At 38.8% G+C, this 144,179-nt stretch overlaps 1 annotated feature.

The window, feature by feature from the left end:
• Positions 1-144,179: part of a centromere (Linear centromere model derived predominantly from reads generated in PMID: 17803354. This region does not represent an actual centromere sequence, as long-range ordering of repeats and unmapped WGS contigs is not provided by the model. For details of model production, see http://arxiv.org/abs/1307.0035.) that runs on past both edges of the window.

Consider the following 144,179-nt stretch of genomic DNA (forward strand, 5'->3'; position numbering starts at 1 on the left):
AAGAAGCATTCTGTGAAACTTGTTTGTGATGTGTGTACTCAACTAACAGAGTTGAACCTTTCTTTTTACAGAGCAGTTTTGAAACACTCTTTTTGTAGAATCTGCGAGGGGATATTTTGATACATTTCAGCATTTCATTGGAAACGGGAATATCTTCATATAAAATCTCGACAGAAGCATTCTCAGAAACTTATTTGTGATATGTGCATTCAAGTCACAGAGTTGAATATTCCCTTTCACAGAGTAGGTTTGAAACACTCTTTTTGTAGTATCTGGAAGTGGACATTTGGAACGCCTTGACACCTATGGTGAAAAGGGAAATATCTTCCCATAAAAACTAGACAGAAGCAATCTCAGAATCTCCTTTGGGATATATGCACGCAGCTAACAGAGTTGAACCTTTCTATTGACAGAGCAGTTTTGAAACAGTCTTTCTGTGGAATCTGCAAGTGGATATTTGGATAGCTTGGAGGATTTCGTTGGAAACGGGATTACGTATAAAAAGTAGACAGCAGCATCCTCAGAAACTTCTTTGTGATGTGTGCATTCAAGTCACAGTAGTTGAACATTCCCTTTCGTACAGCAGTTTTGAAACACTCTTTCTGTAGTAACTGGAAGTGAACATTAGGACAGCTTTCAGGTCTATGGTGAGAAAGGAAATATCTTCAAATAAAAACTAGACAAAAGCATTCTCATAAACTTGTTTGTGATGTGTGAACTCAGCTAACAGAGGTGGATCTTTCTTTTGATAGAGCAGTTCTGAAAAACACTTTTTGTTGAATCTGCAAGTGGACATTTGGATAGATTTGAAGATTTCGTTGGAAACGGGAATATCTTTATATCAAATCTAGACAGAAGCATTCTCAGAAACGTCTTTGTGATGTTTGCATTCAACTAATAGAGTTGAACATTCCGTTTCAGAGAGCAGCTTTGAGGCACTCTTTTTGTAGTATGTGCAAGTGGATATTTGGAGCGCTCTGAGGCCTACGGTGAAAAAGCAAATATCTTCCCATAACCACTAGACAGAAACATTCTCAGAAACTCCTTTATGACGTATGCACTCACCTAACAGAGAAGAACCTTCCTTTTGACACAGCAGTTTTGATACACTCTTTTTGTAGAATCTGCAAGTGGATATTTGGATAGCTGTGAAGATTTCGTTGGAAACGGGAATATCTTCCTATAAAATCTAGACAGAAGCATTCTCAGAAACTGCTCTGTGATGTCTGCATTCAAGTCACACAGTTGAACATTGCCTTTCATAGAGCAGGTTTGAAACGCTCTTTTTGTAGTATATGGAAGTGGATGTTTCGGACGGTTGGAGGCCCATGGTGATAAAGGGAATATCTTCCCCTACAAGCTAGAAAGAAGCATTCTGTGAAACTTGTTTGTGATGTGTGTACTCAATTAACAGAGTTGAACCTTTCTTTTTACAGAGCAGTTTTGAAACACTCTTTTTGTAGAATCTGTGAGGGGATATTTGGATAGATTTCAGGATTTTGTTGGAAACGGGAATATCTTCATATAAAATCTCGACAGAAGCAATCTCAGAATCTTCTTTGGGATGTATGCACGCAGCTAACAGAGTTGAACCTTTCTATTGACAGAGCAGTTTTGAAAGAGTCTTTCTGTGGAATCTGCAAGTGGATATTTGGATAGCTTGGAGGATTTCGTTGGAAACGGGATTACGTATAATAAGTAGACAGCAGCATCCTCAGAAACTTCTTTGTGATGTGTGCATTCAAGTCACAGAGTTGAACATTCCCTTTCGTACAGCAGTTTTGAAACACTCTTTCTGTAGTATCTGGAAGTGAACATTAGGACAGCTTTCAGGTTTATGGTGAGAAAGGAAATATCTTCAAATAAAAACTAGACAGAAGCATTCTCATAAACTTGTTTGTGATGTGTGAACTCAGCTAACAGACGTGGATCTTTCTTTTGATAGAGCAGTTCTGAAAAACACTTTTTGTTGAATCTGCAAGTGGACATTTGGATAGATTTGAAGATTTCGTTGGAAACGGGAATATCTTCATATCAAATCTAGACAGAAGCATTCTCAGAAACGTCTTTGTGATGTTTGCATTCAACTCATAGAGTTGAACATTCCCTTTCAGAGAGCAGCTTTGAAGCACTCTTTTTGTAGTCTGTGCAAGTGGATATTTGGAGCGCTCTGAGGCCTACGGTGAAAAAGCAAATATCTTCCCATAACCACTAGACAGAAACATTCTCAGAAACTCCTTTATGACGTATGCACTTACCTAACAGAGAAGAACCTTCCTTTTGACAGAGCAGTTTTGATACACTCTTTTTGTAGAATCTGCAAGTGGATATTTGGATAGCTGTGAAGATTTCGTTGGAAACGGGAATATCTTCCTATAAAATCTAGACAGAAGCATTCTCAGAAACTGCTCTGTGATGTCTGCATTCAAGTCACAGAGTTGAACATTGCCTTTCATAGAGCAGGTTTCAAACACTGTTTTTTTAGTATGTGGAAGTGGACGTTTCGGACGGTTTGAGAACCATGGTGATAAAGGAAATATCTTCCCCTACAAGCTAGAAAGAAGCATTCTGTGAAACTTGTTTGTGATGTGTGTAGTCAACTAACAGAGTTGAACCTTTCTTTTTACAGAGCAGTTTTGAAACACTCTTTTTGTAGAATCTGCGAGGGGATATTTGGATAGATTTCAGGATTTCGTTGGAAACGGGAATATCTTCATATAAAATCTCGACAGAAGCATTCTCAGAAACTTCTTTGTGATATGTGCATTCAAGTCACAGAGTTGAATATTCCCTTTCACAGAGTAGGTTTGAAACACTCTTTTTGTAGTATCTGGAAGTGGACATTTGGCGCGCCTTGACACCTACGGTGAAAAGGGAAATATCTTCCCATAAAAACTAGACAGAAGCAATCTCAGAATCTTCTTTGGGATATATGCACGCAGTTATCAGAGTTGAACCTTTCTATTGACAGAGCAGTTTTGAAACAGTCTTTCTGTGGAATCTGCAAGTGGATATTTGGATAGCTTGGAGGATTTCGTTGGAAACGGGATTACGTATAAAAAGTAGACAGCAGCATCCTCAGAAACTTCTTTGTGATGTGTGCATTCAAGTCACAGCAGTTGAACATTCCCTTTCATACAGCAGTTTTGAAACACTCTTTCTGTAGTAACTGGAAGTGAACATTAGGACAGCTTTCAGGTCTATGGTGAGAAAGGAAATATCTTCAAATAAAAACTAGACAGAAGCATTCTCATAAACTTGTTTGTGATGTGTGAACTCGGCTAACACAGGTGGATCTTTCTTTTGATTGAGCAGTTCTGAAAAACACTTTTTGTTGAATCTGCAAGTGGACATTTGGATAGATTTGAAGATTTCGTTGGAAACGGGAATATCTTCATATCAAATCTAGAGAGAAGCATTCTCAGAAACGTCTTTGTGATGTTTGCATTCAACTCATAGAGTTGAACATTCCCTTTCAGAGATCAGCTTTGAAGCACTCTTTTTGTAGCATGTGCAAGTGGACATTTGGAGCGCCCTGAGGCCTACGGGGAAAAAGCAAATATCTTCCCATAACCACTAGACAGAAACATTCTCAGAAACTCCTTTATGACGTATGTACTCAACTAACAGAGAAGAACCTTCCTTTTGACAGAGCATTTTTGATACACTCTTTTTGTAGAATCTGCAAGTGGATATTTGGATAGCTGTGAAGATTTCATTGGAAACGGGAATATCTTCCTATAAAATCTAGACAGAAGTATTCTCAGAAACTGCTCTGTGATGTCTGCATTCAAGTCACAGAGTTGAACATTGCCTTTCATAGAGCAGGTTTGAAACCCTCTTTTTGTAGTATATGGAAGTGGACGTTTCGGACGGTTTGAGGCCCATGGTGATAAAGGGAATATCTTCCCCTACCAGCTGGAAAGAAGCATTCTGTGAAACTTGTTTGTGATGTGTGTACTCAACTAACAGAGTTGAACCTTTCTTTTTACAGAGCAGTTTTGAAATACTCTTTTTGTAGAATCTGCGAGGGGATATTTGGATAGATTTCAGGATTTCGTTGGAAACGGGAATATCTTCATATAAAATCTCGACAGAAGCATTCTCAGAAACTTCTTTGTGATATGTGCATTCAAGTTACAGAGTTGAATATTCCCTTTCACAGAGTAGGTTTGAAACACTCTTTTTGTAGTATCTGGAAGTGGACATTTGGAGCGCCTTGACGCCTACGGTGAAAAGGGAAATATCTTCTCATAAAAAGTAGACAGAAGCAATCTCAGAATCTTCTTTGGGATATATGCACGCAGCTAACAGAGTTGAACCTTTCTATTGACAGAGCAGTTTTGAAACAGTCTTTCTGTGGAATCTGCAAGTGGATATTGGGAATGCTTGGAGGATTTCGTTGGAAACGGGATTACGTATAAAAAGTAGACAGCAGCATCCTCCGAAACTTCTTTGTGATGTGTGCATTCAAGTCACAGAGTTGAACATTCCCTTTCGTACAGCAGTTTGGAAACACTCTTTCTGTAGTATCTGGAAGTGAACATTAGGACAGCTTTCAGGTCTATGGTGAGAAAGGAAATATCTTCAAATAAAAACTAGACAGAAGCATTCTCATAAACTTGTTTGTGATGTGTGAACTCAGCTAACAGAGGTGGATCTTTCCTTTGATAGAGCAGTTCTGAAAAACACTTTTTGTTGAATCTGCAAGTGGACATCTGGATAGATTTGAAGATTTCGTTGGAAACGGGAATATCTTCATATCAAATCTAGACAGAAGCATTCTCAGAAACGTCTTTGTGATGTTTGCATTCAACTCATAGAGTTGAACATTCCCTTTCAGAGAGCAGCTTTGAAGCACTCTTTTTGTAGCATGTGCAAGTGGATATTTGGAGCGCTCTGAGGCCTACGGTGAAAAAGCAAATATCTTCCCATAACCACTAGACAGAAACATTCTCAGAAACTCCTTTATGACGTGTGCACTCACCTAACAGAGAAGAACCTTCCTTTTGACAGAGCAGTTTTGATACACTCTTTTTGTAGAATCTGCAAGTGGATATTTGGATAGCTGTGAAGATTTCGTTGGAAACTGGAATATCTTCCTATAAAATCTAGACAGAAGCATTCTCAGAAACTGCTCTGTGATGTCTGCATTCAAGTCACAGAGTTGAACATTGCCTTTCATAGAGCAGGTTTGAAACGCTCTTTTTGTAGTATAGGGAAGTGGATGTTTCGGACGGTTGGAGGCCCATGGTGATAAAGGGAATATCTTCCCCTGCAAGCTAGAAAGAAGCATTGTGTGAAACTTGTTTGTGATGTGTGTACTCAACTAACAGAGTTGAACCTTTCTTTTCACAGAGCAGTTTTGAAACACTCTTTTTGTAGAATCTGCGAGGGGATATTTGGATAGATTTCAGGATTTCGTTGGAAACGGGAATATCTTCATATAAAATCTCGACAGAAGCATTCTCAGAAACTTCTTTGTGATATGTGCATTCAAGTCACAGAGTTGAATATTCCCTTTCACAGAGTAGGTTTGAAACACTCTTTTTGTAGTATCTGGAAGTGGACATTTGGAGCGCCTTGACGCCTACGGTGAAAAGGGAAATATCTTCCCATAAAAACTAGACAGCAGCAATCTCAGAATCTTCTTTGGGATATATGCACGCAGCTAACAGAGTTGAACCTTTCTATTGACAGAGCAGTTTTGAAACAGTCTTTCTGTGGAATCTGCAAGTGGATATTTGGATAGCTTGGAGGATTTCGTTGGAAACGGGATTACGTATAAAAAGTAGAGAGCAGCATCCTCAGAAACTTCTTTGTGATGTGTGCATTCAAGTCACAGAGTTGAACATTCCCTTTCGTACAGCAGTTTTGAAACACTCTTTCTGTAGTATCTGGAAGTGAACATTAGGACAGCTTTCAGGTCTTTGGTGAGAAAGGAAATATCTTCAAATAAAAACTAGACAGAAGCATACTCATAAACTTGTTTGTGATGTGTGAACTCAGCTAACAGAGGTGGATCTTTCTTTTGATAGAGCAGTTCTGAAAAACACTTTTTGTTGAATCTGCAAGTGGACATTTGGATAGATTTGAAGATTTCGTTGGAAACGGGAATATCTTCATATCAAATCTAGACAGAAGCATTCTCAGAAACGTCTTTGAGATGTTTGCATTCAACTCATAGAGTTGAACATTCCGTTTCAGAGAGCAGCTTTGAAGCACTCTTTTTGTACTATGTGCAAGTGGATATTTGGAGCGCTCTGAGGCCTACGGTGAAAAAGCAAATATCTTCCCATAACCACTAGACAGAAACATTCTCAGAAATTCCTTTATGACGTATGCACTCACCTAAAAGAGAAGAACCTTCCTTTTGACAGAGCAGTTTTGATACACTCTTTTTGTAGAATCTGCAAGTGGATATTTGGATAGCTGTGAAGATTTCGTTGGAAACGGGAATATCTTCCTATAAAATCTAGACAGAAGCATTCTCAGAAACTGCTCTGTGATGTCTGCATTCAAGTCACAGAGTTGAACATTGCCTTTCCTAGAGCAGGTTTGAAACGCTCTTTTTGTAGTATATGGAAGTGGACGTTTCGGACGGTTTGAGGCCCATGGTGACAAAGGGAATATCTTCCCCTACAAGCTAGAAAGAAGCATTCTGTGAAACTTGTTTGTGATGTGTGTACTCAACTAAGAGAGTTGAACCTTTCTTTTCACAGAGCAGTTTTGAAACACTCTTTTTGTAGAATCTGCGAGGGGATATTTGGATAGATTTCAGGATTTCGTTGGAAACGGGAATATCTTCATATAAAATCTCGACAGAAGCATTCTCAGAAACTTCTTTGTGATATGTGCATTCAAGTCACAGAGATGAATATTCCCTTTCACAGAGTAGGTTTGAAACACTCTTTTTGTAGTATCTGGAAGTGGACATTTGGAGCGCCTTGACGCCTACGGTGAAAAGGGAAATATCTTCCCATAAAAACTAGACAGAAGCAATCTCAGAATTTTCTTTGGGATATATGCACATAGCTAACAGAGTTGAACCTTTCTTTTTACAGAGCAGTTTTGAAACACTCTTTTTGTAGAATCTGCAAGTGGATATTTGGATAGCTTGGAGGATTTCGTTGGAAACGGGATTACGTATAAAAAATAGACGGCAGCATCCTCAGAAACTTCTTTGTGATGTGGGCATTCAAGTCACAGAGTTGAACATTCCCTTTCGTACAGCAGTTTTGAAACACTCTTTCTGTAGTATCTGGAAGTGAACATTAGGACAGCTTTCAGGTCTATGGTGAGAAAGGAAATACCTTCAAATAAAAACTAGACAGAAGCATTCTCATAAACTTGTTTGTGATGTGTTAACTCAGCTAAGAGACGTGGATCTTTCTTTTGATAGAGCAGTTCTGAAAAACACATTTTGTTGAATCTGCAAGTGGACATTTGGATAGATTTGAAGATTTCGTTGGAAACGGGAATATCTTCATATCAAATCTAGACAGAAGCATTCTCAGAAACGTCTTTGTGATGTTTGCATTCAACTCATAGAGTTGAACATTCCGCTTCAGAGAGCAGCTTTGAGGCACTCTTTTTGTAGTATGTGCAAGTGGATATTTGGAGCGCTCTGAGGCCTACGGTGAAAAAGCAAATATCTTCCCATAACCACTAGACAGAAACATTCTCAGAAACTGCTTTATGACGTATGCACTCACCTAACAGAGAAGAACCTTCCTTTTGACAGAGCAGTTTTGATACACTCTTTTTGTAGAATCTGCAAGTGGATATTGGGATAGCTGTGAAGATTTCGTTGGAAACGGGAATATCTTCCTATAAAATCTAGACAGAAGCATTCTCAGAAACTGCTCTGTGATGTCTGCATTCAAGTCACAGAGTTGAACATTGCCTTTCATAGAGCAGGTTTGGAATGCTCTTTTTGTAGTATATGGAAGTGGACGTTTCAGACGGTTTGAGGCCCATGGTGATAAAGGGAATATCTTCCCCTACAAGCTAGAAAGAAGCATTCTGTGAAACTTGTTTGTGATGTGTGTACTCAACTAACAGAGTTGAACCTTTCTTTTTACAGAGCAGTTTTGAAACACTCTTTTTGTAGAATCTGCGTGGGGATATTTGGATAGATATCAGGATTTCCTTGGAAACGGGAATATCTTCTTTTAAAATCTCGGCAGAAGCATTCTCAGAAACTTCTTTGTGATATCTGCATTCAAGTCACAGAGTTGAATATTCCCTTTCACAGAGTAGGTTTGAAATACTCTTTTTGTAGTATCTGGAAGTGGACATTTGGAGCGCCTTGACACCTAAAGTGAAAAGGTAAATATCTTCCCATAAAAACTAGACAGAAGCAATCTCAGAATATTCTTTGGGATATATGCACGCAGCTAACAGAGTTAAACCTTTCTATTGACAGAGCAGTTTTGAAACAGTCTTTCTGTGGAATCTGCAAGTGGATATTTGGATAGCTTGGAGGATTTCGTTGGAAACGGGATTACGCATAAAAAGTAGACAGCAGCATCCTCAGAAACTTCTTTGTGATGTGTGCATTCAAGTCACAGAGTTGAACATTCCCTTTCGTACAGCAGTTTTGAAACACTCTTTCTGTAGTATCTGGAAGTGAACATTAGGACAGCTTTCATCTCTATGGTGAGAAAGGAAATATCTTCAAATAAAAACTAGACAGAAGCATTCTCATAAACTTGTTTGTGATGTGTGAACTCAGCTAACAGAGGTGGATCTTTCTTTTCATAGAGCAGTTCTGAAAAACACCTTTTGTTGAATCTGCAAGTGGACATTTGGATAGATTTGAAGATTTCGTTGGAAACGGGAATATCTTCATATCAAATCTAGACAGAAGCATTCTCAGAAACGTCTTTGTGATGTTTGCATTCAACTCATAGATTTGAACATTCCCTTTCAGAGAGCAGCTTTGAAGCACTCTTTTTGTAGTATGTGCAAGGGGATATTTGGAGCTCTCTGAGGCCTAAGGTGAAAAAGCAAATATCTTCCCATAACCACTAGACAGAAACATTCTCAGAAACTTCTTTATGACGTATGTACTCAACTAGCAGAGAAGAACTTTCCTTTTGACAGAGCACTTTTGATACATTCTTTTTGTAGTATCTGCAAGTGGATATTTGGATAGCTGTGAAGATTTCGTTGGAAACGGCAATATCTTCCTATAAAGTCTGGACAGAAGCATTCTCAGAAACTGCTCTGTGGTGTCTGCATTCAAGTCACAGAGTTGAACATTGCCTTTCATAGAGCAGGTTTGAAACGCTCTTTTTGTAGTATATGGAAGTGGATGTTTCGGACGGTTGGAGGCCCATGGTGATAAAGGGAATATCTTCCCCTACAAGCTAGAAAGAAGCATTCTGTGAAACTTGTTTGTGATGTGTGTACTCAACTAACGGAGTTGAACCTTTCTTTTTACAGAGCAGTTTTGAAACACTCTTTTTGTAGAATCTGCGAGGGGATATTTGGATAGATTTCAGGATTTCGTTGGAAACGGGAATATCTTCATAGAAAATACTCGACAGAAGCATTCTCAGAAGCTTCTTTGTGATATGTGCATTCAAGTCACAGAGTTGAATATTCCCTTTCACAGAGTAGGTTTGAAACATTCTTTTTGTAGTATCTGGAAGTGGACATTTGGAGCACCTTGACGCCTACGGTGAAAAGGGAAATATCTTCTCATGAAAAGTAGACAGAAGCAATCTCAGAATCCTCTTTGGGATACATGCACCCAGCTAAGAGAGTTGAACCTTTCTATTGACCGAGCAGTTTTGAAACAGTCTTTCTGTGGAATCTGCAAGTGGATATTTGGATAGCTTGGAGGATTTCGTTGGAAACAGGATCACGTATAAAAAGTAGACAGCAGCATCCTCAGAAACTTCTTTGTGATGTGTGCATTCAAGTCACAGAGTTGAACATCACCTTTCGTACAGCAGTTTTGAAACACTCATTCTGTAGTATCTGGAAGTGAACATTGGGATAGCTTTCAGGTCTATGGTGAGAAAGGAAATATCTTCAAATAAAAACTAGACAGAAGCATTTTCATAAACTTGTTTGTGATGTGTGAACTCAGCTAACAGAGGTGGATCTTTCTTTTGATAGAGCAGTTCTGAAAAACACTTTTTGTTGAATCTGCAAGTGGACATTTGGATAGATTTGAAGATTTCGTTGGAAACGGGGATATCTTCATATCAAATACTAGACAGAAGCATTCTCGGAAACGTCTTTGTGATGTTTGCATTCAACTCATAGAGTTGAACATTCCGTTTCAGAGAGCAGCTTTGAGGCACTCATTTTGTAGTATGTGCAAGTGGATATCTGGAGCGCTCTGAGGCCTTCGGTGAAAAAGCAAATATCTTCCCATAACCACCAGAAAGAAACATTCTCAGAAACTCCTTTATGACGTATGCACTCACCTAACAGAGAAGAACCTTCCTTTGGACAGAGCAGTTTTGATACATACTTTTTGTAGAATCTGAAAGTGGATATTTGGATAGCTGTGAAGATTTCGTTGGAAACGGGAATATCTTCCTATAAAATCTAGACAGAAGCATTCTCAGAAAGTGCTCTGTGATGTCTGCATTCAAGTTACAGAGTTGAACATTGCCTTTCATAGAGCAGGTTTGAAACACTCTTTTTGTAGTATATGGAAGTGGACGTTTCGGACGGTTTGAGGCCCATGGTGATAAAGGGAATATCTTCTCCTACAAGCTAGAAAGAAGCATTGTGTGAAACTTGTTTGTGATGTGTGTACTCAACTAACAGAGTTGAACCTTTCTTTTCACAGAGCAGTTTTGAAACACTCTTTTTGTAGAATCTGCGAGGGGATATTTGGATAGATTTCAGCATTTCGTTGGAAACGGGAATATCTTCATATAAAATCTCGACAGAAGCATTCTCAGAAACTTCTTTGTGATATCTGCATTCAAGTCACAGAGTTGAATATTCCCTTTCACAGAGTAGGTTTGAAACACTCTTTTTGTAGTATCTGGAAGTGGACATTTGGAGCGCCTTGACGTCTACGGTGAAAAGGGAAATATCTTCCCATAAAAACTAGACAGAAGCAATCTCAGAATCTTCTTTGGGATATATGCACGCAGTTAACAGAGTTGAAACTTTCTATTGACAGAGCAGTTTTGAAACAGTCTTTCTGTGGAATCTGCAAGTGGATATTTGGATAGCTTGGAGGATTTCGTTGGAAACGGGATTACGTATAAAAAGTAGACAGCAGCATCCTCAGGAAACTTCTTTGTGATGTGTGCATTCAAGTCACAGAAGTTGAACATTCCCTTTCGTACAGCAGTTTTGAAATACTCTTTCTGTAGTAACTGGAAGTGAACATTAGGACAGCTTTCAGGTCTATGGTGAGAAAGGAAATATCTTCAAATAAAAACTAGACAGAAGCATTCTCATAAACTTGTTTGTGATGTGTGAACTCAGCTAACAGAGGTGGATCTTTCTTTTGATAGAGCAGTTCTGAAAAACACTTTTTGTTGAATCTGCAAGTGGACATTTGGATAGATTTGAAGATTTCGTTGGAAACGGGAATAACTTCATATCAAATCTAGACAGAAGCATTCTCAGAAACGTCTTTGTGATGTTTGCATTCAACTCATAGAGTTGAACATTCCGTTTCAGAGAGCAGCTTTGAAGCACTCTTTTTGTAGTATGTGCAAGTGGATATTTGGAGCGCTGTGAGGCCTACGGTGAAAAAGCAAATATCTTCCCATAACCACTAGACAGAAACATTCTCAGAAACTCCTTTATGACGTATGCACTCACCTAACAGAGAAGAACCTTCCTTTTGACAGAGCAGTTTTGATACACTCTTTTTGTAGAATCTGCAAGTGGATATTTGGATAGCTGTGAAGATTTCGTCGGAAACGGGAATATCTTCCCATAAAATCTAGACAGAAGCATTCTCAGAAACTGCTCTGTGATGTCTGCATTCAAGTCACAGAGTTGAACATTGCCTTTCATAGAGCAGGTTTGAAACGCTCTTTTTGTAGTATATGGAAGTGGACGTTTCAGACGGTTTGCGGCCCATGGTGTTAAAGGGAATATCTTCCCCTACAAGCTAGAAAGAAGCATTCTGTGAAACTTGTTTGTGATGTGTGTACTCAACTAAGAGAGTTGAACCTTTCTTTTTACAGAGCAGTTTTGAAACACACTTTTTGTAGAATCTGCGAGGGGATATTTGGATAGATTTCAGGATTTCGTTGGAAACGGGAATATCTTCATTTAAAATCTCGACAGAAGCATTCTCAGAAACTTCTTTGTGATATCTGCATTCAAGTCACAGAGGTGAATATTCCCTTTCACAGAGTAGGTTTGAAACACTCTTTTTGTAGTATCTGGAAGTGGACATTTGGAGCGCCTTGACGCCTACGGTGAAAAGGGAAATATCTTCCCATAAAAACTAGACAGAAGCAATCTCAGAATCTTCTTTGGGATATATGCACGCAGCTAACAGAGTTGAACCTTTCTATTGACAGAGCAGTTTTGAAACAGTCTTTCTGTGGAATCTGCAAGTGGATATTTGGATAGATTGGAGGATTTCGTTGGAAACGGGATTACGTATCAAAAGTAGACAGCAGCATGCTCAGAAACTTCTTTGTGATGTGTGCATTCAAGTCACAGAGTTGAACATTCCCTTTCGTACAGCAGTTTTGAAACACTCTTTCTGTAGTATCTGGAAGTGAACATTAGGACAGCTTTCAGGTCTATGGTGAGAAAGGAAATATCTTCAAATAAAAACTAGACAGAAGCATTCTCAAAAACTTGTTTGTGATGTGTGAACTCAGCTAACAGAGGTGGATCTTTCTTTTGATAGAGCAGTTCTGAAAAACACGTTTTGTTGAATCTGCAAGTGGACATTTGGATAGATTTGAAGATTTCGTTGGAAACGGGAATATCGTCATATCAAATCTAGAAAGAAGCATTCTCAGAAACGTCTTTGTGATGTTTGCATTCAACTCATAGAGTTGAACATTCCCTTTCAGAGAGCAGATTTGAAGCACTCTTTTTGTAGTATGTGCAAGGGGATATATGGAGCGCTCTGAGGCCTAAGGTGAAAAAGCAAATATCTTCCCATAACCACTAGACAGAAACATTCTCAGAAACTCCTTTATGACGTATGTACTCAACTAACAGAGGAGAACCTTCCTTTTGACAGAGCAGTTTTGATACACTCTTTTTGTAGAATCTGCAAGTGGATATTTGGATAGCTTGGAAGATTTCGTTGGAAAAGGGAATATCTTCCTATAAAACCTAGACAGAAGCATTCTCAGAAACTGCTCTGTGATGTCTGCATTCAAGTCACAGAGTTGAACATTGCCTTTCATAGAGCAGGTTTGAAACGCTCTTTTTGTAGTATATGGAAGTGGATGTTTCGGACGCTTGGAGGCCCATGGTGATAAAGGGAATATCTTCCCCTACAAGCTAGAAAGAAGCATTCTGTGAAACTTGTTTGTGATGTGTGTACTCAACTAACAGAGTTGAACCTTTCTTTTTACAGAGCAGTTTTGAAACACCCTTTTTGTAGAATCTGCGAGGGGATATTTGGATAGATTTCAGGATTTCGTTGGAAACGGGAATATCTTCATATAAAATCTCGACAGAAGCATTCTCAGAAACTTCTTTGTGATATGTGCATTCAAGTCACAGAGTTGAATATTCCCTTTCACAGACTAGGTTTGAAAAACCCTTTTTGTAGTAGTCTGGAAGTGGACATTTGGAGCGCCTTGACGCCTACGGTGAAAAGGGAAATATCTTCTCATAAAAAGTAGACAGAAGCAATCTCAGAATCTTCTTTGGGATATATGCACGCAGCTAACAGAGTTGAACCTTTCTATTGACAGAGCAGTTTTGAAACAGTCTTTCTGTGGAATCTGCATGTGGATATTTGGATAGCTTGGAGGATTTCGTTGGAAACGGGATTACGTATAAAAAGTAGACAGCAGCATCCTCAGAAACTTCTTTGTGATGTGTGCATTCAAGTCACAGAGTTGAATATTCCCTTTCGTACAGCAGTTTTGAAACACTCTTTCTGTAGCATCTGGAAGTGAACATTAGAACAGCTTTCAGGTCTATGGTGAGAAAGGAAATATCTTCAAATAAAAACTAGACAGAAGCATTCTCATAAACTTGTTTCTGATGTGTGAACTCAGCTAACAGACGTGGATCTTTCTTTTGATACAGCAGTTTTGAAAAACACTTTTTGTTGAATCTGCAAGTGGACATTTGGATAGATATGAAGATTTCGTTGGAAACGGGAATATCTTCATATCAAATCTAGACAGAAGCATTCTCAGCAAACGTCTTTGTGATGTTTGCATTCAACTCATAGAGTTGAACATTCCGTTTCAGAGCAGCAGCTTTGAAGCACTCTTTTTGTAGTATGTGCAAGTGGATATTTGGATCGCTGTGAGGCCTAAGGTGAAAAAGCAAATATCTTCCCATAACCACTAGACAGAAACATTCTCAGAAACGCCTTTATGACGTATGCACTCACCTAACAGAAAAGAACCTTTCTTTTGACAGAGCAGTTTTGATACACTCTTTTTGTAGAATCTGCAAGTGGATATTTGGATAGCTGTGAAGATTTCGTTGGAAACGGGAATATCTTCCTATAAAATCTAGACAGAAGCATTCTCAGAAACTGCTCTGTGATGTCTGCATTCAAGTCACAGAGTTGAACATTGCCTTTCATAGAGCAGGTTTGAAACGCTCTTTTTGTAGTATATGGAAGTGGATGTTTCGGACGGTTGGAGGCCCATGGTGATAAAGGGAGTATCTTCCCCTACAAGCTAGAAAGAAGCATTCTGTGAAACTTGTTTGTGATGTGTGTACTCAACTAACAGAGTTGAACCTTTCTTTTTACAGAGCAGTTTTGAAACACTCTTTTTGTAGAATCTGCGAGGGGATAATTGGATAGATTTCAGGATTTCATTGGAAACGGGAATATCTTCATATAAAATCTCGACAGAAGCATTCTCAGAAACTTCTTTGTGATATGTGCATTCAAGTCACAGAGTTGAATATTCCCTTTCACAGAGTAGGTTTGAAACACCCTTTTTGTAGTATCTGGAAGTGGACATTTGGAGCGCCTTGACACCTACGGTGAAAAGGGAAATATCTTCCCATAAAAACTAGACAGAAGCAATCTCAGAATCTTCTTTGGGATATATGCACGCAGCTAACAGAGTTGAACCTTTCTATTGACAGAGCAGTTTTGAAACACTCTTTCTGTGGAATCTGCAAGTGGATATTTCGATAGCTTGGAGGATTTCGTTGGAAACGGGATTACGTATAAAAAGTAGACAGCAGCATCCTCAGAAACTTCTTTGTGATGTGTGCATTCAAGTCACAGAGTTGAACATTCCCTTTCGTACAGCAGTTTTGAAACACTCTTTCTGTAGTATCTGGAAGTGAACATTAGGACAGCTTTCAGGTCTATGGTGAGAAAGGAAATATCTTCAAGTAAAAACTAGACAGAAGCATTCTCATAAACTTGTTTGTGATGTGGGAACTCAGCTAACAGAGGCGGATCTTTCTGTTGATAGAGCAGTTCGGAAAAACACTTTTTGTTGAATCTGCAAGTGGACATTTGGATAGATTTGAAGATTTCGTTGGAAACGGGAATATCTTCATATCAAATCTAGACAGAAGCATTCTCAGAAACGTCTTTCTGATGTTTGCATTCAACTCATAGAGTTGAACATTCCCTTTCAGAGAGCAGCTTTGAAGCACTCTTTTTGTAGTATGTGCAAGGGGATATATGGAGCGCTCTGAGGCCTAAGGTGAAAAAGCAAATATCTTCCCATAACCACTAGACAGAAACATTCTCAGAAACTCCTTTATGACGTATGCACTCACCTAACAGAGAAGAACCTTCCTTTTGACAGAGCAGTTTTGATACACTCTTTTTGTAGAATCTGCAAGTGGATATTGGGATAGCTGTGAAGATTTCGTTGGAAACGGGAATATCTTCCTATAAAATCTAGACAGAAGCATTCTCAGAAACTGCTCTGTGATGTCTGCATTCAAGTCACAGAGTTGAACATTGCCTTTCCTAGAGCAGGTTTGAAACGCTCTTTTTGTAGTATATGGAAGTGGACGTTTCGGACGGTTTGAGGCCCATGGTGATAAAGGGAATATCTTCCCCTATAAGCTAGAAAGAAGCATTCTGTGAAACTTGTTTGTGATGTGTGTACTCAACTAACAGAGTTGAACCTTTCTTTTTACAGAGCAGTTTTGAAACACTCTTTTTGTAGAATCTGCGAGGGGATATTTGGATAGATTTCAGGATTTCGTTGGAAACGGGAATATCTTCATAGAAAATGCTCGACAGAAGCATTCTCAGAAACTTCCTTGTGATATGTGCATTCAAGTCACAGAGTTGAATATTCCCTTTCACAGAGTAGGTTTGAAACACTCTTTTTGTAGTATCTGGAAGTGGACATTTGGAGCGCCTTGACGCCCACGGTGAAAAGGGAAATATCTTCCCATAAAAACTAGACAGAAGCAATCTCAGAATCTTCTTTGGGATATATGCACGCAGCTAACAGAGTTGAACCTTTCTATTGACAGAGCAGTTTTGAAACAGTCTTTCTGTGGAATCTGCAAGTGGATATTTGGATAGCTTGGAGGATTTCGTTGGAAACGGGATTAAGTATAAAAAGTAGACAGCAGCATCCTCAGAAACTTCTTTGTGATGTGTGCATTCAAGTCACAGAGTTGAACATTCCCTTTTGTACAGCAGTTTTGAAACACTCTTTCTGTAGTATCTGGAAGTGAACATTAGGACAGCTTTCAGGTCTATGGTGAGAAAGAAAATATCTTCAAATAAAAACTAGACAAAAGCATTCTCATAAACTTGTTTGTGATGTGTGAACTCAGCTAACAGAGGTGGATCTTTCTTTTGATAGAGCAGTTCTGAAAAACACTTTTTGTTGAATCTGCAAGTGGATATTTGGATAGATTTGAAGATTTCGTTGGAAACGGGAATATCTTCATATCAAATCTAGACAGAAGCATTCTCAGAAACGTCTTTGTGATGTTTGCATTCAACTCATAGAGTTGAACATTCCCTTTCAGAGAGGAGCTTTGAAGCACTCTTTTTGTAGTATGTGCAAGGGGATATTTGGAGCGCTCTGAGGCCTAAGGTGAAAAAGCAAATATCTTCCCATAACCACTAGACAGAAACATTCTCAGAAATTTCTTTATGACGAATTTACTCAACTAGCAGAGAAGAACTTTCCTTTTGACAGAGCACTTTTGATACACTCTTTTTTAGTATCTGCAAGTGGATATTTGGATAGCTGTGAAGATTTCGTTGGAAACGGGAATATCTTCCTATAAACTCTGGACAGAAGCATTCTCAGAAACTGCTCTGTGATGTCTGCATTCAAGTCACAGAGTTCAACATTGCCTTTCATAGAGCAGGTTTGAAACGCTCTTTTTGTAGTATATGGAAGTGGATGTTTCGGACGGTTGGAGGCCCATGGTGACAAAGGGAATATCTTCCCCTACAAGCTAGAAAGAAAGCATTCTGTGAAACTTGTTTGTGATGTGTGTACTCAACTAACAGGAGTTGAACCTTTCTTTTTACAGAGCAGTTTTGAAACACTCTTTTTGTAGAATCTGCGAGGGGATATTTGGATACATTTCAGCATTTCGTTGGAAACGGGAATATCTTCATATAAAATCTCGACAGAAGCATTCTCAGAAACTTCTTTGTGATATGTGCATTCAAGTCACAGAGTTGAATATTCCCTTTCCCAGAGTAGGTTTGAAACACTCTTTTTGTAGTATCTGGAAGTGGACATTTGGAGCGCCTTGACACCTACGGTGAAAAGGGAAATATCTTCCCATAAAAACTAGACAGAAGCAATCTCAGAATCTTCTTTGGGATATATGCACGCAGCTAACAGAGTTGAACCTTTCTATTGACAGAGCAGTTTTGAAACAGTCTTTCTGTGCAATCTGCAAGTGGATATTTGGATAGCTTGGAGGATTTCGTTGGAAACGGGATTACGTATAAAAAGTAGACAGCAGCATCCTCAGAAACTTCTTTGTGATGTGTGCATTCAAGTCACAGAGTTGAACATTCCCTTTCGTACAGCAGTTTTGAAACACTCTTTCTGTAGTATCTGGAAGTGAACATTAGGACAGCTTTCAGTTCTATGGTGAGAAAGGAAATATCTTCAAATAAAAACTAGACAGAAGCATTCTCATCAACTTGTTTGTGATGTGTGAACTCAGCTAACACACGTGGATCTTTCTTTTGATAGAGCAGTTCTGAAAAACACTTTGTTGAATCTGCAAGTGGACATTTGGATAGATTTCAAGATTTCGTTGGAAACGGGAATATCTTCATATCAAATCTAGACAGAAGCATTCTCAGAAACGTCTTTGTGATGTTTGCATTCAACTCATAGAATTGAACATTGCGGTTCAGAGAGCAGCTTTGAAGCACTCTTTTTGTAGTATGTGCAAGTGGATATTTGGAGCGCTCTGAGGCCTAAGGTGAAAAAGCAAATATCTTCCCATAACCACTAGACAGAAACATTCTCAGAAACTTCTTTATGACGTATGTACTCAACTAGCAGAGAAGAACTTTCCTTTTGACAGAGCACTTTTGATACACTCTTTTTGTAGTATCTGCAAGTGGATATTTGGATAGCTGTGAAGATTTCGTTTGAAACGGGAATATCTTCCTATAAAGTCTGGACAGAAGCATTCTCAGAAACTGCTCTGTGATGTCTGCATTCAAGTCACAGAGTTGAACATTGCCTTTCATAGAGCAGGTTTCAAACACTCTTTTTTTAGTATATGGAAGTGGACGTTTCGGACGGTTTGAGGACCATGGTGATAAAGGAAATATCTTCCCCTACAAGCTAGAAAGAAGCATTGTGTGAAACTTGTTTGTGATGTGTGTACTCAACTAACAGAGTTGAACCTTTCTTTTTACAGAGCAGTTTTGAAACACTCTTTTTGTAGAATCTGCAAGGGGATATTTGGATAGATTTCAGGATTTCGTTGGAAACGGGAATATCTTCATATAAAATCTCGACAGAAGCATTCTCAGAAACTTCTTTGTGATATCTGCATTCAAGTCACAGAGTTGAATATTCCCTTTCACAGAGTAGGTTTGAAACACTCTTTTTGTAGTATCTGGAAGTGGGCATTTGGAGCGCTTTGACGCCTACGGTGAAAAGGGAAATATCTTCCCATAAAAACTAGACAGAAGCAATCTCAGAATCTTCTTTGGGATATATGCACGCAGCTAACAGAGTTGAACCTTTCTATTGACAGAGCAGTTTTGAAACAATCTTTCTGTGGAATCTGCAAGTGGATATTTGGATAGCTTGGAGGATTTCGTTGGAAACGGGATTACGTATAAAAAGTAGACAGCAGCATCCTCAGGAACTTCTTTGTGATGTGTGCATTCAAGTCACAGAGTTGAACATTCCCTTCCGTACAGCAGTTTTGAAACACTCTTTCTGTAGTATCTGGAAGTGAACATTAGGACAGCTTTCAGGTTTATGGTGAGAAAGGAAATATCTTCAAATAAAAACTAGACAGAAGCATTCTCATAAACTTGTTCGTAATGTGTGAACTCAGCTAACACACGTGGATCTTTCTTTTGATAGAGCAGTTCTGAAAAACACTTTTTTTTGAATCTGCAAGTGGACATTTGGATAGATTTGAAGATTTCGTTGGAAACGGGAATATCTTCATATCAAATCTAGACAGAAGCATTCTCAGAAACGTCTTTGTGATGTTTGCATTCAACTCATAGAGTTGAACATTCCGTTTCAGAGAGCAGCTTTGAAGCACTCTTTTTGTAGTATATGCAAGTGGATATTTGGAGCGCTCTGAGGCCTACGGTGAAAAAGCAAATATCTTCCCATAACCACTAGACAGAAACATTCTCAGAAACTCCTTTATGACGGTATGCACTCACCTAACAGAGAAGAACCTTCCTTTTGACAGAGCAGTTTTGATACACTCTTTTTGTAGAATCTGCAAGTGGATATTTGGATACCTGTGAAGATTTCGTTGGAAACGGGAATATCTTCCTATAAAATCTAGACAGAAGCATTCTCAGAAACTGCTCTGTGATGTCTGCATTCAAGTCACAGAGTTGAACATTGCCTTTCATAGAGCAGGTTTGAAATGCTCTTTTTGTAGTATATGGAAGTGGACGTTTCAGACGGTTTGAGGCCCATGGTGATAAAGGGAATATCTTCCCCTAAAAGCTAGAAAGAAGCATTCTGTGAAACTTGTTTGTGATGTGTGTACTCAACTAACAGAGTTGAACCTTTCTTTTTACAGAGCAGTTTTGAAACACTCTTTTTGTAGAATCTGCGAGGGGATATTTGGATAGATTTCAGGATTTCGTTGGCAACGGGAGTATCTTCACATAAAATCTCGACAGAAGCATTCTCAGAAACTTCCTTGTGATATGTGCATTCAAGTCACAGAGTTGAATATTCCCTTTCACAGAGTAGGTTTGAAACACTCTTTTTGTAGTATCTGGAAGTGGTCATTTGGAGCGCCTTGACGCCACGGTGAAAAGGGAAATATCTTCCCATAAAAACTAGACAGAAGCAATCTCAGAATCTTCTTTGGGATATATGCATGCAGCTAACAGAGTTGAACCTTTCTATTGACAGAGCAGTTTTGAAACAGTCTTTCTGTGGAATCTGCAAGTGGATATTTGGATAGCTTGGAGGATTTCGTTGGAAACGGTATTACATATAAAAAGTAGACAGCAGCATACTCAGAAACTTCTTTGTGATGTGTGCATTCAAGTCACAGAGTTGAACATTCCCTTTCGTACAGCAGTTTTGAAACACTCTTTCTGTAGTATCTGGAAGTGAACATTAGGACAGCTTTCAGGTCTATGGTGAGAAAGGAAATATCTTCAAATAAAAACTAGACAGAAGCATTCTCATAAACTTGTTCGTAATGTGTGAACTCAGCTAACACACGTGGATCTTTCTTTTGATAGAGCAGTTCTGAAAAACACTTTTTGTTGAATCTGCAAGTGGACATTTGGATAGATTTGAAGATTTCGTTGGAAACGGGAATATCTTCATATCAAATCTAGACAGAAGCATTCTCGGAAACGTCTTTGTGATGTTTGCATTCAACTCATAGAGTTGAACATTCCGTTTCAGAGAGCAGCTTTGAAGCACTCTTTTTGTAGTATGTGCAAGGGGATATTTGGAGCGCTCTGAGGCCTAAGGTGAAAAAGCAAATATCTTCCCATAACCACTAAACAGAAACATTCTCAGAAACTTCTTTATGACGTATGTACTCAACTAGCAGAGAAGAACTTTCCTTTTGAGAGAGCATTTTTGATACACTCTTTTTGTAGTATCTGCAGGTGGATATTTGGATAGCTGTGAAGATTTCGTTGGAAACGGGAATATCTTCCTATAAAGTCTGGACAGAAGCATTCTCAGAAACTGCTCTGTGATGTCTGCATTCAAGTCACAGAGTTGAACATTGCCTTTCCTAGAACAGGTTTGAAACGCTCTTTTTGTAGTATATGGAAGTGGACGTTTCGGCCTGTTTGAGGCCCATGGTGATAAAGGGAATATCTTCCCCTACAAGCTAGAAAGAAGCATTGTGTGAAACTTGTTTGTGATGTGTGTACTCAACTAACAGAGTTGAACCTTTCTTTTTACAGAGCAGTTTTGAAACACTCTTTTTGTAGAATCTGCGAGGGGAAATTTGGATAGATTTCAGGATTTCGTTGGAAACGGGAATATCTTCATATAAAATCTCGACAGAAGCATTCTCAGAAACTTCTTTGTGATATCTGCATTCAAGTCACAGAGTTGAATATTCCCTTTCACAGAGTAGGTTTGAAACACTCTTTGTAGTATCTGGAAGTGGACATTTGGAGCGCCTTGACGCCTACGGTGAAAAGGGAAATATCTTCCCATAAAAACTAGACAGAAGCAATCTCAGAATCTTCTTTGGGATATATGCACGCAGCTAACAGAGTTGAACCTTTCTATTGACAGAGCAGTTTTGAAACAGTCTTTCTGTGGAATCTGCAAATGGATATTTGGATAGCTTGGAGGATTTCGTTGGAAACGGGATTATGTATAAAAAGTAGACAGCAGCATCCTCAGAAACTTCTTTGTGATGTGTGCATTCAAGTCCCAGAGTTGAACATTCCCTTTCGTACAGCAGTTTTGAAACACTCTTTCTGTAGTATCTGGAAGTGAACATTAGGACAGCTTTCAGGTCTATGGTGAGAAAGGAAATATCTTCAAATAAAAACTAGACAGAAGCATTCTCATAAACTTGTTTGTGATGTCTGAACTCAGCTAACAGAGGTGGATCTTTCTTTTGATAGAGCAGTTCTGAAAAACACTTTTGGTTGAATCTGCAAGTGGACATTTGGATAGATTTGAAGACTTCGTTGGAAACGGGAATATCTTCATATCAAATCTAGACAGAAGCATTCTCAGAAATGTCTTTGTGATGTTTGCATTCAACTCATAGAGTTGAACATTCCGTTTCAGAGACCAGCTTTGAAGCACTCTTTTTGTAGTATGTGCAAGTGGATATTTGGAGCGCTCTGAGGCCTACGGTGAAAAAGCAAATATCTTCCCATAACCACTAGACAGAAACATTCTCAGAAACTTCTTTATGACGTATGTACTCAACTAGCAGAGAAGAACTTTCCTTTTGACAGAGCATTTTTGATACACTCTTTTTGTACTATCTGCAAGTGGATATTTGGATAGCTGTGAAGATTTCGTTGGAAACGGGAATATCTCCCTATAAAGTCTGGACAGAAGCATTCTCAGAAACTGCTCTGTGATGTCTGCATTCAAGTCACAGAGTTGAACATTGCCTTTCATAGAGCAGGTTTGAAACGCTCTTTTTGTATTATATGGAAGTGGATGTTTCGGACGGTTGGAGGCCCATGGTGATAAAGGGAATATCTTCCCCTACAAGCTAGAAAGAAGCATTCTGTGAAACTTGTTTGTGATGTGTGTACTCAACTAACAGAGTTGAACCTTTCTTTTTACAGAGCAGTTTTGAAACACTCTTTTTGTAGAATCTGCGAAGGGAAATTTGGATAGATTTCAGGATTTCGTTGGAAACGGGAATATCTTCATACAAAATCTCGACAGAAGCATTCTCAGAAACTTCTTTGTGATATGTGCATTCAAGTCACAGAGTTGAATATTCCCGTTCACAGAGTAGGTTTGAAACACTCTTTTTGTAGTATCTGGAAGTGGACATTTGGAGCGCCTTGACTCCTACCGCGTGAAAAGGGAAATATCTTCCCATAAAAACTAGACAGAAGCAATCTCAGAATCTTCTTTGTGATATATGCACGCAGCTAACAGAGTTGAACCTTTCTATTGACAGAGCAGTTTTGAAACAGTCTTTCTGTGGAATCTGCAAGTGGATATTTGGATAGCTTGGAGGATTTCGTTGGAAACGGGATTATGTATAAAAAGTAGACAGCAGCATCCTCAGAAACTTCTTTGTGATGTGTGCATTCAAGTCACAGAGTTGAACATTCCCTTTCGTACAGCAGTTTTGAAACACTCTTTCTGTAGTATCTGGAAGTGAACATTAGGAGAGCTTTCAGGTCTATGTTGAGAAAGGAAATATCTTCAAATAAAAACTAGACAGAAAGCATTCTCATAAACTTCTTTGTGATGTGTGAACTCAGCTAACCGAGGTGGATCTTTCTTTTGATAGAGCAGTTCTGAAAAAAACTTTTTGTTGAATCTGCAAGTGGACATTTGGATAGATTTGAAGATTTCGTTGGGAACGGGAATATCTTCATATCAAATCTAGACAGAAGCATTCTCGGAAACGTCTTTGTGATGTTTGCATTCAACTCATAGAGTTGAACATTCCGTTTCAGAGAGCAGCTTTGAAGCACTCTTTTTGTAGTATGTGCAAGTGGATATTTGGAGCGCTCTGAGGCCTACGGTGAAAAAGCAAATATCTTCCCATAACCACTAGACAGAAAGATTCTCAGAAACTCCTTTATGACGTATGCACTCACCTAACAGAGAAGAACCTTCCTTTTGACAGAGCAGTTTTGATACACTCTTTTTGTAGAATCTGCAAGTGGATATTTGGATAGCTGTGAAGATTTCGTTGGAAACGGGAATATCTTCCTATAAAATCTAGACAGAAGCATTCTCAGAAACTGCTCTGTGATGTCTGCATTCAAGTCACAGAGTTGAACATTGCCTTTCCTAGAGCAGGTTTGAAACGCTCTTTTTGTAGTATATGGAAGTAAACGTTTCGGACGGTTTGAGGCCCATGGTGATAAAGGGAATATCTTCCCCTACAAGCTAGAAAGAAGCATTGTGTGAAACTTGTTTGTGATGTGTGTACTCAACTAACAGAGTTGAACCTTTCTTTTTACAGAGCAGTTTTGAAACACTCTTTTTTTAGAATCTGCGAGGGGATATTTGGATACATTTCAGGATTTCGTTGGAAACGGGAATATCTTCATATAAAATCTCGACAGAAGCATTCTCAGAAACTTCTTTGTGATATGTGCATTCGAGTCACAGAGTTGAATATTCCCTTTCACAGAGTAGGTTTGAAACACTCTTTTTGTAGTATCTGGAAGTGGACATTTGGAGCGCCTTGACGCCTACGGTGAAAAGGGAAATATCTTCCCATAAAAACTAGACAGAAGCAATCTCAGAATCTTCTTTGTGATATATGCACGCAGCTAACAGAGTTGAACCTTTCTATTGACTGAGCAGATTTGAAACAGTCTTTCTGTGGAATCTGCAAGTGGATATTTGGATAGCTTGGAGGATTTCGTTGGAAACGGGATTACGTATAAAAAGTAGACAGCAGCATCCTCAGAAACTTCTTTGTGATGTGTGCATTCAAGTCACAGAGTTGAACATTCCCTTTCGTACAGCAGTTTTGAAACACTCTTTCTGTAGTATCTGGAAGTGAACATTAGGATAGCTTTCAGGTCTATGGTGAGAAAGGGAATATCTTCAAATAAAAACTAGACAGAAGCATTCTCATAAACTTGTTTGTGATGTGTGAACTCAGCAAACAGCGGTGGATCTTTCTTTTGATAGAGCAGTTCTGAAAAACACTTTTTGTTGAATCTGCAAGTGGACATTTGGATAGTTTTGAAGGTTTCGTTGGAAACGGGAATATCTTCATATCAAATCTAGACAGAAAGGATTCTCGGAAACGTCTTTGTGATGTTTGCATTCAACTCATAGAGTTGAACATTCCCTTTCAGAGAACAGCTTTGAAGCACTCTTTTTGTAGTATGTGCAAGGGGATATTTGGAGCGCTCTGAGGCCTAAGGTGAAAAAGCAAATATCTTCCCATAACCACTAGACAGAAACATTGCTCAGAAACTCCTTTATGACGTATGCACTCACCTAACAGAGAAGAACCTTCCTTTTGACAGAGCAGTTTTGATACACTCTTTTTGTAGAATCTGCAAGTGGATATTTGGATAGCTGTGAAGATTTCGTTGGAAACGGGAATATCTTCCTATAAAATCTAGACAGAAGCATTCTCAGAAACTGCTCTGTGATGTCTGCATTCAAGTCACAGAGTTGAACATTGCCTTTCATAGAGCAGGTTTGAAACTCTCTTTTTGTAGTATATGGTAGTAGACGTTTCGGACGGTTTGAGGCCCATGGTGATAAAGGGAATATGTTACCCTACAAGCTAGAAAGAAGCATTCTGTGAAACTTGTTTGTGATGTGTGTACTCAACTAACAGAGTTGAACGTTTCTTTTTACAGAGCAGTTTTGAAACACTCTTTTTGTAGAATCTGCGAGGGGATATTTGGATACATTTCAGGATTTCGTTGGAAACGGGAATATCTTCATATAAAATCTCGACAGAAGCATTCTCAGAAACTTCTTTGTGATATGTGCATTCAAGTCACAGAGTTGAATATTCCCTTTCACAGAGTAGGTTTGAAACACTCTTTTTGTAGTATCTGGAAGTGGACATTTTGAACGCCTTGACACCTACGGTGAAAAGGGAAATATCTTCCCATAAAAACTAGACAGAAGCAATCTCAGAATCTTCTTTGGGATATATGCACGCAACTAACAGCAGTTGAACCTTTCTATTGACAGAGCAGTTTTGAAACAGTCTTTCTGTGGAATCTGCAAGTGGATATTTGGATAGCTTGGAGGATTTCTTTGGAAATGGGATTACGTATAAAAAGTAGACAGCAGCATCCTCAGAAACTTCTTTGTGATGTGTGCATTCAAGTCACAGAGTTGAACATTCCCTTTCGTACAGCAGTTTTGAAACACTCTTTCTGTAGTATCTGGAAGTGAACTTTAGGACAGCTTTCAGGTCTATAGTGAGAAAGGATATATCTTCAAATAAAAACTAGACGGAAGCATTCTGATAAACTTGTTTGTGAAGTGTGAACTCAGCTAACAGAGGTGGATCTTTCTTTCGAAACAGCAGTTTCGAAAAACACTTTTTGTTGAATCTGCAAGTGGACATTTGAATAGATTTGAAGATTTCGTTGGAAAGAGGAATATCTTCATATGAAATCTAGACAGAAGCATTCTCAGAAACGTCTTTGTGATGTTTGCATTCAACTCATAGAGTTGAACATTCCGTTTCAGAGAACAGCTTTGAAGCACTCTTTTTGTAGTATGTGCAAGTGGATATTTGGAGCGCTCTGAGGCCTACGGGGTTAAAGAAAATGTCTAACCATAACCACTAGACTGAAACATTCTCAGAAACTCCTTTATGACGTTTGTACTCAACTAACAGAGAAGAACGTTCCTATTGACAGAGCAGTTTTGATACACTCTTTTTGTAGAATCTGCAAGTGGATATTTGGATAGCTGTGAAGATTTCGTTGGAAACGGGAATATCTTCCTATAAAATCTAGACAGAAGCATTCTCAGAAACTGCTCTGTGATGTCTGCATTCAAGTCACAGAGTTGAACATTGCCTTTCCTAGAGCAGGTTTGAAACGCTCTTTTTGTAGTATATGGAAGTGGACTTTTCGGACGGTTTGAGGCCCATGGTGATAAAGGGAATATCTTCCCCTACAAGCTAGAAAGAAGCATTCTGTGAAACTTGTTTGTGATGTGTGTACTCAACTAACAGAGTTGAACCTTTCTTTTTACAGAGCAGTTTTGAAACACTCTTTTTGTAGAATCTGCGAGGGGATATTTGGAGAGACTTCAGGATTTCGTTGGAAACGGGAATATCTTCATATAAAATCTCGACAGAAGCATTCTCAGAAACTTCTTTGTGATATCTGCCTTCAAGTCACAGAGTTGAATATTCCCTTTCACAGAGTAGGTTTGAAACACTCTTTTTGTAGTATCTGGAAGTGGACATTTGGAGCGCCTCGACACCTACGGTGAAAAGGGAAATATCTTCCCATAAAAACTAGACAGAAGCAATCTCAGAATCTTCTTTGGGATATATGCACGCAGCTAACAGAGTTGAACCTTTCTATTGACAGAGCAGTTTTGAAACAGTCTTTCTGGGGAATCTGCAAGTGGATATTTGGATAGCTTGGAGGATTTCGTTGGAAACAGGATTACGTATAAAAAGTAGACAGCAGCATCCTCAGAAACTTCTTTGTGATGTGTGCATTCAAGTCACAGAGTTGAACATTCCCTTTCGTACAGCAGTTTTGAAACACTCTTTCTGTAGTATCTGGAAGTGAACATTAGAACAGCTTTCAGCTCTATGGTGAGAAAGGAAATATCTTCAAATAAAAACTAGACAGAAGCATTCTCATAAACTTGTTTGTGATGTGTGAACTCAGCTAACAGAGGTGGATCTTTCTTTTGATAGAGCAGTTCTGAAAAACACGTTTTGTTGAATCTGCAAGTGGACATTTGGATAGATTTGAAGATTTCGTTGGAAACGGGAATATCGTCATATCAAATCTAGACAGAAGCATTCTCAGAAACGTCTTTGTGATGTTTGCATTCAACTCATAGAGTTGAACATTCCCTTTCAGAGAGCAGCTTTGAAGCACTCTTTTTGTAGCATTTGCAAGTGGACATTTGGAGCGCCCTGAGGCATACGGGGAAAAAGCAAATATCTTCCCATAACCACTAGACAGAAACATTCTCAGAAACTCCTGTATGACGTGTGCACTCACCTAACAGAGAAGAACCTTCCTTTTGACAGAGCAGTTTTGATACACTCTTTTTGTAGAATTTGCAAGTGGATATTTGGATAGCTGTGAAGATTTCGTTGGAAACGGGAATATCTTCCTATAAAATCTAGACAGAAGCATTCTCAGAAACTGCTCTGTGATGTCTGCATTCAAGTCACAGAGTTGAACATTGCCTTTCCTAGAGCAGGTTTGAAACGCTCTTTTTGTAGTATATGAAAGTGGACGTTTCGGACGGTTTGAGGACCATGGTGATAAAGGGAATATCTTCCCCTACAAGCTAGAAAGAAGCATTCTGTGAAACTTGTTTGTGATGTGTGTACTCAACTAACAGAGTTGAACCTTTCTTTTCACAGAGCAGTTTTGAAACACTCTTTTTGTAGAATCTGCGAGGGGATATTTGGATAGATTTCAGGATTTCGTTGGAAAGGGGAATATCTTCATATAAAATCTCGACAGAAGCATTCTCAGAAACTTCTTTGTGATATCTGCCTTTAAGTCACAGAGTTGAATATTCCCTTTCACAGAGTAGGTTTGAAACACTCTTTTTGTAGTATCTGGAAGTGGACATTTGGAGCGCCTTGACACCTACGGTGAAAAGGGAAATATCTTCCCATAAAAACTAGACAGAAGGAATCTCAGAATCTTCTTTGGGATATATGCACGCAGCTAACAGAGTTGAACCTTTCTATTGACAGAGCAGTTTTGAAACAGTCTTTCTGTGGAATCTGCACGTGGATATTTGGATAGCTTGGAGGATTTCGTTGGAAACGGGATTACGTATAAAAAGTAGACAGCAGCATCCTCAGAAACTTCTTTGTGATGTGTGCATTCAAGTCACAGTGTTGAACATTCCCTTTCGTACAGCAGTTTTGAAACACTCTTTCTGTAGTATCTGGAAGTGAACATTAGGACAGCTTTCAGGTCTATGGTGAGAAAGGAAATATCTTCAAATAAAAACTAGACAGAAGCATTCTCATAAACTTGTTTGTGATGTGTGAACTCAGCTAACAGAGGTGGATCTTTCTTTTGATAGAGCAGTTCTGAAAAACACTTTTTGTTGAATCTGCAAGTGGACATTTGGATAGATTTGAAGATTTCGTTGGAAACGGGAATATCTATATATCAAATCTAGACAGAAGCATTCTCAGAAACGTCTTTGTGATGTTTGCATTCAACTCATAGAGTTGAACATTCCGTTTCAGAGAGCAGGTTTGAAGCACTCTCTTTGTAGTATGTGCAAGTGGATATTTGGAGGGCTCTGAGGCCTACGGTGAAAAAGCAAATATCTTCCCATAACCACTAGACAGAAACATTCTCAGAAACTCCTTTATGACGTATGCACTCACCTAACAGAGAAGAACCTTCCTTTTGACGGAGCAGTTTTGATACACTCTTTTTGTAGAATCTGCAAGTGGATATTTGGATAGCTGTGAAGATTTCGTTGGAAACGGGAATATCTTCCTATAAAATCTAGACAGAAGCATTCTCAGAAACTGCTCTGTGATGTCTGCATTCAAGTCACAGAGTTGAACATTGCCTTTCATAGAGCAGGTTTGGAACGCTCTTTTTGTAGTATATGGAAGTGGACGTTTCGGACGGTTTGAGGCCCATGGTGATAAAGGGAATATCTTCCCCTACAAGCTAGAAAGAAGCATTCTGTGAAACTTGTTTGTGATGTGTGTACTCAACTAACAGAGTTGAACCTTTCTTTTTACAGAGCAGTTTTGAAACACTCCTTTTGTAGAATCTGCGAGGGGATATTTGGATAGATTTCAGGATTTCGTTGGAAACGGGAATATCTTCATATAAAATCTCGACAGAAGCATTCTCAGAAACTTCTTTGTGATATCTGCCTTTAAGTCACAGAGTTGAATATTCCCTTTCACAGAGTAGGTTTGAAACACTCTTTTTGTAGTATCTGGAAGTGGACATTTGGAGCGCCTTGACGCCTACGGTGAAAAGGGAAATATCTTCCCATAAAAACTAGACAGAAGCAATCTCAGAATCTTCTTTGGGATATATGCACGCAGCTAACAGAGTTGAACCTTTCTATTGACAGAGCAGTTTTGAAACAGTCTTTCTGTGGAATCTGCAAGTGGATATTTGGATAGCTTTGAGGATTTCGTTGGAAACGGGATTACGTATAAAAATTAGACAGCATCATCCTCAGAAACTTCTTTGTGATGTGTGCATTCAAGTCACAGAGTTGAACATTCCCTTTCGTACAGCAGTTTTGAAACACTCTTTCTATAGTATCTGGAAGTGAACATTAGGACAGCTTTCAGGTCTATGGTGAGAAAGGAAATATCTTCAAATAAAAACTAGACAGAAGCATTCTCATAAACTTCTTTGTGATGTGTGAACTCAGCTAACAGACGTGGATCTTTCTTTTGATACAGCAGTTTTGAGAAACACTTTGTTGAATCTGCAAGTGGACATTTGGATAGATTTGAAGATTTCGTTGGAAACGGGTATATCTTCATATCAAATCTAGACAGAAGCATTCTCAGAAACGTCTTTGTGATGTTTGCATTCAACTCATAGAGTTGAACATTCCGTTTCAGAGACCAGCTTTGAAGCACTCTTTTTGTAGTATGTGCAAGTGGATATTTGGAGCGCTTCTGAGGCCTACGGTGAAAAAGCAAATATCTTCCCATAACCACTAGACAGAAACATTCTCAGAAAATCCTTTATGACGTATGCACTCACCTAACAGAGAAGAACCTTCCTTTTGACAGAGCAGTTTTGATACACTCTTTTTGTAGAATCTGCAAGTGGATATTTGGATAGCTGTGAAGATTTCGTTGGAAACGGGAATATCTTCCTATAAAATCTAGACAGAAGCATTCTCAGAAACTGCTCTGTGATGTCTGCATTCAAGTCACAGAGTTGAACATTGCCTTTCATAGAGCAGGTTTCAAACACTCCTTTTTTAGTATATGGAAGTGGACGTTTCGGACGGTTTGAGTACCATGGTGATAAAGGAAATATCTTCCCCTACAAGCTAGAAAGAAGCATTCTGTGAAACTTGTTTGTGATGTGTGTACTCAACTAACAGAGTTGAACCTTTCTTTTTACAGAGCAGTTTTGAAACACTCTTTTTGTAGAATCTGTGAGGGGATATTTGGATAGATTTCAGGATTTCGTTGGAAACGGGAATATCTTCATATAAAATCTCGACAGAAGCATTCTCAGAAACTTCTTTGTGATATCTGCATTCAAGTCACAGAGTTGAATATTCCCTTTCACAGAGTAGGTTTGAAACACTCCTTTTGTAGTATCTGGAAGTGGACATTTGGAGCGCCTTGACGCCTACGGTGAAAAGGGAAATATCTTCCCATAAAAACTAGACAGAAGCAATCTCAGAATCATCTTTGGGATATATGCACGCAGCTAACAGAGTTCAACCTTTCTATTGACAGAGCAGTTTTGAAACAGTCTTTCTGTGGAATCTGCAAGTGGATATTTGGATAGCTTGGAGGATTTCGTTGGAAACGGGATTACGTATAAAAAGTAGACAGCAGCATCCTCAGAAACTTCTTTGTGATGTGTGCATTCAAGTCACAGAGTTGAACATTCCCTTTCGTACAGCAGTTTTGAAACACTCTTTCTGTATTATCTGGGAGTGAACATTAGGACAGCTTTCAGGTCTATGGTGAGAAAGGAAATATCTTCAAATAAAAACCAGACAGAAGAATTCTGATAAACTTGTTTGTGAAGTGTGAACTCAGCTAACAGAGGTGGATCTTTCTTTTGATACAGCAGTTTTGAAAAACACTTTGTTGAATCTGCAAGTGGACATTTGGATAGATTTGAAGATTTCGTTGGAAACGGGAATATCTTCATATCAAATCTAGACAGAAGCATTCTCAGAAACGTCTTTGTGATGTTTGCATTCAACTGATAGGGTTGAACATTCCCTTTCAGAGAGCAGCTTTGAAGCAATCTTTTTGTAGCATGTGCAAGTGGACATTTTGAGCGCTCTGAGGCCTATGGTGAAAAAGCAAATATCTTCCCATAACCACTAGACAGAAACATTCTCAGAAACTTCTTTATGACGTATGTACTCAACTAGCAGAAAAGAACTTTCCTTTTGACAGAGCTTTTTTGATACACTCTTTTTGTAGTATCTGCAAGTGGATATTTGGATAGCTGTAAAGATTTCGTTGGAATCGGGAATATCTTCCTATAAAGTCTGGACAGAAGCATTCTCAGAAACTGCTCTGTGATGTCTGCATTCAAGTCACAGAGTTGAACATTGCCTTTCATACAGCAGGTTTGAAATGCTCTTTTTGTAGTATATGGAAGTGGACGTTTCAGACGGTTTGAGGCCCATGGTGATAAAGGGAATATCTTCCGCTACAAGCTAGAAAGAAGCATTCTGTGAAACTTGTTTGTGATGTGTGTACTCAACTAACAGAGTTAAACCTTTCTTTTTACAGAACAGTTTTGAAACACTCTTGTTGTAGAATCTGCGAGGGGATATTTGGATAGATTTCAGGATTTCGTTGGAAACGGGAATATCTTCATATAAAATCTCGACAGAAGCATTCTCAGAAACTTCATTGTGATATGTGCATTCAAGTCACAGAGTTGAATATTCCCTTTCACAGAGTAGGTTTGAAACACTCTTTTTGTAGTATCTGGAAGTGGACATTTGGAGCGCTTTGACGCCTACGGTGAAAAGGGAAATATCTTCTCATAAAAACTAGACAGAAGCAATCTCAGAATCTTCTTTGGGATATATGCACGCAGCTAACAGAGTTGAACCTTTCTATTGACAGAGCAGTTTTGAAACAGTCTTTCTGTGGAATCTGCAAGTGGATATTTGGATAGCTTGGAGGATTTCGTTGGAAACGGGATTACAGTATAAAAAGTAGACAGCAGCATCCTCAGAAACTTCCTTGTGATGTGTGCATTCAAGACACACAGTTGAACATTCCCTTTCGTACAGCAGTTTTGAAACACTCTTTCTGTAGTATCTGGAAGTGAACATTAGGAGAGCTTTGAGGTCTATAGTGAGAAAGGGTATATCTTCAAATAAAAACTAGACAGAAGCATTCTCATAAACTTGTTTGTGATGTGTGAACTCATCTAACAGAGGTGGATCTTTCTTTTGATAGAGCAGTTCTGAAAAACACTTTTTGTGGAATCTGCAAGTGGACATTTGGATAGATTTGAAGATTTCGTTGGAAACGGGAATATCTTCATATCAAATCTAGACAGAAGCATTCTCAGAAACCTCTTTGTGATGTTTGCATTCAACTCATAGAGTTGAACATTCCGTTTCAGAGAGCAGCTTTGAAGCACTCTTTTTGTAGTATGTGCAAGTGGATATTTGGAGCGCTGTGAGGCCTACGGTGAAAAAGCAAATATCTTCCCATAACCACTAGACAGAAACATTCTCAGAAACTCCTTTATGACGTATGCACTCACCTAACAGAGAAGAACCTTCCTTTTGACAGAGCAGTTTTGATACACTCTTTTTGTAGAATCTGCAAGTGGATATTTGGATAGCTGTGAAGATTTCGTTGGAAACGGGAATTTCTTCCTATAAAATCTAGACAGAGGCATTCTCAGAAACAGCTCTGTGATGTCTGCATTCAAGTCACAGAGTTGAACATTGCCTATCATAGAGCAGGTTTGAAACGCTCTTTTTGAAGTATATGGAAGTGGACGTTTCAGACGGTTTGAGGCCCAGGGTGATAAAGGGAATATATTCCCCTACAAGCTAGAAAGAAGCATTCTGTGAAACTTGTTTGTGATGTGTGCACTCAACTAACAGAGTTGAACCTTTCTTTTTACAGAGCAGTTTTGAAACACTCTTTTTGTAGAATCTGTGAGGGGATATTTGGATACATTTCAGGATTTCGTTGGAAACGGGAATATCTTCATATAAAATCTCGACAGAAGCATTCTCAGAAACTTCTTTGTGATATGTGCATTCAAGTCACAGAGTTGAATATTCCCTTTCACAGAGTAGGTTTGAAACACTCTTTTTGTAGTATCTGGAAGTGGACATCTGGAGCGCCTTGACACCTACGGTGAAAAGGGAAATATCTTCCCATAAAAACTAGACAGAAGCAATCTCAGAATCTTCTTTGGGATATATGCACGCAGCTAACAGAGTTGAACCTTTCTATTGACAGAGCAGTTTTGAAACAGTCTTTCTGTGGAATCTGCAAGTGGATATTTGGATAGCTTGGAGGATTTCATTGGAAACGGGATTACGTATAAAAAGTAGACAGCAGCATCCTCAGAAACTTCTTTGTGATGTGTGCATTCAAGTCACAGAGTTGAACATTCCCTTTCGTACAGCAGTTTTGAAACACTCTTTCTGTAGCATCTTTAAGTGAACATTAGGACAGCTTTCAGGTCTATGGTGAGAAAGGAAATATCTTCAAATAAAAACTAGACAGAAGCATTCTCATAAACTTGTTTCTGATGTGTGAACTCAGCTAACAGAGGTGGATCTTTCTTTTGATAGAGCAGATCTGAAAAACACTTTTTGTTGAATCTGCAAGTGGACATTTGGATAGATTTGAAGATTTCGTTGGAAACGGGAATATCTTCATATCAAATCTAGACAGAAGCATTGTCAGAAACGTCTTTGTGATGTTTGCATTCAACTCATAGAGTTGAACATTCCCTTTCAGAGAGCAGCTTTGAAGCACTCTTTTTGTAGTATGTGCAAGTGGATATTTGGAGCGCTCTGAGGCCTTCGGTGAAAAAGCAAATATCTTCCCATAACCACTAGACAGAAACATTCTCAGAAACTCCTTTATGACGTATGCACTCACCTAACAGAGAAGAACCTTCCATTTGACAGAGCAGTTTTGATACACTCTTTTTGTAGAATCTGCAAGTGGATATTTGGATAGCTGTGAAGATTTCGCTGGAAACGGGAATATCTTCCTATAAAATGCTAGACAGAAGCATTCTCAGAAACTGCTCTGTGATGTCTGCATTCAAGTCACAGAGTTGAACATTGCCTTTCATAGAGCAGGTTTGAAACGCTCTTTTTGTAGTATATGGAAGTGGATGTTTCGGACGGTTGGAGGCCCATGGTGATAAAGGGATTATCTTCCCCTACAAGCTAGAAAGAAGCATTCTGTGAAACTTGTTTGTGATGTGTGTACTCAACTAACAGAGTTGAACCTTTCTTTTTACAGAGCAGTTTTGAAACACTCTTTTTGTAGAATCTGCGAGGGGATATTTGGATACATTTCAGCATTTCGTTGGAAACGGGAATATATTCATATAAAATCTCGACAGAAGCTTTCTCAGAAACTTCTTTGTGATATGTGCATTCAATTCACAGAGTTGAATATTCCCTTTCACAGAGTAGGTTTGAAACACTCTTTTTGTAGTATCTGGAAGTGGACATTTGGAGCGCCTTGACACCTACGGTGAAAAGGGAAATATCTTCCCATAAAAACTAGACAGAAGCAATCTCAGAATCTTCTTTGGGATATATGCACGCAGCTAACAGAGTTGAACCTTTCTATTGACAGAGCAGTTTTGAAACAGTCTTTCTGTGGAATCTGCAAGTGGATATTTGGATAGCTTGGAGGATTTCGTTGGAAACGGAATTACGTATAAAAAGTAGACAGCAGCATCCTCAGAAACTTCTTTGTGATGTGAGCATTCAAGTCACAGAGTTGAACATTCCCTTTCGTACAGCAGTTTTGAAACACTCTTTCTGTAGTATCTGGAAGTCAACGTTAGGACAGCTTTCAGCTCTATGGTGAGAAAGGAAATATCTTCAAATAAAAACTAGACAGAAACATTCTCATAAACTTGTTTGTGATGTGTGAACTCAGCTAAGAGACGTGGATCTTTCTTTTGATAGAGCAGTTCTGAAAAACACGTTTTGTTGAATCTGCAAGTGGACATTTGGATAGATTTGAAGATTTCGTTGGAAACGGGAATATCTTCATATCAAATCTAGACAGAAGCATTCTCAGAAACGTCTTTGTGATGTTTGCATTCAACTCATAGAGTTGAACATTCCGTTTCAGAGAGCAGCTTTGAAGCACTCTTTTTGTAGTATGTGCAAGTGGATATTTGGAGCGCTCTGAGTCCTACGGGGAAAAAGCAAATATCTTCCCATAACCACTAGACTGAAACATTCTCAGAAACTCCTTTATGACGTATGCACTCACCTAACAGAAACGAACCTTCCTTTTGACAGAGCAGTTTTGATACACTCTTTTTGTAGAATCTGCAAGTGGATATTTGGATAGCTGTGAAGATTTCATTGGAAACGGGAATATCTTCCTATAAAATCTAGACAGAAGCATTCTCAGAAACTGCTCTGTGATGTCTGCATTCAAGTCACAGAGTTGAACATTGCCTTTCATAGAGCAGGTTTGAAATGCTCTTTTTGTAGTATATGGAAGTGGACGTTTCAGACGGTTTGAGGCCCATGGTGATAAAGGGAATATCTTCCCCTGCAAGCTAGAAAGAAAGCATTGTGTGAAACTTGTTTGTGATGTGTGTACTCAACTAACAGAGTTGAACCTTTCTTTTCACAGAGCAGTTTTGAAACACTCTTTTTGTAGAATCTGCGAGGGGATACTTGGATAGATTTCAGGATTTCGTTGGAAACGGGAATATCTTCATATAAAATCTCGACAGAAGCATTCTCAGAAACTTCTTTGTGATATGTGCATTCAAGTCACAGAGTTGAATATTCCCTTTCACAGAGTAGGTTTGAAACACTCTTTTTGTAGTATCTGGAAGTGGACATTTGGAGCGCCTTGACACCTACGGTGAAAAGGGAAGTATCTTCCCATCAAAACTAGACAGAAGCAATCTCAGAATCTTCCTTGGGATATATGCACGCAACTAACAGAGTTGAACCTTTCTATTGACAGAGCAGTTTTGAAACAGTCTTTCTGTGGAATCTGCAAGTGGATATTTGGATAGCTTGGAGGATTTCCTTGGAAACGGGATTACGTATAAAAAGTAGACAGCAGCATCCTCAGAAACTACTTTGTGATGTGTGCATTCAAGTCACAGAGTTGAACATTCCCTTTCGTACAGCAGTTTTGAAACACTCTTTCTGTAGTATCTGGAAGTGAACATTAGGACAGCTTTCAGGTCTATAGTGAGAAAGGATATATCTTCAAATAAAAACTAGACAGAAGCATTCTCATAAACTTGTTTGTGATGTGTGAACTCAGCTAACAGAGGTGGATCTTTCTTTTGATAGAGCAGTTCTCAAAAACACTTTTTGTTGAATCTGCAAGTGGACATTTGGATAGATTTGAAGATTTCGTTGGAAACGGGAATATCTTCATATCAAATCTAGACAGAAGCATTCTCAGAAACGTCTTTGTGATGTTTGCATTCAACTCATAGAGTTGAACATTCCCTTTCAGAGAGCAGCTTTGAAACACTCTTTTTGTAGTATGTGCAAGTGGATATTTGGAGCGCTCTGAGGCCTACGGTGAAAAAGAAAATATCTTCCCATAACCACTAGACAGAAACATTCTCAGAAACTCCTTTATGACGGTATGCACTCACCTAACAGAGAAGAACCTTCCTTTTGACAGAGCAGTTTTGATACACTCTTTTTGTAGAATCTGCAAGTGGATATTTGGATAGCTGTGAAGATTTTGTTGGAAACGGGAATATCTTCCTATAAAATCTAGACAGAAGCATTCTCAGAAACTGCTCTGTGATGTCTGCATTCAAGTCACAGGGTTGAACATTGCCTTTCCTAGAGCAGGTTTGAAACGCTCTTTTTGTAGTATATGGAAGTGGACGTTTCGGACGGTTTGAGGCCCATGGTGATAAAGGGAATATCTTCCCCTACAAGCTAGAAAGAAGCATTCTGTGAAACTTGTTTGTGATGTGTGTACTCAACTAACAGAGTTGAACCTTTCTTTTTACAGAGCAGTTTTGAAACACTCTTTTTGTAGAATCTGCGAGGGGATATTTGGATAGATTTCAGGATTTCTTTGGAAACGGGAATATCTTCATATAAAATCTCGACAAAAGCATTCTCAGAAGCTTCTTTGTGATATGTGCATTCAAGTCACAGAGTTCAATATTCCCTTTCACAGAGTAGGTTTGAAACACTCTTTTTGTAGTATCTGGAAGTGGACATTTGGAGCGCCTTGACGCCTACAGTGAAAAGGGAAATATCTTCTCATAAAAAGTAGACAGAAGCAATCTCAGAATTTTCTTTGGGATATATGCACACAGCGAACTGAGTTGAACTTTTCTATTGACATAGCAGTTTTGAAACAGTCTTTCTGTGGAATCTGCAAGTGGATATTTGGATAGCTTGGAGGATTTCGTTGGAAATGGGATTACGTATAAAAAGTAGACAGCAGCATCCTCAGAAACATCCTTGTGATGTGTGCATTCAAGTCACAGAGTTGAACATTCCCTTTCGAACAGCAGTTTTGAAACACTCTTTCTGTAGTATCTGGAAGTGAACTTTAGGAGAGCTTTCAGGTCTATAGTGAGAAAGGATATATCTTCAAATAAAAACTAGACAGAAGCATTCTCATAAACTTGTTTGTGAAGTGTGAACTCAGCTAACAGAGGTGGATCTTTCTTTTGATAGAGCAGTTCTGAAAAACACTTTTTGTTGAATCTGCAAGTGGACATTTGGATAGATTTGAAGATTTCGTTGGAAACGGGAATATCTTCATATCAAATCTAGACAGAAGCATTCTCGGAAACGTCTTTGTGATGTTTGCATTCAACTCATAGAGTTGAACATTCCGTTTCAGAGAGCAGCTTTGAAGCACTCTTTTTGTAGTATGTGCAAGTGGATATTTGGAGCGCTGTGAGGCCTGCAGTGAAAAAGCAAATATCTTCCCATAACCACTAGACTGAAACATTCTCAGAAACTCCTTTATGACGTATGTACTCAACTAACAGAGAAGAACCTTCCTTTTGACAGAGCAGTTTTGATACACTCTTTTTGTAGAATCTGCAAGTGGATATTTGGATAGCTGTGAAGATTTCATTGGAAACGGGAATATCTTCCTATAAAATCTAGACAGAAGCATTCTCAGAAACTGCTCTGTGATGTCTGCATTCAAGTCACAGAGTTGAACATTGCCTTTCATAGAGCAGGTTTGAAACGCTCTTTTTGTAGTATATGGAAGTAGACGTTTCGGACGGTTTGAGGCCCATGGTGATAAAGGGAATATCTTCCCCTACAAGCTAGAAAGAAGCATTCTGTGAAACTTGTTTGTGATGTGTGTACACAACTAACAGAGTTGAACCTTTCTTTTTACAGAGCAGTTTTGAAACACTCTTTTTGTAGAATCTGCGAGGGGATATTTAGATAGATTTCAGGATTTCGTTGGAAACGGGAATATCTTCATATAAAATCTCGACAGAAGCATTCTCAGAAACTTCTTTGTGATATCTGCATTCAAGTCACAGAGTTGAATATTCCCTTTCACAGAGTAGGTTTGAAACACTCTTTTTGTAGTATCTGGAAGTGGACATTTGGAGCGCCTTGACGCCTACGGTGAAAAGGGAAATATCTTCCCATAAAAACTGGACAGAAGCAATCTCAGAATCTTCTTTGGGATATATGCACACAGCTAACAGAGTTGAACCTTTCTATTGACAGAGCAGTTTTGAAACAGTCTTTCTGTGGAATCTGCAAGTGGATATTTGGATAGCTTGGAGGATTTCGTTGGAAACGGGATTACGTATAAAAAGTAGACAGCAGCATCCTCAGAAACTTCTTTGTGATGTGTGCATTCAAGTCACAGAGTTGAACATTCCCTTTCGTACAGCAGTTTTGAAACACTCTTTCTGTAGTATCTGGAAATGAACATTAGGACAGCTTTCAGCTCTATGGTGAGAAAGGAAATATCTTCAAATAAAAACTAGACAGAAGCATTCTCATAAACTTGTTCGTGATGTGTGAACTCAGCTAAGAGCCGTGGATCTTTCTTTTGATAGAGCAGTTCTGAAAAACACTTTTTGTTGAATCTGCAAGTGGACATTTGGATAGATTTGAAGATTTCGTTGGAAACGGGAATATCTTCATATCAAGTCCAGACAGAAGCATTCTCAGAAACGTCTTTGTGATGTTGGCATTCAACTCATAGAGTTGAACATTCCGTTTCAGAGAGCAGCTTTGAGGCACTCTTTTTGTAGTATGTGCAAGTGGATATTTGGAGCGCTCTGAGGCCTACGGTGAAAAAGCAAATATCTTCCCATAACCACTAGACAGAAACATTCTCAGAAACTCCGTTATGACGTATGCACTCACCTAACAGAGAAGAACCTTCCTTTTGACTGAGCAGTTTTGATACACTCTTTTTGCAGAATCTGCAAGTGGATATTTGGATAACTGTGAAGATTTCGTTGGAAACGGGAATATCTTCCTATAAAATCTAGACAGAAGCATTCTCAGAAACTGCTCTGTGATGTCTGCATTCAAGTCACAGAGTTGAACATTGCCTTTCATGGAGCAGGTTTGAAACGCTCTTTTTGTAGTATATGGAAGTGGACGATTCGGACGGTTTGAGGCCCATGGTGATAAAGGGAATATCTTCCCCTACGAGCTAGAAAGAAGCATTCTGTGAAACTTGTTTGTGATGTGTGCACTCAACTAACAGAGTTGAACCTTTCTCTTTACAGAGCAGTTTTGAAACACTCTTTTTGTAGAATCTGCGAGGGGATATTTGGATACATTTCAGGATTTCGCTGGAAACGGGAATATCTTCATATAAAATCTCGACAGAAGCATTCTCAGAAACTTCTTTGTGATATCTGCATTCAAGTCACAGAGTTGAATATTCCCTTTCACAGAGTAGGTTTGAAACACTCTTTTTGTAGTATCTGGAAGTGGACATTTGGAGCGCCTTGACGTCTACGGTGAAAACGGAAATATCTTCCCATAAAAACTAGACAGAAGCAATCTCAGAATCTTCTTTGGGATATATGCACGCAGCTAATAGAGTTGAACCTTTCTATTGACAGAGCAGTTTTGAAACAGTCTTTCTGTGGAATCTGCAAGTGGATATTTGGATAGCTTGGGGGATTTCTTTGGAAACGGGATTACGTATAAAAAGTAGACAGCAGCATCCTCAGAATCTTCCTTGTGACGTGTGCATTCAAGTCACAGAGTTGAACATTCCCTTTCGTACAGCAGTTTTGAAAAACTCTTTCTGTAGTATCGGGAAGTGAACTTTAGGAGAGCTTTCAGGTCTATAGTGAGAAAGGATATATCTTCAAATAAAAACTAGACAGATTCTTTTGATAGAGCATCAGCTAACAGACGTGGATCTTTCTTTTGATACAGCAGTTTTGAAAAACACTTTTTGTTGAATCTGCAAGTGGACATTTGGATAGATATGAAGATTTCGTTGGAAACGGGAATATCTTCATATCAAATCTAGACAGAAGCATTCTCAGAAACGTCTTTGTGATGTTTGCATTCAACTCATAGAGTTGAACATTCCCTTTCAAAGAGCAGCTTTGAAGCACTCTTTTTGTAGTATGTGCAAGGGGATATTTGGAGCTCTCTGAGGCCTAAGGTGAAAAAGCAAATATCTTCCCATAACCACTAGACAGAAACATTCTCAGAAACTCCTTTATGACGTATGTACTCAACTAACAGAGAAGAACCTTCCTTTTGACAGAGCAGTTTTGATACACTCTTTTTGTAGAATCTGCAAGTGGATATTTGGATAGCTGTGAAGATTTCTTTGGAAACGGGAATATCTTCCTATAAAATCTAGACAGAAGCATTCTCAGAAACTGCTCTGTGATGTCTGCATTCAAGTCACAGAGTTGAACATTGCCTTTCATAGAGCAGGTTTGAAACGCTCTTTTTGTAGTATATGGAAGTGGTCTTTTCGGACGGTTTGAGGCCCATGGTGATAAAGGGAATATCTTCCCCTACAAGCTAGAAAGAAGCATTCTGTGAAACTTGTTTGTGATGTGTGTACTCAACTAACAGAGTTGAACCTTCCTTTTTACAGAGCAGTTTTGAAACACTCTTTTTGTAGAATCTGCGAGGGGATATTTGGATAGATTTCAGGATTTCTTTGGAAACGGGAATATCTTCATATAAAATCTCGACAGAAGCATTCTCAGAAACTTCTTTGTGATATGTGCATTCAAGTCACAGTAGTTGAATATTCCCTTTCACAGAGTAGGTTTGAAACACTCTTTTTGTAGTATCTGGAAGTGGACATTTGAAGCGCCTTGACGCCTACGGTGAAAAGGGAAATATCTTCCCATAAAAACTAGACAGAAGCAATCTCAGAATCTTCTTTGGGATATATGCACGCAGCTAACAGAGTTGAACCTTTCTATTGACAGAGCAGTTTTGAAACATTCTTTCTGTGGAATCTGCAAGTGGATATTTGGATAGCTTGCAGGATTTCGTTGGAAACGGGATTACGTATAAAAAGTAGACAGCAGCATCCTCAGAAACTTCTTTGTGATGTGTGCATTCAAGTCACAGAGTTGAACATTCCCTTTCGTACAGCAGTTTTGAAACACTCTTTCTGTAGTATCTGGAAGTGAACATTAGGACAGCTTTCAGGTCTATGGTGAGAAAGGAAATATCTTCAAATAAAAACTAGACAGCAGCATTCTCATAAACTTGTTTGTGATGTGTGAACTCAGCTAACAGGAGGTGGATCTTTCTTTTGATAGAGCAGTTCTGAAAAACACTTTTTGTTGAATCTGCAAGTGGACATTTGGATAGATTTGAATATTTCGTTGGTAACGGGAATATCTTCATATCAAATCTAGACAGAAGCATTCTCAGAAACGTCTTTGTGATGTTTGCATTCAACTCATAGAGTTGAACATTCCCTTTCAGAGAGCAGCTTTGTGGCACTCTTTTTGTAGTATGTGCAAGTAGATATTTGGAGCGCTCTGAGGCCTACGGTGAAAAAGCAAATATCTTCCCATAACCACTAGACAGAAAACATTCTCAGAAACTCCTTTATGAGGTATGCACTCACCTAACAGAGAAGAACCTTCCTTTTGACAGAGCAGTTTTGATACACTCTTTTTGTAGAATCTGCAAGTGGATATTTGGATACCTGTGAAGATTTCGTTGGAAACGGGAATATCTTCCTATAAAATCTAGACAGAAGCATTCTCAGAAACTGCTCTGTGATGTCTGCATTCAAGTCACAGAGTTGAACATTGCCTTTCATAGAGTATGTTTGAAACGCTCTTTTTGTAGTATATGGAAGTAGACGTTTCGGACGGTTTGAGGCCCATGGTGATAAAGGGAATATCTTCCCCTACAAGCTAGAAAGAAGCATTGTGTGAAACTTGTTTGTGATGTGTGTACTCAACTAACAGAGTTGAACCTTTCTTTTTACAGAGCAGTTTTGAAACACTCTTTTTGTAGAATCTGCGAGGGGATATTTGGATACATTTCAGGATTTCCTTGGAAACGGGAATATCTTCATATAAAATCTCGACAGAAGCATTCTCAGAAACTTCTTTGTGTTATCTGCATTCAAGTCACAGAGTTGAATATTCCCTTTCACAGAGTAGGTTTGAAACACTCTTTTTGTAGTGTCTGGAAGTGGACATTTGGAGCACATTGACACCTACGGTGAAAAGGGAAATATCTTCCCATAAAAACTAGACAGAAGCAATCTCAGAATCTTCTTTGGGTTATATGCACGCAGCTAACAGAGTTGAACCTTTCTATTGACAGAGCAGTTTTGAAACAGTCTTTCTGTGGAATCTGCAAGTGGATATTTGGATAGCTTGGAGGATTTCGTTGGAAACGGGATTACGTATAAAAAGTAGACAGCAGCATCCTCAGAAACTTCTTTGTGATGTGTGCATTCAAGTCACAGAGTTGAACATTCCCTTTCGTACAGCAGTTTTCAAACACTCTTTCTGTAGTAACTGGAAGTGAACATTAGGACAGCTTTCAGCTCTATGGTGAGAAAGGAAATATCTTCAAATAAAAACTAGACAGAAGCATTCTCATAAACTTGTTTGTGATGTCTGAACTCAGCTAACAGAGGTGGATCTTTCTTTTGATAGAGCAGTTCTGAAAAACACTTTTTGTTGAATCTGCAAGTGGACATTTGGATAGATTTGAAGATTTCATTGGAAACGGGAATATCTTCATATCAAATCTAGACAGAAGCATTCTCAGAAACGTCTTTGTGATGTTTGCATTCAACTCATAGAGTTGAACATTCCCTTTCAGAGAGCAGCTTTGAAGCACTCTTTTTGTAGCATGTGCAAGTGGACATTTGGAGCGCCCTGAGGCCTACGGGGAAAAAGGAAATATCTTCCCATAACCACTAGACAGAAACATTCTCAGAAACTCCTTTATGACGTATGCACTCACCTAACAGAGAAGAACCTTCTTTTGACAGAGGAGTTTTGATACACTCTTTTTGTAGAATCTGCAAGTGGATATTTGGATAGCTGTGAAGATTTCGTTGGAAACGGGAATATCTTCCTATAAAATCTAGACAGAAGCATTCTCAGAAACAGCTCTGTGATGTCTGCATTCAAGTCACAGAGTTGAACATTGCCTTTCATAGAGCAGGTTTGAAACGCTCTTTTTGTAGTATATGGAGGTGGACGTTTCGGACGGTTTGAGACCCATGGTGATAAAGGGAATATATTCCCCTACAAGCTAGAAAGAAGCACTCTGTGAAACTTGTTTGTGATGTGTGTACTCAACTAACAGTGTTGAACCTTTCTTTTTACAGAGCAGTTTTGAAACACTCTTTTTGTAGAATCTGCGAGGGGATATTTGGATAGATTTCAGGATTTCGTTGGAAACGGGAATATCTTCATATAAAATCTCGACAGAAGCATTCTCAGAAACTTCCTTGTGATATGTGCATTCAAGTCACAGAGTTGAATATTCCCTTTCACAGAGTAGGTTTGAAACACTCTTTTTGTAGTATCTGGAAGTGGACATTTAGAGCGCCTTGACGCCTACGGTGAAAAGGGAAATATCTTCCCATAAAAACTAGACAGAAGCAATCTCAGAATCTTCTTTGGGATATATGCACGCAGCTAACAGAGTTGAACCTTTCTATTGACAGAGCAGTTTTGAAACAGTCTTTCTGTGGAATCTGCAAGTGGATATTTGGATAGATTGGAGGATTTCTTTGGAAACGGGATTAGGTATAAAAAGTAGACAGCAGCATCCTCAGAAACTTCTCTGTGATGTGTGCATTCAAGTCACAGAGTTGAACATTCCCTTTCGTACAGCAGTTTTGAAACACTCTTTCTGTAGTATCTGGAAGTGAACATTAGGACAGCTTTCAGCTCTATGGTGAGAAAGGAAATATCTTCAAATAAAAACTAGACAGAAGCATTCTGATAAACTTGTTTGTGAAGTGTGAACTCAGCTAACAGAGGTGGATCTTTCTTTTGATAGAGCAGTTCTGAAAAACACTTTTTGTTGAATCTGCAAGTGGACATTTGGATAGATTTGAAGATTTCGTTGGAAACGGGAATATCTTCATATCAAATCTAGACAGAAGCATTCTCGGAAACGTCTTGGTCATGTTTGCATTCAACTCATAGAGTTGAACATTCCCTTTCAGAGAGCAGCTTTGAAGCACTCTTTTTGTAGTATGTGCAAGGGGATATTTGGAGCGCTCTGAGGCCTAAGGTGAAAAAGCAAATATCTTCCCATAACCACTAAACAGAAACATTCTCAGAAACTCCTTTATGACGTATGCACTCACCTAACAGAAAAGAACCTTCCTTTTGACAGAGCAGTTTTGATACACTCTTTTTGTAGAACCTGCAAGTGGATATTTGGATAGCTGTGAAGATTTCGTTGGAAACGGGAATATCTTCCTATAAAATCTAGACAGAAGCATTCTCAGAAACTGCTCTGTGATGTCTGCATTCAACTCACAGAGTTGAACATTGCCTTTCATAGAGCAGGTTTGAAACGCTCTTTTTGTAGTATATGGAAGTGGACGTTTCAGACGGTTTGAGGCCCATGGTGATAAAGGGAATATCTTCCCCTACAAGCTAGAAAGAAGCATTCTGTGAAACTTGTTTGTGATGTGTGTACTCAACTAACAGAGTTGAACCTTTCTTTTTCCAGAGCAGTTTTGAAACACTCTTTTTGTAGAATCTGCGAGGGGATATTTGGATACATTTCAGGATTTCGTTGGAAACGGGAATATCTTCATATAAAATCTCGACAGAAGCATTCTCAGAAAACTTCTTTGTGATATGTGCATTCAAGTCAGAGAGTTGAATATTCCCTTTCACAGAGTAGGTTTGAAACACTCTTTCTGTAGTATCTGGAAGTGGACATTTTGAGCACCTTGACGCCTACGGTGAAAAGGGAAATATCTTCTCATAAAAAGTAGACAGAAAGCAATCTCAGAATCTTCTTTGGGATATATGCACGCAGCTAACAGAGTTGAACATTTCTATTGACAGAGCAGTTTTGAAACAGTCGTTCTGTGGAATCTGCAAGTGGATATTTCGATAGCTTGGAGGATTTCGTTGGAAACGGGATTACGTATCAAAAGTACACAGCAGCATCCTCAGAAACTACTTTGTGATGTGTGCATTCAAGTCACAGAGTTGAACATTCCCTTTCGTACAGCAGTTTTGAAACACTCTTTCTGTAGTATCTGGAAGTGAACATTAGGACAGCTTGCAGGTCTATGGTGAGAAGGGAAATATCTTCAAATAAAAACTAGACAGAAGCATTCTCATAAACTTGTTTGTGATGTGTGAACTCAGCTAACAGACGTGAATCTTTCTTTTGATACAGCAGTTTTAAAAACACTTTTTGTTGAATCTGCAAGTGGACATTTGGATAGATTTGAAGATTTCGTTGGAAACGGGAATATCTTCATATCAAATCTAGACAGAAGCATTCTCAGAAACGTTTTTGTGATGTTTGCATTCAACTCATAGAGTTGAACATTCCCTTTCAGAGAGCAGCTTTGAAGCACTCTTTTTGTAGCATGTGCAAGTGGACATTTGGAGCGCCCTGAGGCCTACGGGGAAAAAGCAAATATCTTCCCATAACCACTAGACAGAAACATTCTCAGAAACTCCTTTATGACGTATGCACTCACCTAACAGAGAAGAACCTTCCTTTTGACAGAGCAGTTTTGATACACTCTTTTTGTAGAATCTGCAAGTGGATATTTGGATAGCTGTAAAGATTTCGTTGGAAACGGGAATATCTTCCTATAAAATCTAGACAGAAGCATTCTCAGAAACTGCTCTGTGATGTCTGCATTCAAGTGACAGAGTTGAACATTGCCTTTCATAGAGCAGGTTTCAAACACTCTTTTTTTAGTATATGGAAGTGGACGTTTCGGACGGTTTGAGAACCATGGTGATAAAGGAAATATCTTCCCCTACAAGCTAGAAAGAAGCATTGTGTGAAACTTGTTTGTGATGTGTGTACTCAACTAACAGAGTTGAACCTTTCTTTTTACAGAGCAGTTTTGAAACACTCTTTTTGTATAATCTGCGAGGGGATATTTGGATACATTTCAGGATTTCGTTGGAAACGGGAATATCTTCATATAAAATCTCGACAGAAGCATTCTCAGAAGCTTCTTTGTGATATGTGCATTCAAGTCACACAGTTGAATATTCCCTTTCACAGAGTAGGTTTGAAACACTCTTTTTGTAGTATCTGGAAGTGGACATTTGGAGCGCCTTGACGCCTACGGTGAAAAGGGAAATATCTTCTCATAAAAAGTAGACAGAAGCAATCTCAGAATCTTCTTTGGGATGTATGCACGCAGCTAACAGAGTTGAACCTTTCTATTGACAGAGCAGTTTTGAAACAGTCTTTTTGTGGAATCTGCAAGTGGATATTTGGATAGCTTGGAGGATTTCGTTGGAAACGGGATTACGTATAAAAAGTAGACAGCAGCATCCTCAGAAACTTCTTTGTGATGTGTGCATTGAAGTCACAGAGTTGAACATTCCCTTTCGTACAGCAGTTTTGAAACACTCTTTCTGTAGTATCTGGAAGTGAACATTAGGACAGCTTTCAGGTCTATGGTGAGAAAGGAAATATCTTCAAATAAAAACTAGACAGAAGCATTCTCATAAACTTGTTTGTGATGTGTGAACTCAGCTAAGAGACCTGGATCTTTCTTTTGATAGAGCAGTTCTGAAAAACACTTTTTGTTGAATCTGCAAGTGGACATTTGGATAGATTTGAAGATTTCTTTGGAAACGGGAATATCTTCATATCAAATCTAGACAGAAGCATTCTCAGAAACGTCTTTGTGATGTTTGCATTCAACCCATAGAGTTGAACATTCCGTTTCAGAGAGCAGCTTTGAAGCACTCTTTTTGTAGTATGTGCAAGGGGATATTTGGAGCGCTCTGAGGCCTAAGGTGAAAAAGCAAATATCTTCCCATAACCACTAGACAGAAACATTCTCAGAAACTCCTTTATGACGTATGTACTCAACTAACAGAGAAGAACCTTCCTTTTGACAGAGCAGTTTTGATACACTCTTTTTGTAGAATCTGCAAGTGGATATTTGGATAGCTGTGAAGATATCGTTGGAAACGGGAATATCTTCCTATAAAATCTAGACAGAAGCATTCTCAGAAACTGCTCTGTGATGTCTGCATTCAAGTCACAGAGTTGAACATTGCTTTTCATAGAGCAGGTTTGAAACGTTCTTTTTGTAGTATATGGAAGTAGACGTTTCGGACGCTTTGAGGCCCATGGTGATAAAGGGAATATCTTCCCCTACAAGCTAGAAAGAAGCATTCTGTGAAACTTGTTTGTGATGTGTGTACTCAACTAACAGAGTTGAACCTTTCTTTTTACAGAGCAGTTTTGAAACACTCTTTTTGTAGAATCTGCGAGGGGATATTTGGATAGATTTAGGATTTCGTTGGAAACGGGAATATCTTCATATAAAATCTCGACAGAAGCATTCTCAGAAACTTCTTTGTGATATCTGCCTTTAAGTCACAGAGTTGAATATTCCCTTTCACAGAGTAGGTTTGAAACACTCTTTTTGTAGTATCTGGAAGTGGACATTTGGAGCGCATTGACGCCTACGGTGAAAAGGGAAATATCTTCCCATAAAAACTAGACAGAAGCAATCTCAGAATTTTCTTTGGGATATATGCACACAGCTAACAGAGTTGAACTTTTCTATTGACATAGCAGTTTTGAAACAGTCTTTCTGTGGAATCTGCAAGTGGATATTTGGATAGCTTGGAGGATTTCGTTGGAAATGGGATTACGTATAAAAAGTAGACAGCAGCATCCTCAGAAACTTCTTTGTGATGTGTGCATTCAAGTCACAGAGTTGAACATTCCCTTTCGTACAGCAGTTTTGAAACACTCTTTCTGTAGTGTCTGGAAGTGAACATTAGGACAGCTTTCAGGTCTATGGTGAGAAAGGAAATATCTTCAAATAAAAACTAGACAGAAGCATTCTCATAAACTTGTTTGTGATGTGTGAACTCAGCTAAGAGACGTGGATCTTTCTTTTGATAGAGCAGTTCTGAAAAACACGTTTTGTTGAATCTGCAAGTGGACATTTGGATAGATTTGAAGATTTCGTTGGAAACGGGAATATCGTCATATCAAATCTAGACAGAAGCATTCTCGGAAACGTCTTTGTCATGTTTGCATTCAACTCATAGAGTTGAACATTCCGTTTCAGAGAGCAGCTTTGAAGCACTCTTTTTGTAGTATGTGCAAGTGGATATTTGGATCGCTCTGAGGCCTAAGGTGAAAAAGCAAATATCTTCCCATAACCACTAGACAGAAACATTCTCAGAAACTCCTTTATGACGTATGCACTCACCCAACAGAGAAGAACCTTCCTTTTGACAGAGCAGTTTTGATACACTCTTTTTGTAGAATCTGCAAGTGGATATTTGGATAGCTGTGAAGATTTCGTTGGAAACGGGAATATCTTCCTATAAAATCTAGACAGAAGCATTCTCAGAAACTGCTCTGTGATATCTGTATTCAAGTCACAGAGTTGAACATTGCCTTTCATAGAGCAGGTTTGAAACGCTCTTTTTGTAGTATATGTAAGTGGATGTTTCGGACGGTTGGAGGCCCATGGTGATAAAGGGAATATCTTCCCCTACAAGCTAGAAAGAAGCATTCTGTGAAACTTGTTTGTGATGTGTGTACTCAACTAACAGAGTTGAACCTTTCTTTTTACAGAGCAGTTTTGAAACACTCTTTTTGTAGAATCTGCGGGGGGATATTTGGATAGATTTCAGGATTTCGTTGGAAACGGGAATATCTTCATATAAAATCTCGACAGAAGCATTCTCAGAAACTTCTTTGTGATATCTGCATTCAGGTCACAGAGTTGAATATTCCCTTTCACCGAGTAGGTTTGAAACATTCTTTTTGTAGTATCTGGAAGTGGACATTTGGAGCGCCATGACGCCTACGGTGAAAAGGGAAATATCTTCCCATAAAAACTAGACAGAAAGCAATCTCAGAATCTTCTTTGGGATATATGCACGCAGCTAACAGAGTTGAACCTTTCTATTGACAGAGCAGTTTTGAAACAGCCTTTCTGTGGAATCTGCAAGTGGATATTTGGATAGCTTGGAGGATTTCGTTGGAAACGGGATTACGTATAAAAAGTAGACAGCAGCATCCTCAGAAACTTCTTTGTGACGTGTGCATTCAAGTCACAGAGTTGAACATTCCCTTTCGTACAGCAGTTTTGAAACACTCTTTCTGTAGTATCTGGAAGTGAACATTAGGACAGCTTTCAGCTCTATGGTGAGAAAGGAAATATCTTCAAATAAAAACTAGACAGAAGCATTCTCATTAACTTGTTTGTGATGTGTGAACTCAGCTAACAGAGGTGGATCTTTCTTTTGATAGAGCAGTTCTGAAAAACATTTTTTGTTGAATCTGCAAGTGGACATTTAGATAGATTTGAAGATTTCGTTGGAAACGGGAATATCTTCATATCAAATCTAGACAGAAGCCTTCTCAGAGACGTCTTTGTGATGTTTGCATTCAACTCATAGAGTTGAACATTCCGTTTCAGAGAGCAGCTTTGAGGCACTCTTTTTGTAGTATGTGCAAGTGGATATTTGGAGCGCTCTGAGGCCTACGGTGAAAAAGCAAATATCTTCCCATAACCACTAGACAGAAACATTCTCAGAAACTCCTTTACGACGTATGCACTCACCTAACAGAGAAGAACCTTCCTTTTGACAGAGCAGTTTTGATACACTCTTTTTGTAGAATCTGCAAGTGGATATTTGGATAGCTGTGAAGATTTCGTTGGAAACGGGAATATCTTCCTATAAAATCTAGACAGAAGCATTTTCAGAAACTGCTCTGTGATGTCTGCATTCAAGTCACAGAGTTGAACATTGCCTTTCATAGAGCAGGTTTGAAACGCTCTTTTTGTAGTATATGGAAGTGGATGTTTCGGACGGTTGGAGGCCCATGGTGATAAAGGGAATATCTTCCCCTACAAGCTAGAAAGAAGCATTCTGTGAAACTTGTTTGTGATATGTGCACTCAACTAACAGAGTTGAACCTTTCTTTTTACAGAGCAGTTTTGAAACACTCTTTCTGTAGAATCTGCGAGGGGATATTTGGATAGATTTCAGGATTTCGTTGGAAACGGGAATATCTTCATATAAAATCTCGACAGAAGCATTCTCCGAAACCTCTTTGTGATATATGCATTGAAGTTACAGAGTTGAATATTCCCTTTCACATAGCAGGTTTGAAACACTCTTTTTGTAGTATCTGGAAGTGGACATTGGGAGCGCTTTGACGCCAATGGTGAAAAAGGAAATATCTTCCCATAAAAACTACACAGAAGCAATCTCAGAATCTTCTTTGGGATATATGCACGCAGTTAACAGAGTTGAACCTTTCTATTGACAGAGCAGTTTTGAAACAGTCTTTCTGTGGAATCTGCAAGTGGATATTTGGATAGCTTGGAGGATTTCGTTGGAAACGGGATTACGTATAAAAAGTAGACAGCAGCATCCTCAGAAACTTCTTTGTGATGTGTGCATTCAAGTCACAGAGTTGAACATTCCCCTTCGTACAGCAGTTTTGAAACACTCTTTGTGTATTATCTGGGAGTGAACATTAGGACAGCTTTCAGGTCTATGGTGAGAAAGGAAATATCTTCAAATAAAAACTAGACAGAAGCATTCTCATAAACTTGTTTGTGATGTGTGAACTCAGCTAACAGACGTGGATCTTTCTTTTGATACAGCAGTTTTGAAAAACACTTTTTGTTGAATCTGCAAGTGGACATTTGGATAGATATGAAGATTTCGTTGGAAACGGGAATATCTTCATATCAAATCTAGACAGAAGCATTCTCAGAAACGTCTTTGTGATGTTTGCATTCAACTCATAGAGTTGAACATTCCGTTTCCAAGAGCAGCTTTGAGGCACTCTTTTTGTAGTATGTGCAAGTGGATATTTGGAGCGCTCTGAGGCCTACGGTGAAAAAGCAAATATCTTCCCATAACCACTAGACAGAAACATTCTCAGAAACTCCTTTATGACGTATGTACTCAACTAACAGAGAAGAACCTTCCTTTTGACAGAGCAGGTTTGATACACTCTTTTTGTAGAATCTGCAAGTGGATATTTGGATAGCTGTGAAGATTTCGTTGGAAACGGGAATATCTTCCTATAAAATCCAGACAGAAGCATTCTCAGAAACTGCTCTGTGATGTCTGCATTCAAGTCACAGAGTTGAACATTGCCTTTCCTAGAGCAGGTTTGAAACGATCTTTTTGTAGTATATGGAAGTGGACGTTTCGGACGGTTTGAGGCCCATGGTGATAAAGGGAATATCTTCCCCTACAAGCTAGAAAGAAGCATTCTGTGAAACTTGTTTGTGATGTGTGTACTCAACTAACAGAGTTGAACCTTTCTTTTTACAGAGCAGTTTGGAAACACTCTTTTTGTAGAATCTGCGAGGGGATATTTGGATAGATTTCAGGATTTCGTTGGAAACGGGAATATCTTCATATAAAATCTCGACAGAAGCATTCTCAGAAACTTCTTTGTGATATCTGCATTCAAGTCACAGAGTTGAATATTCCCTTTCACAGAGTAGGTTTGAAACACTCTTTTTGTAGTATCTGGAAGTGGACATTTGGAGCGCCTTGACGCCTACGGTGAAAAGGGAAATATCTTCCCATAAAAACTAGACAGAAGCAATCTCAGGAATCTTCTTTGGGATATATGCACGCAGCTAACAGAGTTGAACCTTTCTATTGACAGAGCAGTTTTGAAACAGTCTTTCTGTGGAATCTGCAAGTGGATATTTGGATAGCTTGGAGGATTTCGTTGGAAACGGGATTAAGTATAAAAAGTAGACAGCAGCATCCTCAGAAACTTCTTTGTGCGGTGTGCATTCAAGTCACAGAGTTGAACATTCCCTTTCGTACAGCAGTTTTGAAACACTCTTTCTGTAGTATCTGGAAGTGAACATTAGGACAGCTTTCAGGTCTATGGTGAGAAAGGAAATATCTTCAAATAAAAACTAGACAGAAGCATTCTCATAAACTTGTTTGTGATGTGTGAACTCAGCTAACAGAGGTGGATCTTTCTTTTGATAGAGCAGTTCTGAAAAACACTTTTTGTTGATTATGCAAGTGGACATTTGGATAGATTTGAAGATTTCGTTGGAAACGGGAATATCTTCATATCAAATGTAGACAGAAGCATTCTCAGAAACGTCTTTGTGATGTTTGCATTCAACTCACAGAGTTGAACATTCCGTTTCAGAGAGCAGCTTTGAAGCACTCTTTTTGTAGTATGTGCAAGTGGATATTTGGAGCGCTCTGAGGCCTACGGTGAAAAAGCAAATATCTTCCCATAACCACTAGACAGAAACATTCTCAGAAACTCCTTTATGACGTATGCACTCACCTAACAGAGAAGAACCTTCCTTTTGACAGAGCAGTTTTGATACACTCTTTTTGTAGAATCTGCAAGTGGATATTTGGATAGCTGTGAAGATTTCGTTGGAAACGAGAATATCTTCCTATAAAATCTAGACAGAAGCATTCTCAGAAACTGCTCTGTGATGTCTGCATTCAAGTCACAGAGTTGAACATTGCTTTTCATAGAGCAGGTTTGAAACGCTCTTTTTGTAGTATATGGAAGTAGACGTTTCGGACGGTTTGAGGCCCATGGTGATAAAGGGAATATCTTCCCCTACAAGCTAGAAAGAAGCATTCTGTGAAACTTGTTTGTGATGTGTGTACTCAACTAACAGAGTTGAACCTTTCTTTTTACAGAGCAGTTTTGAAACACTCTTTTTGTAGAATCTGCGAGGGGATATTTTGATACATTTCAGCATTTCGTTGGAAACGGGAATATCTTCATATAAAATCTCGACAGAAGCATTCTCAGAAACTTCCTTGTGATATGTGCATTCAAGTCACAGAGTTGAATATTCCCTTTCACAGAGTAGGTTTGAAACACTCTTTTTGTAGTATCTGGAAGTGGTCATTTGGAGCGCCTTGACGCCTACGGTGAAAAGGGAAATATCTTCCCATAAAAACTAGACAGAAGCAATCTCAGAATCTTCTTTGTGATATATGCACGCAGCTAACAGAGTTGAACCTTTCTATTGACTGAGCAGATTTGAAACAGTCTTTCTGTGGAATCTGCAAGTGGATATTTGGATAGATTGGAGGATTTCGTTGGAAACGGAATTACGTATAAAAAGTAGACAGCAGCATCCTCAGAAACTTCTTTGTGATGTGTGCATTCAAGTCACAGAGCTGAACATTCCCTTTCGTACAGCAGTTTTGAAACACTCTTTCTGTAGTATCTGGAAGTGAACATTAGGACAGCTTTCAGGTCTATGGTGAGAAAGGAAATATCTTCAAATAAAAACTAGACAGAAACATTCTCATAAACTTGTTTGTGATGTGTGAACTGAGCTAACAGAGGTGGATCTTTCTTTTGATAGAGCAGTTCGGAAAAACACTTTTTGTTGAATCTGCAAGTGGACATTTGGATAGATTTGAAGATTTCGTTGGAAACGGGAATATCTTCATATCAAATCTAGACAGAAGCATTCTCAGAAACGTCTTTGTGATGTTTGCATTCAACTCATAGAGTTGAACATTCCCTTTCAGAGAGCAGCTTTGAAGCACTCTTTTTGTAGCATGTGCAAGTGGACATTTGGAGCGCTCTGAGGCCTACGGTGAAAAAGCAAATATCTTCCCATAACCACTAGACAGAAACATTCTCAGAAACTCCTTTATGAAGTATGCACTCACCTAACAGAGAAGAACCTTCCTTTTGACAGAGCAGTTTTGATAAACTCTTTTTGTAGAATCTGCAAGTGGATATTTGGATAGCTGTGAAGATTTCGTTGGAAACGGGAATATCTTCCTATAAAATCTAGACAGAAGCATTCTCAGAAACTGCTCTGCGATGTCTGCATTCAAGTCACAGAGTTGAACATTGCTTTTCATAGAGCAGGTTTGAAGCGCTCTTTTTGTAGTATATGGAAGTAGACGTTTCGGACGGTTTGAGGCCCATGGTGATAAAGGGAATATCTTCCCCTACAAGCTAGAAAGAAGCATTCTGAGAAACTTGTTTGTGATGTGTGTACTCAACTAAGAGAAGTGAACCTTTCTTTTTACAGAGCAGTTTTGAAACACTCTTTTTCTAGAATCTGCGAGGGGATATTTGGATAGATTTCAGAATTTCGTTGTAAACGGGAATATCTTCATATAAAATCTCGACAGAAGCATTCTCAGGAAACTTCTTTGTGATATCTGCATTCAAGTCACAGAGTTGAATATTCCCTTTCACAGAGTAGGTTTGAAACACTCTTTTTGTAGTATCTGGAAGTGGACATTTGGAGCACCTTGACACCTACGGTGAAAAGGGAAATATCTTCCCATAAAAACTAGACAGAAGCAATCTCAGAATCTTCTTTGGGATATATGCACGCAGCTAACAGAGTTGAACCTTTCTATTGACAGAGCAGTTTTGAAACACTCTTTCTGTGGAATCTGCAAGTGGATATTTGGATAGCTTGGAGGATTTCGTTGGAAACGGGATTACGTATAAAAAGTAGACAGCAGCATCCTCAGAAACTTCTTTGTGATGTGTGCATTCAAGTCACAGAGTTGAACATTCCCTTTCGTACAGCAGTTTTGAAACACTCTTTCTGTAGTATCTGGAAGTGAACATTAGGACAGCTTTCAGGTCGATGGTGAGAAAGGAAATATCTTCAAATAAAAACTAGATAGAAGCATTCTCATAAACTTGTTTGTGATGTGTGAACGCAGCTAACACACGTGGATCTTTCTTTTGATAGAGCAGTTCTGAAAAACACTTTTTGTTGAATCTGCAAGTGGACATTTGGATAGATTTGAAGATTTCGTTGGAAACGGGAATATCTTCATATCAAATCTAGACAGAAAGCATTCTCAGAAACGTCTTTGCGATGTTTGCATTCAACTCATAGAGTTGAACATTCCGTTTCAGAGAGCAGCTTTGAGGCACTCTTTTTGTAGTATGTGCAAGTGGATATTTGGAGCGCTCTGAGGCCTACGGTGAAAAAGCAAATATCTTCCCATAACCACTAGACAGAAACATTCTCAGAAACTCCTTTATGACGTATGCACTCACCTAACAGAGAAGAACCTTCCTTTTGACAGAGCAGTTTTGATACACTCTTTTTGTAGAATCTGCAAGTGGATATTTGGATAGCTGTGAAGATTTCGTTGGAAACGGAAATATCTTCCTATAAAATCTAGACAGAAAGCATTCTCAGAAACTGCTCTGTGATGTCTGCATTCAAGTCACAGAGTTGAACATTGCCTTTCATAGAGCAGGTTTGAAACGCTCTTTTTGTAGTATATGGAAGTAGACGTTTCGGACGGTTTGAGGCCCATGGTGATAAAGGGAATATCTTCCCCTACAAGCTAGAAAGAAGCATTCTGTGAAACTTGTTTGTGATGTGTGTACTCAAGTAACAGAGTTCAACCTTTCTTTTTACAGAGCAGTTTTGAAACACTCTTTTTGTAGAATCTGCGAGGGGATATTTGGATAGATTTCAGGATTTCGTTGGAAACGGGAATATCTTCATATAAAATCTCGACAGAAGCATTCTCAGAAACTTCTTTGTGATATCTGCATTCAAGTCACAGAGTTGAATATTCCCTTTCACAGAGTAGGTTTGAAACACTCTTTTTGTAGTGTCTGGAAGTGGACATTTGGAGCACATTGACAACTACGGTGAAAAGGGAAATATCTTCCCATAAAAACTAGACAGAAGCAATCTCAGAATCTTCTTTGGGATATATGCACGCAGCTAAGAGAGTTGAACCTTTCTATTGACAGAGCAGTTTTGTAACAGTCTTTCTGTGGAATCTGCAAGTGGATATTTGGATAGCTTGGAGGATTTCGTTGGAAACGGGATTACCTATAAAAAGTAGACAGCAGCATCCTCAGAAACTTCTTTGTGATGTGTGCATTCAAGTCACAGAGTTGAACATTCCCTTTCGTACAGCAGTTTTGAAAAACTCTTTCTGTAGTGTCTGGAAGTGAACATTAGGACAGCATTCAGGTCTATGGTGAGAAAGGAAATATCTTCAAATAAAAACTACACAGAAGCATTCTCATAAACTTGTTTGTGATGTGTGAACTCAGCTAAGAGACGTGGATCTTTCTTTTGATAGAGCAGTTCTGAAAAACACTTTTTGTTGAATCTGCAAGTGGACATTTGGATAGATTTGAAGATTTCTTTGGAAATGGGAATATCTTCATATCAAATCTAGAGAGAAGCATTCTCAGAAACGTCTTTGTCATGTTTGCATTCAACTCATAGAGTTGAACATTCCCTTTCAGAGAGCAGCTTTGAAACACTCTTTTTGTAGTATGTGCAAGTGGATATTTGGAGCGCTCTGAGGCCTACGGTGAAAAAGAAAATATCTTCCCATAACCACTAGACAGAAACTTTCTCAGAAACTCCTTTATGACGTATGTACTCAACTAACAGAGAAGAACCTTCCTTTTGAGAGAGCAGTTTTGATACACTCTTTTTGTAGAAACTGCAAGTGGATATTTGGATAGCTGTGAAGATTTCGTTGGAAACGGGAATATCTTCCTATAAAATCTAGACAGAAGCATTCTCAGAAACTGCTCTGTGATGTCTGCATTCAAGTCACAGAGTTGAACATTGCCTTTCATAGAGCAGGTTTGAAATGCTCTTTTCGTAGTATATGGAAGTGGACTTTTCGGACGGTTTGAGGCCCATGGTGATAAAGGGAATATCTTCCCCTACAAGCTAGAAAGAAGCATTCTGTGAAACTTTTTTGTGATGTGTGTACTCAACTAACAGAGTTGAACCTTTCTTTTTACAGAGCAGTTTTGAAACACTCTTTTTGTAGAATCTGCGAGGGGATATTTGGATAGATTTCAGGATTTCGTTCGAAACGGGAATATCTTCATATAAAATCTCGACAGAAGCATTCTCAGAAGCTTCTTTGTGATATGTGCATTCAAGTCACAGAGTTGAATATTCCCGTTCACAGAGTAGGTTTGAAACACTCTTTTTGTAGTATCTGGAAGTGGACATTTGGAGCGCCCTGACGCCTACGGTGAAAAGGAAAATATCTTCTCATAAAAAGTAGACAGATAAGCAATCTCAGAATCTTCTTTGGGATATATGCACGCAGCTAACAGAGTTGAACCTTTCTATTGACAGAGCAGTTTTGAAACAGTCTTTCTGTGGAATCTGCAAGTGGATATTTGGATAGCTTGGAGGATTTCGTTGGAAACGGGATTACGTATAAAAAGTAGACAGCAGCATCCTGAGAAACTTCCTTGTGATGTGTGCATTCAAGTCACAGAGTTGAACATTCCCTTTCGTACAGCAGTTTTGAAACACTCTTTCTGTAGTATCTGGAAGTGAACATTAGGACAGCGTTTCAGGTCTATGGTGAGAAAGGAAATATCTTCAAATAAAAACTAGACAGAAGCATTCTCATAAACTTGTTCGTGATGTGTGAACTCAGCTAAGAGCCGTGGATCTTTCTTTTGATAGAGCAGTTCTGAAAAACACTTTTTGTTGAATCTGCAAGTGGACATTTGGATAGATTTGAAGATTTCTTTGGAATCGGGAATATCTTCATATCAAATCTAGACAGAAGCATTCTCAGAAACGTCTTTGTGATGTTTGCATTCAACTCATAGAGTTAAACATTCCGTTTCAGAGAGCAGCTTTGAAGCACTCTTTTTGTAGTATGTGCAAGTGGATATTTGGAGCGCTCTGAGGCCTACGGTGAAAAAGCAAATATCTTCCCATAACCACTAGACAGAAACATTCTCAGAAACTCCTTTATGACGTATGCACTCACCTAACAGAGAAGAACCTTCCTTTTGACAGAGCAGTTTTGATACACTCTTTTTGTAGAATCTGCAAGTGGATATTTGGATACCTGTGAAGATTTCGTTGGAAACGGGAATAACTTCCTATAAAATCTAGACAGAAGCATTCTCAGAAACTGCTCTGTGATGTCTGCATTCAAGTCACAGAGTTGAACATTGCCTTTCATAGAGCAGGTTTGAAACGCTCTTTTTGTAGTATATGGAAGTGGATGTTTCGGACGGTTGGAGCCCCATGGTGATAAAGGGAATATCTTCCCCTACAAGCTAGAAAGAAGCATTCTGTGAAACTTGTTTGTGATGTGTGTACTCAACTAACAGAGTTGAACCTTTCTTTTCACAGAGCAGTTTTGAAACACTCTTTTTGTAGAATCTGCGAGGGGATATTTGGATAGATTTCAGGATTTCGTTGGAAACGGGAATATCTTCATATAAAATCTCGACAGAAGCATTCTCAGAAACTTCATTGTGATATGCGCATTCTAGTCACAGAGTTGAATATTCCCTTTCACAGAGTAGGTTTGAAACACTCTTTTTGTAGTATCTGGAAGTGGACATTTGGAGCGCCTTGACGCCTACGGTGAAAAGGGAAATATCTTCCCATAAAAAGTAGACAGAAGCAATCTCAGAATCTTCTTTGGGATATATGCACGCAGCTAACAGAGTTGAACCTTTCTATTGACAGAGCAGTTTTGAAACAGTCTTTCTGTGGAATCTGCAAGTGGATATTTGGATAGCTTGGAGGATTTCGTTGGAAACGGGAGTACGTATAAAAAGTAGACAGCAGCATCCTCAGAAACTTCTTTGTGAGGTGTGCATTCAAGTCACAGAGTTGAACATTCCCTTTCGTGCAGCAGTTTTGAAACACTCTTTCTGTAGTATCTGGAAGTGAACATTAGGACAGCTTTCAGGTCTATGGTGAGAAAGGAAATATCTTCAAATAAAAACTAGACAGAAGCATTCTCATAAACTTGTTTGTGATGTCTGAACTCAGCTAACAGAGGTGGATCTTTCTTTTGATAGAGCAGTTCTGAAAAACACTTTCTGTTGAATCTGCAAGTGGACATTTGGATAGATTTGAAGATTTCGTTGGAAACGGGAAGATCTTCATATCAAATCTAGACAGAAGCATTCTCAGAAACGTCTTTGTGATGTTTGCATTCAAATCATAGAGTTGAACATTCCCTTTCAGAGAGCAGCTTTGAAGCATTCTTTTTGTAGTATGTGCAAGGGGATATATGGAGCGCTCTGAGGCCTAAGGTGAAAAAGCAAATATCTTCCCATAACCACTAGACAGAAACATTCTCAGAAACTCCTTTATGACGTATGCACTCACCTAACAGAGAAGAACCTTCCTTTTGACAGAGCACTTTTGATACACTCTTTTTGTAGAATCTGAAAGTGGATATTTGGATAGCTGTGAAGATTTCGTTGGAAACGGGAATATCTTCCTATAAATTCTAGACAGAAGCATTCTCAGAAACTGCTCTGTGATGTCTGCATTCAAGTCACAGAGTTGAACATTGCCTTTCCTAGAGCAGGTTTGAAACGCTCTTTTTGTAGTATATGGAAGTGGACGTTTCGGACGGTTTGAGGCCCACGGTGATAAAGGGAATATCTTCCCCTACAAGCTAGAAAGAAGCATTCTGTGAAACTTGTTTGTGATGTGTGTACTCAAGTAACAGAGTTGAACCTTTCTTTTTACAGAGCAGTTTTGAAACACTCTTTCTGTAGAATCTGCGAGGGGATATTTGGATACATTTCAGGATTTCGTTGGAAACGGGAATATCTTCATAGAAAATCTCGACAGAAGCATTCTCAGAAACTTCTTTGTGATATGTGCATTAAAGTCACAGAGTTGAATATTCCCTTTCACAGAGTAGGTTTGAAACACTCTTTTTGTAGTATCTGGAAGTGGACATTTGGAGCGCCTTGACGCCCTACGGTGAAAAGGGAAATATCTTCCCATAAAAACTAGACAGAAGCAATCTCAGAATCTTCTTTGGGATATATGCACGCAGCTAACAGAGTTGAACCTTTCTATTGACAGAGCAGTTTTGAAACAGTCTTTCTGTGGAATCTGCAAGTGGATATTTGGATAGCTTGGAGGATTTCGTTGGAAACGGGATTAAGTATAAAAAGTAGACAGCAGCATCCTCAGAAACTTCTTTGTGATGTGTGCATTCAAGTCACAGAGTTGAGCATTCCCTTTCGTACAGCAGTTTTCAAACACTCTTTCTGTAGTAACTGGAAGTGAACATTAGGACAGCTTTCAGGTCTATGGTGAGAAAGGAAATATCTTCAAATAAAAACTAGACAGAAGCATTCTGATAAACTTGTTTGTGAAGTGTGAACTCAGCTAACAGAGGTGGATCTTTCTTTGGTACAGCAGTTTTGAAAAACACTTTGTTGAATCTGCAAGGGGACATTTGGATAGATTTGAAGATTACGTTGGAAACGGGAATATCTTCATATCAAATCTAGACAGAAGCATTCTCGGAAACGTCTTTGTGATGTTTGCATTCAACTCATAGAGTTGAACATTCCGTTTCAGAGAGCAGCTTTGAGGCACTCATTTTGTAGTATGTGCAAGTGGACATTTGGAGCGCTCTGAGGCCTTCGGTGAAAAAGCAAATATCTTCCCATAACCACTAGACAGAAACATTCTCACAAACTCCTTTATGACGTATGTACTCAACTAACAGAGAAGAACCTTCCTTTTGACAGAGCAGTTTTGATACACTCTTTTTGTAGAATCTGCAAGTGGATATTTGGATAGCTGTGAAGATTTCGTTGGAAACGGGAATATCTTCCTATAAAATCTAGACAGAAGCATTCTCAGAAACTGCTATGTGATGTCTGCATTCAAGTCACAGAGTTGAACATTGCCTTTCCTAGAGCAGGTTTGAAACGCTCTTTTTGTAGTATATGGAAGTGGAAGTTTCGGACGGTTTGAGGCCCATGGTGATAAAGGGAATATCTTCCCCTACAAGCTAGAAAGAAGCATTCTGTGAAACTTGTTTGTGATGTGTGTACTCAACTAATAGAGTTGAACCTTTCTTTTTACAGAGCAGTTTTGAAACACTCTTTTTGTAGAATCTGCGAGGGGATATTTGGATAGATTTCAGGATTTCGTTGGAAACGGGAATATCTTCATATAAAATCTCGACAGAAGCATTCTCAGAAGCTTCTTTGTGATATGTGCATTCAAGTCACAGAGTTCAATATTCCCTTTCACAGAGTAGGTTTGAAACACTCTTTTTGTAGTATCTGGAAGTGGACATTTGGAGAGCCTTGACGCCTACGGTGAAAAGGGAAATATCTTCTCATAAAAAGTAGACAGAAGCAATCTCAGAATCTTCTTTGGGATATATGCACGCAGCTAACAGAGTTGAACCTTTCTATTGACAGAGCAGTTTTGAAACAGTCTTTCTGTGGAATCTGCAAGTGGATATTTGGATAGCTTGGAGGATTTCGTTGGAAACGGGATTACGTAGAAAAAGTAGACAGCAGCATCCTCAGAAACTTCTTTGTGATGTGTGCATTCAAGTCACAGAGTTGAACATTCCCTTTCGTACAGCAGTTTTGAAACACTCTTTCTGTAGTATCTGGAAGTGATCATTAGGACAGCTTTCAGGTCTATGGTGAGAAAGGAAATATCTTCAAATAAAAACTAGACAGAAGCATTCTCATAAACTTGTTTGTGATGTGTGAACTCAGCTAACAGAGGTGGATCTTTCTTTTGATAGAGAAGTTCTGAAAAACACTTTTTGTTGAATCTGCAAGTGGACATTTGGATAGATTTGAAGATTTCGTTGGAAACGGGAATATCTTCATATCAAATCTAGACAGAAGCATTCTCAGAAACGTCTTTGTGATGTTTGCATTCAACTCATAGAGTTGAACATTCCGTTTCAGAGAGCAGCTTTGAGGCACTCTTTTTGTAGTATGTGCAAGTGGATATTTGGAGCGCTCTGAGGCCTACGGTGAAAAAGCAAATATCTTCCCATAACCACTAGACAGAAACATTCTCAGAAACTCCTTTATGACGTATGCACTCACCTAACAGAGAAGAACTTTCCTTTTGACAGAGCAGTTTTGATACACTCTTTTTGTAGAATCTGCAAGTGGATATTTGGATAGCTGTGAAGATTTCGTTGGAAACGGGAATATCTTCCTATAAAATCTAGACAGAAGCATTCTCAGAAACTGCTCTGTGATGTCTGCATTCAAGTCACAGAGTTGAACATTGCCTTTCATAGAGCAGGTTTGAAACGCTCTTTTTGTAGTATATAAAAGTGGACGTTTCGGACGGTTTGAGGCCCATGGTCATAAAGGGAATATCTTACCCTACAAGCTAGAAAGAAGCATTCTGTGAAACTTGTTTGTGATGTGTGTACTCAACTAACAGCAGTTGAACCTTTCTTTTCACAGAGCAGTTTTGAAACACTCTTTTTGTAGAATCTGCGAGGGGAAATTTGGATAGATTTCAGGATTTCGTTGGAAACGGGAATATCTTCATACAAAATCTCGACAGAAGCATTCTCAGAAACTTCCTTGTGATATGTGCATTCGAGTCACAGAGTTGAATATTCCCTTTCACAGAGTAGGTTTGAAACACTCTTTTTGTAGTATCTGGAAGTGGACATTTGGAGCGCCTGGACGCCTACGGTGAAAAGGGAAATATCTTCCCATAAAAACTAGACAGAAGCAATCTCAGAATCTTCTTTGGGATTTATGCACGCCGCTAACAGAGATGAACCTTTCTATTGACAGAGCAGTTTTGAAACAGTCTTTCTGTGGAATCTGCAAGTGGATATTTGGATAGCTTGGAGGATTTCGTTGGAAACGGGATTACGTATAAAAAGTAGACAGCAGCATCCTCAGAAACTTCTTTGTGATGTGTGCATTCAAGTCACAGAGTTGAACATTCCCTTTCGTACAGCAGTTTTGAAACACTCTTTCTGTAGTATCTGGAAGTGAACATTAGGACAGCTTTCAGCTCTATGGTGAGAAAGGAAATATCTTCAAATAAAAACTAAACAGAAGCATTCTCATAAACTTGTTTGTGATGTGTGAACTCAGCTAACACACGTGGATCTTTCTTTTGATAGAGCAGTTCTGAAAAACACTTTTTGTTGAATCTGCAAGTGGACATTTGGATAGATTTGAAGATGTCGTTGGAAACGGGAATATCTTCATATCAAATCTAGACGGAAGCATTCTCAGAAACGTCTTTGTGATGTTTGCATTCAACTCATAGAGTTGAACATTCCGTTTCAGAGAGCAGCTTTGAAGCACTCTTTTTGTAGTATGTGCAAGCGGATATTTGGAGCGCTCTGAGGCCTACGGTGAAAAAGCAAATATCTTCCCATAACCACTAGACAGAAACATTCTCAGAAACTCCTTTATGACGTATGCACTCACCTAACAGAGAAGAACCTTCCTTTTGACAGAGCAGTTTTGAAACACTCTTTTTGTAGAATCTGCAAGTGGATATTTGGATACCTGTGAAGATTTCGTTGGAAACGGGAATATCTTCCTATAAAATCTAGACAGAAGCATTCTCAGAAACTGCTCTGTGATGACTGCATTCAAGTCACAGAGTTGAACATTGCCTTTCCTAGAGCAGGTTTGAAACGCTCTTTTTGTAGTATATGGAAGTGGACGTTTCGGACGGTTTGAGGCCCATGGTGATAAAGGGAATATCTTCCCCTACAAGCTAGAAAGAAGCATTCTGTGAAACTTGTTTGTGATGTGTGTACTCAACTAACAGAGTTGAACCTATCTTTTTACAGAGCAGTTTTGAAACACTCTTTTTGTAGAATCTGCGAGGGGATATTTGGATAGATTTCAGGATTTCGTTGGAAACGGGAATATCTTCATATAAAATCTCGACAGAAGCATTCTCAGAAACTTCTTTGTGATATCTGCATTCAAGTCACAGAGTTGAATATTCCCTTTCACAGAGTAGGTTTGAAACACTCTTTTTGTAGTATCTGGAAGTGGACATTTGGAGCGCCTTGACCGCTACGGTGAAAAGGGAAATATCTTCCCATAAAAACTAGACAGAAGCAATCTCAGAATCTTCTTTGGGATATATGCACGCAGCTAACAGAGTTGAACCTTTCTATTGACAGAGCAGTTTTGAAACAGTCTTTCTGTGGAATCTGCAAGTGGATATTTGGATAGTTGGAGGATTTCATTGGAAACGGGATTACGTATAAAAAGTAGACAGCAGCATCCTCAGAAACTTCTTTGTGATGTGTGCATTCAAGTCACAGAGTTGAACATTCCCTTTCGTACAGCAGTTTTGAAACACTCTTTCTGTAGTATCTGGAAGTGAACATTAGGACAGCTTTCAGCTCTATGGTGAGAAAGGAAATATCTTCAAATATAAACTAGACAGAAGCATTTTCATAAACTTGTTTGTGATGTGTGAACTCAGCTAACAGAGGTGGATCATTCTTTTGATAGAGCATCAGCTAACAGACGTGGATCTTTCTTTTGATACAGCAGTTTTGAAAAACACTTTTTGTTGAATCTGCAAGTGGACATTTGGATAGATATGAAGATTTCGTTGGAAACGGGAATATCTTCATATCAAATCTAGACAGAAGCATTCTCAGAAACGTCTTTGTGATGTTTGCATTCAACTCATAGAGTTGAACATTCCCTTCCAGAGAGTAGCTTTGAAGCACTCTTTTTGTAGCATGTGCAAGTGGACATTTGGAGCGCTCTGAGGCCTACGGGGAAAAAGCAAATATCTTCCCATAACCACTAGACAGAAACATTCTCAGAAACTCCTTTATGACGTATGCACTCACCTAACAGAAAAGAACCTTCCTTTTGACAGAGCAGTTTTGATACACTCTTTTTGTAGAATCTGCAAGTGGATATTTGGATAGCTGCGAAGATTTCGTTGGAAACGGGAATATCTTCCTATAAAATCTAGACAGAAGCATTCTCAGAAACTGCTCTGTGATGTCTGCATTCAAGTCACAGAGTTGAACATTGCCTTTCATAGAGCAGGTTTGAAACGCTCTTTTTGTAGTATATGGAAGTGGATGTTTCGGACGGTTGGAGGCCCATGGTGATAAAGGGAATATCTTTCCCTACAAGCTAGAAAGAAGCATTCTGTGAAACTTGTTTGTGATGTGTGTACTCAACTAACAGAGTTGAACCTTTCTTTTTACAGAGCAGTTTTGAAACACTCTTTTTGTAGAATCTGCGAGGGGATATTTGGATAGATTTCAGGATTTCGTTGGAAACGGGAATATCTTCATATAAAATCTCGACGGAAGCATTCTCAGAAACTTCTTTGTGATATGTGCATTCAAGTCACAGAGTTGAATATTCCCTTTCACAGAGTAGGTTTGAAACACTCTTTTTGTAGTATCTGGAAGTGGACATTTGGAGCGCCTTGACACCTATGGTGAAAAGGGAAATATCTTCCCATAAAAACTAGACAGAAGCAATCTCAGAATCTTCTTTGGGATATATGCACGCAGCTAACAGAGTTGAACCTTTCTATTGACAGAGCAGTTTAGAAACAGTCCTTCTGTGGAATCTGCAAGTGGATATTTGGATAGCTTGGAGGATTTCTTTGGAAACGGGATTACGTATAAAAAGTAGACAGCAGCATCCTCAGAAACTTCTTTGTGATGTGTGCATTCAAGTCACAGAGTTGAACATTCCCTTTCGTACAGCAGTATTGAAACACTCTTTCTGTAGTATCTAGAAGTGAACATTAGGACAGCTTTCAGGTCTATGGTGAGAAAGGAAATATCTTCAAATAAAAACTAGACAGAAGCATTCTCATAAACTTGTTTGTGATGTGTGAACTCAGCTAACAGAGGTGGATCTTTCTTTTGATAGAGCAGTTCTGAAAAACACTTTTTGTTGAGTCTGCAAGTGGACATTTGGATAGATTTGAAGATTTCGTTGGAAACGGGAATATCTTCATATCAAATCTAGACAGAAGCATTCTCAGAAACGTCTTTGTGATGTTTGCATTCAACTCATAGAGTTGAACATTCCCTTTCAGAGAGCAGCTTTGAAGCACTCTTTTTGTAGTATGTGCAAGTGGATATTAGGAGCGCTCTGAGGCCTAAGGTGAAAAAGCAAATATCTTCCCATAACCACTAGACAGAAACATTCTCAGAAACTCCTTTATGACGTATGCACTCACCTAACAGAGAAGAACCTTCCTTTTGACAGAGCAGTTTTGATACACTCTTTTTGTAGAATCTGCAAGTGGATATTTGGATAGCTGTGAAGATTTCGTTGGAAAGGGGAATATCTTCCTATAAAATCTAGACAGAAGCATTCTCAGAAACTGCTCTGTGATGTCTGCATTCAAGTCACAGAGTTTAACATTGCCTTTCATAGAGCAGGTTTGAAACGCTCTTTTTGTAGTATATGGAAGTGGACTTTTCGGACGGTTTGAGGCCCATGGTGATAAAGGGAATATCTTCCCCTACAAGCTAGAAAGAAGCATTCTGTGAAACTTGTTTGTGATGTGTGTACTCATCTAACAGAGTTGAACCTTTCTTTTTACAGAGCAGTTTTGAAACACTCTTTTTGTAGAATCTGCGAGGGGATATTTGGATACATTTCAGCATTTCGTTGGAAACGGGAATATCTTCATATAAAATCTCGACAGAAGCATTCTCAGAAACTTCTTTGTGATATGTGCATTCAAGTCACAGAGTTGAATATTCCCTTTCACAGAGTAGGTTTGAAACACTCTTTTTGTAGTATCTGGAAGTGGACATTTGGAGCGCTTTGACACCTACGGTGAAAAGGGAAATATCTTCCCATAAAAACTAGACAGAAGCAATCTCAGAATCTTCTTTGGGATATATGCACGCAGCCAACAGAGTTGAACCTTTCTATTGACAGAGCAGTTTTGAAACAGTCTTTCTGTGGAATCTGCAAGTGGATATTTGGATAGCTTGGAGGATTTCGTTGGAAACGGGATTACGTATAAAAAGTAGACAGCAGCATCCTCAGAAACTTCTTTGTGATGTGTGCATTCAAGTCACAGAGTTGAACATTCCCTTTCGTACAGCAGTTTTGAAACACTCTTTCTGTAGCATCTGGAAGTGAACATTAGGACAGCTTTCAGCTCTATGGTGAGAAAGGAAATATCTTCAAATAAAAACTAGACAGAAGCACTCTCATAAACTTGTTTGTGATGTGTGAACTCAGCTAACAGAGGTGGATCTTTCTTTTGATAGAGCAGTTCTGAAAAACACTTTTTGTTGAATCTGCAAGTGGACATTTGGATAGATTTGAAGATTTCGTTGGAAACGGGAATATCTTCATATCAAATCTAGACAGAAGCATTCTCAGAAACGTCTTTGTGATGTTTGCATTCAACTCATAGAGTTGAACATTCCCTTTCAGAGAGCAGCTTTGAAGCACTCTTTTTGTAGCATGTGCAAGTGGACATTTGGAGCGCCCTGAGGCCTACGGGGAAAAAAGCAAATATCTTCCCATAACCACTAGACAGAAACATTCTCAGAAAATTCTTTATGACGTATGTACTCAACTAGCAGAGAAGAACTTTCCTTTTGACAGAGCAGTTTTGATACACTCTTTTTGTAGAATCTGCAAGTGGATATTTGGATAGCTGTGAAGATTTCGCTGGAAACGGGAATATCTTCCTATAAAACCTAGACAGAAGCATTCTCAGAAACAGCTCTGTGATGTCTGCATTCAAGTCACAGAGTTGAACATTGCCTTTCATAGAGCAGGTTTGAAACGCTCTTTTTGTAGTATATGGAAGTGGACGTTTCGGACGGTTTGAGACCCATGGTGATAAAGGGAATATATTCTCCTACAAGCTAGAAAGAAGCATTCTGTGAAACTTGTTTGTGATGTATGTACTCAACTAACAGAGTTGAACCTTTCTTTTTACAGAGCAGTTTTGAAACACTCTTTTTGTAGAATCTGCGAGGGGATATTTGGATACATTTCAGGATTTCGTTGGAAACGGGAATATCTTCATAGAAAATCTCGACAGAAGCATTCTCAGAAACTTCCTTGTGATATGTGCATTCAAGTCACAGAGTTGAATATTCCCTTTCACAGAGTAGGTTTGAATCACTCTTTTTGTAGTATCTGGAAGTGGACATTTGGAGCGCCTTGACACCTAAGGTGAAAAGGGAAATATCTTCCCATAAAAACTAGACAGAAGCAATCTCAGAATCTTCTTTGGGATATATGCACGCAGCTAACAGAGTTGAACCTTTCTATTGACTGAGCAGATTTGAAACAGTCTTTCTGTGGAATCTGCAAGTGGATATTTGGATAGATTGGAGGATATCGTTGGAAACGGGATTACGTATAAAAAGTAGACAGCACCATCCTCAGAAACTTCTTTGTGATGTGTGCATTCAAGTCACAGAGTTGAACATTCCCTTTCGTACAGCAGTTTTGAAGCACTCTTTCTGTAGTATCTGGGAGTGAACATTAGGACAGCTTTCAGGTCTATGGTGAGAAAGGAAATATCTTCAAATAAAAACTAGACAGAAGCATTCTCATAAACTTGTTTGTGATGTGTGAACTCAGCTAACAGAGATGGATCTTTCTTTTGATAGAGCAGTTCTGAAAAACACTTTTTGTTGAATCTGCAAGTGGACATTTGGATAGATTTGAAGATTTCGTTGGAAACGGGAATATCTTCATATCAAATCTAGGCAGAAGCATTCTCAGAAACGTCTTTGCGATGTTTGCATTCAACTCATAGAGTTGAACATTCCGTTTCAGAGAGCAGCCTTGAGGCACTCTTTTTGTAGTATGTGCAAGTGGATATTTGGAGCGCTCTGAGGCCTACGGTGAAAAAGCAAATATCTTCCCATAACCACTAGACAGAAACATTCTCAGAAACTCCTTTATGACGTATGTACTCAACTAACAGAGAAGAACCTTCCTTTTGACAGAGCAGTTTTGATACACTCTTTTTGTAGAATCTGCAAGCGGATATTTGGATAGCTGTGAAGATCTCGTTGGAAACGGGAATATCTTCCTATAAAATCTAGACAGAAGCATTCTCAGAAACTGCTCTGTGATGTCTGCATTCAAGTCACAGAGTTGAACATTGCCTTTCATAGAGCAGGTTTGAAACGCTCTTTTTGTAGTATATGGATGTGGACGTTTCGGACGGTTTGAGGCCCATGGTGATAAAGGGAATATCTTCCCCTACAAGCTAGAAAGAAGCATTCTGTGAAACTTGTTTGTGATGTGTGTACTCAACTAACAGAGTTGAACCTTTCTTTTCACAGAGCAGTTTTGAAACACTCTTTTTGTAGAATCTGCGAGGGGATATTTGGATAGATTTCACCATTTCGTTGGAAACGGGAATATCTTCATATAAAATCTCGACAGAAGCATTCACAGAAACTTCTTTGTGATATCTGCATTCAAGTCACAGAGTTGAATATTCCCTTTCACAGAGTAGGTTTGAAACACTCTTTGTGGTATCTGGAAGTGGACATATCGAGCACCTTGACGCCTACGGTGAAAAGGGAAATATCTTCCCATAAAAACCAGACAGAAGCAATCTCAGAATCTTCTTTGGGATATATGCACGCAGCTAACAGAGTTGAATCTTTCTGTTGACAGAGCAGATTTGAAACAGTCTTTCTGTGGAATCTGCAAGTGGATATTTGGATAGATTGGAGGATTTCGTTGGAAACGGGATTACGTATAAAAAGTAGACAGCAGCATCCTCAGAAACTTCTTTGTGATGTGTGCATTCAAGTCACAGAGTTGAACATTCCCTTTCGTACAGCAGTTTTGAAACACTCTTTCTGTAGTATCTGGAAGTGAACATTAGGACAGATTTCAGCTCTATGGTGAGAAAGGAAATATCTTCAAATAAAAACTAGACAGAAGCATTCTCATAAACTTGTTTGTGATGTGTGAACTCATCTAACAGAGGTGGATCTTTCTTTTGATAGAGCAGTTCTGAAAAACACTTTTTGTTGAATCTGCAAGTGGACATTTGGATAGATTTGAAGATTTCGTTGGAAACGGGAATATGCTTCATATCAAATCTAGACAGAAGCATTCTCAGAAATGTCTTTGTGATGTTTGCATTCAACTCATAGAGTTGAACATTCCCTTTCAGAGAGCAGCTTTGAAGCACTCTTTTTGTAGTATGTGCAAGGGGATATTTGGAGCGCTCTGAGGCCTAAGGTGAAAAAGCAAATATCTTCCCATAACCACTAGACAGAAACATTCTCAGAAACTGCTTTATGACGTATGCACTCACCTAACAGAGAAGAACCTTCCTTTTGACAGAGCAGTTTTGATACACTCTTTTTGTAGAATCTGCAAGTGGATATTTGGATAGCTGTGAAGATTTCGTTGGAAACGGGAATATCTTCCTATAAAATCTAGACAGAAGCATTCTCAGAAACTGCTCTGTGATGTCTGCATTCAAGTCACAGAGTTGAACATTGCCTTTCATAGAGCAGGTTTGAAACGCTCTTATTGTAGTATATGGAAGTGGACTTATCGGACGGTTTGAGGCCCATGGTGATAAAGGGAATATCTTCCCCTACAAGCTAGAAAGAAGCATTCTGTGAAACTTGTTTGTGATGTGTGTACTCAACTAACAGAGTTGAACCTTTCTTTTCACAGAGCAGTTTTGAAACACTCTTTTTGTAGAATCTGCGAGGGGAAATTTGGATAGATTTCAGGATTTCGTTGGAAACGGGAATATCTTCATACAAAATACTCGACAGAAGCATTCTCAGAAACTTCTTTGTGATATGTGCATTCAAGTCACAGAGTTGAATATTCCCTTTCACAGAGTAGGTTTGAAACACTCTTTTTGTAGTATCTGGAAGTGGACATTTGGAGCGCCTTGACGCCTACAGTGAAAAGGGAAATATCTTCTCATAAAAAGTAGACAGAAGCAATCTCAGAATCTTCTTTGGGATATATGCACGCAGCTAACAGAGTTGAACCTTTCTATTGACAGAGCAGTTTTGAAACAGTCTTTCTGTGGAATCTGAAAGTGGATATTTGGATAGCTTGGAGGATTTCGTTGGAAACGGGATTACGCATAAAAAGTAGACAGCAGCATCCTCAGAAACTTCTTTGTGATGTGTGCATTCAAGTCACAGAGTTGAACATTCCCTTTCGTACAGTAGTTTTGAAACACTCTTTCTGTAGTATCTGGAATTGAACATTAGGACAGCTTTCAGGTCTATGGTGAGAAAGGAAATATCTTCAAATAAAAACTAGACAGAAGCATTCTCATAAACTTGTTTGTGATGTGTGAACTCAGCTAAGAGACGTGGATCTTTCTTTTGATAGAGCAGTTCTGAAAAACACGTTTTGTTGAATCTGCAAGTGGACATTTGGATAGATTTGAAGATTTCGTTGGAAACGGGAATATCTTCATATCAAATCTAGACAGAAGCATTCTCAGAAACGTCTTTGTGACGTTTGCATTCAACTCATAGAGTTGAACATTCCCTTTCAGAGAGCAGCTTTGAAGCACTCTTTTTGTAGTATGTGCAAGGGGATATTTGGAGCGCTCTGAGGCCTAAGGTGAAAAAGCAAATATCTTCCCATAACCACTAGACAGAAACATTCTCAGAAACTCCTTTATGACGTATGCACTCACCTAACAGAAAAGAACCTTCCTTTTGACAGAGCAGTTTTTATACACTCTTTTTGTAGAATCTGCAAGTGGATATTTGGATAGCTGTGAAGATTTCGTTGGAAACGGGAATATCTTCCTATAAAATCTAGACAGAAGCATTCTCAGAAACTGCTCTCTTATGTCTGCATTCAAGTCACAGAGTTGAACATTGCCTTTCCTAGAGCAGGTTTGAAACGCTCTTTTTGTAGTATATGGAAGTGGACGTTTCGGACGGTTTGAGGACCATGGTGATAAAGGGAATATCTTCCCCTACAAGCTAGAAAGAAGCATTCTGTGAAACTTGTTTGTGATGTGTGTACTCAACTAACAGAGTTGAACCTTTCTTTTCACAGAGCAGCTTTGAAACACTCTTTTTGTAGAATCTGCGAGGGGATATTTGGATAGATTTCAGGATTTCGTTGGAAACGGGTATATCTTCATATAAAATCTCGACAGAAGCATTCTCAGAAACTTCTTTGTGATATGTGCATTCAAGTCACACAGTTGAATATTCCCTTTCACAGAGTAGGTTTGAAACACTCTTTTTGTAGTATCTGGAAGTGGACATTTGGAGCGCCTTGACACCTACGGTGAAAAGGGAAATATCTTCCCATAAAAACTAGAGAGAAGCAATCTCAGAATCTTCCTTGGGATATATGCACGCAGCTAACAGAGTTGAACTTTTCTATTGACAGAGCAGTTTTGAAACAGTCTTTCTGTGGAATCTGCAAGTGGATATTTGGATAGCTTGGAGGATTTCGTTGGAAACGGGATTACGTATAAAAAGTAGACAGCAGCATCCTCAGAAACTTCTTTGTGATGTGTGCATTCAAGTCACAGAGTTGAACATTCCCTTTCATACAGCAGTTTTGAAACACTCTTTCTGTAGTATCTGGAAGTGAACAATAGGACAGCTTTCAGGTCTATGGTGAGAAAGGAAATATCTTCAAATAAAAACTAGACAGAAGGATTCTCATAAACTTGTTTGTGATGTGTGAACTCAGCTAACAGAGGTGGATCTTTCTTTTGATACAGCAGTTTTGAAAAACACTTTTTGTTGAATCTGCAAGTGGACATTTGGATAGATTTGAAGATTTCGTTGGAAACGGGAATATCTTCATATCAAATCTAGACAGAAGCATTCTCAGAAACGTCTTTGTGATGTTTGCATTCAACTCATAGAGTTGAACATTCCCTTTCAGAGAGCAGCTTTGAAGCACTCTTTTTGTAGTATGTGCAAGTGGATATTTGGAGCGCTCTGAGGCCTACGGGGAAAAAGCAAATATCTTCCCATAACCACTAGACAGAAACATTCTCAGAAACTCCTTTATGACGTATGCTCTCACCTAACAGAGAAGAACCTTCCTTTTGACAGAGCAGTTTTGATACACTCTTTTTGTAGAATCTGCAAGTGGATATTTGGATAGCTGTGAAGATTTCGTTGGAAACGGGAATATCTTCCTATAAAATCTAGACAGAAGCATTCTCAGAAAATGCTCTGTGATGTCTGCATTCAAGTCACAGAGTTGAACATTGCCTTTCATAGAGCAGGTTTGAAACGCTCTTTTTGTAGTATATGGAAGTGGACGTTTCGGACGGTTTGAGGCCCATGGTGATAAAGGGAATATCTTCCCCTACAAGCTAGAAAGAAGCATTCTGTGAAACTTGTTTGTGATGTGTGTACTCAACTAACAGAGTTGAACCTTTCTTTTCACAGAGCAGTTTTGAAACACTCTTTTCGTAGAATCTGCGAGGGGATATTTGGATAGATTTCAGCATTTCGTTGGAAACGGGAATATCTTCATATAAAATCTCGACAGAAGCATTCTCAGAAACTTCCTTGTGATATGTGCATTCAAGTCACAGAGTTGAATATTCCCTTTCACAGAGTAGGTTTGAAACACTCTTTTTGTAGTATCTGGAAGTGGACATTTGGAGCGCCTGGACGCCTACGGTGAAAAGGGAAATATCTTCCCATAAAAACTAGACAGAAGCAATCTCAGAATCTTCTTCGGGATATATGCACGCAGCTAACAGAGTTGAACCTTTCTATTGACAGAGCAGTTTTGAAACAGTCTTTCTGTGGAATCTGCTAGTGGATATTTGGATAGCTTGGAGGATTTCGTTGGAAACGGGATTAAGTATAAAAAGTAGACAGCAGCATCCTCAGAATCTTCTTTGTGATGTGTGCATTCAAGTCACAGAGTTGAACATTCCCTTTCGTACAGCAGTGTTGAAACACTCTTTATGTAGTATCTGGAAGTGAACATTAGGACAGCTTTCAGGTCTATGGTGAGAAAGGAAATATCTTCAAATAAAAACTAGACAGAAGCATTCTCATAAACTTGTTTGTGATGTGTGAACTCAGCTAACAGAGGCGGATCTTTCTTTTGATAGAGCAGTTCGGAAAAACACTTTTTGTTGAATCTGCAAGTGGACATTTGGATAGATTTGAAGATTTCGTTGGAAACGGGAATATCTTCATATCAAATCTAGACAGAAGCATTCTCAGAAACGTCTTTGGGATGTTTGCATTCAACTCATAGAGTTGAACATTCCCTTTCAGAGAGCAGCTTTGAAGCACTCTTTTTGTAGTATGTGCAAGTGGATATTTGGAGCGCTCTGAGGCCTAAGGTGAAAAAGCAAATATCTTCCCATAACCACTAGACAGAAACATTCTCAGAAACTCCTTTATGACGTATGTACTCAACTAACAGAGAAGAACCTTCCTTTTGACAGAGGAGTTTTGATACACTCTTTTTGTAGAATCTGCAAGTGGATATTTGGATAGCTGTGAAGATTTCGTTGGAAACGGGAATATCTTCCTATAAAATCCAGACAGAAGCATTCTCAGAAACAGCTCTGTGATGTCTGCATTCAAGTCACAGAGTTGAACACTGCCTTTCCTAGAGCAGGTTTGAAACGCTCTTTTTGTAGTATATGGAAGTGGACGTTTCGGACGGTTTGAGACCCATGGTGATAAAGGGAATATATTCCCCTACAAGCTAGAGAGAAGCATTCTGTGAAACTTGTTTGTGATGTTTGTACTCAACTAACAGAGTTGAACCTTTCTTTTACAGAGCAGTTTTGAAACACTCTTTTTGTAGAATCTGCGAGGGGATATTTGGATACATTTCAGGATTTCGTTGGAAACGGGAATATCTTCATATAAAATCTCGACAGAAGCATTCTCAGAAACTTCTTTGTGATATCTGCATTCAAGTCACAGAGTTGAATATTCCCTTTCACAGAGTAGGTTTGAAACACTCTTTTTGTAGTGTCTGGAAGTGGAAATTTGGAGCACATTGACACCTACGGTGAAAAGGGAAATATCTTCCCATTAAAACTAGACAGAAGCAATCTCAGAATTTTCTTTGGGATATATGCACACAGCTAACAGAGTTGAACTTTTCTATTGACATAGCAGTTTTGAAACGGTCTTTCTGTGGAATCTGCAAGTGGATATTTGGATAGCTTGGAGGATTTCGTTGGAAACGGGATTACGTATAAAAAGTAGACAGCAGCATCCTCAGAAACTTCTTTGTGATGTGTGCATTCAAGTCACAGAGTTGAACATTCCCTTTCGTACAGCAGTTTTGAAACACTCTTTCTGTAGTATCTGGAAGTGAACATTAGGACACCTTTCAGCTCTATGGTGAGAAAGGAAATATCTTCAAATAAAAACTAGACAGAAGCATTCTCATAAACATGTTTGTGATGTGTGAACTCAGCTAAAAGAGGTGGATCTTTCTTTTGATAGAGCAGTTCTGAAAAACACTTTTTGTTGAATCTGCAAGTGGACATTTGGATGGATTTGAAGATTTCTTTGGAAACGGGAATATCTTCATATCAAATCTAGACAGAAGCATTCTCAGAAACGTCTTTGTGATGTTTGCATTCAACTCATAGAGTTGAACATTCCGTTTCAAAGAGCAGCTTTGAGGCACTCTTTTTGTAGTATGTGCAAGTGGATATTTGGAGCGCTCTGAGGACTAAGGTGAAAAAGCAAATATCTTCCCATAACCACTAGACAGAAACATTCTCAGAAACTCCTTTATGACGTATGCACTCACCTAACAGAAAAGAACCTTCCTTTTGACAGAGCAGTTTTGATACACTCTTTTTGTAGAATCTGCAAGTGGATATTTGGATAGCTGTGAAGATTTCGTTGGAAACGGGAATGTCTTCCTATAAAATCTAGACAGAAGCATTCTCAGAAACTGCTCTGTGATGTCTGCATTCAAGTCACAGAGTTGAACATTGCCTTTCATAGAGCAGGTTTGAAACGCTCTTTTTGTAGTATATGGAAGTGGACGTTTCGGACGGTTTGAGGCCCATGGTGATAAAGGAAATATCTTCCCCTACAAGCTAGAAAGAAGCATTCTGTGAAACTTGTTTGTGATGTGTGTACTCAACTAACAGAGTTGAACCTTTCTTTTTACAGAGCAGTTTTGAAACACTCTTTTTGTAGAATCTGCGAGGGGAAATTTGGATACATTTCAGGATTTCGTTGGAAACGGGAATATCTTCATACAAAATCTCGACAGAAGCATTCTCAGAAGCTTCTTTGTGATATGTGCATTGAAGTCACAGAGTTCAATATTCCCTTTCACAGAGTAGGTTTGAAACACTCTTTTTGTAGTATCTGGAAGTGGACATTTGGAGCGCCTTGACGCCTACGGTGAAAAGGGAAATATCTTCCCATAAAAACTAGACAGAAGCAATCTCAGAATCTTCTTTGGGATATATGCACGCAGCTAACAGAGTTGAACCTTTCTATTGACAGAGCAGTTTTGAAACAGTCTTTCTGTGGAATCTGCAAGTGGATATTTGGATAGTTTGGAGGATTTCGTTGGAAACGGGATTACGTATAAAAATTAGACAGCAGCATCCTCAGAAACTTCTTTGTGATGTGTGCATTCAAGTCACAGAGTTGAATATTCCCTTTCATACAGCAGTTTTGAAACACTCTTTCTGTAGTATCTGGAAGTGAACTTTAGGAGAGCTTTCAGGTATATAGTGAGAAAGGATATATCTTCAAATAAAAACTAGACAGAAGCATTCTCATAAAGTTGTTTGTGATGTGTGAACTCAGCTAACAGAGGTGGATCTTTCTTTTGATAGAGCAGTTCTGAAAAACACTTTTTGTTGAATCTGCAAGTGGACATTTGGATAGACTTGAAGATTTCGTTGGACACGGGAATATCTTCATATCAAATCTAGACAGAAGCATTTTCAGAAACGTCTTTGTGATGTTTGCATTCAACTCATAGAGTTGAACATTCCGTTTCAGAGAGCAGCTTTGAGGCACACTTTTTGTAGTATGTGCAAGTGGATATTTGGAGCGCTCTGAGGCCTACGGTGAAAAAGCAAATATCTTCCCATAACCACTAGACAGAAACATTCTCAGAACTCCTTTATGACGTATGCACTCACCTAACAGAGAAGAACCTTCCTTTTGACAGAGCAGTTTTGATACACTCTTTTTGTAGAATCTGCAAGTGGATATTTGGATAGCTGTGAAGATTTCGTTGGAAACGGGAATATCTTCCTATAAAATCTAGACAGAAGGATTCTCAGAAACTGCTCTGTGATGTCTGCATTCAAGTCACAGAGTTGAACATTGCCTTTCATAGAGCAGGTTTGAAACGCTCTTTTTGTAGTATATGGAAGTGGACGTTTCGGACGGTTTGAGGCCAATGGTGATAAAGGGAATATCTTCCCCTACCAGCTAGAAAGAAGCATTCTGTGAAACTTGTTTGTGATGTGTGTACTCAACTAACAGAGTTGAACCTTTCTTTTTACAGAGCAGTTTTGAAACACGCTTTTTGTAGAATCTGCGAGGGGATATTTGGATAGATTTCAGGATTTCGTTGGAAACGGGAATATCTTCATATAAAATCTCGACAGAAGCATTCTCAGAAACTTCATTGTGATATCTGCATTCAAGGCACAGAGTTGAATATTCCCTTTCAGAGAGTAGGTTTGAAACACTCTTTTTGTAGTATCTGGAAGTGGACATTTGGAGCGCCTTGACACCTACGGTGAAAAGGGAAATATCTTCCCATAAAAACTAGACAGAAGCAATCTCAGAATCTTCTTTGGGATATATGCACGCAGCTAACAGAGTTGAACCTTTCTATTGACAGAGCAGTTTTGAAACAGTATTTCTGTGGAATCTGCAAGTGGATATTTGGATAGCTTGGAGGATTTCGTTGGAAAAGGGATTACGTATAAAAAGTAGACAGCAGCATCCTCAGAAACTTCTTTGTGATGTGTGCATTCAAGTCACAGAGTTGAACATTCCCTTTCGTACAGCAGTTTTGAAACACTCTTTCTGTAGTATCTGGAAGTGAACTTTAGGAGAGCTTTCAGGTCTATAGTGAGAAAGGAAATATCTTCAAATAAAAACTAGACAGAAAGCATTCTCATAAACTTCTTTGTGATGTGTGAACTCAGCTAACCGAGGTGGATCTTTCTTTTGATAGAGCAGTTCTGAAAAACACTTTTTGTTGAATCTGCAAGTGGACATTTGGATAGATTTGAAGATTTCGTTGGAAACGGGAATAACTTCATTTCAAATCTAGACAGAAGCATTCTCAGAAACGTCTTTGTGACGTTTGCATTCAACTCATAGAGTTGAACATTCCGTTTCAGAGAGCAGCTTTGAGGCACTCTTTTTGTAGTATGTGGAAGTGGATATTTGGAGCGCTCTGAGGCCTACGGTGAAAAAGCAAATATATTCCCATAACCACTAGACAGAAACATTCTCAGAAATTCCTTTATGACGTATGCACTCACCTAACAGAGAAGAACCTTCCTTTTGACAGAGCAGTTTTGATACACTCTTTTTGTAGAATCTGCAAGTGGATATTTGGATACCTGTGAAGATTTCGTTGGAAACGGGAATATCTTCCTATAACATCTAGACAGAAGCATTCTCAGAAACTGCTCTGTGATGTCTGCATTCAAGTCACAGAGTTGAACATTGCCTTTCATAGAGCAGGTTTGAAACGCTCTTTTTGTACTATATGGAAGAGGACGTTTCGGACGGTTTGAGGCCCATGGTGATAAAGGGAATATCTTCCCCTACAAGCTAGAAAGAAGCATTCTGTGAAACATGTTTGTGATGTGTGTTCTCAACTAACAGAGTTGAACCTTTCTTTTTACAGAGCACTTTTGAAACACTCTTTTTGTAGAATCTGCGAGGGGATATTTGGATAGATTTCAGGATTTCGTTGGAAACGGGAATATCTTCATATAAAATCTCGACAGAAGCATTCTCAGAAACTTCTTTGTGATATCTGCATTCAAGTCACAGAGTTGAATATTCCCTTTCACAGAGTAGGTTTGAAACACTCTTTTTGTAGTGTCTGGAAGTGGACATTTGGAGCACATTGACACCTACGGTGAAAAGGGAAATATCTTCCCATAAAAACTAGACAGAAGCAATCTCAGAATCTTCTTTGGGATATATGCACGCAGCTAACAGAGTTGAACCTTTCTATTGACAGAGCAGTTTTGAAACAGTCTTTCTGTGGAATCTGCAAGTGGATATTTCGATAGCTTGGAGGATTTCGTTGGAAACGGGATTACGTATAAAAAGTAGCCAGCAGCATCCTCAGAAACTTCTTTGTGATGTGTGCATTCAAGTCACAGAGTTGAGCATTCCCTTTCGTACAGCAGTTTTGAAACACTCTTTCTGTAGTATCTGGAAGTGAACATTAGGACAGCTTTCAGGTCTATGGTGAGAAAGGAAATATCTTCAAATAAAAACTAGACAGAAGCATTCTCATAAACTTGTTTGTGATGTGTGAACTCAGCTAACAGAGGTGGATCTTTCTTTTGATAGAACAGTTCTGAAAAACACTTTTTGTTGAATCTGCAAGTGGACATTTGGATAGATTTGAAGATTTCGTTGGAAACGGGAATATCTTCATATCAAATCTAGACAGAAAGCATTCTCAGAAACGTCTTTGTGATGTTTGCATTCAACTCATAGAGTTGAACATTCCGTTTCAGAGACCAGCTTTGAAGCACTCTTTTTGTAGTATGTGCAAGTGGATATTTGGAGCGCTCTGAGGCCTACGGTGAAAAAGCAAATATCTTCCCATAACCACTAGACAGAAACATGCTCAGAAACTCCTTTATGACGTATGCACTCACCTAACAGAGAAGAACCTTCCTTTTGACAGAGCAGTTTTGATACACTCTTTTTGTAGAATCTGCAAGTGGATATTTGGATAGCTGTGAAGATTTCGTTGGAAACGGGAATATCTTCCTATAAAATCTAGACAGAAGCATTCTCAGAAACTGCTCTGTGATGTCTGCATTCAAGTCACAGAGTTGAACATTGCCTTTCATAGAGCAGGTTTGAAACCCTCTTTTTGTAGTATATGGAAGTGGACGTTTCGGACGGTTTGAGGCCCATGGTGATAAAGGGAATATCTTCCCCTACAAGCTAGAAAGAAGCATTCTGTGAAACTTGTTTGTGATGTGTGTACTCAACTAATAGAGTTGAACCTTTCTTTTTACAGAGCAGTTTTGAAACACTATTTTTGTAGAATCTGCGAGGGGATATTTGGATAGATTTCAGGATTTCGTTGGAAACGGGAATATCTTCATATAAAATCTCGACAGAAGCATTCTCAGAAACTTCATTGTGATATCTGCATTCAAGTCACAGAGTTGAATATTCCCTTTCACAGAGTAGGTTTGAAACACTCTTTTTGTAGTATCTGGAAGTGGACATTTGGAGCGCCTTGACACCTACGGTGAAAAGGGAAATATCTTCCCATAAAAACTAGACAGAAGCAATCTCAGAATCTTCTTTGGGATATATGCACGCAGCTAACAGAGTTGAACCTTTCTACTGACAGAGCAGTTTAGAAACAGTCTTTCTGTGGAATCTGCAAGTGGATATTTGGATAGATTGGAGGATTTCGTTGGAAACGGGATTACGTATAAAAAGTAGACAGCAGCATCCTCAGAAACTTCCTTGTGATGTGTGCATTCAAGTCACAGAGATGAACATTCCCTTTCGTACAGCAGTTTTGAAACACTCTTTCTGTAGTATCTGGAAGTGAACATTAGGAGGGCTTTCAGGTCTATAGTGAGAAAGGATATATCTTCAAATAAAAACTAGACAGAAGAATTCTGATAAACTTGTTTGTGAAGTGTGAACTCAGCTAACACAGGTGGATCTTTCTTTTGATACAGCAGTTTTGAAAAACACTTTGTTGAATCTGCAAGTGGACATTTGGATAGATTTGAAGATTTCGTTGGAAACGGGAATATCTTCTTATCAAATCTAGACAGAAGCATTCTCAGAAACGTCTTTGTGATGTTTGCATTCAACTCACAGATTTGAACATTCCCTTTCAGAGAGCAGCTTTGAAGCACTCTTTTTGTAGTATGTGCAAGGGGATATTTGGAGCGCTCTGAGGCCTACGGTGAAAAAGCAAATATCTTCCCATAACCACTAGACAGAAACATTCTCAGAAACTCCTTTATGACGTATGCACTCACCTAACAGAGAAGAAGCTTCCTTTTGACAGAGCACTTTTGATACACTCTTTTTGTAGAATCTGAAAGTGGATATTTGGATAGCTGTGAAGATTTCGTTGGAAACGGGAATATCTTCCTATAAAATCTAGACAGAAGCATTCTCAGAAACTGCTCTGTGATGTCTGCATTCAAGTCACAGAGTTGAACATTGCCTTTCATTTAGCAGGTTTGAAACGCTCTTTTTGTAGTATATGGAAGTGGACGTTTCGGACGGTTTGAGGCCCATGGTGATAAAGGGAATATCTTCCCCTACAAGCTAGAAAGAAGCATTCTGTGAAACTTGTTTGTGATGTGTGTACTGAAGTAACAGAGTTGAACCTTTCTTTTTACAGAGCAGTTTTGAAACACTCTTTTTGTAGAATCTGCGAGGGGATATTTGGATAGAATTCAGGATTTCGTTGGAAACGGGAATATCTTCATAGAAAATCTCGACAGAAGCATTCTCAGAAGCTTCGTTGTGATATGTGCATTCAAGTCACAGAGTTGAATATTCCCTTTCACAGAGTAGGTTTGAAACACACTTTTTGTAGTATCTGGAAGTGGACTTTTGGAGCGCCTTGATGCCTACGGTGAAAAGGGAAATATCTTCTCATAAAAAGTAGACAGAAGCAATCTCAGAATCTTCTTTGGGATATATGCACGCAGCTAACAGAGTTGAACCTTTCTATTGACAGAGCAGTTTTGAAACAGTCTTTCTGTGGAATCTGCAAGTGGATATTTGGATAGCTTGGGAGGATTTCGTTGGAAACGGGATTACGTATAAAAAGTAGACAGCAGCATCCTCAGAAACTTCTTTGTGATGTGTGCATTCAAGTCACAGAGTTGAACATTCCCTTTCTTACAGCAGTTTTGAAACGCTCTTTCTGTAGTATCTGGAAGTGAACATTAGGACAGCTTTCAGGTCTATGGTGAGAAAGGAAATATCTTCAAATAAAAACTAGACAGAAGCATTCTCATAAACTTGTTTGTGATGTGTGAACTCAGCTAACAGACGTGGATCTTTCTTTTGATACAGCAGTTTTGAAAAACACTTTTTGTTGAATCTGCAAGTGGACATTTGGATAGATTTGAAGATTTCGTTGGAAACGGGAATATCTTCATATCAAATACTAGACAGAATCATTCCCAAAAACGTCTTTGTGATGTTTGCATTCAACTCATAGAGTTGAACATTCCGTTTCAGAGAGCAGCTTTGAAGCACTCTTTTTGTAGTATGTGCAAGGGGATATTTGGAGTGCTCTGAGGCCTAAGGTGAAAAGGCAAATATCTTCCCATAACCACTAGACAGAAACATTCTCAGAAACTCCTTTATGACGTATGCACTCACCTAACAGAGAAGAAACCTTCCTTTTGACAGAGCAGTTTTGATACACTCTTTTTGTAGAATCTGCAAGTGGATATTTGGATAGCTGTGAAGATTTCGTTGGAAACGGGAATATCTTCCTATAAAATCTATACAGAAGCATTCTCAGAAACTGCTCTGTGATGTCTGCATTCAAGTCACAGAGTTGAACATTGTCTTTCCTAGAACAGGTTTGAAACGCTCTTTTTGTAGTATATGGAAGTGGACGTTTCGGACGGTTTGAGGCCCATGGTGATAAAGGGAATATCTTCCCCTACAAGCTAGAAAGAAGCATTCTGTGAAACTTGTTTGTGATGTGTGTACTCAACTAACAGAGTTGAACCTTTGTTTTTACAGAGCAGTTTTGAAACACTCTTTTTGTAGAATCTACGAGGGGATATTTGGATACATTTCAGCATTTCGTTGGAAACGGGAATATCTTCATATAAAATCTCGACAGAAGCATTCTCAGAAACTTCTTTGTGATATCTGCATTCAAGTCACAGAGTTGAATATTCCCTTTCACAGAGTAGGTTTGAAACACTCCTTTTGTAGTATCTGGAAGTGGACATTTGGATCGCCTTGACGCCTACGGTGAAAAGGGAAATATCTTCTCATAAAAACTAGACAGAAGCAATCTCAGAATCTTCTTTGGGATATATGCACGCAGTTAACAGAGTTGAACCTTTCTATTGACAGAGCAGTTTTGAAACAGTCTTTCTGTGGAATCTCCAAGTGGATATTTGGATAGCTTGGAGCATTTCGTTGGAAACGGGATTACGTATAAAAAGTAGACAGCAGCATCCTCAGAAACTTCTTTGTGATGTGTGCATTCAAGTCACAGGGTTGAACATTCCCTTTCGTACAGCAGTTTTGAAACACTCTTTCTGTAGTAACTGGAAGTGAACATTAGGACAGCTTTCAGGTCTATGGTGAGAAAGGAAATATCTTCAAATAAAAACTAGACAGAAGCATTCTCATAATCTTGTTTGTGATGTGTGAACTCAGCTAACAGACGTGGATCTTTCTTTTGATACAGCAGTTTTGAAAAACACTTTTTGTTGAATCTGCAAGTGGACATTTGGATAGATATGAAGATTTCGTTGGAAACGGGAATATCTTCATATCAAATCTAGACAGAAGCATTCTCAGAAACGTCTTTGTCATGTTTGCATTCAACTCATAGAGTTGAACATTCCGTTTCAGAGAGCAGCTTTGAAGCACTCTTTTTGTAGTATGTGCAAGTGGATATTTGGAGCGCTCTGAGGCCTAAGGTGAAAAAGCAAATATCTTACCGTAACCACTAGACAGAAACATTCTCAGAAACTCCTTTATGACGTATGTACTCAACTAACAGAGAAGAACCTTCCTTTTGACAGAGCAGTTTTGATACACTCTTTTTGTAGAATCTGCAAGTGGATATTTGGATAGCTGTGAAGATTTCGCTGGAAACGGGAATATCTTCCTATAAAATCTAGACAGAAGCATTCTCAGAAACTGCTCTGTGATGTCTGCATTCAAGTCACAGAGTTGAACATTGCCTTTCATAGAGCAGGTTTCAAACACTCTTTTTTTAGTATATGGAAGTGGACGCTTCGGACGGTTTGAGGCCCATGGTGATACAGGGAATATCTTCCCCTACAAGCTAGAAAGAAGCATTCTGTGAAAGTTGTTTGTGATGTGTGTACTCAACTAACAGAGTTGAACCTTTGTTTTTACAGAGCAGTTTTGAAACACTCTTTTTGTAGAATCTGCGAGGGGATATTTGGATAGATTTCAGGATTTCATTGGAAACGGGAATATCTTCATATAAAATCTCAACAGAAGCATTCTCAGAAACTTCTTTGTGATATGTGCATTCAAGTCACAGGTTTGAATATTCCCTTTCACAGAGTAGGTTTGAAACACTCTTTTTGTAGTATCTGGAAGTGGACATTTGGAGCGCCTTGACGCCTAAGGTGAAAAGGGAAATATCTTCCCATAAAAACTAGACAGAAGCAATCTCAGAATCTTCTTTGGGATATATGCACCGCAGCTAACAGAGTTGAACCTTTCTATTGACAGAGCAGTTTTGAAACAGTCTTTCTGTGGAATCTGCAAGTGGATATTTGGATAGCTTGGAGGATTTCGTTGGAAACGGGATTACGCATAAAAAGTAGACAGCAGCATCCTCAGAAACTTCTTTGTGATGTGTGCATTCAAGTCACAGAGTTGAATATTCCCTTTCGTACAGCAGTTTTGAAACACTCTTTCTGTAGTATCTGGAAGTGAACACTAGGACAGCTTTCAGGTCTATGGTGAGAAAGGAAATATCTTCAAATAAAAACTAGACAGAAGCATTCTCTTAAACTTGTTTGTGATGTGTGAACTCAGCTAACAGATGTGGATCTTTCTTTTGATATAACAGTTTTGAAAAACACTTTTTGTTGAATCTGCAAATGGACATTTGGATAGATTTGAAGATTTCGTTGGAAACGGGAATATCTTCATATCAAATCTAGACAGAAGCATTCTCAGAAACGTCTTTGTGATGTTTGCATTCAACTCATAGAGTTGAACATTCCGTTTCAGAGAGCAGCTTTGAAGCACTCTTTTTGTAGTATGTGCAAGTGGATATTTGGATCGCTCTGAGGCCTACGGTGAAAAAGCAAATATCTTCCCATAACCACTAGACAGAAACATTCTCAGAAACTCCTTTATGACGTATGCACTCACCTAACAGAGAAGAACCTTCCTTTTGACAGAGCAGTTTTGATACACTCTTTTTGTAGAATCTGCAAGTGGATATGTGGATAGCTGTGAAGATTTCGTTGGAAACGGGAATATCTTCCTATAAAATCTAGACAGAAGCATTCTCAGAAACTGCTCTGTGATGTCTGCATTCAAGTCACAGAGTTGAACATTGCCTTTCATAGAGCAGGTTTGAAACGCTCTTTTTGTAGTATATGGAAGTGGATGTTTCGGACGGTTGGAGGCCCATGGTGATAAAGGGAATATCTTCCCCTACAAGATAGAAAGAAGCATTCTGTGAAACTTGTTTGTGATGTGTGTACTCAACTAAGAGAGTTGAACCTTTCTTTTCACAGAGCAGTTTTGAAACACTCTTTTTGTAGACTCTCCGAGGGGATATTTGGATAGATTTCAGGATTTCGTTGGAAACGGGAATATCTTCATACAAAATCTCGACAGAAGCATTCTCAGAAACTTCTTTGTGATATGTGCATTCAAGTCACAGAGTTGAATATTCCCTTTCACAGAGTAGGTTTGAAACACTCTTTTGGTAGTATCTGGAAGTGGACATTTGGAGCGCCTTGACACCTACGGTGAAAAGGGAAATATCTTCCCATCAAAACTAGACAGAAGCAATCTCAGAATCTTCTTTGGGATATATGCATGCAGCTAACAGAGTTGAACCTTTCTATTGACAGAGCAGTTTTGAAACAGTCTTTCTGTGGAATCTGCAAGTGGATATTTGGATAGCTTGGAGGATTTCGTTGGAAACGGGATTACGTATAAAAAGTAGACAGCAGCATCCTCAGAAACTTCTTTGTGATGTGTGCATTCAAGTCACAGAGTTGAACATTCCCTTTCGTACAGCAGTTTTGAAACACTCTTTCTGTAGTACCTGGAAGTGAACATTAGGACAGCTTTCAGGTCTATGGTGAGAAAGGAAATATCTTCAAATAAAAACTAGACAGAAGCATTCTCATAAACTTGTTTGTAATGTGTGAACTCAGCTAACACACGTGGATCTTTCTTTTGATAGAGCAGTTCTGAAAAACACTTTTTGTTGAATCTGCAAGTGGACATTTGGATAGATTTGAAGATTTCGTTGGAAACGGGAATATCTTCATATCAAATCTAGACAGAAGCATTCTCAGAAACGTCTTTGCGATGTTTGCATTCAACTCATAGAGTTGAACATTCCGTTTCAGAGAGCAGCTTTGAGGCACTCTTTTTGTAGTATGTGCAAGTGGATATTTGGAGCGCTCTGAGGCCTACGGTGAAAAAGCAAATATCATCCCATAACCACTAGACAGAAACATTCTCAGAAACTCCTTTATGATGTATGCGCTCACCTAACAGAGAAGAACCTTCCTTTTGACAGAGCACTTTTGATACACTCTTTTTGTAGAATCTGCAAGTGGATATTTGGATAGCTGTGAAGATTTCGTTGGAAACGGGAATATCTTCCTATAAAATCTAGACAGAAGCATTCTCAGAAACCGCTCTGTGATGTCTGCATTCAAGTCACAGAGTTGAACATTGCCTTTCATAGAGCAGGTTTGAAACGCTCTTTTTGTAGTATATGGAAGTGGATGTTTCGGACGGTTGGAGGCCCATGGTGATAAAGGGAATATCTTCCCCTACAAGCTAGAAAGAAGCATTCTGTGAAACTTGTTTGTGATGTGTCTACTCAACTAACAGAGTTGAACCTTTCTTTTTACAGAGCAGTTTTGAAACACTCTTTTTGTAGAATCTGCGAGGGGATATTTGGATACATTTCAGGATTTCGTTGGAAACGGGAATATCTTCATATAAAATCTCGACAGAAGCATTCTCAGAAACTTCCTTGTGATATGTGCATTCAAGTCACAGAGTTGAATATTCCCTTTCACAGAGTAGGTTTGAAACACTCTTTTTGTAGTATCTGGAAGTGGACATTTGGAGCACCTTGACGCCTACGGTGAAAAGGGAAATATCTTCCCATAAAAACTAGACAGAAGCAATCTCAGAATCTTCTTTGGGATATATGCACGCAGCTAACAGAGTTGAACCTTTCTATTGACAGAGCAGTTTTGAAACAGTCTTTCTGTGGAATCTGCAAGTGGATATTTCGATAGCTTGGAGGATTTCGTTGGAAACGGGATTACGTATAAAAAGTAGACAGCAGCATCCTCAGAAACTTCTTTGTGATGTGTGCATTCAAGTCACAGAGTTGAACATTCCCTTTCGTACAGCAGTTTTGAAACACTCTTTCTGTAGCATCTGGAAGTGAACATTAGGACAGCTTTCAGGTCTATGTTGAGAAAGGAAATATCTTCAAATAAAAACTAGACAGAAGCATTCTCATAAACTTCTTTGTGATGTGTGAACTCAGCTAACAGAGGTGGATCTTTCTTTTGATAGAGCAGTTCTGAAAAACACTTTTTGTTGAATCTGCAAGTGGACATTTGGATAGATATGAAGATTTCGTTGGAAACGGGAATATCTTCATATCAAATCTAGACAGAAGCATTCTCAGAAACGTCTTTGCGATGTTTGCATTCAACTCATAGAGTTGAACATTCCGTTTCAGAGACCAGCTTTGAAGCACTCTTTTTGTAGTATGTGCAAGTGGATATTTGGAGCGCTCTGAGGCCTACGGTGAAAAAGCAAATATCTTCCCATAACCACTAGACAGAAACATTCTCAGAAACTCCTTTATGACGTATGCACTCACCTAACAGAGAAGAACCTTCCTTTTGACAGAGCAGTTTTGATACACTCTTTTTGTAGAATCTGCAAGTGGATATTTGGATAGCTGTGAAGATTTCGTTGGAAACGGGAATATATTCCTATAAAATCTAGACAGAAGCATTCTCAGAAACTGCTCTGTGATGTCTGCATTCAAGTCACAGAGTTGAACATTGCCTTTCATAGAGCAGGTTTGAAACGCTCTTTTTGTAGTATATAAAAGTGGACGTTTCGGACGGTTTGAGGCCCATGGTCATAAAGGGAATATCTTCCCATACAAGCTAGAAAGAAGCATTCTGAGAAACTAGTTTGTGATGTGTGTATTCAACTAACAGCGGTGAACCTTTCTTTTTACAGAGCTGTTTTGGAAAACTCTTTTTGTAGAATCTGCGAGGGGATATTTGCATAGGTTTCAGGATTTCGTTGGAAACGGGAATAACTTCATATAAAATCTCGACAGAAGCATTCTCAGAAACTTCTTTGTGATATCTGCCTTCAAGTCACAGAGTTGAATATTCCCTTTCACAGAGTAGGTTTGTAACACTCTTTTTGTAGTATCTGGAAGTGGACATTTGGAGCGCCTTGACGCCTACGGTGAAAAGGGAAATATCTTCCCATAAAAACTAGACAGAAGCAATCTCAGAATCTTCTTTGGGATATATGCACGCAGCTAACAGAGTTGAACCTTTCTATTGACAGAGCAGTTTTGAAACAGTCTTTCTGTGGAATCTGCAAGTGGATATTTGGATAGCTTGGAGGGTTTCGTTGGAAACGGGATTACGTATAAAAAGTAGACAGCAGCATCCTCAGAAACTTCTTTGTGATGTGTGCATTCAAGTCACAGAGTTGAACATTCCCTTTCGTACAGCAGTTTTGAAACACTCTTTCTGTAGTATCTGGAAGTGAACATTAGTACAGCTTTCAGGGCTATGGTCAGAAAGGAAATATCTTCAAATAAAAACTAGACAGAAGCATTCTCATAAACTTGTTTGTGATGTGTGAACTCAGCTAACGCACGTGGATCTTTCTTTTGATAGAGCAGTTCTGAAAAACACTTTTTGTTGAATCTGCAAGTGGACATTTGGATAGATTTGAAGATTTCGTTGGAAACGGGAATATCTTCATATCAAATCTAGACAGAAGCATTGTCAGAAACGTCTTTGTCATGTTTGCATTCAACTCTTAGAGTTGAACATTCCGTTTCAGAGAGCAGCTTTGAAGCACTCTTTTTGTAGTATGTGCAAGCGGATATTTGGAGCGCTCTGAGGCCTACGGTGAAAAAGCAAATATCTTCCCATAACCACTAGACAGAAACATTCTCAAAAACTCCTTTATGACGTATGTACTCAACTGACAGAGAAGAACTTTCCTTTTGACGGAGCATTTTTGATACACTCTTTTTGTACTGTCTGCAAGTGGATATTTGGATAGCTGTGAAGATTTCGTTGGAAACGGGAATATCTTCCTATAAAACCTAGACAGAAGCATTCTCAGAAACTGCTCTGTGATGTCTGCATTCAAGTCACAGAGTTGAACATTGCCTTTCATAGAGCAGGTTTGAAACGCTCTTTTTGTAGTATATGGAAGTGGACGTTTCGGAGGGTTTGAGGCCCATGGTGATAAAGGGAATATCTTCCCCTACAAGCTAGAAAGAAGAATTCTGTGAAACTTGTTTGTGATGTGTGTACTCAACTAACAGAGTTGAACCTTTCTTTTTACAGAGCAGTTTTGAAACACTCTTTTTGTAGAATCTGCGAGGGGATATTTGGATAGATTTCAGGATTTCGTTGGAAACGGGAATATCTTCATATAAAATCTCGACAGAAGCATTCTCAGAAACTTCTTTGTGATATCTGCATTCAAGTCACAGAGTTGAATATTCCCTTTCACAGAGTAGGTTTGAAACACTCCTTTTGTAGTATCTGGAAGTGGACATTTGGATCGCCTTGACACCTACGGTGAAAAGGGAAATATCTTCTCATAAAAACTAGACAGAAGCAATCTCAGAATCTTCTTTGGGATATATGCACGCAGCTAACAGATTTGCACCTTTCTATTGACAGAGCAGTTTTGAAACAGTCTTTCTGTGGAATCTGCAAGTGGATATTTGGATAGCTTGGAGGATTTCGTTGGAAACGGGATTACGCATAAAAAGTAGACAGCAGCATCCTCAGAAACTTCTTTGTGATGTGTGCATTCAAGTCACAGATTTGAACATTCCCTTTTGTACACCAGTTTTGAAAGACTCTTTCTGTAGCATCTGGAAGTGAACATTAGGACAGCTTTCAGGTCTATGGTGAGAAAGGAAATATCTTCAAATAAAAACTAGACAGAAGCATTCTGATAAACTTGTTTGTGAAGTGTGATCTCAGCTAACAGAGGTGGATCTTTCTTTTGATAGAGCAGTTCTGAAAAACACTTTGTTGAATCTGCAAGTGGACATTTGTATAGATTTGAAGATTTCGTTGGAAACGGGAATTTCTTCATATCAAATCTAGATAGAAGCAATCTCAGAAACGTCTTTGTGATGTTTGCATTCAACTCATAGAGTTGAACATTCCGTTTCAGAGAGCAGCTTTGAAGCACTCTTTTTGTAGTATGTGCAAGCGGATATTTGGAGCGCTCTGAGGCCTACGGTGATAAAGCAAATATCTTCCCATAACCACTAGACAGAAACATTCTCAGAAACTCCTTTATGACGTATGCACTCACCTAACAGAAAAGAACCTTCCTTTTGACAGAGCAGTTTTGATACAATCTTTTTGTAGAATCTGCAAGTGGATATTTGGATAGCTGTGAAGATTTCGTTGGAAACGGGAATATCTTCCTATAAAATCTAGACAGAAGCATTCTCAGAAACTGCTCTGTGATGTCTGCATTCAAGTCACAGAGTTGAACATTGCCTTTCATAGAGCAGGTTTGAAACGCTCTTTTTGTAGTATATGGAAGTGGACTTTTCGGACGGTTTGAGGCCCATGGTGATAAAGGGAATATCTTCCCCTACAAGCTAGAAAGAAGCATTCTGTGAAACTTGTTTGTGATGTGTGTACTCAACTCACAGGAGTTGAACCTTTCTTTTTACAGAGCAGTTTTGAAACACTCTTTTTGTAGAATCTGCGAGGGCATATTTGGATAGATTTCAGGATTTCGTTGGAAAGGGGAATATCTTCATATAAAATCTCGACAGAAGCATTCTCAGAAACTTCTCTGTGATATGTGCATTGAAGTCACCGAGTTAAATATTCCCTTCCACACAGTAGGTTTGAAACACTCTTTTTTTGTAGTATCTGGAAGTGGAAATTTGGAGCGCTTTGATGCCTATGGTGAAAAAGGAAATATCTTCCAATAAAAACTAGTCAGAAGCAATCTCAGAATCTTCTTTGGGATATATGCACGCAGCTAACAGAGTTGAACCTTTCTATTGACAGAGCAGTTTAGAAACAGTCCTTCTGTGGAATCTGCAAGTGGATATTTGGATAGCTTGGAGGATTTCTTTGGAAACCGGGATTACGTATAAAAAGTAGACAGCAGCATCCTCAGAAACTTCTTTGTGATGTGTGCATTCAAGTCACAGAGTTGAGCATTCCCTTTCGTACAGCAGTTTTGAAACACTCTTTCTGTAGTATCTGGAAGTGAACATTAGGACAGCTTTCAGCTCTATGGTGAGAAAGGAAATATCTTCAAATAAAAACTAGACAGAAGCATTCTCATAAACTTGTTTGTGATGTGTGAACTCAGCTAAGAGAGGTGGATCTTTCTTTTGATAGAGCAGTTCTGAAAAACACTTTTTGTTGAATCCGCAAGTGGACATTTGGATAGATTTGAAGATTTCGTTGGAAACGGGAATATCTTCATATCAAACCTAGACAGAAGCATTCTCAGAAACGTCTTTGTGATGTTTGCATTCAACTCATAGAGTTGAACATTCCCTTTCAGAGAGCAGCTTTGAAGCACTCTTTTTGTAGTATGTGCAAGGGGATATATGGAGCGCTCTGAGGCCTAAGGTGAAAAAGCAAATATCTTCCCATAACCACTAGACAGAAACATTCTCAGAAACTCCTTTATGACATATGTACTCAACTAACAGAGAAGAACCTTCCTTTTGACAGAGCAGTTTTGATACACTCTTTTTGTAGAATCTGCAAGTGGATATTTGGATAGCTGTGAAGATTTCGTTGGAAACGGGAATATCTTCCTATAAAATCTAGACAGAAGCATTCTCAGAAACTGCTCTGTGATGTCTGGATTCAAGTCACAGAGTTGAACATTGCCGTTCATAGAGCAGGTTTGAAACACTCTTTTTGTAGTATATGGAAGTGGACGTTTCGGACGGTTTGAGGCCCATGGTGATAAAGGGAATATCTTCCCATACAAGCTAGAAAGAAGCATTCTGTGAAACTTGTTTGTGATGTGTGTACTCATCTAACAGAGTTGAACCTTTCTTTTTACAGAGCAGTTTTGAAACACTCTTTTTGTAGAATCTGCGTGGGGATATTTGGATAGATTTCAGGATTTCGTTGGAAACGGGAATATCTTCATATAAAATCTCGACAGAAGCATTCTCAGAAACTTCTTTGTGATATCTGCATTCAAGTCACAGAGTTGAATATTCCCTTTCACAGAGTAGGTTTGAAACACTCTTTTTGTAGTATCTGGAAGTGGACATTTTGAGCGCCTTGACACCTACGGTGAAAAGGGAAATATCTTCCCATAAAAACTAGACAGAAGCAATCTCAGAATCTTCTTTGGGATATATGCACGCAGCTAACAGAGTTGAACCTTTCTATTGACAGAGCAGTTTTGAAACAGTCTTTCTGTGGAATCTGCAAGTGCATATTTGGATAGCTTGGAGGATTTCGTTGTAAACGGGATTACGTATAAAAATTAGACAGCAGCATCCTCAGAAACTTCTTTGTGATGTGTGCATTCAAGTCACAGAGTTGAACATTCCCTTTCGTACAACAGTTTTGAAACACTCTTTCTGTAGCATCTGGAAGTGAACATTTGGACAGCTTTCAGGTCTATGGTGAGAAAGGAAATATCTTCAAATAAAAACTAGACAGAAGCATTCTCATAAACTTGTTTGTGATGTGTAAACTCAGCTAACAGAGGTGGATCTTTCTTTTGATAGAGCAGTTCTGAAAAACACTTTTTGTTGAATCTGCAAGTGGACATTTGGATAGATTTGAAGATTTCGTTGGAAACGGGAATATCTTCATATCAAATCTAGACAGAAGCATTCTCAGAAACGTCTTTGTGATGTTTGCATTCAACTCATAGAGTTGAACGTTCCGTTTCAGAGACCAGCTTTGAAGCACTCTTTTTGTAGTATGTGCAAGTGGATATTTGGAGCGCTCTGAGGCCTACGGTGAAAAAGCAAATATCTTCCCATAACCACTAGACAGAAACATTCTCAGAAACTCCTTTATGACGTATATACTCAACTAACAGAGAAGAACCTTCCTTTTGACAGAGCAGTTTTGATACACTCTTTTTGTAGAATCTGCAAGTGGATATTTGGATAGCTGTGAAGATTTCGTTGGAAACGGGAATATCTTCCTATAAAATCTAGACAGAAGTATTCTCAGAAACAGCTCTGTGATGTCTGCATTCAAGTCACAGAGTTGAACATTGCCTTTCATAGAGCAGGTTTGAAACGCTCTTTTTGTAGTATATGTAACTGGAGGTTTCGGACGGTTTGAGGCCCATGGTGATAAAGGGAATATCTTCCCCTACAAGCTAGAAAGAAGCATTCTGTGAAACTTGTTTGTGATGTGTGTACTCAACTAACAGTGTTGAACCTTTCTTTTTACAGAGTAGTTTTGAAACACTATTTTTGTAGAATCTGCGAGGGGATATTTGGATAGATTTCAGGATTTCGTTGGAAACGGGAATATCTTCATATAAAATCTCGACAGAAGCATTCTCAGAAACTTCTTTGTGATATCTGCATTCAAGTCACAGAGTTGAATATTCCCTTTCACAGAGTAGGTTTGAAACACTCTTTTTATAGTATCTGGAAGTGGACATTTGGAGCGCCTTGACACCTACGGTGAAAAGGGAAATATCTTCCCATAAAAACTAGACAGAAGCAATCTCAGAATCTTCTTTGGGATATATGCACGCAGCTAACAGAGTTGAACCTTTCTATTGACACAGCAGTTTAGAAACAGTCTTTCTGTGGAATCTGCAAGTGGATATTGGGATAGCTTGGAGGATTTCGTTGGAAACGGGATTACGTATAAAAAGTAGACAGCAGCATCCTCAGAAACTTCTTTGGGATGTGTGCATTCAAGTCACAGAGTTGAACATTCCCTTTCGTACAGCAGTTTTGAAACACTCTTTCTGTAGTATCTGGAAGTGAACATTAGGACAGCTTTCAGGTCTATGGTGAGAAAGGAAATATCTTCAAATAAAAACTAGACAGAAGCATTCTCATAAACTTGTTTGTGATGTGTGAACTCAGCTAACAGAGGTGGATCTTTCTTTTGATAGAGCAGTTCTGAAAAACACTTTTTGTTGAATCTGCAAGTGGACATTCGGATAGATTTGAAGATTTCATTGGAAACGGGAATATCTTCATATCAAATCTAGACAGAAGCATTCTCAGAAACGTCTTTGTGATGTTTGCATTCAACTCATAGAGTTGAACATTCCCTTTCAGAGAGCAGCTTTGAAGCACTCTTTTTGTAGTATGTGCAAGGGGATATTTGGAGCGCTCTGAGGCCTAAGGTGAAAAAGCAAATATCTTCCCATAACCACTAGACAGAAACATTCTCAGAAACTCCTTTATGACGTACGCACTCACCTAACAGAGAAGAACCTTCCTTTTGACAGAGCAGTTTTGATACACTCTTTTTGTAGAATCTGCAAGTGGATATTTGGATAGCTGTGAAGATTTCATTGGAAACGGGAATATCTTCCTATAAAATCTAGACAGAAGCATTCTCAGAAACTGCTCTGTGATGTCTGCATTCAAGTCACAGAGTTGAACATTGCCTTTCATAGAGCAGGTTTGAAACGCTCTTTTTGTAGTATATGGAAGTGGACGTTTCGGACGGTTTAAGGCCCATGGTGATAAAGGGAATATCTTCCCCTACTAGCTAGAAAGAAGCATTCTGTGAAACTTGTTTCTGATGTGTGTACTCAACTAACAGAGTTGAACCTTTCTTTTCACAGAGCAGTTTTGAAACACTCTTTTTGTAGAATCTGCGAGCGGATATTTGGATAGATTTCAGGATTTCGTTGGAAACGGGAATATCTTCATATAAAATCTCGACAGAAGCATTCTCAGAAACTTCTTTGTGATATCTGCATTCAAGTCACAGAGTTGAATATTCCCTTTCACCGAGTAGGTTTGAAAAACTCTTTTTGTAGTATCTGGAAGTGGACATTTGGAGCGCCTTGACGCCTACGGTAAAAAGGGAAATATCTTCCCATAAAAACTAGACAGAAGCAATCTCAGAATCTTCTTTGGGATATATGCACGCAGCTAACAGAGTTGAACCTTTCTATTGACAGAGCAGTTTTGAAACAGTCTTTCTGTGGAATCTGCAATTGGATATTTGGATAGCTTGGAGGATTTCGTTGGAAACGGGATTACGTATAAAAAGTAGACAGCAGCATCCTCCGAAACTTCTTTGTGATGTGTGCATTCAAGTCCCAGAGTTGAACATTCCCTTTCGTACAGCAGTTTTGAAACACTCTTTCTGTAGTATCTGGAAGTGAACATTAGGACAGCTTTCAGCTCTATGGTGAGAAAGGAAATATCTTCAAATAAAAACTAGACAGAAGCATTCTGATAAACTTGTTTGTGATGTGTGAACTCAGCTAACAGAGGTGGATCTTTCTTTGGTACAGCAGTTTTGAAAAACACTTTGTTGAATCTGCAAGGGGACATTTGGATAGATTTGAAGATTACGTTGGAAACGGGAATATCTTCATATCAAATCTAGACAGAAGCATTCTCAGAAACGTCTTTGTGATGTTGGCATTCAACTCATAGAGTTGAACATTCCGTTTCAGAGAGCAGCTTTGAAGCACTCTTTTTGTAGTATGTGCAAGTGGATATTTGGAGCGCTCTGAGGCCTAAGGTGCAAAAGCAAATATCTTCCCGTAACCAGTAGACAGAAACATTCTCAGAAACTCCTTTATGACGTATGTACTCAACTAACAGAGAAGAATCTTCCTTTTGACAGAGCAGTTTTGATACACTCTTTTTGTAGAATCTGCAAGTGGATATTTGGATAGCTGTGAAGGTTTCGTTGGAAACGGAAATATCTTCCTATAAAATCTACACAGAAGCATTCTCAGAAACTGCTCTGTGATGTCTGTATTCAAGTCACAGAGTTGAACATTGCCTTTCATAGAGCAGGTTTGAAACGCTCTTTTTGTAGTATATGGAAGTGGATGTTTCGGACGGTTGGAGGCCCATGGTGATAAAGGGAATATCTTCCCCTACAAGCTAGAAAGAAGCATTCTGTGAAACTTGTTTGTGATGTGTGTACTCAACTAACAGAGTTGAACCTTTCTTTTCACAGAGCAGTTTTGAAACACTCTTTTTGTAGAATTTGCGAGGGGATATTTGGATAGATTTCAGGATTTCGTTGGAAACGGGAATATCTTCATACAAAATCTCGACAGAAGCATTCTCAGAAACTTCTTTGTGATATGTGCATTCAAGTCACAGAGTTGAATATTCTCTTTCACAGAGTAGGTTTGAAACACTCTTTTTGTAGTATCTGGAAGTGGACATTTGGAGTGCCTTGACACCTACGGTGAAAAGGGAAATATCTTCCCATAAAAACTAGACAGAAGCAATCTCAGAATCTTCTTTGGGATACATGCACGCAGCTAACAGAGTTGAACCTTTCTATTGACAGAGCAGTTTTGAAACAGTCTTTCTGTGGAATCTGCAAGTGGATATTTGGATAGCTTGGAGGATTTCGTTGGAAACGGGATTAAGTATAAAAAGTAGACAGCCGCATCCTCAGAAACTTCTTTGTGATGTGTGCATTCAAGTCCCAGAGTTGAACATTCCCTTTCGTACAGCAGTTTTGAAACACTCTTTCTGTAGTATCTGGAAGTGAACATTAGGACAGCTTTCAGGTCTATGGTGAGAAAGGAAATATCTTCAAATAAAAACTAGACAGAAGCATTCTCATAAACTTGTTTGTGATGTGTGAACTCAGCTAACAGAGGTGGATCTTTCTTTTGATAGAGCAGTTCTGAAAAACACTTTTTGTTGAATCTGCAAGTGGACATCTGGATAGATTTGAAGATTTCGTTGGAAACGGGAATATCTTCATATCAAATCTAGACAGAAGCATTCTCAGAAACGTCTTTGTGATGTTTGCATTCAACTCATAGAGTTGAACATTCCGTTTCAGAGAGCAGCTTTGAAGCACTCTTTTTGTAGTATGTGCAAGTGGATATTTTGAGCGCTCTGAGGCCCACGGTGAAAAAGCAAATATCTTCCCATAACCACTAGACAGAAACATTCTCAGAAACTCCTTTATGACGTATGCACTCACCTAACAGAGAAGAACCTTCCTTTTGACAGAGCAGTTTTGATACACTCTTTTTGTAGAATCTGCAAGTGGATATTTGGATAGCTGTGAAGATTTCGTTGGAAACGGGAATATCCTCCTATAATATCTAGACAGAAGCATTCTCAGAAACTGCTCTGTGATGTCTGTATTCAAGTCACAGAGTTGAACATTGCCTTTCATAGAGCAGGTTTGAAACGCTCTTTTTGTAGTATATGGAAGTGGATGTTTCGGACGGTTTGAGGCCCATGGTGATAAAGGGAATATCTTCCCCTACAAGCTAGAAAGAAGCATTCTGTGAAACTTGTTTGTGATGTGTGTACTCAAGTAACAGAGTTGAACCTTTCTTTTTACAGAGCAGTTTTGAAACACTCTTTCTGTAGAATCTGCGAGGGGATATTTGGATAGATTTCAGGATTTCGTTGGAAACGGGAATATCTTCATATAAAATCTCGACAGAAGCATTTTCAGAAACTTCTTTGTGATATGTGCATTCAAGTCACAGAGTTGAATATTCCCTTTCACAGAGTACGTTTGAAACACTCTTTTTGTTGTATCTGGAAGTGGACATTTGGAGCGCCTTGACGCCTACGGTGAAAAGGGAAATATCTTCCCATAAAAACTAGACAGAAGCAATCTCAGAATCTTCTTTGGGATATATGCACGCAGCTAACAGAGTTGAACCTTTCTATTGACAGAGCAGTATTGAAACAGTCTTTCTGTGGAATCTGCAAGTGGATATTTGGATAGCTTGGAGGATTTCGTTGGAAACGGGATTACGTATAAAAAGTAGACAGCAGCATCCTCAGAAACATCCTTGTAATGTGTGCATTCAAGTCACAGAGTTGAACATTCCCTTTCGTACAGCAGTTTTGAAACACTCTTTCTGTAGTATCTGGAAGTGAACTTTAGGACAGCTTTCAGGTCTATCGTGAGAAAGGATATATCTTCAAATAAAAACTAGACAGAAGCATTCTGATAAACTTGTTTGTGAAGTGTGAACTCAGCTAACAGAGGTGGATCTTTCTTTTGATAGAGCAATTCTGAAAAACACTTTGTTGAATCTGCAAGTGGACATTTGGATAGATTTGAAGATTTCGTTGGAAACGGGAATATCTTCATATCAAATCTAGACAGAAGCATTCTCAGAAACGTCTTTGTGATGTTGGCATTCAACTCATAGAGTTGAACATTCCGTTTCAGAGAGCAGCTTTGAAGCACTCTTTTTGTAGTATGTGCAAGGGGATATTTTGAGCGCTCTGAGGCCTAAGGTGAAAAAGCAAATATCTTCCCATAACCACTAGACAGAAACATTCTCAGAAACTCCTTTATGACGTATGCACTCACCTAACAGAGAAGAACCTTCCTTTTGACAGAGCAGTTTTGATACACTCTTTTTGTAGAATCTGCAAGTTTATATTTGGATAGCTGTGAAGATTTCGTTGGAAACGGGAATATCTTCCTATAAAATCTAGACAGAAGCATTCTCAGAAACTGCTCTGTGATGTCTGCATTCAAGTCACAGAGTTGAACATTGTCTTTCATAGAGCAGGTTTGAAGCGCTCTTTTTGTAGTATATGGAAGTGGACGTTTCGGACGGTTTGAGGCCCATGGTGATAAAGGGAATATCTTCCCCTACAAGCTAGAAAGAAGCATTCTGTGAAACTTGTTTGTGATGTGTGTACTCAACTAACAGAGTTGAACCTTTCTTTTTACAGAGCAGTTTTGAAACACTCTTTTTGTAGAATCTGCGAGGGGATATTTGGATAGATTTCAGGATTTCGTTGGAAACGGGAAGATCTTCATATAAAATCTCGACAGAAGCATTCTCAGAAACTTCCTTGTGATATGTGCATTCAAGTCACAGAGTTGAATATTCCCTTTCACAGAGTAGGTTTGAAACACTCTTTTTGTAGTATCTGGAAGTGGTCATTTGGAGCGCCTTGACGCCCACGGTGAAAAGGGAAATATCTTCCCATAAAACTAGACAGAAGCAATCTCAGAATCTTCTTTGGGATATATGCATGCAGCTAACAGAGTTGAACCTTTCTATTGACAGAGCAGTTTTGAAACAGTCTTACTGTGGAATCTGCAAGTGGATATTTGGATAGCTTGGAGGATATCTTTGGAAACGGGATTACGTATAAAAAGTAGACAGCAGCATCCTCAGAAACTTCTTTGTGATGTGTGCATTCAAGTCACAGAGTTGAACATTCCCTTTCGTACAGCAGTTTTGAAACACTCTTTCTGTAGTATCTGGAAGTGAACATTAGGACAGCTTTCAGGTCTATGGTGAGAAAGGAAATATCTTCAAATAAAAACTTGAGAGAAGCATTCTCATAAATTTGTTTGTGATGTGTGAACTCAGCTAACAGAGGTGGATCTTTCTTTTGATAGAGCAGTTCTGAAAAACACTTTTTGTTGAATCTGCAAGTGGACATTTGGATAGATTTGAAGATTTCGTTGGAAACGGGAATATCTTCATATCAAATGCTAGACAGAAGCATTCTCAGAAACGTCTTTGCGATGTTTGCATTCAACTCATAGAGTTGAACATTCCGTTTCAGAGAGCAGCTTTGAGGCACTCTTTTTGTAGTATGTGCAAGTGGATATTTGGAGCGCTCTGAGGCCTACGGTGAAAAAGCAAATATCCTTCCCATAACCACTAGACAGAAACATTCTCAGAAACTCCTTTATGACGTATGCACTCACCTAACAGAGAAGAACCTTCCTTTTGACTGAGCACTTTTGATACACTCTTTTTGCAGAATCTGCAAGTGGATATTTGGATAGCTGTGAAGATTTCGTTGGAAACGGGAATATCTTCCTATAAAATCTAGACAGAAGCATTCTCAGAAACTGCTCTGTGATGTCTGCATTCAAGTCACAGAGTTGAACATTGCCTTTCCTAGAGCAGGTTTGAAACGCTCTTTTTGTAGTATATGGAACTGGATGTTTCGGACGGTTTGAGGCCCATGGTGATAAAGGGAATATCTTCCCCTACAAGCTAGAAAGAAGCATTCTGTGAAACTTGTTTGTGATGTGCGTACTCAACTAACAGAGTTGAACCTTTCTTTTTACAGAGCAGTTTTGAAACACTCTTTTTGTAGAATCTGCGAGGGGATATTTGGATACATTTCAGGATTTCGTTGGAAACGGGAATATCTTCATATAAAATCTCGACAGAAGCATTCTCAGAAGCTTCTTTGTGATATGTGCATTCAAGTCACAGAGTTGAATATTCCCTTTCACAGAGTAGGTTTGAAACACTCTTTTTGTAGTATCTGGAAGTGGACATTTGGAGCGCCTTGACGCCTACGTTGAAAAGGGAAATATCTTCTCATAAAAAGTAGACAGAAGCAATCTCAGAATCTTCTTTAGGATATATGCACGCAGCTAACAGAGTTGAACCTTTCTATTGACAGAGCAGTTTTGAAACAGTCTTTCTGTGGAATCTGCAAGTGGATATTTGGATAGCTTGGAGGATTTCGTTGGAAACGGGATTAAGTATAAAAAGTAGACAGCAGCATACTCAGAAACTTCTTTGTGATGTGTGCATTCAAGTCACAGAGTTGAACATTCCCTTTCGTACAGCAGTTTTGAAACACTCTTTCTGTAGTATCTGGAAGTGAACATTAGGACAGCTTTCAGCTCTATGGTGAGAAAGGAAATATCTTCAAATAAAAACTAGACAGAAGCATTCTCATAAACTTGTTTGTGATGTGTGAACTCAGCTAACAGAGGTGGATCTTTCTTTTGATAGAGCAGTTCTGAAAAACACTTTTTTTTGAATCTGCAAGTGGACATTTGGATAGATTTGAAGATTTCGTTGGAAACGGGAATATCTTCATATCAAATCTAGACAGAAGCATTCTCAGAAACGTCTTTGTGATGTTTGCATTCAACTCATAGAGTTGAACATTCCGTTTCAGAGAGCAGGTTTGAAACACTCTTTTTGTAGTATGTGCAAGTGGATATTTGGAGCGCTCCGAGGCCTACGGTGAAAAAGCAAATATCTTCCCATAACCACTAGACAGAAACCTTCTCAGAAACTCCTTTATGACGTATGCACTCACCTAACAGAAAAGAACCTTCCTTTTGACAGAGCAGTTTTGATACACTCTTTTTGTAGAATCTGCAAGTGGATATTTGGATAGCTGTGAAGATTTCGTTGGAAACGGGAATATCTTCCTATAAAATCTAGACAGAAGCATTCTCAGAAACTGCTCTGTGATGTCTGCATTCAAGTCACAGAGTTGAACATTGCCTTTCATAGAGCAGGTTTGAAACGCTCTTTTTGTAGTATATGGAAGTAGACGTTTCGGACGGTTTGAGACCCATGGTGATAAAGGGAATATCTTCCCCTACAAGCTAGAAAGAAGCATTGTGTGAAACTTGTTTGTGATGTGTGTACTCAACTAACAGAGTTGAACCTTTCTTTTTACAGAGCAGTTTTGAAACACTCTTTTTGTAGAATCTGCGAGGGGATATTTGGATAGATTTCAGGATTTCGTTGTAAACGAGAATATCTTCATATAAAATCTCGACAGAAGCATTCTCAGAAACTTCCTTGTGATATGTGCATTCAAGTCACAGAGTTGAATATTCCCTTTCATAGAGTAGGTTTGAAACACTCTTTTTGTAGTATCTGGAAGTGGACATTTGGAGCGCCTGGACGCCTACGGTGAAAAGGGAAATATCTTCCCATAAAAACTAGACAGAAGCAATCTCAGAATCTTCTTTGGGATATATGCACGCAGCTAACAGAGTTGAACCTTTCTATTGACAGAGCAGTTTTGAAACAGTCTTTCTGTGGAATCTGCAAGTGGATATTTGGACAGCTTGGAGGATTTCGTTGGAAACGGGATTAAGTATAAAAAGTAGACAGCAGCATCCTCAGAAACTTCTTTGTGATGTGTGCATTCAAGTCACAGAGTTGAACATTCCCTTTCGTACAGCAGTTTTGAAACACTCTTTCTGTAGTAACTGGAAGTGAACACTAGGACAGCTTTCAGGTCTATGGTGAGAAAGGAAATATCTTCAAATAAAAACTAGACAGAAGCATTCTCATAAACTTGTTTTGTGATGTGTGAACTCAGCTAACAGAGGTGGATCTTTCTTTTGATAGAGCAGTTCTGAAAAACACTTTTTGTTGAATCTGCAAGTGGACATTTGGATAGATTTGAAGATTTCGTTGGAAACGGGAATATCTTCATATCAAATCTAGACAGAAGCATTCTCAGAAACGTCTTTGCGATGTTTGCATTCAACTCATAGAGTTGAACATTCCGTTTCAGAGAGCAGCTTTGAGGCACTCTTTTTGTAGTATGTGCAAGTGGATATTTGGAGCGCCCTGAGGCCTACGGTGAAAAAGCAAATATCTTCCCATAACCACTAGACAGAAACATTCTCAGAAACTCCTTTATGACCTATGCACTCACCTATAAGAGAAGAACCTTCCTTTTGACAGAGCAGTTTTGATACACTCTTTTTGTAGAATCTGCAAGTGGATATTTGGATAGCTGTGAAGATTTCGTTGGAAACGGGAATATCTTCCTATAAAATCTAGACAGAAGCATTCTCAGAAACTGCTCTGTGATATCTGCATTCAAGTCACAGAGTTGAACATTGCTTTTCATAGAGCAGGTTTGAAACGCTCTTTTTGTAGTATATGGAAGTAGACGTTTCGGACGGTTTGAGGCCCATGGTGATAAAGGGAATATCTTCCCCTACAAGCTAGAAAGAAGCATTCTGTGAAACTTGTTTGTGATGTGTGTACTCAACTAACAGAGTTGAACTTTTCTTTTCACAGAGCAGTTTTGAAACACTCTTTTTGTAGAATCTGCGAGGGGATATTTGGATAGATTTCAGGATTTCGTTGGAAACGGGAATATCTTCATATAAAATCTCGACAGAAGCATTGTCAGAAACTTCTTTGTGATATGTGCATTCAAGTCACAGAGTTGAATATTCCCTTTCACAGAGTAGGTTTGAAACACTCTTTTTGTAGTATCTGGAATTGGACATTTGGAGCGCCTTGACACCTACGGTGAAAAGGGAAATATCTTCCCATAAAAACTAGACAGAAGCAATCTCAGAATCTTCTTTGGGATATATGCACGCAGCTAACAGAGTTGAACATTTCTATTTACAGAGCAGTTTTGAAACAGTCGTTCTGTGGAATCTGCAAGTGGATATTTCGATAGCTTGGAGGATTTCGTTGGAAACGGGATTACGTATCAAAAGTACACAGCAGCATCCTCAGAAACTTCTTTGTGATGTGTGCATTCAAGTCACAGAGTTGAACATTCCCTTTCGTACAGCAGTTTTGAAACACTCTTTCTGTAGTATCTGGAAGTGAACATTAGGACAGCTTTCAGCTCTATGGTGAGAAAGGAAATATCTTCAAATCAAAACTAGACAGAAGCACTCTCATAAACTTGTTTGTGATGTGTGAACTCAGCTAACAGAGGTGGATCTTTCTTTTGATAGAGCAGTTCTGAAAAACACTTTTTGTTGAATCTGCAAGAGGACATTTGGATAGATTTGAAGATTTCGTTGGAAACGGGAATATCTTCATATCAAATCTAGACAGAAGCATTCTCAGAAACGTCTTTGCGATGTTTGCATTCAACTCATAGAGTTGAACATTCCGTTTCAGAGAGCAGCTTTGAAGCACTCTTTTTGTAGCATGTGCAAGTGGATATTTGGAGCGCCCTGAGGCCTACGGGGAAAAAGCAAATATCTTCCCATAACCACTAGACAGAAAACATTCTCAGAAACTCCTTTATGACGTATGTACTCAACTAACAGAGAAGAACCTTCTTTTTGACTGAGCAGTTTTGATACACTCTTTTTGTAGAATCTGCAAGTGCATATTTGGATAGCTGTGAAGATTTCGTTGGAAACGGGAATATCTTCCTATAAAATCTAGACAGAAGCATTCTCAGAAACTGATCTGTGATGTCTGCATTCAAGTCACAGAGTTGAACATTGCCTTTCATAGAGCAGGTTTGAAACGCTCTTTTTGTAGTATATGGAAGTAGACGTTTCGGACGGTTTGAGGCCCATGGTGATAAAGGGAATATCTTCCCCTGCAAGCTAGAAAGAAGCATTCTGTGAAACTTGTTTGTGATGTGTGTACTCAACTAACAGAGTTGAACCTTTCCTTTTACAGAGCAGTTTTGAAACACTCTTTTTGTAGAATCTGCGAGGGGATATTTGGATAGATTTCAGGATTTCGTTGGAAACGGGAGTATCTTCATATAAAATCTCGACAGAAGCATTTTCAGAAACTTCTTTGTGATATGTGCATTCAAGTCACAGAGTTGAATATTCCCTTTCACAGAGTAGGTTTGAAACACTCTTTTTGTAGTATCTGGAAGTGGACATTTGGAGCGCCTTGACGCCTACGGTGAAAAGGGAAATATCTTCCCATAAAAACTAGACAGAAGCAATCTCAGAATCTTTTTTGGGATATATGCACGCAGCTAACAGAGTTGAACCTTTCTATTGACAGAGCAGTTTTGAAACAGTCTTTCTGTGGAATCTGCAAGTGGATATTTGGATAGCTTGGAGGATTTCGTTGGAAACGGGATTACGTATAAAAAGTAGACAGCAGCATCCTCAGCAAACTTCTTTGTGATGTGTGCATTCAAGTCACAGAGTTGAACATTCCCTTTCGTACAGCAGTTTTGAAACACTCTTTCTGTAGTATCTGGAAGTGAACATTAGGACAGCTTTCAGGTCTATGGTGAGAAAGGAAATATCTTCAAATAAAAACTAGACAGAAGCATTCTGATAAACTTGTTTGTGAAGTGTGATCTCAGCTAACAGAGGTGGATCTTTCTTTTGATAGAGCAGTTCTGAAAAACACTTTTTGTTGAATCTGCAAGTGGATATTTGGATAGATTTGAAGATTTCGTTGGAAACGGGAATATCTTCATATTAAATCTAGACAGAAGCATTCTCAGAAACGTCTTTGTGATGTTAGCATTCAACTCATAGAGTTGAACATTCCCTTTCAGAGAGCAGCTTTGAAGCACTCTTTTTGTAGTATGTGCAAGTGGACATTTGGAGCGCTTTGAGGCCTACGGGGAAAAAGCAAATATCTTCCCATAACCACTAGACAGGAACATTCTCAGAAACTCCTTTATGACGTATGCACTCACCTAACAGAGAAGAACCTTCCTTTTGACAGAGCAGTTTTGAGATACTCTTTTTGTAGAATCTGCAAGTGGATATTGGGATAGCTGTGAAGATTTCGTTGGAAACGGGAATATCTTCCTATAAAATCTAGACAGAAGCATTCTCAGAAACTGCTCTGTGATGTCTGCATTCAAGTCATAGAGTTGAACATTGCCTTTCATAGAGCAGGTTTGAAACGCTCTTTTTGTAGTATATGGAAGTGGACGTTTCGGACGGTTTGAGGCCCATGGTGATAAAGGGAATATCTTCCCCTACAAGCTAGAAAGAAGCATTGTGTGAAACTTATTTGTGATGTGTGTACTCAACTAACAGAGTTGAACCTTTCTTTTTACAGAGCAGTTTTGAAACACTCTTTTTGTAGAATCTGCGAGGGGATATTTGGATAGATTTCAGCATTTCGTTGGAAACGGGAATATCTTCATATAAAATACTCGACAGAAGCATTCTCAGAAACTTCCTTGTGATATGTGCATTCAAGTCACAGAGTTGAATATTCCCTTTCACAGAGTAGGTTTGAAACAGTCTTTTTGTAGTATCTGGAAGTGGACATTTGGAGCGCCTTGATGCCTACGGTGAAAAGGGAAATATCTTCCCATAAAAACTAGACAGAAGCAATCTCAGAATCTTCTTTGGGATATATGCACGCAGCTAACAGAGTTGAACCTTTCTATTGACAGAGCAGTTTTGAAACAGTCTTTCTGGGGAATCTGCAAGTGGATATTTGGATAGCTTGGAGGATTTCGTTGGAAACAGGATTACGTATAAAAAGTAGACAGCAGCATCCTCAGGAAACTTCTTTGTGATGTGTGCATTCAAGTGACAGAGTTGAACATTCCCTTTCGTACAGCAGTTTTGAAACACTCTTTCTGTAGTATCTGGAAGTGAACATTAGGACAGCTTTCAGCTCTATGGTGAGAAAGGAAATATCTTCAAATAAAAACTAGACAGAAGTATTCTCATAAACTTGTTTGTGATGTGTGAACTCAGCTAACAGAGGTGGACCTTTCTTTTGATAGAGCAGTTCTGAAAAACACTTTTTGTTGAATCTGCAAGTGGACATTTGGATAGATTTGAAGATTTCGTTGGAAACGGGAATATCTTCATATCAAATCTAGACAGAAGCATTCTCGGAAACGTCTTTGTCATGTTTGCATTCAACTCATAGAGTTGAACATTCCCTTTCAGAGAGCAGCTTTGAAGCACTCTTTTTGTAGTATGTGCAAGGGGATATTTGGAGTGCTCTGAGGCCTACGGTGAAAAAGCAAATATCTTCCCATAAACACTAGACAGAAACATTCTCAGAAACTCCTTTATGACGTATGCACTCACCTAACAGAGAAGAACCTTCCTTTTGACAGAGCAGTTTTGATACACTCTTTTTGTAGAATCTGCAAGTGGATATTTGGATACCTGTGAAGATTTCGATGTAAACGGGAATATCTTCCTATAAAATCTAGACAGAAGCATTCTCAGAAACTGCTCTGTGATGTCTGCTTTCAAGTCACAGAGTTGAACATTGCCTTTCATAGAGCAGGTTTGAAACGCTCTTTTTGTAGTATATGGAAGTGGACTTTTCGGACGGTTTGAGGCCCATGGTGATAAAGGGAATATCTTCCCCTACAAGCTAGAAAGAAGCATTCTGTGAAACTTGTTTGTGATGTGTGTACTCAACTAACAGAGTTGAACCTTTCTTTTTACAGAGCAGTTTTGAAACACTCTTTTTGTAGAATCTGCGAGGGGATATTTGGATAGATTTCAGGATTTCGTTGGAAACGGGAATATCTTCATATAAAATCGCGACAGAAGCATTCTTAGAAACTTTTTGTGATACCTACATTCAAATCAAAGAGTTGAATATTCCCTTTCACACAGTAGGTTTGAAACACTCTTTTTGTAGTATCTGGAAGTGGACATTTGGAGCGCCTTGACGCCTACGGTGAAAAAGGAAATATGTTCCCATAAAAACTAGACAGCAGCAATCTCAGAATCTTCTTTGGGATATATGTACGCAGCTAACAGAGTTGAACTTTTCTATTGACAGAGCAGTTTTGAAACAGTCTTTCTGTTAAATCTGCAAGTGGATATTTGGATAGCTTGGAGGATTTCGTTGGAAACGGGATTACATATAAAAAGTAGACAGCAGCATCCTCAGAAACTTCTTTGTGATGTGTGCATTCAAGTCACACAGTTGAACATTCCCTTTCGTACAGCAGTTTTGAAACACTCTTTCTGTAGTATCTGGAAGTGAACATTAGGACAGCTTTCAGCTCTATGGTGAGAAAGGAAATATCTTCAAATAAAAACTAGACAGAAGCATTCTCATAAACTTGTTTGTGATGTGTGAACTCAGCTAACAGAGGTGGATCTTTCTTTTGATAGAGCAGTTCTGAAAAACACTTTTTGTTGAATATGCAAGTGGACATTTGGATAGATTTGAAGATTTCGTTGGAAACGGGAATATCTTCATATCAAATCTAGACAGAAGCATTCCCAGAAACGTCTTTGTGATGTCTGCATTCAACTCATAGAGTTGAACATTCCCTTTCAGAGAGCAGCTTTGAAGCACTCTTTTTGTAGTATGTGCAAGGGGATAATTGGAGTGCTCTGAGGCCTAGGGTGAAAAAGCAAACATCTTCCCATAACCACTAGACAGAAACATTCTCAGAAACTCCTTTATGACGTATGCACTCACCTAACAGAGAAGAACCTTCCTTTTGACAGAGCAGTTTTGATACACTCTTTTTGTAGAATCTGCAAGTGGATATTTGGATAGCTGTGAAGATTTCGTTGGAAACGGGAATATCTTCCTATAAAATCTAGACAGAAGCATTCTCAGAAACTGCTCTGTGTTGTCTGCATTCAAGTCACAGAGTTGAACATTGCCTTTCATAGAGCAGGTTTGAAACACTCTTTTTGTAGTATATGGAAGTGGACGTTTCGGACGGTTTGAGGCCCATGGTGATTTAGGGAATATCTTCCCCTACAAGCTAGAAAGAAGCATTCTGTGAAACTAGTTTGTGATGTGTGTACTCAACTAACAGTAGTTGAACCTTTCTTTTCACAGGAGCAGTTTTGAAACACTCTTTTTGTAGAATCTGCGAGGGGATATTTGGATAGATTTCAGCATTTCGTTGGAAACGGGAATATCTTCATATAAAATCTCGACAGAAGCATTCTCCGAAACTTCCTTGTGATATGTGCATTCAAGTCACAGAGTTGAATATTCCCTTTCACAGAGTAGGTTTGAAACACTCTTTTTGTAGTATCTGGAAGTGGACATTTGGAGCGCCTTGACGCCTACGGTGAAAAGGGAAATATCTTCCCATAAAAACTAGACAGAAGCAATCTCAGAATCTTCTTTGGGATATATGCACGCAGCTAACAGACTTGAATCTTTCTGTTGACAGAGCAGATTTGAAACAGTCTTTCTGTGGAATCTGCAAGTGGATATTTGGATAGATTGGAGGATTTCGTTGGAAACGGGATTACATATAAAAAGTAGACAGCAGCATCCTCCGAAACTTCTTTGTGATGTGTGCATTCAAGTCACAGAGTTGAACATTCCCTTTCGTACAGCAGTTTTGAAACACTCTTTCTGTAGTATCTGGAAGTGAACATTAGGACAGCGTTCAGCTCTATGGTGAGAAAGGAAATATCTTCAAATAAAAACTAGACAGAAGCATTCTCATAAACTTGTTTGTGATGTGTGAACTCAGCTAACAGAGGTGGATCTTTCTTTTGATAGAGCAGTTCTGAAAAACACTTTTTGTTGAATCTGCAAGTGGACATTTGGATAGATTTGAAGATTTCGTTGGAAACGGGAATACCTTTATATCAAATCTAGACAGAAGCATTCTCAGAAACGTCTTTGTCATGTTTGCATTCAACTCATAGAGTTGAACATTCCCTTTCAGAGAGCAGCTTTGAAAGACTCTTTTTGTAGTATGTGCAAGTGGATATTTGGAGCGCTACTGAGGCCTACGGTGAAAAAGCAAATATCTTCCCATAACCACTAGACAGAAACATTCTCAGAAACTCCTTTATGACGTATGTACTCAACTAACAGAGAAGAACATTCTTTTTGACAGAGCAGTTTTGATACACTCTTTTTGTAGAATCTGCAAGTGCATATTTGGATAGCTGTGAAGATTTCGTTGGAAACGGGAATATCTTCCTATAAAATCTAGACAGAAGCATTCTCAGAAACTGCTCTGTGATGTCTGCATTCAAGTCACAGAGTTGAACATTGCCTTTCATAGAGCAGGTTTGAAACGCTCTTTTTGTAGTATATGGAAGTGGACGTTTTGGACGGTTTGAGGCCCATGGTGATAAAGGGAATATCTTCCCCTACAAGCTAGAAAGAAGCATTCTGTGAAACTTGTTTGTGATGTGTGTACTCAACTAACAGAGTTGAACCTTTCTTTTCACAGAGCAGTTTTGAAACACTCTTTTTGTAGAATCTGCGAGGGGATATTTGGATAGATTTCAGGATTTCGTTGGAAACGGGAATACCTTCATATAAAATCTCGACAGAAGCATTCTCAGAAAGTTCTTTGTGATATGTGCATTGAAGTCACAGAGTTGAATATTCCCTTTCACAGAGTAGGTTTGAAACACTCTTTTTGTAGTATCTGGAAGTGGACATTTGGAGCGCCTTGACACCTACGGTGAAAAGGGAAATATCTTCCCATAAAAACTAGACAGAAGCAATCTCAGAATCTTCTTTGGGATATATGCACGCAGCTAACAGAGTTGAACCTTTCTATTGACAGAGCAGTTTTGAAATAGTCTTTCTGTGGAATCTGCAAGTGGATATTTGGATAGCTTGGAGGATTTCGTTGGAAACGGGATTAGGTATAAAAGTAGACAGCAGCCTCCTCTGAAACTTCTTTGTGATGTGTGCATTCAAGTCACAGAGTTGAACATTCCCTTTCGTACAGCAGTTTTGAAACACTCTTTCTGTAGTATCTGGAAGTGAACATTAGGACAGCTTTCAGGTCTATGGTGAGAAAGGAAATATCTTCAAATAAAAACTAGACAGAAGCATTCTCATAAACTTGTTTGTGATGTGTGAACTCAGCTAACAGAGGTGGATCTTTCTTTTGATAGAGCAGTTCTGAAAAACACTTTTTGTTGAATCTGCAAGTGGACATTTGGATAGATTTGAAGATTTCGTTGTAAACGGGAATATCTTCATATCAAATCTAGACAGAAGCATTCCCAGAAACGTCTTTGTGATGTTTGCATTCAACTCATAGAGTTGAACATTCCGTTTCAGAGAGCAGCTTTGAAGCACTCTTTTTGTAGTATGTGCAAGTGGATATTTGGAGCGCTCTGAGGCCTACGGTGAAAAAGCAAGTATCTTCCCATAACCACTAGACAGAAACATTCTCAGAAACTCCTTTATGACGTATGTACTCAACTAACAGAGAAGAACCTTCCTTTTGACAGAGCAGTTTTGACACACTCTTTTTGTAGAATCTGCAAGTGGATATTTGGATAGCTGTGAAGATTTCGTTGGAAACGGGAATATCTTCCTATAAATTCTAGACAGAAGCATTCTCAGAAACTGCTCTGTGATGTCTGCATTCAAGTCACAGAGTTGAACATTGCCTTTCATAGAGCAGGTTTGAAACGCTCTTTTTGTAGTATATGGAAGTGGATGTTTCGGACAGTTGGAGGCCCATGGTGATAAAGGGAATATCTTCCCCTGCAAGCTAGAAAGAAGCATTCTGTGAAACTTGTTTGTGATGTGTGTACTCAACTAACAGAGTTGAACCTTTCTTTTTACACAGCAGTTTTGAAACACTCTTTTTGTAGAATCTGCGAGGGGATATTTGGATAGATTTCAGGATTTCGTTGGAAACGGGAATACCTTCATATAAAATCTCGACAGAAGCATTCTCAGAAACTTCTTTGTGATATGTGCATTCAAGTCACAGAGTTGAATATTCCCTTTCACAGAGTAGGTTTGAAACACTCTTTTTGTAGTATCTGGAAGTGGACATTTGGAGCGCCTTGACACCTACGGTGAAAAGCGAAATATCTTCCCACAAAAACTAGACAGAAGCAATCTCAGAATCTTCTTTGGGATATATGCACGCAGCTAACAGAGTTGAACCTTTCTATTGACAGAGCAGTTTTGAAACAGTCTTTCTGTGGAATCTGCAAGTGGATATTTGGAAAGCTTGGAGGATTTCGTTGGAAACGGGATTAAGTATAAAAAGTAGACAGCAGCATCCTCAGAAACTTCTTTGTGATGTGTGCATTCAAGTCACAGAGTTGAACATTCCCTTTCGTACAACAGTTTTGAAGCACTCTTTCTGTAGTATCTGGAAGTGAACATTAGGACAGCTTTCAGGTCTATGGTGAGAAAGGAAATATCTTCAAATAAAAACTAGACAGAAGCATTCTCATAAACTTGTTTATGATGTGTGAACTCAGCTAACAGAGGTGGATCTTTCTTTTGATAGAGCAGTTCTGAAAAACACTTTTTGTTGAATCTGCAAGTGGACATTTGGATAGATTTGAAGATTTCGTTGGAAACGGGAATATTTTCATATCAAATCTAGACAGAAGCATTCTCAGAAACGTCTTTGCGATGTTTGCATTCAACTCATAGAGTTGAACATTCCGTTTCAGAGAGCAGCTTTGAAGCACTCTTTTTGTAGTATGTGCAAGTGGATATTTGGAGCGCTCTGAGGCCTACGGGGAAAAAGCAAATATCTTCCCATAACCACTAGACAGAAACATTCTCAGAAACTCCTTTATGACGTATGCACTCACCTAACAGAGAAGAACCTTCCTTTTGACAGAGCAGTTTTGATACACTCTTTTTGTAGAATCTGCAAGTGGATATTTGGATAGCCGTGAAGATTTCGTTGGAAACGGGAATATCTTCCTATAAAATCTAGACAGAAGCATTCTCAGAAACTGCTCTGTGATGTCTGCATTCAAGTCACAGAGTTGAACATTGCCTTTCATAGAGCAGGTTTGAAACGCTCTTTTTGTAGTATATGGAAGTGGATGTTTCGGACGGTTGGAGGCCCATGGTGATAAGGGGAATATCTTCCCCTACAAGCTAGAAAGAAAGCATTCTGTGAAACTTGTTTGTGATGTGTGTACTCAACTAACAGAGTTGAACCTTTCTTTTTACAGAGCAGTTTTGAAACACTCTTTTTGTAGAATCTGCGAGGGGATATTTGGATAGATTTCAGGATTTCGTTGGAAACGGGAATATCTTCATATAAAATCTCGACAGAGCATTCTCTGAAACTTCTTTTTGATATGTGCATTCAAGTCACAGAGTTCAATATTCCCTTTCACAGAGTAGGTTTGAAACACTCTTTTTGTAGTATCTGAAGTGGACATTTGGAGCGCCTTGACGCCTACGGTGAAAAGGGAAATATCTTCTCATAAAAAGTAGACAGAAGCAATCTCAGAATCTTCTTTGGGATATATGCACGCAGCTAACAGAGTTGAACCTTTCTATTGACAGAGCAGTTTTGAAACAGTCTTTCTGTGGAATCTGCAAGTGGATATTTGGATAGCTTGAAGGATTTCGTTGGAAACGGGATTACGTATAAAAAGTAGACAGCAGCATCCTCAGAAACTTCTTTGTGATGTGTGCATTCAAGTCACAGAGTTGAACATTCCCTTTCGTACAGCAGTTTTGAAACACTTTCTGTAGTATCTGGAAGTGAACATTAGGACAGCTTTCAGGTCTATGGTGAGAAAGGAAATATCTTCAAATAAAAACTAGACAGAAGCATTCTGATAAACTTGTTTGTGAAGTGTGAACTCAGCTAACAGTGGTGGATCTTTCTTTTGATACAGCAGTTTTGAAAAACACTTTGTTGAATCTGCAAGTGGACATTTGGATAGATTTGAAGATTTCGTTGGAAACGGGAATATCTTCATATCAAATCTAGACAGAAGCATTCTCGGAAACGTCTTTGTGATGTTTGCATTCAACTCATAGAGTTGAACATTCCGTTTCAGAGAGCAGCTTTGAGGCACTCATTTTGTAGTATGTGCAAGTTGATATTTGGAGCGCTCTGAGGCCTTCGGTGAAAAAGCAAATATCTTCCCATAACCACTAGACAGAAACGTTCTCAGAAACTCCTTTATGACGTATGCACTCACCTAACAGAGAAGAACCTTCCTTTTGACAGAGCAGTTTTGATACACTCTTTTTGTAGAATCTGCAAGTGGATATTGGGATAGCTGTGAAGATTTCGTTGGAAACGGGAATATCTTCCTATAAAATCTAGACAGAAGCATTCTCAGAAACTGCTATGTGATGTCTGCATTCAAGTCACAGAGTTGAACATTGCCTTTCCTAGAGCAGGTTTGAAACGCTCTTTTTGTAGTATATGGAAGTGGAAGTTTCGGACGGTTTGAGGCACATGGTGATAAAGGGAATATCTTCCCCTACAAGCTAGAAAGAAGCATTCTGTGAAACTTTTTTGTGATGTGTGTACTCAACTAACAGAGTTGAACCATTCTTTTTACAGAGCAGTTTTGAAACACTCTTTTTGTAGAATCTGCGTGGGGATATTTGGATAGATTTCAGGATTTCGTTGGAAACGGGATTATCTTCATATAAAATCTCGACAGAAGCATTCTCAGAAACTTCTTTGTGATATGTGTATTCAAGTCACAGAGTTGAATACTCCCTTTCACAGAGTAGGTTTGAAACACTCTTTTTGTAGTATCTGGAAGTGGACATTTGGAGCGCCTTGACGCCTACGGTGAAAAGGGAAATATCTTCCCATAAAAACTAGACAGAAGTAATCTCAGAATCTTCTTTGGGATATATGCACGCAGCTAACAGAGTTGAATCTTTCTATTGACAGAGCAGTTTTGAAACAGTCTTTCTGTGGAATCTGCAAGTGGATATTTGGATAGCTTGGAGGATTTCGTTGGAAACGGGATTACGTATAAAAAGTAGACAGCAGCATCCTCAGAAACTTCTTTGTGATGTGTGCATTCAACTCACAGAGTTGAACATTCCCTTTCGTACAGCAGTTTTGAAACACTCTTTCTGTAGTAACTGGAAGTGAACATTAGGACAGCTTTCAGGTCTATGGTGAGAAAGGAAATATCTTCAAATAAAAACTAGACAGAAGCATTTTCATAAACTTGTTTGTGATGTGTGAACTCAGCTAACAGAGGTGGATCTTTCTTTTGATAGAGCAGTTCTGAAAAACACTTTTTGTTGAATCTGCAAGTGGACATTTGGATAGATTTGAAGATTTCGTTGGAAACGGGAATAACTTCATATCAAATCTAGACAGAAGCATTCTCAGAAACGTCTTTGTGATGTTTGCATTCAACTCATAGAGTTGAACATTCACTTTCAGAGAGCAGCTTTGAAGCACTCTTTTTGTAGTATGTGCAAGTGGATGTTTTGATCGCTCTGTGGCCTACGGTGAAAAAGCAAATATCTTCCCATAACCACTAGACAGAAACATTCTCAGAAACTCCTTTATGACGTATGCACTCACCTAACAGAGAAGAACCTTCCTTTTGACAGAGCAGTTTTGATACACTCTTTTTGTAGAATCTGCAAGTGGATATTTGGATAGCTGTGAAGATTTCGTTGGAACGGGAATATCTTCCTATAAAATCTAGACAGAAGCATTCTCAGAAACTGCTCTGTGATGTCTGCATTCAAGTCACAGAGTTGAACATTGCCTTTCATAGAGCAGGTTTGAAATGCTCTTTTTGCAGTATATGGAAGTGGACGTTTCAGACGGTTTGAGGCCCATGGTGATAAAGGGAATATCTTCCCCTACAAGCTAGAAAGAAGCATTCTGTGAAACTTGTTTGTGATGTGTGTACTCAACTAACAGAGTTGAACCTTTCTTTTTACAGAGCACTTTTGAAACACTCTTTTTGTAGAATCTGCGAGGGGATATTTGGATAGATTTCAGGATTTGGTTGGAAACTGGAATATCTTCATATAAAATCTCGACAGAAGCATTCTCAGAAACTTCTTTGTGATATCTGCCTTTAAGTCACAGAGTTGAATATTCCCTTTCACAGAGTAGGTTTGAAACACTCTTTTTGTAGTATCTGGAAGTGAACATTTGGAGCGCCTTGACACCTACGGTGAAAAGGGAAATATCTTCCCATAAAAACTAGACAGAAGCAATCTCAGAATCTTCTTTGGGATATATGCACGCAGCTAACAGAGTTGAACCTTTCTATTGACAGAGCAGTTTTGAAACAGTCTTTCTATGGATTCTGCAAGTGGATATTTGGATAGCTTGGAGGATTTCGTTGGAAACGGGATTACGTATAATAAGTAGACAGCAGCATCCTCAGAAACTTCTTTCTGATGTGTGCATTCAAGTCACAGAGTTGAACATTCCCTTTCGTACAGCAGTTTTGAAACACTCTTTCTGTAGTATCTGGAAGTGAACATTAGGACAGCTTTCAGGTCTATGGTGAGAAAGGAAATATCTTCAAATAAAAATTAGACAGAAGCATTCTCAAAAACATGTTTGCGATGTCTGAACTCAGCTAACAGAGGTGGATCTTTCTTTTGATAGAGCAGTTCTGAAAAACACTTTTTGTTGAATCTGCAAGTGGACATTTGGATAGATTTGAAGATTTCGTTGGAAACGGGAATATCTTCATATCAAATCTAGACAGAAGCATTCTCAGAAACGTCTTTGCGATGTTTGCATTCAACTCATAGAGTTGAACATTCCCTTTGAGAGAGCAGCTTTGAAGCACTCTTTTTGTAGCATGTGCAAGTGGACATTTGGAGCGCCCTGAGGCCTACGGGGAAAAAGCAAATATCTTCCCATAACCACTAGACAGAAACATTCTCAGAAACTCCTTTATGACGTATGCACTCACCTAACAGAGAAGAACCTTCCTTTTGAGAGAGCAGTTTTGATACACTCTTTTTGTAGAATCTGCAAGTGGATATTTGGATAGCTGTGAAGATTTCGTTGGAAACGGGAATATCTTCCTATAAAATCTAGACAGAAGCATTCTCAGAAACTGCTCTGTGATGTCTGCATTCAAGTCACAGAGTTGAACATTGCCTTTCCTGGAGCAGGTTTGAAACGCTCTTTTTGTAGTATATGGAAGTGGACGTTTCGGACGGTTTGAGGCCCATGGTGATAAAGGGAATATCTTCCCCTACAAGCTAGAAAGAAGCATTCTGTGAAACTTGTTTGTGATGTGTGTACTCAACTAACAGAGTTGAACCTTTCTTTTTAAAGAGCAGTTTTGAAACACTCTTTTTGTAGAATCTGCGAGGGGATATTTGGAGAGATTTCAGGATTTCGTTGGAAACGGGAATATCTTCATATAAAATCTCGACAGAAGCATTCTCAGAAACTTCATTGTGATATCTGCATTCAAGTCACAGAGCGGAATATTCCCTTTCAGAGAGTAGGTTTGAAACACTCTTTTTGTAGTATCTGGAAGTGGACATTTGGAGCGCCTTGACACCTACGGTGAAAAGGGAAATATCTTCCCATGAAAACTAGACAGAAGCAATCTCAGAATTTTCTTTGGGATATATGCACACAGCTAACAGAGTTGAACTTTTCTATTGAAATAGCAGTTTTGAAACAGTCTTTCTGTGGAATCTGCAAGTGGATATTTGGATAGCTTGGAGGATTTCGTTGGAAACGGGATTACGTATAAAAAGTAGACAACAGCATCCTCAGAAACATCCTTGTGATGTGTGCATTCAAGTCACAGAGTTGAACATTCCCTTTCGTACAGCAGTTTTGAAACACTCTTTCTGTAGTATCTGGAAGTGAACTTTAGGACAGCTTTCAGGTCTATAGTGAGAAAGGATATATCTTCAAATAAAAACTAGACAGAAGCATTCTCATAAACTTGTTCGTGATGTGTGAACTCAGCTAAGAGCCGTGGATCTTTCTTTTGATAGAGCAGTTCTGAAAAACACTTTTTGTTGAATCTGCAAGTGGACATTTGGATAGATTTGAAGATTTCTTTGGAAACGGGAATATCTTCATATCAAATCTAGACAGAAGCATTCTCAGAAACGTCTTTGTGATGTTTGCATTCAACTCATAGAGTTGAACATTCCCTTTCAGAGAGCAGTTTTGAAGCACTCTTTTTGTAGTAAGTGCAAATTGACATTTGGAGCGCTTTGAGGCCTAAGGGGAAAAAGCAAATATCTTCCCATAACCACTAGACAGAAACATTCTCAGAAACTCCTTTATGACGTATGCACTCACCTAACAGAGAAGAACCTTCCATTTGACAGAGCAGTTTTGATACACTCTTTTTGTAGAATCTGCAAGTGGATATTTGGATAGCTGTGAAGATTTCGTTGGAAACGGGAATATCTTCCTATAAAATCTAGACAGAAGCATTCTCAGAAACTGCTCTGTGATGTCTGCATTCAAGTCACAGAGTTGAACATTGCTTTTCCAAGAACAGGTTTGAAACGCTCTTTTTGTAGTATATGGAAGTGGACGTTTCGGACGGTTTGAGGCCCATGGTGATAAAGTGAATATCTTCCCCTACAAGCTAGAAAGAAAGCATTCTGTGAAACTTATTTGTGATGTGTGTACTCAACTAACAGAGTTGAACCTTTCTTTTTACAGAGCAGTTTTGAAACACTCTTTTTGTAGAATCTGCGAGGGGATATTTGGATAGATTTCAGGATTTCTTTGGAAACGGGAATATCTTCATATAAAATCTCGACAGAAGCATTCTCAGAAACTTCTTTGTGATATGTGCATTCAAGTCACAGAGTTGAATATTCCCTTTCACCGAGTAGGTTTGAAACACTCTTTTTGTAGTATCTGGAAGTGGACATTTGGAGCGCCTTGACGCCTACGGTGAAAAGGGAAATATCTTCCCATAAAAACTAGACAGAAGCAATCTCAGAATCTTCTTTGGGATATATGCACGAAGCTAACAGAGTTGAACCTTTCTATTGACAGAGCAGTTTTGAAACAGTCTTTCTGTGGAATCTGCAAGTGGATATTTGGATAGCTTGGAGGATTTCAATGGAAACGGGATTACGTATAAAAAGTAGACAGCAGCATCCTCAGAAACTTCTTTGTGATGTGTGCATTCAAGTCACAGAGTTGAACATTCCCTTTCGTACAGCAGTTTTGAAACACTCTTTCTGTAGCATCTGGAAGTGAACATTAGGACAGCTTTCAGGTCTATGGTGAGAAAGGAAATATCTTCAAATAAAAACTAGACAGACAAGCATTCTCATAAACTTGTTTGTGATGTGTGAACTCAGCTAACAGACGTGGATCTTTCTTTTGATACAGCAGTTTTGAAAAACACTTTTTGTTGAATCTGCAAGTGGACATTTGGATAGATTTGAAGATTTCGTTGGAAACGGGAATATCTTCATATCAAATCTAGACAGAAGCATTCTCAGAAACGTCTTTGTGATGTTTGCATTCAACTCATAGAGTTGAACATTCCGTTTCAGAGAGCAGCTTTGAAGCACTCTTTTTGTAGTATGTGCAAGTGGATATTTGGATCGCTCTGAGGCCTACGGTGAAAAAGCAAATATCTTCCCGTAACCACTAAACAGAAACATTCTCAGAAACTCCTTTATGACGTATGTACGCAACTAACAGAGAAGAACCTTCTTTTTGACAGAGCAGTTTTGATACACTCTTTTTGTAGAATCTCCAAGTGGATATTTGGATAGCTGTGAAGATTTCGTTGGAAACGGGAATATCTTCCTATAAAATCTAGACAGAAGCATTCTCAGAAACTGCTCTGTGATGTCTGCATTCAAGTCACAGAGTTGAACATTGCCTTTCATAGAGCAGGTTTGAAACGCTCTTTTTGTAGTATATGGAAGTGGACTTATCGGACGGTTTGAGGCCCATGGTTATAAAGGGAATATCTTCCCCTACAAGCTAGAAAGAAGCATTCTGTGAAACTTGTTTGTGATGTGTGTACTCAACTAACAGAGTTGAACCTTTCTTTTCACAGAGCAGTTTTGAAACACTCTTTTTGTAGAATCTGCGAGGGGATATTTGGATAGATTTCAGGATTTGGTTGGAAACGGGAATATCTTCATATAAAATCTCGACAGAAGCATTCTCAGAAACTTCTTTGTGATATGTGCATTCAAGTCTCAGTGTTGAATATTCCCTTTCACAGAGTAGGTTTGAAACACTCTTTTTGTTGTATCTGGAAGTGGACATTTGGAGCGCCTTGACACCTACGATGAAAAGGGAAATATCTTCCCATAAAAACTAGACAGAAGCAATCTCAGAATCTTCTTTGGGATATATGCAGGCAGCTAACAGAGTTGAACATTTGTATTGACAGAGCAGTTTTGAAACAGTCTTTCTGTGGAATCTGCAAGTGGATATTTGGATAGCTTGGAAGTTTTCTTTGGAAACGGGATTACGTAAAAAAAGTAGACTGCAGCATCCTCAGAAACATCCTTGTGATGTGTGCATTCAAGTCACAGAGTTGAACATTCCCTTTCGTACAGCAGTTTTGAAACACTCTTTCTGTAGTATCTGGAAGTGAACTTTAGGACAGCTTTCAGGTCTATAGTGAGAAAGGATATATTTTCAAATAAAAACTAGACGGAAGCATTCTGATAAACTTGTTTGTGAAGTGTGATCTCAGCTAACAGAGGTGGATCTTTCTTTGAATAGAGCAGTTCTGAAAAACACTTTGTTGAATCTGGAAGTGGACATTTGGATAGATTTCAAGATTTCGTTGGAAACGGGAATATCTTCATATCAAATCTAGACAGAAGCATTCTCAGAAACGTCTTTGCGATGTTTGCATTCAACTCATAGAGTTGAACATTCCCTTTCAGAGAGCAGCTTTGAAGCACTCTTTTTGTAGTATGTGCAAGTTGACATTTGGAGCGCTTTGAGGCCTACGGGGAAAAAGCAAATATCTTCCCATAACCACTAGACAGAATCATTCTCAGAAACTCCTTTATGACGTATGCACTCACCTAACAGAGAAGAACCTTCCTTTTGACAGAGCAGTTTTGATACACTCTTTTTGTAGAATCTGCAAGTGGATATTGGGATAGCTGTGAAGATTTCGTTGGAAACGGGAATATCTTCCTATAAAATCTAGACAGAAGCATTCTCAGAAACAGCTCTGTGATGTCTGCATTCAAGTCACAGAGTTGAACATTGCCTTTCATAGAGCAGGTTTGAAACGCTCTTTTTGTAGTATATGGAAGTGGACGTTTCGGACGGTTTGAGGCCCATGGTGATAAAGGGAATAACTTCCCCTACAAGCTAGAAAGAAGCATTCTGTGAAACTTGTTTGTGATGTGTGTACTCAACTAACAGAGTTGAACCTTTCTTTTCACAGAGCAGTTTTGAAACACTCTTTTTGTAGAATCTGCGAGGGGATATTTGGATAGATTTCAGGATTTCGTTGGAAACGGGAATATCTTCATATAAAATCTCTACAGAAGCATTCTCAGAAACTTCTTTGTGATATGTGCATTCAAGTCACAGAGTTGAATATTCCCTTTCACAGTGTAGGTTTGAAACACTCTTTTTGTAGTATCTGGATGTGGACATTTGGAGCGCCTTGACGCCTACGGTGAAAAGGGAAATATCTTCCCATAAAAACTAGACAGAAGCAATCTCAGAATCTTCTTTGGGATATATGCACGCAGCTAACAGAGTTGAACATTTCTATTGACAGAGCAGTTTTGAAACAGTCGTTCTGTGGAATCTGCAAGTGGATATTTCGATAGCTTGGAGGATTTCGTTGGAAACGGGATTACGTATCAAAAGTACACAGCAGCATCCTCAGAAACTTCTTTGTGATGTGTGCATTCAAGTGACAGAGTTGAACATTCCCTTTCGTACAGCAGTTTTGAAACACTCTTTCTGTAGTATCTGGAAGTGAACATTAGGACAGCTTTCAGCTCTATGGTGAGAAAGGAAATATCTTCAAATAAAAACTAGACAGAAGCATTCTCATAAACTTGTTTGTGATGTGTGAACTCAGCTAACAGAGGTGGATCTTTCTCTTGATAGAGCAGTTCTGAAAAACACTTTTTGTTGAATCTGCAAGTGGACATTTGGATAGATTTGAAGATTTCGTTGGAAACGGGAATATCTTCATATCAAATCTAGACAGAAGCATTCTCAGAAACGTCTTTGTGATGTTTGCATTCAACTCATAGAGTTGAACATTCCGTTTCATAGAGCAGCTTTGAGGCACTCTTTTTGTAGTATGTGCAAGTGGATATTTGGAGCGCTCTGAGGCCTACGGTGAAAAAGCAAATATCTTCCCATAACCACTAGACAGAAACATTCTCAGAAACTCCTTTATGACGTATGCACTCACCTAACAGAGAAGAACCTTCCTTTTGACAGAACAGTTTTGATACACTCTTTTTGTAGAATCTGCAAGTGGATATTTGGATAGCTGTGAAGATTTCGTTGGAAACGGGAATATCTTCCTATAAAATCTAGACAGAAGCATTCTCAGAAACTGCTCTGTGATGTCTGTATTCAAGTCACAGAGTTGAACATTGCCTTTCATAGAGCAGGTTTGAAACGCTCTTGTTGTAGTATATGGAAGTGGATGTTTCGGACGGTTGGAGGCCCATGGTGATAAAGGGAATATCTTCCCCTACAAGCTAGAAAGAAAGCATTCTGTGAAACTTGTTTGTGATGTGTGTACTCAACTAACAGAGTTGAACCTTTCTTTTTACAGAGCAATTTTGAAACACTCTTTTTGTAGAATCTGCGAAGGGATATTTGGATAGATTTCAGGATTTCGTTGGAAACGGGAGTATCTTCATATAAAATCTCGACAGAAGCATTCTCAGAAACTTCTTTGTGATATCTGCCTTTAAGTCACAGAGTTGAATATTCCCTTTCACAGAGTAGGTTTGAAGCACTCTTTTTGTAGTATCTGGAAGTGGACATTTGGAGCGCCTTGACACCTACGGTGAAAAGGGAAATATCTTCCCATAAAAACTAGACAGAAGCAATCTCAGAATCTTCTTTGGGATATATGCACGCAGCTAACAGAGTTGAACCTTTCTATTGACAGAGCAGTTTTGAAACAGTCTTTCTGTGGAATCTGCAAGTGGATATTTGGATAGCTTGGAGGATTTCGTTGGAAACGGGATTACGTATAAAAAGTAGATAGCAGCATCCTCAGAAATTTCTTTGTGATGTGTGCATTCAAGTCACAGATTTGAACATTCCCTTTCATACAGCAGTTTTGAAACACTCTTTCTGTAGTATCTGGAAGTGAACATTAGGACAGCTTTCAGGTCTATGGTGAGAAAGGAAATATCTTCAAATAAAAACTAGACAGAAGCATTTTCATAAACTTGTTTGTGATGTGTGAACTCAGCTAACAGAGGTGAATCTTTCTTTTGATAGAGCATCAGCTAACAGACGTGGATCTTTCTTTTGATACAGCAGTTTTGAAAAACACTTTTTGTTGAATCTGCAAGTGGACATTTGGATAGATATGAAGATTTCGTTGGAAACGGGAATATCTTCATATCAAATCTAGACAGAAGCATTCTCAGAAACGTCTTTGTGATGTTTGCATTCAACTCATAGAGTTGAACATTCCGTTTCAGAGAGCAGCTTTGAGGCACTCTTTTTGTAGTATGTGCAAGTGGATATTTGGAGCGCTCTGAGGCCTACGGTGAAAAAGCCAATATCTTCCCATAACCACTAGACAGAAACATTCTCAGAAACTCCTTTATGACGTATGCACTCACCTAACAGAGAAGAACCTTCCTTTTGACGGAGCAGTTTTGATACACTCTTTTTGCAGAATCTGCAAGTGGATATTTGGATAGCTGTGAAGATTTCGTTGGAAACGGGAATATCTTCCTATAAAATCTAGATGGAAGCATTCTCAGAAACTGCTCTGTGATGTCTGCATTCAAGTCACAGAGTTGAACATTGCCTTTCCTAGAACAGGTTTGAAACGCTCTTTTTGTAGTACATGGAAGTGGACGTTTCGGACGGTTTGAGGCCCATGGTGATAAAGGGAATATCTTCCCCTACAAGCTAGAAAGAAGCATTCTGTGAAACTTGTTTGTGATGTGTGTACTCAAACTAACAGAGTTGAACCTTTCTTTTTACAGAGCAGTTTTGAAACACTCTTTTTGTAGAATCTGCGAGGGGATATTTGGATAGATTTCAGGATTTCGTTGGAAAGGGGAATATCTTCATATAAAATCTCGACAGAAGCATTCTCAGAAACTTCTTTGTGATATGTGCATTCAAGTCACAGAGTTGAATATTCCCTTTCACAGAGTTGGTTTGAAACACTCTTTTTGTAGTATCTGGAAGTGGACATTTGGAGCGCCTTGACACCTACGGTGAAAAGGGAAATATCTTCCCATAAAAACTAGACAGAAACAATCTCAGAATCTTCTTTGGGATATATGCACGCAGCTAACAGAGTTGAACCTTTCTATTGACAGAGCAGTTTTGAAACAGTCTTTCTGTGGAATCTGCAAGTGGATATTTGGATAGCTTGGAGGATTTCGTTGGAAACGGGATTACGTATAAAAAGTAGACAGCAGCATCCTCAGAAACTTCTTTGTGATGTGTGCATTCAAGTCACAGAGTTGAACAATCCCTTTCGTACAGCAGTTTTGAAATACTCTTTCTGTAGTAACTGGAAGTGAACATTAGGAAAGCTTTCAGGTCTATGGTGAGAAAGGAAATATCTTCAAATAAAAACTAGACAGAAGCATTCTCATAAACTTGTTTGTGATGTCTGAACTCAGCTAACAGAGGTGGATCTTTCTTTTGATAGAGCAGTTCTGAAAAACACTTTTTGTTGAATCTGCAAGTGGACATTTGGATAGATTTGAAGATTTCGTTGGAAACGGGAATATCTTCATATCAAATCTAGACAGAAGCATTCTCAGAAACGTCTTTGTGATGTTTGCATTCAACTCATAGAGTTGAACATTCCCTTTCAGAGAGCAGCTTTGAAGCACTCTTTTTGTAGTATGTGCAAGTGGATATTTGGAGCGCTCTGAGGCCTACGGTGAAAAAGCAAATATCATCCCATAACCACTAGACGGAAACATTCTCAGAAACTCCTTTATGACCTATGCACTCACCTAAAAGAGAAGAACCTTCCTTTTGACAGAGCAGTTTTGATACACTCTTTTTGTAGAATCTGCAAGTGGATATTTGGATAGCTGTGAAGATTTCGTTGGAAACGGGAATATCTTCCTATAAAATCTAGACAGAAGCATTCTCAGAAACTGCTCTGTGATGTCTGCATTCAAGTCACAGAGTTGAACATTGCCTTTCATAGAGCACGTTTGAAACGCTCTTTTTGTAGTATATGGAAGTAGACGTTTCGGACGGTTTGAGGCCCATAGTGATAAAGGGAATATCTTCCCCTACAAGATAGAAAGAAGCATTCTGTGAAACTTCTTTGTGATGTGTGTACTCAACTAACAGAGTTGAACCTTTCTTTTTACAGAGCAGTTTTGAAACACTCTTTTTGTAGAATCTGCGAGGGGATATTTGGATAGATTTCAGGATTTCGTTGGAAACGGGAATATCTTCATATAAAATCTCGACAGAAGCATTCTCAGAAACTTCTTTGTGATATCTGCATTCAAGTCACAGAGTTGAATATTCCCTTTCACAGAGTAGGTTTGAAACACTCTTTTTGTAATATCTGGAAGTGGACATTTGGAGCGCCTTGACGCCTACGGTGAAAAGGGAAATATCTTCCCATAAAAACTAGACAGAAGCAATCTCAGAATCTTCTTTGGGATATATGCACGCAGCTAACAGAGTTGAACCTTTCTATTGACAGAGCAGTTTTGAAACAGTCTTTCTGTGGAATCTGCAAGTGGATATTTGGATAGCTTGGAGGATTTCGTTGGAAACGGGATTACGCATAAAAAGTAGACAGCAGCATCCTCAGAAACTTCTTTGTGATGTGTGCATTCAAGTCACAGAGTTGAACATTCCCTTTCGTACAGCAGTTTTGAAACACTCTTTCTGTAGTATCTGGAAGTGAACATTAGGACAGCTTTCAGGTCTATGGTGAGAAAGGAAATATCTTCAAATAAAAACTATACAGAAGCATTCTCATAAACTTGTTTGTGATGTGTGAACTCAGCTAAGAGACGTGGATCTTTCTTTTGATAGAGCAGTTCTGAAAAACACGTTTTGTTGAATCTGCAAGTGGACATTTGGATAGATTTGAAGATTTCGTGGGAACGGGAATATCTTCATATCAAATCTAGACAGAAGCATTCTCAGAAACGTCTTTGTGATGTTTGCATTCAACCCATAGAGTTGAACATTCCGTTTCAGAGAGCAGCTTTGAAGCGCTCTTTTTGTAGTATGTGCAAGGGGATATTTGGAGCGCTCTGAGGCCTAAGGTGAAAAAGCAAATATCTTCCCATAACCACTAGACAGAAACATTCTCAGAAACTTCTTTATGACGTATGTACTCAACTAGCAGAGAAGAACTTTCCTTTTGACAGAGCATTTTTGATACACTCTTTTTGTACTATCTGCAAGTGGATATTTGTATAGCTGTGAAGATTTCGTTGGAAACGGGAATATCTTCCTATAAAGTCTGGACAGAAGCATTCTCAGAAACTGCTCTGTGATGTCTGCATTCAAGTCACAGAGTTGAACATTGCCTTTCATAGAGCAGGTTTCAAACACTGTTTTTTTAGTATATGGAAGTGGACGTTTTGGACGGTTTGAGGCCCATGGTGATAAAGGAAATATCTTCCCCTACAAGCTAGAAAGAAGCATTCTGTGAAACTTGTTTGTGATGTGTGTACTCAACTAACAGAGTTGAACCTTTCTTTTTACAGAGCAGTTTTGAAACACTCTTTTTGTAGAATCTGCGAGGGCATATTTGGATAGATTTCAGGATTTCGTTGGAAACGGGAATATCTACATATAAAATCTCGACAGAAGCATTCTCAGAAACTTCTTTGTGATATCTGCCTTCAAGTCACAGAGTTGAATATTCCCTTTCACAGAGTAGGTTTGAAACACTCTTTTTGTAGTATCTGGAAGTGGACATTTGGAGCGCCTTGACGCCTAAGGTGAAAAGGGAAATATCTTCCCATAAAAACTAGACAGAAGCAATCTCACAATCTTCTTTGGGATATATGCACGCAGCTAACAGAGTTGAACCTTTCTATTGACAGAGCAGTTTTGAAACAGTCTTTCTGTGGAATCTGCAAGTGGATATTTGGATAGCTTGGAGGATTTCGTTGGAAACGGGATTACGTATAAAAAGTAGACAGCAGCATCGTCAGAAACTACTTTGTGATGTGTGCATTCAAGTCACAGAGTTGAACATTCCCTTTCGTACAGCAGTTTTGAAACACTCTTTCTGTAGTATCTGGAAGTGAACATTAGGACAGCTTGCAGGTCTATGGTGAGAAGGGAAATATCTTCAAATAAAAACTAGACAGAAGCATTCTCATAAACTTGTTTGTGATGTGTGAACTCAGCTAACCGAGATGGATCTTTCTTTTGATAGAGCAGTTCTGAAAAACACTTTTTGTTGAATCTGCAAGTGGACATTTGGATAGATTTGAAGATTTCGTTGGAAACGGGAATATCTTCATATCAAATCTAGACAGAAGCATTCTCGGAAACGTCTTTGTGATGTTTGCATTCAACTCATAGAGTTGAACATTCCGTTTCAGAGAGCAGCTTTGAGGCACTCATTTTGTAGTATGTGCAAGTGGATATTTGGAGCGCTCTGAGGCCTTCGGTGAAAAAGCAAATATCTTCCCATAACCACTAGACAGAAACATTCTCAGAAACTTCTTTATGACGTATGTACTCAACTAGCAGAGAAGAACTTTCCTTTTGACAGAGCAGTTTTGATACACTCTTTTTGTAGAATCTGCAAGTGGATATTTGGATATCTGTGAAGATTTCGCTGGAAACGGGAATATCTTCCTATAAAATCTAGACAGAAGCATTCTCAGAAACTGCTCTGTGATGTCTGCATTCAAGTCACGGAGTTGAACATTGCCTTTCATAGAGCAGGTTTGAAACGCTCTTTTTGTAGTATATGGAAGTGGACGTTTCGGACGGTTTGAGGCCCATGGTGATAAAGGGAATATCTTCCCCTACAAGCTAGAAAGAAGCATTCTGTGAAACTTGTTTGTGATGTGTGTACTCAACTAACAATAGTTGAACCTTTCTTTTTACAGAGCAGTTTTGAAACACTCTTTTTGTAGAATCTGCGAGGGGATATTTGGATACATTTCAGCATTTCGTTGGAAACGGGAATATCTTCATATAAAATCTCGACAGAAGCATTCTCAGAAACTTCTTTGGGATATCTGCATTCAAGTCACAGAGTTGAATATTCCCTTTCACAGAGTAGGTTTGAAACACTCTTTTTGTAGTATCTGGAAGTGGACATTTGGAGCGCATTGACGCCTACAGTGAAAAAGGAAATATCTTCCCATAAAAACTAGACAGAAGCAATCTCAGAATCTTCTTTGGGATATATGCACGCAGCTAACAGAGTTGAACCTTTCTATTGACAGAGCAGTTTTGAAACAGTCTTTCTCTGGAATCTGCAAGTGGATATTTGGATAGCTTGGAGGATTTCGTTGGAAACAGGATTACGTATAAAAAGTAGACAGCAGCATTCTCAGAAAATTCTTTGTGATGTGTGCATTCAAGTCACAGAGTTGAACATTCCCTTTCGTACAGCAGTTTTGAAACACTCTTTCTGTAGTATCTGGAAGTGAACATTAGGAGAGCTTCCAGGTCTATGGTGAGAAAGGATATATCTTCAAATAAAAACTAGACAGAAGCATTCTCATAAACTTGTTTGTGATGTGTGAACTCAGCTAACAGACGTGGATCTTTCCTTTGATACAGCAGTTTTGAAAAACACTTTTTGTTGAATCTGCAAGTGGACATTTGGATAGATTTGAAGATTTCGTTGGAAACGGGAATATCTTCATATCAAATCTAGACAGAAGCATTCTCAGAAACGTCTTTCTGATGTTTGCATTCAACTCATAGAGTTGAACATTCCCTTTCAGAGAGCAGCTTTGAAGCACTCTTTTTGTAGTATGTGCAAGGGGATATTTGGAGCGCTCTGAGGCCTACGGTGAAAAAGCAAATATCTTCCCATAACCACTAGACAGAAACATTCTCAGAAACTCCTGTATGACGTATGCACTCACCTAACAGAGAAGAACCTTCCTTTTGACAGAGCAGTTTTGATACACTCTTTTTGTAGAATATGCAAGTGGATATTTGGATAGCTGTGAAGATTTCTTTGGAAACGGGAATATCTTCCTATAAAATCTAGACAGAAGCATTCTCAGAAACTGCTCTTTGATGTCTGCATTCAAGTCACAGAGTTGAACATTGCCTTTCATAGAGCAGGTTTGAAACGCTCTTTTTGTAGTATATGGAAGTGGATGTTTCGGACGGTTGGAGGCCCATGGTGATAAAGGGAATATCTTCCCCTACAAGCTAGAAAGAAGCATTGTGTGAAACTTGTTTGTGATGTGTGTACTCAACTAACAGAGTTGAACCTTTCTTTTTACAGAGCAGTTTTGAAACACTCTTTTTGTAGAATCTGCGAGGGGATATTTGGATACATTTCAGGATTTCGTTGGAAACGGGAATACCTTCATATAAAATCTCGACAGAAGCATTCTCAGAAACTTCTTTGTGATATCTGCCTTCAAGTCACAGAGTTGAATATTCCCTTTCACAGAGTAGGTTTGAAACACTCTTTTTGTAGTATCTGGAAGTGGACATTTGGAGCGCCTTGACGCCTACGGTGAAAAGGGAAATATCTTCCCATAAAAACTAGACAGAAGCAATCTCAGAATCTTCTTTGGGATATATGCACGCAGCTAACAAAGTTGAACCTTTCTATTGACAGAGCAGTTTTGAAACAGTCTTTCTGTGGAATCTGCAAGTGGATATTTGGATAGCTTGGAGGATTTCGTTGGAAACGGGATTACGTATAAAAAGTAGACAGCAGCATCCTCAGAAACTTCTTTGTGATGTGTGCATTCAAGTCACAGAGTTGAACATTCCCTTTCGTACAGCAGTTTTGAAACACTCTTTCTGTACTATCTGGAAGTGAACATTAGGACAGCTTTCAGCTCTATGGTGAGAAAGGAAATATCTTCAAATAAAAACTAGACAGAAGCATTCTGATAAACTTGTTTGTGAAGTGTGATCTCAGCTAACAGAGGTGGATCTTTCTTTTGATAGAGCAGTTCTGAAAAACACTTTGTTGAATCTGCAAGTGGACATTTGGATAGATTTGAAGATTTCGTTGGAAACGGGAATATCTTCATATCAAATCTAGACAGAAGTATTCTCAGAAACGTCTTTGTGATGTTTGCATTCAACTCATAGAGTTGAACATTCCCTTTCAGAGAGCAGCTTTGAAGCACTCTTTTTGTAGTATGTGCAAGTGGATATTTGGAGCGCTCTGAGGCCTACGGTGAAAAAGCAAATATCTTCCCATAACCACTAGACAGAAACATTCTCAGAAACTCCTTTATGACGTATGCACTCACCTAACAGAAAAGAACCTTCCTTTTGACAGAGCAGTTTTGATACACTCTTTTTGTAGAATCTACAAGTGGATATTTGGATAGCTGTGAAGATTTCGTTGGAAACGGGAATATCTTCCTTTAAAATCTAGACAGAAGCATTCTCAGAAACTGCTCTGTGATGTCTGTATTCAAGTCACAGAGTTGAACATTGCCTTTCATAGAGCAGGTTTGAAACGCTCTTTTTGTAGTATATGGAAGTGGATGTTTCGGACGGTTGGAGGCCCATGGTGATAAACGGAATATCTTCCCCTACAAGCTAGAAAGAAGCATTCTGTGAAACTTGTTTGTGATGTGTGTACTCAACTAACAGAGTTGAACATTTCTTTTTACAGAGCAGTTTTGAAACACTCTTTTTGTAGAATCTGCGAGGGGATATTAGGATAGATTTCAGGATTTCGTTGGAAACGGGAATATCTTCATATAAAATCTCGACAGAAGCATTCTCAGAAACTTCTTTGTGATATGTGCATTCAAGTCACAGAGTTGAATATTCCCTTTCACAGAGTAGGTTTGAAACACTCTTTTTGTAGTATCTGGAAGTGGACATTTGGAGCGCCTTGACACCTACGGTCAAAAGGGAAATATCTTCCCATAAAAACTAGACAGAAGCAATCTCAGAATCTTCTTTGGGATATATGCACACAGCTAACAGAGTTGAACCTTTCTATTGACAGAGCAGTTTTGAAACAGTCTTTCTGTGGAATCTGCAAGTGGATATTTGGATAGCTTGGAGGATTTCGTTGGAAACGGGATTAAGTATAAAAAGTAGACAGCAGCATCCTCAGAAACTTCTTTGTGATGTGTGCATTCAAGTCACAGAGTTGAACATTCCCTTTCGTACAGCAGTTTTGAAACGCTCTTTCTGTAGTATCTGGAAGTGAACATTAGGAGAGCTTTCAGGTCTATGTTGAGAAAGGAAATATCTTCAAATAAAAACTAGACAGAAGCATTCTCATAAACTTGTTTGTGATGTGTGAACTCAGCTAACAGAGGTGGATCTTTCTTTTGATAGAGCAGTTCTGAAAAACACTTTTGTTTAATCTGCAAGTGGACATTTGGATAGATTTGAAGATTTCGTTGGAAACGGGAATATCTTCATATCAAATCTAGACAGAAGCATTCTCAGAAACGTCTTTGTGATGTTTGCATTCAACTCATAGAGTTGAACATTCCGTTTCAGAGAGCAGCTTTGAGGCACTCTTTTTGTAGTATGTGCAAGTGGATATTTGGAGCGCTCTGAGGCCTGCGGTGAAAAAGCAAATATCTTCCCATAACCACTAGACAGAAACATTCTCAGAAACTCCTTTATGACGTATGCACTCACCTAACAGAGAAGAACCTTCCTTTTGACAGAGCAGTTTTGATACACTCTTTTTGTAGAATCTGCAAGTGGATATTTGGATAGCTGTGAAGATTTCGTTGGAAACGGGAATACCTTCCTATAAAATCTAGACAGAAGCATTCTCAGAAACTGCTCTGTGATGTCTGCATTCAAGTCACAGAGTTGAACATTGCCTTTCCTAGAGCAGGTTTGAAACGCTCTTTTTGTAGAATATGGAAGTGGATGTTTCGGACGGTTGGAGGCCCATGGTGATAAAGGGAAAATCTTCCCCTACAAGCTAGAAAGAAGCATTGTGTGAAACTTGTTTGTGATGTGTGTACTCAACTAACAGAGTTGAACCTTTCTTTTTACAGAGCAGTTTTGAAACACTCTTTTTGTAGAATCTGCAAGGGGATATTTGGATAGATTTCAGGGATTTCGTTGGAAACGGGAATATCTTCATATAAAATCTCGACAGAAGCATTCTCAGAAACTTCTTTGTGATATCTGCATTCCAGTCACAGAGTTGAATATTCCCTTTCACAGAGTAGGTTTGAAACACTCTTTTTATAGTATCTGGAATTGGACATTTGGAGCGCCTTGACGCCTACGGTGAAAAGGGAAATATCTTCCGATAAAAACTAGACAGAAGAAATCTCAGAATCTTCTTTGGGATATATGCACGCAGCTAACAGAGTTGAACCTTTCTATTGACAGAGCAGTTTTGAAACAGTCTTTCTGTGGAATCTGCAAGTGGATATTTGGATAACTTGGAGGATTTCGTTGGAAACGGGATTACGTATAAAAAGTAGACAGCAGCATCCTCAGAAACATCCTTGTGATGTGTGCATTCAAGTCACAGAGTTGAACATTCCCTTTCGTACAGCAGTTTTGAAACACTCTTTCTGTAGTATCTGTAAGTGAACTTTAGGACAGCTTTCAGGTCTATAGTGAGAAAGGATATATCTTCAAATAAAAACTAGACAGAAGCATACTCATAAACTTGTTCGTGATGTGTGAACTCAGCTAAGAGCCGTGGATCTTTCTTTTGATAGAGCAGTTCTGAAAAACACTTTTTGTTGAATCTGCAAGTGGACATTTGCATAGATTTGAAGATTTCTTTGGAAACGGGAATATCTTCATATCAAATCTAGACAGAAGCATTCTCAGAAACGTCTTTGTGGTGTTTGCATTCAACTCATAGAGTTGAACATTCCGTTTCAGAGAGCAGCTTTGAAGCACTCTTTTTGTAGTATGTGCAAGTGGATATTTGGAGCGCTCTGAGGCCTACGGGGAAAAAGCAAATATCTTCCCATAACCACTAGACTGAAACATTCTCAGAAACTCCTTTATGACGTATGCACTCACCTAACAGAGAAGAACCTTCCTTTTGACAGAGCAGTTTTGATACACTCTTTTTGTAGAATCTGCAAGTGGATATTAGGATAGCTGTGAAGATTTCGTTGGAAACGGGAATATCTTCCTATAAAATCTAGACAGAAGCATTCTCAGAAATTGCTCTGTGATGTCTTCATTCAAGTCACAGAGTTGAACATTGCCTTTCATAGAGCAGGTTTGAAACACTCTTTTTTTAGTATATGGAAGTGGACGTTTCGGACGGTTTGAGGCCCATGGTGATAAAGGGAATATCTTCCCCTACAAGCTAGAAAGAATCATTCTGTGAAACTTGTTTGTGATGTGTGTACTCAACTAACAGAGTTGAACCTTTCTTTTTACAGAGCAGTTTTGAAACACTCTTTTTGTAGAATCTGCGAGGGGATATTTGGAGAGATTTCAGGATTTCGTTGGAAACGGGAATATCTTCATATAAAATCTCGACAGAAGCATTCTCAGAAACATCTTTGTGATATGTGCATTCAAGTCACAGAGTTGAATATTCCCTTTCACAGAGTAGGTTTGAAACACTCTTTTTGTAGTATCTGGAAGTGGACATTTGGAGCGCCTTGACGCCTACGGTGAAAAGGGAAATATCTTCCCATAAAAACTAGACAGAAGCAATCTCAGAATCTTCTTTGGGATATATGCACGCAGCTAACAGAGTTGAACCTTTCTTTTGACAGAGCAGTTTTGAAACAGTCTTTCTGTGGAATCTGCAAGTGGATATTTGGATAGCTTGGAGGATTTCGTTGGAAACGGTATTACGTATAAAAAGTAGACAGCCATCCTCAGAAACTTCTTTGTGATGTGTGCATTCAAGTCACAGAGTTGAACATTCCCTTTCGTACAGCAGTTTTGAAACACTCTTTCTGTAGTATCTGGAAGTGAACATTAGGACAGCTTTCAGGTCTATGGTGAGAAAGGAAATATCTTCAAATAAAAACTAGACAGAAGCATTCTCATAAACTTGTTTGTGATGTGTGAACTCAGCTAAGAGACGTGGATCTTTCTTTTGATAGAGCAGGTCTGAAAAACACGTTTTGTTGAATCTGCAAGTGGACATTTGGATAGATTTGAAGATTTCGTTGGAAACGGGAATAACTTCATATCAAATCTAGACAGAAGCATTCTCAGAAACGTCTTTGTGATGTTTGCATTCAACTCATAGAGTTGAACATTCCCTTTTAGAGAGCAGCTTTGAAGCACTCTTTTTGTAGTATGTGCAAGTGGATATTTGGAGCGCTCTGAGGTCTACGGTGAAAAAGCAAATATCTTCCCATAACCACTAGACAGAAACATTCTCAGAAACTCCTTTATGACGTATGTACTCAACTAACAGAGAAGAACCTTCCTTTTGACAGAGCAGTTTTGATACACTCTTTTTGTAGAATCTGCAAGTGGATATTTGGATAGCTGTGAAGATTTCGTTGGAAAAGGGAATATCTTCCTATAAAATCTAGACAGAAGCATTCTCAGAAACTGCTCTGTGATGTCTGCATTCAAGTCACACAGTTGAACATTGCCTTTCATAGAGCAGGTTTGAAACGCTCTTTTTGTAGTATATGGAAGTGGACGTTTCGGACGGTTTGAGGCCCATGGTGATAAAGGAAATATCTTCCCCTACAAGCTAGAAAGAAGCATTGTGTGAAACTTGTTTGTGATGTGTGTACTCAACTAACAGAGTTGAACCTTTCTTTTTACAGAGCAGTTTTGAAACACTCTTTTGTAGAATCTGCAAGGGGATATTTGGATACATTTCAGGATTTCGTTGGAAACGGGAATATCTTCATATAAAATCTCGACAGAAGCATTCTCAGAAGCTTCTTTGTGATATGTGCATTCAAGTCACAGACTTGAATATTCCCTTTCACAGAGTAGGTTTGAAACATTCTTTTTGTAGTATCTGGAAGTGGACATTTGGAGCGCCTTGACGCCTACGGTGAAAAGGGAAATATCTTCTCATAAAAAGTAGACACAAGCAATCTCAGAATCTCCTTTGGGATATATGCACGCAGCTAACAGAGTTGAACCTTTCTATTGACAGAGCAGTTTTGAAACAGTCTTTCTGTGGAATCTGCAATTGGATATTTGGATAGCTTGGAGGATTTCGTTGGAAACGGGATTTCGTATAAAAAGTAGACAGCAGCATCCTCAGAAACTTCTTTGTGATGTGTGCATTCAAGTCACAGGGTTGAACATTCCCTTTCGTACAACAGTTTTGAAACACTCTTTCTGTAGTATCTGAAGTGAACAATAGGACAGCTTTCAGGTCTATGATGAGAAAGGAAATATCTTCAAATAAAAACTAGACAGAAGCATTCTCATAAACTTGTTTGTGATGTGTGAACTCAGCTAACAGAGGTGGATCTTTCTTTTGATACAGCAGTTTTGAAAAACACTTTTTGTTGAATCTGCAAGTGGACATTTGGATAGATATGAAGATTTCGTTGGAAACGGGAATATCTTCATATCAAATCTAGACAGAAGCATTCTCAGAAACGTCTTTGTGATGTTTGCATTCAACTCATAGAGTTGAACATTCCGTTTCAGAGAGCAGCTGTGAGGCACTCTTTTTGTAGTATGTGCAAGTGGATATTTGGAGCGCTCTGAGGCCTACGGTGAAAAAGCAAATATCTTCCCATAACCACTAGACAGAAACATTCTCAGAAACTCCTTTATGACGTATGCACTCACCTAACAGAGAAGAACCTTCCTTTTGACAGAGCAGTTTTGATACACTCTTTTTGTAGAATCTGCAAGTGGATATTTGGATAGCTGCGAAGATTTCGTTGGAAACGGGAATATCTTCCTATAAAATCTAGACAGAAGCATTCTCAGACACTGCTCTGCGATGTCTGCATTCAAGTCACAGAGTTGAACATTGCCTTTCATAGAGCAGGTTTGAAACGCTCTTTTTGTAGTATATGGAAGTGGACTTATCGGACGGTTTGAGGCCCATGGTGATAAAGGGAATATCTTCCCCTACAAGCTAGAAAGAAGCATTCTGTGAAACTTGTTTGTGATGTGTGTACTCAACTAACAGAGTTGAACCTTTCTTTTTACAGAGCAGTTTTGAAACACTCTTTTTGTAGAATCTGCGAGGGGATATTTGGATACATTTCAGCATTTAGTTGGAAACGGGAATATCTTCATATAAAATCTCGACAGAAGCATTCTCAGAAACTTCTTTGTGATATGTGCATTCAAGTCACAGAGTTGAATGTTCCCTTTCACAGAGTAGGTTTGAAACACTCTTTTTGTAGTATCTGGAAGAGGACATTTGGAGCGCCTTGACGCGTACGGTGAAAAGGGAAATATCTTCTCATAAAAAGTAGACAGAAGCAATCTCAGAATCTTCTTTGGGATATATGCACGCAGCTAACAGAGTTGAACCTTTCTATTGACAGAGCAGTTTTGAAACAGTCTTTCTGTGGAATCTGCAAGTGGATATGTGGATAGATTGGAGGATTTCGTTGGAAACGGGATTACGTATAAAAATTAGACAGCAGCATCCTCAGAAACTTCTTTGTGATGTGTGCATTCAAGTCACAGAGTTGAACTTCCCTTTCGTACAGCAGTTTTGAAACACTCTTTCTGTAGTATCTGGAAGTGAACATTAGGACAGCTTTCAGGTCTATGGTGAGAAAGGAAATATCTTCAAATAAAAACTAGACAGAAGCATTCTCATAAACTTGTTTGTGATGTGTGAACTCCGCTAACAGAGGTGGATCTTTCTTTTGATAGAGCAGTTCTGAAAAACACTTTTTGTTGAATCTGCAAGTGGACATTTGGATAGATTTGAAGATTTCGTTGGAAACGGGAATATCTTCATATCAAATCTAGACAGACGCATTCTCAGAAACGTCTTTGTGATGTTTACATTCAACTCATAGAGTTGAACATTCCCTTTCAGAGAGCAGCTTTGAAGCACTCTTTTTGTAGCATGTGCAAGTGGACATTTGGAGCGCTCTGAGGCCTACGGGGAAAAAGCAAATATCTTCCCATAACCACTAGACAGAAACATTCTCAGAAACTTCTTTATGACGTATGTACTCAACTAGCAGAGAAGAACTGTCCTCTTGACAGAGCATTTTTGATACACTCTTTTTGTAGTATCTGCAAGTGGATATTTGGATAGCTGTGAAGATTTCGTTGGAATCGGGAATATCTTCCTATAAAGTCCGGACAGAAGCATTCTCAGAAACTGCTCTGTGATGTTTGCTTTCATGTCACAGAGTTGAACATTGCCTTTCATAGAGCAGGTTTCAAGCACTCTTTTTTTAGTATATGGAAGTGGACGTTTCGGACGGTTTGAGGCCCATGGTGATAAAGGAAATATCTTCCCCTAGAAGCTAGAAAGAAGCATTCTGTGAAACTTGTTTGTGATGTGTGTACTCAACTAACAGAGTTGAACCTTTCTTTTTACAGAGCACTTTTGAAACACTCTTTTTGTAGAATCTGCGAGGGGATATTTGGATAGATTTCAGGATTTCGTTGGAAACGGGAATATCTTCATATAAAATCTCGACAGAAGCATTCTCAGAAACTTCTTTGTGATATCTGCATTCAAGTCACAGAGTTGAATATTCCCTTTCACAGAGTAGGTTTGAAACACTCTTTTTGTAGTATCTGGAAGTGGACATTTGGAGCGCCTTGACGCCTACAGTGAAAAGGGAAATATCTTCCAATAAAAACTAGACAGAAAGCAATCTCAGAATCTTCTTTGGGATATATGCACGCAGCTAACAGAGTTGAACCTTTCTATTGACAGAGCAGTTTTGAAACAGTCTTTCTGTGGAATCTGCAAGTGGATATTTGGATAGCTTGGAGGATTTCGTTGGAAACGGGATTACGTATAAAAAGTAGACAGAGCATCCTCAGAAAATTCTTTGTGATGTGTGCATTCAAGTCACAGAGTTGAACATTCCCTTTCGTACAGCAGTTTTGAAACACTCTTTCTGTAGTATCTGGAAGTGAACATTAGGACAGCTTTCAGCTCTATGGTGAGAAAGGAAATATCTTCAAATAAAAACTAGACAGAAGCATTCTCATAAACTTGTTTGTGATGTCTGAACTCAGCTAACAGACGTGGATCGTTCTTTTGATACAGCAGTTTTGAAAAACACTTTTTGTTGAATCTGCAAGTGGACATTTGGATAGATTTGAAGATTTCGTTGGAAACGGGAATATCTTCATATCAAATCTAGACAGAAGCATTCTCAGAAACGTCGTTGTGATGTTTGCATTCAACTCATAGAGTTGAACATTCCGATTCAGAGAGCAGCTTTGAGGCACTCTTTTTGTAGTATGTGCAAGTGGATATTTGGAGCGCTCTGAGGCCTACGGTGAAAAAGCAAATATCTTCCCATAACCACTAGACAGAAACATTCTCAGAAACTCCTTTATGACGTATGCACTCACCTAACAGAGAAGAACCTTCCTTTTGACAGAGCAGTTTTGATACACTCTTTTTGTAGAGTCTGCAAGTGGATATTTGGATAGCTGTGAAGATTTCGTTGGAAACGGGAATATCTTCCTATAAAATCTAGACAGAAGCATTCTCAGAAACTGCTCTGTGATGTCTGTATTCAAGTCACAGAGTTGAACATTGCCTTTCATAGAGCAGGTTTGAAACGCTCTTTTTGTAGTATATGTAAGTGGATGTTTCGGACGGTTGGAGGCCCATGGTGATAAAGGGAATATCTTCCCCTACAAGCTAGAAAGAAGCATTCTGTGAAACTTGTTTGTGATGTGTGTACTCAACTAACAGAGTTGAACCTTTCTTTTTACAGAGCAGTTTTGAAACACTCTTTTTGTAGAATCTGCGAGGGGATATTTGGAGAGATTTCAGGATTTCGTTGGAACCGGGAATATCTTCATATAAAATCTCGACAGAAGCATTCTCAGAAACTTCTTTGTGATATCTGCATTCAAGTCACAGAGTTGAATATTCCGTTTCACAGAGTAGGTTTGAAACACTCTTTTTGTAGTATCTGGAAGTGGACATTTGGAGCGCCTTGACACCTACGGTGAAAAGGGAAATATCTTCCCATAAAAACTAGACAGAAGCAATCTCAGAATCTTCTTTGGGATATATGCACGCAGCTAACAGAGTTGAACCTTTCTATTGACAGAGCAGTTTTGATACAGTCTTTCTGTGGAATCTGCAAGTGGATATTTGGATAGCTTGGAGGATTTCGTTGGAAACGGGATTACGTATAAAAAGTAGACAGCAGCATCCTCAGAAACTTCTTTGTGATGTGTGCATTCAAGTCACAGAGTTGAACATTCCCTTTCGTACAGCAGTTTTGAAACACTCTTTCTGTAGTATCTGGAAGTGAACATTAGGACAGCTTTCAGGTCTCTGGTGAGAAAGGAAATATCTTCAAATAAAAACTAGACAGAAGCATTCTCATAAACTTGTTTGTGATGTGTGAACTCAGCTAACAGAGGTGGATCTTTCTTTTGATAGAGCAGTTCTGAAAAACACGTTTTGTTGAATCTGCAAGTGGACATTTGGATAGATTTGAAGATTTCTTTGGAAACGGGAATATCGTCATATCAAATCTAGACAGAAGCATTCTCAGAAACGTCTTTGTCATGTTTGCATTCAACTCATAGAGTTGAACATTCCCTTTCAGAGAGCAGCTTTGAAACACTCTTTTTGTAGTATGTGCAAGTGGATATTTGGAGCGCTCTGAGGCCTACGGTGAAAAAGCAAATATCTTCCCATAACCACTAGACAGAAACATTCTCAGAAACTCCTTTATGACGTATGCACTCACCTAACAGAGAAGAACCTTCCTTTTGACAGAGCAGTTTTGATACACTCTTTTTGTAGAATCTGCAAGTGGATATTTCGATAGCTGTGAAGATTTTGTTGGAAACGGGAATATCTTCCTATAAAATCTAGACAGAAGCATTCTCAGAAACTGCTCTGTGATGTCTGCATTCAAGTCACAGAGTTGAACATTGCCTTTCATAGAGCAGGTTTGAAACGCTCTTTTTGTAGTATATGGAAGTGGACGTTTCGGACGGTTTGAGGCCCATGGTGATAAGGGGAATATCATTCCCCTACAAGCTAGAAAGAAGCATTCTGTGAAACTTGTGATGTGTGTACTCAACTAACAGAGTTGAACCTTTCTTTTTACAGAGCAGTTTTGAAACACTCTTTTTGTAGAATCTGCGAGGGGATATTTGGATAGATTTCAGGATTTCGTTGGAAACGGGAATATCTTCATATAAAATCTCGACAGAAGCATTCTCAGAAACTTCTTTGGAATATGTGTATTCAAGTCACAGAGTTGAATACTCCCTTTCACAGAGTAGGTTTGAAACACTCTTTTTGTAGTATCTGGAAGTGGACATTTTGAGCGCCTTGACGCCTACGGTGAAAAGGGAAATATCTTCCCATAAAAACTAGACAGAAGCAATCTCAGAATCTTCTTTGGGATATATGCACGCAGCTAACAGAGTTGAACCTTTCTATTGACAGAGCAGTTTTGAAACAGTCTTTCTGTGGAATCTGGAAGTGGATATTTGGATAGCTTGGAGGATTTCGTTGGAAACGGGATTAAGTATAAAAAGTAGACAGCAGCATCCTCAGAAACTTCTTTGTGATGTGTGCATTCAAGTCACAGAGTTGAACATTCCCTTTCGTACAGCAGTTTTGAAACACTCTTTCTGTAGTATCTGGAAGTGAACATTAGGACAGCTTTCAGCTCTATGGTGAGAAAGGAAATATCTTTAAATAAAAACGAGACAGAAGCATTCTCATAAACTTTTTGTGATGTGTGAACTCAGCTAACAGAGGTGGATCTTTCTTTTGATAGAGAAGTACTGAAAAACACTTTTTGTTGAATCTGCAAGTGGACATTTGGATAGATTTGAAGATTTCGTTGGAAACGGGAATATCTTCATATCAAATCTAGACAGAAGCATTCTCGGAAACGTCTTTGTCATGTTTGCATTCAACTCATAGAGTTGAACATTCCGTTTCAGAGAGCAGCTTTGAAGCACTCTTTTTGTAGTATGTGCAAGGGGATATTTGGAGCGCTCTGAGGCCTAAGGTGAAAATGCAAATATCTTCCCATAACCACTAAACAGAAACATTCTCATAAACTCCTTTATGACGTATGTACTCAACTAACAGAGAAGAACCTTCCTTTTGACAGAGCCGTTTTGATACACTCTTTTTGTAGAATCTGCAAGTGGATATTTGGATAGCTGTGAAGATTTCGTTGGAAACGGGAATATCTTCCTATAAAATCTAGACAGAAGCATTCTCAGAAAGTGCTCTGTGATGTCTGCATTCAAGTCACAGAGTTGAACATTGCCTTTCATAGAGCAGGTTTGAAACACTCTTTTTGTAGTATATGGAAGTGGACGTTTCGGACGGTTTGAGGCCCATGGTGATAATGGGAATATCTTCCCCTACAAGCTAGAAAGAAGCATTCTGTGAAACTTGTTTGTGATGTGTGTACTCAACTAACAGGGTTGAACCTTTCTTTTTACAGAGCAGTTTTGAAACACTCTTTTTGTAGAATCTGCGAGGGGATATTTGGATAGATTTCAGGATTTCATTGGAAACGGGAATATCTTCATATAAAATCTCGACAGAAGCATTCTCAGAAACTTCTTTGTGATATGTGCATTCAAGTCACAGAGTTGAATATTCCCTTTCACAGAGTAGGTTTAAAACACTCTTTTTGTAGTATCTGGAAGTGGACATTTGGAGCGCCTTGACGCCTACGGTGAAAAGGGAAATATCTTCTCATAAAAACTAGACAGAAGCAATCTCAGAATCTTCTTTGGGATATATGCACGCAGCTAATAGAGTTGAACTTTTCTATTGACAGAGCAGATTTCAAACAGTCTTTCTGTGGAATCTGCAAGTGGATATTTGGATAGCCTGGAGGATTTCGTTGGAAACGGGATTACGTATAAAAAGTAGACAGCAGCATCCTCAGAAACATCCTTGTGATGTGTGCATTCAAGTCACAGAGTTGAACATTTCCTTTCGTACAGCAGTTTTGAAACACTCTTTCTGTAGTATCTGGAAGTGAACTTTAGGAGAGCTTTCAGGTCTATAGTGAGAAAGGATATATCTTCAAATAAAAACTAGACAGAAGCATTCTCATAAACTTGTTTGTGATGTGTGAACTCAGCTAACAGAGGTGGATCTTTCTTTTGATAGAGCAGTTCTGAAAAACACTTTTTGTTGAATCTGCAAGTGTACATTTGGATAGATTTGAAGATTTCCTTGGAAACGGGAATATCTTCATATCAAATCTAGACAGAAGAATTCTCAGAAACGTCTTTGTGATGTTTGCATTCAACTCATAGAGTTGAACATTCCCTTTCAGAGAGCAGCTTTGAAGCACTCTTTTTGTAGTATGTGCAAGTGGATATTTGGAGCGCTCTGAGGCCTACGGTGAAAAATCAAATATCTTCCCATAACCACTAGACAGAAACATTCTCAGAAACTCCTTTATGACGTATGTA

This window comes from Homo sapiens, chromosome 21, assembly GCF_000001405.40.
Source record: "Homo sapiens chromosome 21, GRCh38.p14 Primary Assembly".
In the NCBI taxonomy this organism is placed as follows: Eukaryota; Metazoa; Chordata; class Mammalia; order Primates; family Hominidae; genus Homo; species Homo sapiens.